General features: G+C 41.7%; 9 protein-coding genes across 20 annotated transcripts; 4 read left to right on the top strand and 5 right to left on the bottom strand.

Moving 5' to 3' along the window:
• Nucleotides 1-3,023: 3,023 nt before the first annotated feature.
• Nucleotides 3,024-26,960, bottom strand: dpf3 (double PHD fingers 3). 4 transcript variants are annotated; one of them, XM_026143636.2, is made up of 12 exons: nt 26,780-26,960; nt 16,281-16,441; nt 13,849-13,956; nt 10,890-11,023; nt 10,405-10,500; nt 10,085-10,157; nt 9,646-9,687; nt 8,675-8,812; nt 8,413-8,541; nt 3,641-3,753; nt 3,253-3,334; nt 3,024-3,110 (listed from the first exon to the last, which is right to left on the bottom strand). In XM_026143636.2, the coding sequence occupies exons 1-12, from the start codon at nt 26,809-26,811 to the stop codon at nt 3,043-3,045; spliced, it is 1,176 nt and encodes a 391-aa protein (XP_025999421.1). In that variant the 5' UTR covers nt 26,812-26,960; the 3' UTR covers nt 3,024-3,042. The 4 variants fall into 4 exon arrangements, with proteins under 4 accessions (XP_025999421.1, XP_025999422.1, XP_025999423.1 ...); XM_026143637.2 differs by lacking the exon at nt 9,646-9,687; XM_026143638.2 differs by lacking the exons at nt 3,024-3,110; nt 3,253-3,334; nt 3,641-3,753 and adding an exon at nt 5,775-6,231.
• A 446-nt stretch (nt 26,961-27,406) lies between these two features.
• wdr21 (WD repeat domain 21) lies at nt 27,407-33,637 on the top strand. Its single transcript, XM_026143635.2, has 13 exons — nt 27,407-27,855; nt 27,986-28,113; nt 28,370-28,527; nt 28,931-29,013; nt 29,591-29,693; nt 30,034-30,177; nt 30,381-30,430; nt 30,704-30,783; nt 31,022-31,114; nt 31,202-31,299; nt 31,377-31,553; nt 31,801-31,915; nt 33,033-33,637. Exons 1-13 carry the CDS (start codon nt 27,761-27,763, stop codon nt 33,239-33,241), a joined length of 1,533 nt encoding a protein of 510 aa, XP_025999420.1. The 5' UTR covers nt 27,407-27,760; the 3' UTR covers nt 33,242-33,637.
• Nucleotides 33,638-33,673: 36 nt separating this feature from the next.
• zfyve1 (zinc finger, FYVE domain containing 1) lies at nt 33,674-40,649 on the bottom strand. Of its 6 annotated transcripts, none has more exons than XM_026143634.2 (13): nt 40,510-40,649; nt 38,514-39,019; nt 38,182-38,425; nt 37,822-38,082; nt 37,504-37,718; nt 37,310-37,416; nt 37,068-37,176; nt 36,889-36,986; nt 36,615-36,732; nt 36,110-36,280; nt 35,749-35,929; nt 35,522-35,635; nt 33,674-35,431 (listed from the first exon to the last, which is right to left on the bottom strand). In XM_026143634.2, the coding sequence occupies exons 2-13, from the start codon at nt 38,991-38,993 to the stop codon at nt 35,199-35,201; spliced, it is 2,331 nt and encodes a 776-aa protein (XP_025999419.1). In that variant the 5' UTR covers nt 38,994-39,019; nt 40,510-40,649; the 3' UTR covers nt 33,674-35,198. The 6 variants fall into 6 exon arrangements, with proteins under 6 accessions (XP_025999419.1, XP_025999416.1, XP_025999417.1 ...); XM_026143631.2 differs by lacking the exon at nt 40,510-40,649 and adding an exon at nt 39,610-39,749; XM_026143632.2 differs by lacking the exon at nt 40,510-40,649 and adding an exon at nt 39,615-39,741.
• On the top strand, nt 40,532-43,019 carry pigh (phosphatidylinositol glycan anchor biosynthesis, class H). Its single transcript, XM_026143640.2, has 4 exons — nt 40,532-40,708; nt 42,206-42,415; nt 42,530-42,613; nt 42,729-43,019. Exons 1-4 carry the CDS (start codon nt 40,532-40,534, stop codon nt 42,801-42,803), a joined length of 546 nt encoding a protein of 181 aa, XP_025999425.1. The 3' UTR covers nt 42,804-43,019.
• A 24,201-nt stretch (nt 43,020-67,220) lies between these two features.
• On the bottom strand, nt 67,221-69,909 carry rhov (ras homolog family member V). Its single transcript, XM_026142397.2, has 3 exons — nt 69,555-69,909; nt 69,334-69,392; nt 67,221-69,080 (listed from the first exon to the last, which is right to left on the bottom strand). Exons 1-3 carry the CDS (start codon nt 69,892-69,894, stop codon nt 68,634-68,636), a joined length of 846 nt encoding a protein of 281 aa, XP_025998182.1. The 5' UTR covers nt 69,895-69,909; the 3' UTR covers nt 67,221-68,633.
• A 392-nt stretch (nt 69,910-70,301) lies between these two features.
• On the top strand, nt 70,302-76,684 carry vps18 (VPS18 core subunit of CORVET and HOPS complexes). Its single transcript, XM_026142396.2, has 9 exons — nt 70,302-70,724; nt 70,817-70,958; nt 71,781-71,872; nt 72,253-72,503; nt 72,679-73,032; nt 73,146-74,408; nt 74,583-74,792; nt 75,077-75,313; nt 75,422-76,684. The coding sequence occupies exons 1-9, from the start codon at nt 70,622-70,624 to the stop codon at nt 75,716-75,718; spliced, it is 2,949 nt and encodes a 982-aa protein (XP_025998181.1). The 5' UTR covers nt 70,302-70,621; the 3' UTR covers nt 75,719-76,684.
• Nucleotides 76,685-77,136: 452 nt separating this feature from the next.
• On the top strand, nt 77,137-117,213 carry ino80 (INO80 complex ATPase subunit). Of its 4 annotated transcripts, none has more exons than XM_026194342.2 (37): nt 77,137-77,454; nt 78,686-78,745; nt 79,113-79,305; nt 79,654-79,805; nt 79,930-79,997; nt 80,140-80,286; nt 80,810-80,930; nt 81,058-81,263; nt 81,356-81,409; nt 81,563-81,766; nt 81,891-82,095; nt 83,451-83,518; nt 83,602-83,823; nt 84,153-84,233; nt 84,690-84,785; nt 85,617-85,676; nt 85,772-85,914; nt 86,608-86,692; nt 86,871-86,988; nt 87,149-87,234; nt 88,774-88,941; nt 89,906-90,039; nt 90,411-90,478; nt 90,918-91,011; nt 92,653-92,869; nt 95,190-95,330; nt 95,912-96,137; nt 104,605-104,732; nt 109,647-109,741; nt 110,155-110,227; nt 110,710-110,868; nt 110,985-111,087; nt 111,173-111,261; nt 112,399-112,554; nt 113,070-113,241; nt 114,785-115,000; nt 115,647-117,213. In XM_026194342.2, the coding sequence occupies exons 3-37, from the start codon at nt 79,154-79,156 to the stop codon at nt 115,853-115,855; spliced, it is 4,716 nt and encodes a 1,571-aa protein (XP_026050127.2). In that variant the 5' UTR covers nt 77,137-77,454; nt 78,686-78,745; nt 79,113-79,153; the 3' UTR covers nt 115,856-117,213. The 4 variants fall into 4 exon arrangements, with proteins under 4 accessions (XP_026050127.2, XP_080146210.1, XP_026050125.2 ...); XM_080290084.1 differs by having other exon boundaries at nt 113,031-113,241; XM_026194340.2 differs by having other exon boundaries at nt 79,654-79,811.
• A 2,526-nt stretch (nt 117,214-119,739) lies between these two features.
• On the bottom strand, nt 119,740-121,456 carry chac1 (ChaC, cation transport regulator homolog 1 (E. coli)). The gene is made up of 3 exons (XM_026194738.2): nt 120,776-121,456; nt 120,602-120,637; nt 119,740-120,489 (listed from the first exon to the last, which is right to left on the bottom strand). The coding sequence occupies exons 1-3, from the start codon at nt 120,944-120,946 to the stop codon at nt 120,106-120,108; spliced, it is 591 nt and encodes a 196-aa protein (XP_026050523.1). The 5' UTR covers nt 120,947-121,456; the 3' UTR covers nt 119,740-120,105.
• Nucleotides 121,457-126,925: 5,469 nt separating this feature from the next.
• Nucleotides 126,926-136,529, bottom strand: dll4 (delta-like 4 (Drosophila)). The gene is made up of 11 exons (XM_026142949.2): nt 136,056-136,529; nt 135,633-135,893; nt 135,186-135,243; nt 134,245-134,508; nt 132,262-132,322; nt 131,086-131,216; nt 130,686-130,855; nt 130,367-130,586; nt 129,130-129,865; nt 128,677-128,785; nt 126,926-128,167 (listed from the first exon to the last, which is right to left on the bottom strand). Exons 1-11 carry the CDS (start codon nt 136,107-136,109, stop codon nt 128,162-128,164), a joined length of 2,070 nt encoding a protein of 689 aa, XP_025998734.1. The 5' UTR covers nt 136,110-136,529; the 3' UTR covers nt 126,926-128,161.
• Nucleotides 136,530-140,754: the final 4,225 nt, after the last annotated feature.

Here is a 140,754-nt window from a genome sequence, read left to right as displayed (position 1 = left end):
CATAAGGTGAGCATTCATTTGATACTACTGGAAAATGAGTTTATTCTTCTGTCACTGCTCACCGTAGAGTATTCATACACAGAGGGTGAGAGACAGGAAAGCAGCAGTATGTGATGGGGAGGACATGTTCATATTAGACACAGTCATCTTGGCTAGTACTTCAATGTCTAATTGTCAGTTTATGTAAAACAGTTCACTGGAATGAGAGAGTATTCCCACAGGAGAAATTGGAAACATGTCTGCTACTGACCGGGCTATTTTCATTATATGCTTAATTTACAAGCAAACAAGAATCAAGCTCTTTATTTTAACACAATAATGAAACATTTATTTTAACAAAACATCACACATTTGGATCACTGTAGTTGATGGCATCACCCCCTCTTCCCCACCCAAAAACACCGTACATGACATTTGTGTAAGGAAGACGCAAATGATATTGAAAACTCACCAGAGAAAAGCACAGTGAAACCCTCAGTGTGTTAATAATGTGTCTATGCTACCTCATGATTGTCAGTGGAAACGTGTTATCAAATACAAACACATAATAACACAAAACACAAATGCAAAATGTGATATCCTGTCAGGAGAAGCACACTATGTGTACTTTGAGGATCATTTTCTCTTTTTCTCATTTCTTCTCTTGAGGTGTTTCGTTTTTGAGAGTCAACTTTTTTTCATAATATAAACAGTTTTCACAGATTTTAGTGCTCAGTCTAACATGGAACCAAGTAAACATTAACCTTATTCACACAGCTGTACAAATGCAGCACTCCCAGAATATATTCTGTTTTTAACTGCATACAAAACACAGGACACAACAGTATATGCTGCTTCCTTGAGAGATAATAATGTATGAAGGTTTCATTATAAACACGTTGCATTGGAAAATTTACACGAGTGGTTCCCAAACTGTTGGAAAGGCCCTCTATATGGATGTTCATTTTGAAAGATGTCTTCACCCAAATGAAAGAGCATGCTGCCAAAGCAACAGGTGATGGTATAAACCTGACCTTATAGAAATGTTAGACAATATGGAGCCTAAAAAAACTAGCAGAAAGCAAAGTCTGATATAAAAAAAAAAGATGATAAGAGTGGACAAAATCTGGAAAAAAACTAAAAAACGTGACTTTTTGAAAATCTTCACCCTGGACGAAGCTCCCATTTTCAGTGCCTTGGATGAAAGGTCAAAATGCATAGAAAAGGCTATGTTTATCAAAATACCTGTGTATGTATGGGTAGTTAGAGTGAAACAATAAAAGCTGAACATTTTTCAAAAAATAAAGGCTGTTCCATCAAAGCTTAGAAAGAGCAACTACTTACTGCTGACCAGTCCACAGCATTGGACTTCTAAGCACTTAACCGGACAGGCAACACTGAAAGACTTGAGTATAATAAGAAATGGATTGGATTACTGTCTGATGAAGAGTTATAATCAATCTCCAATTAAAGATATGATGTATGGTTAGAGGCTAAAATCACAATGCTAGTTATTGAACCTTTTTCACAGAAATCATTTTTAATTAAGCCTTGCTCCTAAATAGAAGATGTTCATTATTGTCATTAGTAACATATCCATTTACCTTCTATGTCAAAATAAATTGATAGCTTAGCTTCAGCGTTTTAGTTGTGGCTTTGTAGGCATGATGGTATTGATTAAACCCTTTTTTTGGTGTTTTTTCTTTTAAAATGAGTGGGCTGAATAGCTTAAAACGTTCAATCAACTCATGGAGTTAGCATGAAATAGCTGGCTAGCAGCAGCTGCTAGTGAAGTTATTTTTTCAGACAAAAACCAAATTCAGCAAAAGTGTAGGAAAATAAATTGTTTAAACTGTGATATGTGAATCTACCACTGCAAGCGTTCCCTTCAAATTAACTATAAAAAACAGAAGGATTAATAAGGAATTGTTTAAAGAACAAAAGTGCGCTCTGATGCTAGCAAGGCTAACGATATTCAGGTTAATGTCAAAATTTACTGAGAAGAAAACCTGTAGCTCTGGCTCATTGACATGTCAGTCAAATAAAGTATGAAGTTGTATTCTTAGCTCACTGAAGATGTAAAATTTTATTTTTAATGAGAAATTTCAGGTATTTATTTAATAAAATGCAATCAGTCTATAATTTGGCTGGGAAGTAGGTGATAGAAAAGGTTTGGGAACCACAGATTTACAGATGAAATTTAGATGAATAATTTTTTAATTCTACTTTTTAAAGTATTTCACCATTAGTAAGGTGTCCTACTGAGCACCACAGTATCCTGGTAACTGAACGAATACAGAAAAACAGACGTGGCTATAAAGTCACTACGCTCCAAAGGGAATGATAGTGGAGGCTGTTTTATCGCCCCATTTCCTCTTAACGCAGGATATAAATTTCACCAAGCTTGACAAAACCTGTGAAAGATGGCATAACTAATACTGAGTCTGTCCAGATGTAAAGTGGGAATGTCACTGTAAAGTCTAAACATAGCAGAGGAGTAGAGCTGGAAGGAGAAATCTAAACAAACATTAGTCAAACTCACTCAAGGTTCCCCCACTGGAGAACTTAAGCTACAAGGGAAGGAAGTGATGCAGCTTCAGCAAATACTTTAGGAGAAACACCTTCCAAATCATACTCAAATAAATCCAAATCAGGGGGGAAAACATGCAGAAATGCAGTTAAAATAAACGTGTACTTCACATGCACATGTTCTACACCGTATTGGCCATTATCAATCTTGCTTTTGCTTTTTGCTGTCTGCTGAGAGGTGAGGTAGAGAAACGAGGGAACAGCAGATCTGCTGTTAGCTGACTTACGCTTAAGATGGCGTATGGCATTTGCATCTGTGAGTGTTGCTTGGCTTTATGAGAGGTAGAGGATCTCTGAGCCTCACACGGGAAACTAAGCCCTGAGCCTGCTAATGCACCGGAGTGTGTATCTGTGGGTATTGTGTGTGTGTGTGTGTTGGGTTGTATCTGGGAGAAAGTATATGTCAAACAGTAAGTGCATCTGTACAAATATATATATATTGTGTTTACATGTGCTTTAAAAAATGTGTGTCCTTTATGCTTCTCCATAGGCTGAGGCCTTGTCTTTTAACAAGTCCAAACACAAGTGACAGCTCCAGCTTCCTGTACAGAGAGGAGAGAAGGAAAGGTTGAAATCTTTTCCATATATAGACTTTGCCTGTAGCAGCTTTCAAACATATAATATAATAATATAGCACCACTGATGTACACTAAAAGCTGTCAGAGTGGCTTTCGGCTGCGGTACCTTCAGGAGGCTGGGTCATCGGTGGCTTCAGGCAGTACATGTGGTATCCTCTGTCACAGTCATCGCAGAACAGCAGCTGGTCCTGCATGAACACACAGTCACTGTCATTATTTTATACAATACATTATAAAACAGGGGCTTGCTGGTTGCACATTGCATATAAAATTAAAATCTTAATTAATTTTTACAGACTTTCAAATTTTTTTGCGTACTTGGCTCCATATAATTCTATATCTACACACAGATAATTTAATATGTATTATTTCTCTGATAGGCTGCACACAAGCTGGTGAAAGGTCATTCCACAGCTTCACAGCCAATTCAAAGTGAGAGCCGACATTTCTGGAGACACAAAGGTTGGCACAAGGTTTTCCTCTGTGATACATACATCATTTTCTGAGGTGCCACAGAGGCTGCAGGACTTGCACTCGATGCACTGCCACTGGTATGTCCTGACGGCCTGCATCATGTTCTCAGTGAACTGCAGACATGTCGGATGACCTGTGTCGGGACGATGAGACAAAGACAAAGGGAAGCAGGGGCAGGAGAAGTGGATTGCCGAAAAAAAGTTTACAAACTGTTTTGGAGTGATTTTAAAGTGGATCTGTTAAACTGATTTCTAGCTTTATATTCTTATTCTCTTATTTTGTGACTCACCTAGCAGCTTTGCCCAGTAACAGTTACGTGTTTTGAATTAATTTTAACACTGGCCATCTGTCTGGTGATTGTGAAGGCCAGTGAGTTCATTGTCATGTTCAAACAAACTCCGATCACTGATTAGCAATTTGTGACAGCACATTATCCTTCTGGATCAGTAGATGGGTACACTGTGGTCTTAAAAGCATGAACATGTTTGGCAATAAGATGGCAACTGTACTAAGGGGACCAAAGTATCCCATTTGAATGTCCAAGCAGAATTCAACTCATCAGACCAGGCAGCGTTTCTTTCAATGGTTCTGTTTTCCAATTTTGGTAAAGTCATGTAAATTCTACCCTAACTCTCCTGTTCTTAGCTGACAGAAGTAACACCTGGTGTGGTCTTCTGCTGTTGTAATCTGTCTGTTTCATGGTTTGATGCTTTGTGTGATGGCTAGGACGGCTGTGTGGGAAAATCCCAGTGGATCAGCACTTTCTGAAATACCCACCATGCACCATGTTTGGCACCAGCAAACATGGCGCATTCAAGATCACTTTAATCCCCTGTCTTCCTGAACTTTAGCTGGTTGTGTTGTCTACGTTAATGGAGTGGCTGTAGCTCAGCAGGTAGAGCAAGTCATCCACTAATTGGAGGGTTTTTGGTTTGATTCCCGGCTGCTCCAGTCTGCATGCCAAATTGGACAAAATAATGAACCCAGAGTTGCTCTCTGAAGCATCCAACAGAGTATGAATGTTAGATAGAAAAGCATGTTGTTGTTTCTGCTCTACTCAGGTAGATTAGAAAATCCCTATATAAAAACCTTTATCATTTACATATTGGACCGGGTTGTTGACCAGGTGTACCTAATAAAGTGGCCAGTGTGTGTCCTTTTGCCGCTCTCCAGGTGGTTTTGCTTTTTATGTTTTAACTTTCATTTCATTTGCCTTTAAATTGTTTTTAGTTCATCCAAATGCGTTACATTTCGTTTTAGCTGCTTGCTGTGTAGCACATTGACCAATGTCTGCTGTGTTTAAATGTGCTATATATATATAAAATGACTTGGCTAACATTGTGAAATATTTCCTCTAATGTGATCTAGTTCACACACAAAAAAAGGATTTGACTCTTCACCCAGATGGCTGCGTGTTTCTCTGTCTTTGTCTTCTATGACAGTGTTGACAGTGTATACAGCAAGTGATTATATGACATGAAAACAAAACACATGGAATCATGTGTGCACAGTTAAACACAGCCGAGACATATTTTATCCTCTTCTGGTAAAACTACAACCATGACAACACAAAAAGAAATATGTAAAGTGGTCCTCTTGTTGCCTGCCTTAATAACATTGTTTTTTGTAGCCTGCCCACATCATCACAGTTATGAGAGGACAGTCATAAGTACACTGGTGTCAATGGGGTATCAATGAGCCATATGCAAGGGTGAACTGACATATATCTGGACTGGGAAAGAAGCCCAAAACACTGATCGCACTGATCCCTCTAAGCCTCATGGGTAAAATAACAAGGAATGTGACCTGTGTAGATATTTGAGTTACTGCCGTCCTCACAAATTACTCTAAGGAATTGCAGTTGAGAAGAAATCCGCTGAGACACTTTTAACAGACATCCTGTTGGCTTAAATGGATAATGGAGTGGTGACTGGCTCTTACCTCGCTGCTCACTGTCCTCTTTAGCTAGTGGAGTGACTTGAGAGTCCAAGTGCCTCCCTCCCCCATGTCACGTGTTCATTTTACCATGGAAAAGTCATGTTTTTAATTCCTTAGTCCGTAGTCCACAGCGCTATCAACGTTTTTGGTCCAGATTTAAGTGGCATGTAGCAAAGATGTATAGTTTGTTATATTGATTATCTGATGCAAGCAAAGTCAAATGTAAGGACATTTTTATTTATTTATTTTTTTGTTTATGAAAAATGGAAAATGGCTCAACTGTTGAAAAATCCACGAGGATGGTAAAAAAATATATGTTAGTGTGTCCATGAGAAACAAATTCCCAAGCAGAAGCATATGTGAATATATATCCTGCATCCTTTCCAAGACACTTTCCAGAAATGTCTTCACTGTGGTTTTCTGCGGTCCATTATGTGCCTCATGAGTCTTTCATTGTTCCCTCAATTAAAACTTTAATGGCAGAAGGCTCAGCTAGTCAAGTTGTCCCATTATTAGCTGTCAGCAACTACATCACTGTCTGAGAACGAAATATCTTCCAGCTCTGCATCTTCAAAGCCATGAAACGTGGAGGCCTCGCTGTCTGACGCGCTGCCGAACAATTCTTCGAGAGTGCTCCGCTTCCTCCCATCCTTCTTCGCTCCTCCTCTTCCAGCTACCATGAAAACATCAGCATCAGAGCAACACAGACAAGGCCACACAGTCTCCCAGTTGTTCTAGCACACTCTACCGTAGTAAGACAACATCTTGCTTGCTGAAATGATTCAACCAAAGGTTTTTTGCTGAGATATCCAGCAGATGCCGTTTTCGGCTAGTGTGGGAAACAAAACGGGGGGAAAAAAGGGGGAAAAATGCAGCCACATGTGCCAAAGGATAATGCATGAAAACTGAGCAACAAAAGAGTGAAAGCATGTTGTCTAAAGGCAGAGGTCTTTACTGATGAACGAGGCTGACATGGAGAAGCATGCAGGATGGAAGCAAGCGGCAGATTCTGCAAATTCGTATGATTCTTTCCTGTGGTTGGCTCTCAGTTCTTATGATCTGAAAGGCTCATTGACAACCCCATTGAAGAGACACTTGAAAGCTTTTATTGCACACCAAAAGCATCTAAATCTACATTATCACCTGAAGGTACAGATTTGTTTGAATTTTTGGGGAACTTGTTCTGAAATATAGAAGGACTACATTAAACTGGGTAACAACATGTACCTCCCCTCATCTCCCTCCTAAATATATGTGTGTAATTTATTCCTTTATATTTGATGCAAACTTTTAAACTGCATCACATCTGTGGCCGATAGAGAAACACAATTTAAATCCGTGTGGCAAAGATAAACATCGCAAGAAAGCGAGAGATACACATGAACAAGATCGTGGACAAAAAGGAAGTAAAGAGAAACAAAAATGAGATGTGTAGTAAGACTTAAAGTAAAGTATGAGTCTAGCAGACAACACATTTCTGATCAATGAAGTGATTGATACAACTCACACACAGCTAGAGGGCAGTTAGCTTAGCTTAGCATAAAAATGTAGAACGGGCAGGAGCGGTGGGGTTACAGGCTCTTTCATGAGGTAACAACAACTTACCAGCACACCTAAAGTTCACATTTTGTTTTGTTTTTTAAATCTGTTTAAAAACCAAAAAGGAGATTTTGTTATCTCTGAACCAAACGAGGCTAACTGTTCCTTTTAAATTGGACTAAGCTAACCTAAGTGTACTGTGTTCTCATGAAAGTTTCTGTAACTTGCTGGAGTTTTTATGAGATGGAGGTGTTAGCCGATGCCTAGCCCCAAACACAAAGGGTCATGTGCTGTTTTTGCCATGCCTTGCCAGGGTTAAACCCTCCCAACAATATAGCTTCAAGTGCTCATGCCTACCCTCCATGGCAAGGTAACAGCACATGGGCAGCCTAAGCTTATGGAGAGGGGGGCAGGCTTAAGACCACCAGGTGGAGGACAGTAATGGCAAAGCTGGAACAGATGGGACTTTCAGGGGGTGAAGCAAGTGCTCATCACCCACCAGGGACACCATGTAATAGATGCATAAAACCTAACCTTATGCATGGTATCAAATCTCATACTTCAGTATTTACGCTTAACTAATAAAAAAAAATAGTTTCCACTTGAGAAATTTTATTGTCTTTCCACTTAAGTCAGTGGGAACAAAGTTGGAAAACAACTAGGAAAGCCAGTTAAACTCCAGTTACTGAGCTGTTGTTGTCACATACGTACAGAGTTTTCTTAGAGTTACGTACATTCGTTAGAAACTTTATTAGCAGGCACACAAATCTGGCTGTGAGCACAGTAGCCATTCCCACAAGTTGCTGAAACCTTCAGGTTACAAAACACAAGCCAACTGGAAGAAAGTTGGCTTAAAGGAACGATGGTCGTAAAAGGAATAATGTGGGTTGTTTCAGGCAGAGGATGAACTAAGAGGTGGCATAAAGGCCCAGTGTTTGATAACAATTTTCATTCTGAAATACGAATGATACAAAGCTACTTTAGTACAGACAATGAATAAAAATATACAGCTGGAAATGAGCACAAATGGTCCCCATTAACTTAGTGTTAAGCTTAGATGGTGCAAACTGTATATGAACAGACACATGAGTTGTATCAATACTTTCATGTCACTCTTGGCAGAAAAGTGAATGGGCACATTCTTAGTACGCCTTCTTGCTGTCCTACTGAAATCACTAATATGGCATTCACTTTTTTCTACTAAGTCTACTGGAGGGATTATATAACTATTGCAATTCAATCAATTAGTGCTTAGGCAAATACAAAATCTCAGGTTTTCACATAAACCATCTATGACCAGTAAGTGAGGACTCACCAGAACGTCCGCAGTCAGAGCAGGACACCAGCTCCTCTGCTTGTCCTGTTTTCCTGTTGGAGTCCTGGTCTCCCAGGCAGAAGTCACAGTAGTCGTTGGGGATAACAGCACCATCAGGGCCCTTTTGAGCTGTTAGCAGGAGAAATAAGGGGAATGGTCCACGAGCTTCCATTCAGTCTGAGCTTTCGTAAGTAAGTGCAAGTTTTTGTGACCTGGAAATATCCCGTTAATCAGTATGATTAAATACCAGCCAGCAACTTACGTTTATGGTTCTCTGAACTCTGAGGAGAAGACGGAGCCATCTCTGGTTCCTTCTCCTCTTCTCCCTCCTCCTCTGCCAGGTGAGTGTGTGTGTAATGGTAGCTCAAGCCAGGCCGGTTCTTGTAGCGCTTTCCACACACTACAGATTTTTTTTTTTAGATCACAGGAAAGTTAAAACCATGAAAACTGCACACTGTCAGGTGAAAACATCAGTGTATGACACTGGTCTAAGTTAGTTGCTGTGAACACCTAGAGAGTCAGTGGAAGACGGTAAGGCGGAACCTCTATCTGCGAAATAACTACAACTATTTGTTGCTAAGAAAATGTTTCCTAAGGTAAATAAGTGGAACTATAGCAAAGTTAAAAGAAAGACAAAGACTTAAAAGAAAAATCATCTCATTTATTTATATTTCTATATATACATAGAAGTATTTTATAAGCAAGTTTATTGAAACTTTTAACGCTGACCTAGACTTGTTATGATATTTTCATGTTCATTTAGGATTTTTTACATGGGTACACTGGCCTTGTAGCCATTATAGACGTTTCTCATTACACAGCTCTCTGGTGCATTATTGATCCAGCTATTTCAGCCTTAACAACAATTAACCAATCAATTCTATTTTCAAATATATAGAAATAAATCAAACCAGTGCAAACACTTATCTAAGAATCGCACACAGCTATAGAGAAACCTATTAAGCATGCACCCCTTAGATGAGCTGGTGTTTAAGCATCAGTTGGCGCATGCTTTGCAACAAGCAAGCATTGAGGCATTAGGTTTACTGTTAGCATCATGCAGTGCTTGCACAGGGATGCCTAGACTACCTTAAAGCAATTAAAGCATTGCACATATTCAGAGCATTAGCATTCAGTCAGTCAAGGACGCCAAATGCCCACTAGCAAAAAGGCCATTCATAAAGACAGCTCAAGAAGCTCCTAGAAAGACAAGATGGAGACAGGTTAAGATACCTTCTTCAGCCTTTTTTGAGTTATACTTTTGTTTGTATCTATCTGGAACAGAGAAGACACAAAAGCAAACAATATCGGAAAGACAGAACAAGACACAAAAACGAGGATGAAATTCATCTGTCTGAGGCTCAGTCAGTATCTCTAGCCACAATTCCCGCGGCAATCCATTACTGAGGAATTCTGTCCAAGTACGAAAGTGGCATGCTGGTCAGGTCTGGATTAACAGCAAACTCTTTCTTCATGCTGCAGAGGACTGCTCTTAGCAACAGAGAGAGGGCTTTAAAAAATATATATATATATATTGATACACGTGTTTTTTCTCTTAACAGCCAGATCTCAGGAGAACACAGTATCTCTGCTCTGAGAAAACACAGTGACTGTAATCGCACCGATTGCAGGATGGTACATGTACAAAGAATGAAGTTTTCTTTGCCCTTACTGTCACAGACATAAGGTTTATCCTGGTCCTCGATGTTAACGGGTTCTGCCCTTCTGCGGCTCGAGCCTCGGTTCTGAAAGGATACACAAGACACTCGTGATCATCCATTTATTTCCTCCAACACAAGTTAAAAAAAAAAGCTTACTGTATCCTATAATGCTGGTAAAGTATTCTGCTTTCAGGTTGATGGTGGTGTTGAGTCTTAACTTATTTGGATTTTGTACTAATGTGACAATTTTTCTGTATTGTATTCTGTATTGCATTACAATTCAAAACACACACCGTCATATATAAATCCTGTTTTTGCTTTCGACACTCACTTTGCCTCTGTTTCTGTTCTTTCTCTTCGGAGTATCGAGTTCAAAGTCTTCATCGTCATGGAAGCCATCCCCATTTTCCTCTGCCTCAAGTACTCTCTGCAGAGTGCAAACGCAAACAGAAAGACAGGGGTTAGACAGAGGTAGCATTAGGTCTCAGGAAGCTGGAAATATATAGATACAGACATATTTACAATTCTCCTGGTTAATGTTTGATTTACTTGTCAGGGGGTTTTCATTGTCATTTGTTGCAGGAAGACATCAAATCTACCTGGCCAATTTTCAGGGAAAGTTGGTGGAGAAACAAAACTTGAGATGCTGCTGTGATTTATTGAAAAAAAAAATCCATGTCTTTACACTGGCTGCACCTCAGAGAAGAGTGGACTTCGGGCATTGGCCAAATAAGATGTCAAATGAGACGCATACATGAAGTTAAAGGGACCCCTACTGGTGACATATACTAATCTTCCTTATCTTATTAACCATACCTGTATTTCTAGCAATGTCTCATCTTCCTTACTGAGGTTGTTTTTTTTCTCCAGCAGGTTGTCCCCCCTTAGTAGGGCCTCCAGGGCTGTGGCCTCCCCCGGTGGCCCCTCACGCTTTGGAGCCAGTTCTGCTTCTGAAGAGAGAAGGCGAAGGAGGGAATGACAAAAAGGAAACAAAGACCACTTGAGGTGGCATGTGTATGTGTCTGTGTATAGCAAGGCAAGTGTGCATCAACCTGTGTGTTTTAATCCCACTTTTTCATCCCGGCATTTCGTACTAAAGTGGCTAAAAGCTGTTAACCTGTGGTCAGGCAGAAAGGAGCACTTGGGGTGTAAGGCTGCTATAAGTAAAGCTCTTATGTGAATGCATCCTTTCACACTGCACCTCGTGCTTCTCGACACTTACAAGTACAACTGTACAGTATAAATCTCCTGACAGAACCACAGTGATGCTCAAATCTATCTGTAAAAAATGTAAAAACATTTTTTATTGCAGTATGCTAGATTAAGCTACTAAACTGAAAACATATATTCCACCATAAGAAGTCGCCTGTGAGCCATGCAGCTCATGTCGGCCTGTGCTCTCCAGGCTGCCGCTGGTAAGATAAAATCATATAATGATGATATTAAAGAAAAATAGAGTGACGGCATTTAAAAGTAAATATATCTTCCTATAAATACAGAGGAAGAAGAAAGAAGAAAGAAGCTCTGTGGTTACTTACATGTGTATTTAGTTACATTTTGCCTAAATGCCTCAAAGTCATTCGTTAACAGGTCGTCTGGTCCATTTATTTTATTTATCGTTTTATTATGTGAGGTGCAGTTGTGGTAATTTAGCACAGATGGTAGGTGACAGAGTTTAATGATTATCATCGGGGTGGACGAGGTTTTATGAGGAAGGAGGGAGCTTTGGGAATAATGAAAAGCAGGCTACCAGATCCAACATCAATAAAAGATAAGACAAGCGTGCTATGGGAAGGAAATTAGCCAAATACATATATTTTTAAAAAACACTCACTGCTTTTAAGCCTGTAATATTTCTCATATATCTCATTCTTCTTTATTTCTCCCCCTATCTAATCTCCTTCATCGTTCCTGCTTTTGCTCTGTTCATTTCCACAGAGACGAACTTGCTGCAGCAGCCCTGCCTCTTTGTCCTCTCCTTTCATCTCTAATACCAGGATGAGAGCCGAATGAAACTAAGGCTATGATAAGAAAAGCAGGGAGCGAGCACAGCTGCTGAGGATGTAAGACACTTATTGAATACAGAGCTTCTGTACCTCTGCGTCTTCCCTCCTCCTCTTCCTCCTCCTCTCATTTGTCTTTCTGTATGCTATGACTTTGTGCTTGCACTGCCTCTGTGTTTTCTTCATTCAACCACCACTCTGCCTCCCCTCCCCAGCACATACATGTTGTCCTTTACTTTGGTCTCTTTTGACAACCTCCTTCCTGCACATGAAACCCACTTTCCTCCTCTAGATTGTCCTTCATTCGTGTCTTTACCTTCTTTTTTGGGGCTAAAGAACACATTGCCTCATTTAATACATGCATGCACAAGTTGCCTGGATTTAAATTCTTAGGTGTGCATCAATAATTTCACATGTAAAGTCCAGTTTACTCATCTTCAGCCTGTGAAAGCAGTTGCACAACACCTTTTTTCCCTCTGGAGGATCAAAATAGGTGACAGAAAGAGGTTTCTGGATGTTTGAAAGAAGTGGTCCCGATGAAAGATGCTGCTGAGTTGCTTTGTGAGATTTTGATAGTGACTTCACAGTCAGGATATCTTGGCTTCTGCTGCTCCTACACAGATCTCATGTGTTTTGTTTTAACCTGCTATATAGAAGACTAGTTGAGAGGACAGAAAAATGGTTCCTGAAACCCTAACATGAGCTGGGACGTGAAAAAGGAAAAGCGAAACTCTACAAGAACAAGGAATTCATATGTGGCATGGCTTCTGTGTATTCACAGAGACAAACCTCTCTGCTCAGGAAGCATTAAATAAACATAAAGCATTTTGCAAAAGCCCACGAGGGGAGAATTCACATTCTTCTGTTTTGTTATGATAGACATCTGGTCCAAACTACACAATAGGATATCTCAAAAACAAAAGACAAGAATTCTGCACTTCTACTCTCGGCGTCCGAAAGTTTTGCATGCCTCTTTAACTACAGTGTTACCTTCTCTAATTTCTTCTGTTTTTATGCAAGCTTGTTGGTTGATGAGCTGGTTAGCTGTAGCTTTTGTTTTTTTGTTTTTTTCTTGTTGTTTTTTTTTCCTCATCAGAAGGACTCTCTGTCCTCATCTTGAAAGCAAAGCAAGTCATTCTTAGCGGAAAGCTCCAGAGTATTAGATTGCATCTGGAAGACAGCGAGAGGGGAAACAATAGAGTAGAAAAGCAGAAACAAAGACTTGCCTTCATTCCCCTCCTTCACAGGTTCCTGATGGGGGCATTCCTTTTGCTAAAATCCCAACCCACCCGTTATAACACACACTCTGTATGCATGCATGGATGCACACACTCATAAGAGAGAACACACTTCCACCTCATAGGACTCACTTACATTGTTATGCCTCATGGACAAATGATTATAGAGGCCCAGTTAGGGTGCTTCTGTGGTGCAACGGGCAGCAAGAGTCGTGTGTGTGTGTGTGGGGGGGTATTTGTGTGCCTATGCATATGTGCGCCTATAGCCACAGAACAGAGAGAGAGGCGGCATTGATTCCAGGGAGAAAATGAACCTGGAGACCTGGTAGGAGAGACGAGCTAACCCGAGCCAGATGGCCAGGCAGCAAGCGTGCGCAATAGCTACATGCAGATACCCAGCAGCACAGAGGCCACAAATAAAACAGATGTATTTATGTGACGGCATGAATAAATAAAATAAAATGCATTAAAGTAGGCTCCGTTGCGTAACTGTGGGTCTTGACTTTCACTGCATGGCTGTGCTGTTTGTCTCACCTAGTCGAAGCTCACACAGGCGGAGCTGGGGATCCAGGGGAGGGTGGAGTCGCCTCTTCTTTCTCCAGCAACGAGCGGGGTAGGTATACATCTGTCCTGCTGCCTGGCCTGGAAACACACACACATACACACACACACATATGTATCCATATATATGTACACACAGAGAGTCACACAGGCACACAGGAAGAATTTTAACAACCACTGGCAAGCATACCATTTTAACAAACCTTGCATTGAGCTCTGCAACACACAAACACAGTAATGCACACAGAGACCTGGTCTTTCCTGACACTTAATATGTTGCAATATGATTTCAGTAGTGCTCAGGCACTACCCCATATATTCAGAGGGGTCCAGCTCTTGTGATCAAATTCTAGAGACTATGTATCACTCTCAAGCTAAAATTGCAGCTCTTTGAAGACTTTTAATGACATTTATCTGAGAAGTACCAAAAGATACATCAGTATGCTAATGTTGAGAAGATGCAGTTTTACTTTTTTCCAGTCAAATGCTGTTTGTTCTCAAACCCTAATCGTATTCCACCAATAGCCACGTAGGAGGGAGAGATGAAAAACAGGGGTTTTAAGTCTGCATGAGCGGTGAATAAAAATCAAGAGATGGAGGGGGAGGGATAAACCTAGAATAAATGCATATAATGTGACTTAGGTCTGCCACAAAGTATAGGGTGTGGCCTGAAGGGCTTTGCATACAAGATGGAGAGCAGGCTATTTGTGTCCAGCTCCCAGTAAATAGCAGATTGTTCCCTTTGCCTTTACAGAAGAACCAGATGTGCACAATGCATTCTAACTGCTTAAGGATAAATCAGCAAACAGTAACTCGGGGAATATACAAAAGATGAGCTGGCAGACTTTTTTTTACTGATGGAGGAAATCCATTAATTCATATTTATCAGTGTTTTCTGATATATGTTTATTAACTTTCCTGCAGCGAGTTGGGCAAGAAGATTGATACCACTCTCATGCCTGTGCAGTGAAGATGAAGCTCCAGCATGAGGCTGTTCATCTTAGCTTAGCGTAAAAACTGGAAGGCAAAAGCTAATAGCTAGCCCAGCTCTAAATTCACCTACCAGAACTTGTAAAGCTCGCAAATTAACATGCTATATTTCACAGTCATTTCCTGGAGTCTGCACTGGTTTCCTGGCAGGCTCATTTCAATATTCCCTGAGGAGTGATTGTTTCTGGCCAAAAAATTAATCCAGCAGTAATTCAGACTTTTGACTTTTGTTAGCAGATATACTGTATCGGTGAGAGAGTTGTAGACTGACTGTTTGTATATTCATAGTCAAGTCAAGGGAGCTGTTCTTCCTTCTTTTCTTAAATCTGAGAAAGTAACTTCTTTCTGGCCAAAATCATAATTCAGATCCCAAAAGCAAACAAATAATGTGGTTCTTTTTAAAGTCTTTTTTTTTAGTTTAAGTTCTTTCAGCTCCAAAAAGAGTTACTGTAGCTTTATTGGCCAAAAAAAGGTTTATTATAAACATAGTGTGCCATGTCACACAAAGCATAAACTACACTCACAAGATTTGATGAAGTTCAGTTAGTTGATATGTAATATCTCCTAGACACCGATGATACAGGATTTTTAAGACGAATACTAATGCTGATATTTAGTGATTTAAAAATCCAATAATCTGATATGTTGGTCGATATTTTTTTTCTTTCAGACACACAAAACAAGAACAGATTTCCTTAACATTTGTTAGGGAAATGTGACTGCCCAGTCTGCTGAGAGCCTGATAGGGATGTTGCAGAGCGCCCTCTGGACAAACTATGCAAAATAAAAGCCGTTTCTCCTGTCTGTTCACTTTTTGAAGTATTCATTTATCAGATGGTAAAAATGTCAGTACTGATAGATCAGACCAAGGCTAATATCAGCCGAAAATATTGGCTCATTGATAAATTGGGTGGGCTCTAATATCTGCCAACTTGTAGCTATAGAGGTATAACCATAGCCCAGGTACTTTATTCAAGATATTTTTTTAGTTGATTTATTTTAGTAAGAGGAAGACATGCACCAAATGGCCTGGGGCGGTTTCAAGTCTGGGCTGCTGCGTTAGCCTCATGGCATATGGGTTATTTGTTTAACCCAGTGAGTTAAATGGTGCACCTACTCAAGAATGATTTTTATTTTTTTATTCGTGAATAGAGCCTGATCAGGTCTTTACATATGACATACTGTATTTAGTGACTAAAAAAATCCACACTAGTGGCAGTACAGATTAGAAGTTTACATTTTTACTACTGTTTGCATTCAGTGCTGCAGCCAGTAGCTGTAGCCTTATGTTGAATTTTTAAACGAGAGTGACATCAATCATCTCCCTGAAGCAAAAAAATGCAGATATCTCCAAATGCAGACTTAATGAATGAATAACTTTTGCTACATTTTTCAACCTTTGCGGTGTTTCTCACCTGGCTGACGTTGGTGCTTTTCCATCCAGATGTAACAGTTGTTCTGTGCCACACCGGTTTGTGAGTCCAAGAAGGGCATGCGCACGCTGCGCTCTGCACAGAGTCGGGCATTGTAGTTCCTACAGTGTTCGATGGCCTCCTTGTAGAACTGGTCGCCAAGCCTGTCCACAGAGAAACACGAAGAACATGTTAGGAAAACAGGCACACACAGCTTTGATTCCAGTGTAATCCATCAGGTTTGTTAGCATTAACTTCTACATCAACTGCCCCATTCATTCAACATCTGAATTAAATGCATTATATGTGGCTACTGAGTCACTCACAACAACTGTTTATATCTTATTAACTAAATGCTAACATTTGTGGATCTTTAACGCCACTAGTATAAATTGGATATCAGCTGGGTGTTAGTATAATACAAAAACTTGTTCTGGCTTTACAGCATAAAGGCAGCTGAACTGAAAGTGATTGGCATTAGAACAGTGAGGACAAATATAACAGGAAATGATTAGGAGATGAGATGTTTCATGCTGTCAAATTTGTAGATGACTAAGTGTGCCACAATGAAGTCCACACAACAGATGTGCTATAAACAGATGTGCATCGACTGATAAGAGGATACAAATCAGGATGTGAACCATCAATAACCTACACAGTCCCAGTCTCACAGCAGGATTTCTGCAGCTAAGATCATTAGAGTCAGAGAGAACAAACCAAGATTTATTTGCTTCCCTTAATGATTAAGTCTTTCTTAAATGAGACACATGTAAAAGAGACTTTTCTGTTTAGCATGAAATCCCTGATCATTTAATCCAATGCAGCATAATTAGTGTCAAGGAGGTTGTTTTCCATAATGCCACAAGGACTTTCTGTTGCTAGGCTGGAACATATCGAAAGCAGCAGAACAGCGTCAGTTTTTCTGTTTATTTACATATCATAGTCTATCTGGCTGCCTATCACCCGTCTCTCTGACTGGCCAAGCTAAGACGGGCGGTCTGTGGATACTGCGCACAGATATGTAAAGAATGCCAAGCTGGACAAAGACCAGCTCTCTGGTCACACTGAATCTCACAAAGATGTGCAGTGTTTGGAGATGGAGGTTGCAGAGGGTGAAGGAAGGAGGGATGGATAGTGGGAAGGGAGAAGGGTAAGAAGTGGAGTGACTAGCAGTGGAGCGTGAACCAGGTAGTGCATGCATAAGATGAAGGAAAAGAGGGGGTGAGTGTCACATAAGAAGTAAGAAGGGGGTGCCTACTTTGTAAGAGCAAAGAGGACATAAATAGGAATAGGAAGAGAGAAAACTGAACAATCGGACATGTGTAGAACAAATGGCAGCTGCATGTTTTTCATATTTGTTAAATGTGAACCTCAACTTTGGCTATACTGGTGCATCTGGACAAGGATGTTTTCCTTGTTTTACTCCCCACATGTTGCATCTGCAGGGAGAACAAAGGCTCGTCTAAACCCAGAACCCTCTTTACTGGGTTTGACCACACGTCACAGTGTAGAAGGAATCATGCAAATCTGTACCTTTAATTGCTTGGTGACCTTTTTGGCTCTCAAAATTTAGCCCAACAATTAGCTTTAGAGGGTATAGTTTTGTAGAATGTAAATGCAGTAACAGAAATGGCTTTTTATGGGAGGCAAAAAGTCCTAGTGGAAAACATATCACATGTCTGGAAACATACAAAGGACTGTTGTGTCCTATATCTGGATGCACAGCACTGCCTGACACACGCACTTCAGGTAAATCATCACATTTAACTCTAGTTATTCGTGTTATTAAGGAATGATAATTGCAGAAATGCCACTGAAATCCCATCAAAGCTCACTGTGAATTGTAAAATGGCCTGTATTTGTATAGCGCTTTACTAGTCCCTAAAGACCCCAAAGCGCTTTACACATCCAGTCATCCACCCATTCACACACACATTCACACACTGGTGATGGCAAGCTACATTGTAGCCACAGCCACCCTGGGGCGCACTGACAGAGAATTAATTGTTATCAAAAGTATATTTAATCTAATCCACAGTGCTACAAAAATCACTTTGGATTAATGTCAGAGAGAAGCAGCTCCTTTCAGAAACAGGCAGCCAGCAGAAACTCCAAGATTGCTACCAGGCAATAAACAGTCCAACAAGTGATACCCATAAGTCCACAAATATAAGTCAAACTGCTGTTTGTGTTATAGATTTCTCTAACTCAAATCTGCTGGTGACTGTGGACTGGAATTCGTTTATATCAGGAATAATTCTCTTCATGTTGACTAAGGTTTTTGTGCAGAGACCTCCAGAAATGAGGGATGCAGCTGGTGCTTTTTGTGACACGTGTTTTTACAGTATGAGACCAGCAGTCACAGTGATCCACTCAAATCCAAATCTCCAGAAGAGACTTCCTGTCACATAACTCATGTTCCCAGAGGTAAAGTGTTATCTCTGCTGTCACTATCAGTTGGCTAGATTGAATTGTGTGTGTGTGTGTGTGTGTGTGTGTGTGTGTGTGTGTGTGTGTGTGTGTGTGTGTGTGTGTGTGTACCTACGGGTATTTCTCCTCATCCTTCCTCCCTCATTTTTTTCCCTCCCCCGTGTCATCCCATATTGCCTGTACGTTTCTGTCCCGTTTCCGACAACAAAGCGTCTGCATAACCTCCCCGGGCGGCTTCATAAACTCTTACGTAAGTGAGTGTTCGTGCACAGCTCGTTTGCCTGCTGTGCATTTGTCTGTGTGTTGTATTCATTACGTGAGAGTAAATAGTGTATGAGGATGCCTCCGAGACTTCTGTCTGCGGCTTGCGTGTCCTGAGACATTCTTACCCAAACTTGATTTGACTATCCTCAATTGCTCTGTGCTCCAACCGTGAGTTAACTGTATGGCTGAGTGCAGTGATGGAGCTTATGTAAGGCGAGTTTTGCATGTCAGGGAACGCATTCCTCTTGGACACCAGCTTCCTGGATACTGATGGAATCTGCAGTTGTTAAGTGTGTTTTTGTGTCTGTGTGCACCACTACGACTGTTTCAGCTCATTCCATGCTGGCACAAAAGAGCTGTGTATACAACAGTCAGTATAGGTTTCATTGGTCTTGGATCACTATTTCATTCTATACCTATAGGCGCAGGTAGGTCTATCGGTAAAAGCTTACAGAGGTAAAGAACATTTCAATCCCATCCTTTGTTCTGTGTTTGGACATCAGGGGCTATTGCCCTCACAGGTACCCATTAATGATGTATCACAGTTAAAGGGAGACATCATTGAACAGTTGAGGGGCTAATTTCATTTGCATTCAGCTCAAGGCGAGCAAACAGGGTCTGACACGCACACATGCTAGAGAAGGAAGTCCAAAAAGGGCTAATGAACGTTATGAATATTTAATGTGGTACTCAGTCCTTAGCCAAGGGGAGTGGAGGCTCCATTAATCAGCCTTTGTGTTTGGATATCTCCTGTCATTTCTCTTCATCAGTCTTACTCGTATCTGTCACTTTCTCTTCCTCCTCGGTGAATTGAATATTTAGCCACTGAAAGAACTCATCAACAGCAAAATAAATCACTGTCATCCGTCTCTTCACATTTGTGTTAATCTCTCAAGACTCTCTGTTTTCTTGGTGTTTTGATCCCATCTCAGTTTGCTATAATGTGCTACTGTATCTCACAGCCGATTATTTGCTTTGTTTTTAATAGTCTTTGCATTTTTAACACAAAAAGAAAAAAAATTGGCCCCCAAAATTTAGACCTGTGTTCTCAAATGTGAACATTTAACACTTTCGTTCCCATGTGTGATAAACTGCCTTTACTTATTATCCAAACCTGTTGACTTGAAAAAATAAATTCTATTCTATTTTATTTATATGGTGCCAATTCACAACAACAATCACACGACCACCTATGAGGAAGCACTTGGTGACAGCGAGAAGGAAAAACTCCCTTTTAACAGGAAGAAACTCGTGGCTCAGGGATGGGCAACCATCTGCCGCGACCACTTGGTGGTGAGGGGAAAGAGAAGACAGCAGAGAGACAGGACAAAAGACACACTATGAGAAACAGAGCAAGAGTTTAATAATAACTAATGATTAAATGCAGTAGTGGTATATAAACACACAGAGAGTGAAAACAGATAAGCGAAGAAGAAGTGCTCAGTGCATCATGGGAAGCCCCCAACAGCCTAGGCCTATGCCCCTGCAGCATAACTACGGGATGGTTCAGGGTCATCTGATTCAACTTTAAGCTTAATTGTTAAGTTGCATTAATTTAACAAGGGTGAGTTATACTGGCTTGTAAAAGTTAAAAGCACTTTAGTGCTTAGTTTAACAATTTTTCGCAATAAATAAACTCACAAAACGACATTATGAATGGTCACATAAAATAAGAAAAGTGTCATGTGCCATAGACTGACAGTCTGTCCAGGGTGTACCCCACCTCTTGCCCTATGACAGCTGGGATAGGCCCCCTTCCCGCAATTCTGTTTTGGACAGGTGGAAGAAAATGGATGGTAAAATTAATGGGCTGATTTTCTTCTGAACACAAATATGAGAAATTATTGCATCTGCTAACATGCAAAAATGCTTTTTGTAGGTGAACTCCAGCAAGCACCGACTAATATAGTTCCAATTCTTAACCACAAAATGAGACCCTAATTACAGCATATTAAACTGTCTGAGCCTGCTTTTGGACGGAGCGTTTGTGTGTCTGGGGGCAGGCATGTTTGCAGGTGTGAATGCATAGCAGATTAAACTGTTGCTCTTTCACTACAGTTATTTGGAATTTTGAGATGTAGGCAGCTCTTTATCACACTAGTTTATAAACTGGGCGGATATCAGTCATCAAGGCCATCAAGGCCAGGTTTTTAGTACACACTATATGGACAAAAGTATTGGGCTACACCTTTTAATCTTTGATTTCTGGCATTTTCAGTCCAGTTGCCACTGGTATAAAATCACACACCTATCCACAAACATTACTGAAAGAATAAAGAGTTTACTGAATTTGAGCGTGGTGCTGTAGTAGCATGTAGCATTGCAAAGTGGAAGTGTTAAGGAACACAGCAACTCAACCACAGCATGAAGTGGCAGACCATGTAAAGCAGGGGTCGGCAACCCTGGGCACGCCTGCCACAGCTGACACGCCAAGGGTTAACTGATGGCACAAGCTGGACTGGCCATCAGGCATTTGCCCGGTATGCAAGATGTAACGGTAATGGTATAAACACGAAAGGTGGTGGATTGGCCAGATGCTGGCCGGTGTGTCAAAATAACTCAGTTGTTTGGTGGTGGCTATGGCGCAGCTCCCAGAGGCCAGCAAGTGGATGAGGGGAAAGGGGAGGCAGGAGGAGGAGAGACCCGAGGCGGCCACCGGTCCGAGTGTCAGGTGAACTGAACTTTGGGTAAGAAGTTATGACCTGCAGTCTATCTGGGTCAGATATACACCAAGTTTAGGTGTAGTTTATTTTCGTTGTGCTGACTTTACAGTCAGTTACAATAACTCGTACTGTGTGCTAGCTAGCATGACGGAGTTTCTATACACCTGGGTGGGTGCTATGATGTTACTGATAGTGAACTTTATTTTATTCATAAGGTTAGTTAGTAGAGTTGCCAACCGTCCTGTAAAAAACAGAATCGTCACATATTCAGAGAAAATATTACGCATTTCGTATTGAGCTGAAAAGGAACACAGTTTGTCCTGGACTTCAGCTAGAATGAAAGAAAAGACACAAAGCTGGAGTTATTCTGTGTCTTTTCAGCAGCACGTTTAAGCTTGATCAGCTGTTGTTAGAATTGATTTAATATTAATTTCTAGTATCAGCTGATGTTTATTGGAGCCACAGCCGTAAAGCTTCTGGTCATGATATCGGTTTGGATATGTGGTGAGAGGGAAACATGAAGATGAAACCAGGAGATGTCCTTACTGAATCATCAGAGCTGGACAGGTGATGGAGAAACAGGTTTACCTTTTAGGTGACATGAATGAGTTGAAGGGAAGTTATGAACTGTTTCTGAGAGACAAATAACACCAGGATCCTTTTCTATTTAGCTGACAGCTGGTAATTGTGCAGGGGCGGGTCTAGAAAAGTTTTGCCAGGGCTCCAGGTAGGGCACAAACAGGGAAAGTGGGGCACAAAGAAATACTTTTCTTTCTTATTCTCATTTAAAGTGTCTGGTTTTTATTAAATAATTATCTGAATCTTACAACCAAAGTTTTTATCTGACGTAAAATGTATAGAAATCATACATATACCAACAATACTGGAATCCACAGCTGTGCGTGTTCATGGAGCTTGCATTTTCACCTGCTGGACATCACTACCTGACAAGTTTAACTGTCTTTAGAAAATTACAGAGGCCTTATTGACAGTATTTGGCTCTACATATCTGTGTGAGCAGATTTTCTCTCACACGAAGAGTGTCCTCAGGTAGCCATCTGAATGCTGGACACTCGGGGACCTGTGCCTCTGAGTGGGAGAGGATAGATCACATTAACATGTGTGTCTCTGTATTAACAGAGATACACATGTTATTTTTCTTATCATTGTTGTGAGGAGACCATAAATAGCATTTGCATTTTCTGTTTTACAGTTCATTTGAATTCTTGTTATGGATAAAAAAGTGTCTTTTTTTTGTTTCAAAATAGCTGATAACTTTTTGCTGATAGCTGCAAACATCTGCGAACAAATATCATTCTATAAAGTTTTTCTATATAGTCTGTAACTGTTAATATAGAGCGTTATTAAATTTATTGCTAATGCAATCATATGGCACATTGACTTCTGAGGAGATTTTAGATGGCACTCATCATCAGAAAGGTTGCCGACCCCTGATGTAATGTTACAGAGCGAGGTCATCGACTGATGAGGCTCATAAGTTACCAACAATCTGCTCACTCAGTAAATTCAGAGTTTCAGACCTTATCTGACATTAACATCATCACAAAGACTGTGCACTGGTAGCTTCACGGCAGGCTTTCCATGGTCAAGCAGGTGTCGTGTACAGGTGACCCAATACTGTTATTCACATATAGGAGTATAAGCGGTTCATCAATACAGACCATGGCATGCAATTTTTGTTTTTATTGTTGTTTTTTGTTAATTATAGTTTAAATGAGCAGCTTCTGTACTGTATTGGAGCAGTATATTCACTGATTGGTAATTAAATGATGACTTATGTCATGGACTATAACAGTATGGCATGTTTTCTGAAATATTTTTTCCACTTCACAGTACAGTACAGTTGTGGCATTTGCAGTTCAATAGATAAAAGTCTTGAGTTACAGGAAAACTGAACAATCCTGCAAAAGAGACTGTGTCAAATACTTTAGAGGTGGAGCCCTGAAACATGCAGAACTGTTTAAATGTTGTGTGCCTGGACGCAAGTCACAGGTAATGGAAAGCTGTATGGGCAATGCTTTCACAATACAGTAATTAGGATGATCTCTGTAACATTACACAGATGCATCTTTCTAATAGACTGTGCTGGACAGTACAACATATACACAGCATCTCGAAGGAAAGTTAATAGCATTAGGGAATGCTGGAGGTTAACCACATATTGAGCAAAAGATGGTCAGAGGAGATCAAATCCAGTATAGGAGTAAGTAGGAGCCCTAGGGGGATGTGTGAAGCGGGGCAACAGCATGTGGGTACTGATCGGCTTCTTTGTGTAGCACTTTGTAGGTCGAGCAGTGTGAAGCATAGAGAAGGGAGACGGAGGAGGAGGGGCCAAGGAGGCAGAATGGGAGGGAAAGGGGGTGGCGGGGTACAGGGTGGGGATTCGATATGTCCTGGGGCACACGTGTTCCCTTTCAAATCCTGTCACACTCATTTTTCTCCCAAACACACAAATGACCGTACACACGAGCACATTCATGCACACACACTCCTGCCTGTACGCAAACAGACACACAAAGGGAGTAAAAGGGAAAGGTGCAAAGTGCAGTCTGAGGTGGAGGGAAGAAGGAGAGAGGCAGGGCAAACAGCTGAAGAGGAAAGGGTGTTGCAGAAGGGGGGAAACCCTGAATTAGATGCTCTTGCTGTTGTTTTGCTGAGGGATGGGTGGAGGACCAGAGACACCAGAAGTCAGGAGAGGTGAAGGAGTGGAAGGTGTAGACATGGCTTGACCCATACGTCATTTCAACTCAGCATGAGCATTACTGGAGGAAATGTGGAGGATAAAATGTTTGTCCAACATAAAAGATTCTATTTTGTATTGTAAAGGATACCACATGCTTATCTCTCAGCTCTCCAAAGTCTCACATATACCCATAGAGAGAGAAAAATGTTTCCATGTGCAGAACATGGAAAAAAAGAAAAAGCATTGATCACTGCTTGGAGGTTTCCATTTAAAAAAAAATGTTCCTGTCCATTTAATTGTCTGTGCCTGGAAACCATTCTATTCCCATTCCCTGAGCTCGGATAGACAAAGGCCAGGGTTCAACCCAGCGCTCAGAGTGTAGTATAAATGTATGCAGCAGGACTAAATGCAGGCAGACAGACACCCCTCCACCCACCTCCATCACTCACTCACGCTCCCTCTCACAAGAACTGGGGGAGGGGCGCACGTCTACGCAGACATGCAAAAAAAACCAAAAACCCCACAATAAAAATCCACGACCCCAAACACACTGACAACCCTACATCTCTCTTACATTTCCTCTAATCTGAGTTCAAGTTCTCTCAATCCTTGTGCAAACACAACCAATCCACATCCCACCTGATCTCTTTGGTTTTTATTTACAAATCCAACTCTAATGAAAGAAGGTAACAGGCGCGATATGCACATCTCTACATATGAATCGCAGCGCTTATTTGAATACTTCTCATGTCGGCTTCTCATTATCCCACCCGGCCTCCCAGGATTCAATTACCAAAAGTCTTTTTGAAAATGAGAATTTGAGTCAGTCGAGGAAAATATGCATTGCTAAACATGAGCGAGCGAGTCCACAAAGCCAGACATATTTACTGCCATGTTCCTTATGGTTATAATTCATCTGTCAGAGCTGGGCACTGACAAGAGAGCAGGCTAGATTATTACCACGTCCTCACTGAGCGCGCATTATTAACGTGCCACATCCTGAGTACGACTCAGAAGTAAGGCCTTTTGTTTCAAACACAGTAGACTCTGTCTAAAACGTAGACCGCGACTTTACTTCCCAAGGTTGTAACTCACATGTTACTTGATATTGGGTCTTACATTCCAACACATTACACTTCACATACACTTTTCATTACAGTTGCCTCTCATATTTTGCTCTGAGCTTATACTAGTATGTCTGTTGTGGTAGGTGGGGTCCTGTGTCCATATGCATATCGCTTTCCCTTTTTTGCAGATATTAGATTGGTGGGGGGTGTCTATCTGAGAAAGCCCTGCTGCATGCAAAGGGCAGATGGGACTCCCTCCCTCCCTCTGCCCCAGCATCAGCCTGTCTTTTTCTTTTTCTTTTTTTTCTTTTTTTACGTGTACCTCCGTTAACAGATGGACCCAGCGAAACACTGAAATACTGGGACGCTCTCTAATCTGCTGCTCTACATGCACACAAAAGCAAACACATATACCTTCATTCCCTACAGCCTAATCTGTTTCGGTACAACACAGAAGCATTAAGTCCCCCCCCTCCTCCACACAGTAACCATGTATGACATGTTTCTGGTTGTCAACAACAACAAAAACAACAACAATAAAGAGCTCTACAAAATAAGAGCATCATTTCAGAATCTATTTTAAGGGACCCGCAGCAGCATTCCGTTCAAATTAATAAAACACTTGCCTCTTGCACAAGAAACTGTCAAACACTGCGCATTCCACATGACCAGTGGTAAACATCTGCCGTCAGCCAGCAGCAGGGGCGGGGGGGACATGCATTCTGTGATATAATGAAAGTTGGTTTTATCCCCTAAATCTTTACTCTACTTAGGATCACATCCCATTAACCTTTTTTTAAACCCATGCTCATATACATTATTTTTCTACAAATGCATTTTCAAACCGCCAAGATCGGCTTTAAGCAGTTTATTCCTCCACGCACACAAATTAAAGTTAATGTAATAACCTGCTGTGCGTGAGCTTGTCAGGCTCAGACAAGCACGAGTCGCGCAGTGGGAGCTTTGTGTCAGTACTTGCATTATATTAACTACACAAATATCCCCGACAAGGAGCGCAGGCAAACTTCTGACAGACGAGGTTTTTTTTAATTCTATTTATTTTTAAAAGTGGAATGTCCGCAACTTTATGCATAAATGAAACTGAATGTAGTCATTTGCGCGCGGACTGGTGATGTTTTCCGTTCGCACACCGTGCATAAGTGCATGCTTTTATATTCGTATTGCACAATACAGCAACTAGGCAACGGTACCTGAAGATACGGAGACTGCCCAAGTATATACTAAAGGTGTTAAATGTTAGACTTATTTAAAAGCGCGTGTAATCCCCATACAGTCATAATAGCTCGTTACATTCATCTTACACGATGCAGTAATTTCGTTAAAATAATAATAACAAAAAAGAAATGTACTTACGATTTCAAAGGATTATGAATGACAGTCGCCATCTTCCTGTAGGACTATAACGTAATATTCCAAATCTCGGTGTAGTTTGGGACCCTTATGAAAAAAAGAAAAAAGAAGAAAAAAACAGCCAATGCGGTCCTGTGCGCTGTGCTCCCTGCCAATACAACACCAGCATCAGGACTTTAGGCGTGGCTTCAGATAAATCTGTCAAAATGAATGCCCCAGACCCCAGATTGTGATAACACCATGAAATTAACTTGATTTAGCCTTATCATTGAAAACCACAACATGAATGCTATGTAGCATGGGATACTATTACAGTCTCACTTCTAATGTTTTTTTATTTTTATTTATTTATTTATTTATTTGGGGGGGGGGGGGTGTTGAGGTTTTAACGGCTGGAAAATAAATCCAACGACATGTCAAACATTTATTTTTTTTATTTTTTTTTGTAATTTAAAGTAAGTGCCGCTTTAAATTATATAGTGTTAAGGGCGTATATATGTCAAACAGTCACTTTATTTTGTATTTCAATATCCAACTTTTTCCGAGAATCCAGTGAAATAAAAGTAATTTTCTACTCGCGGAGAAACTCACCAATAGCTGTCTAGAACGTCAGACATTATTGTTCTCAATGGACCAATGAACGCCGTGTGGAGGCGGGGATGGCGTGGCTGGACGTTACTACACGGGAGTTAGCTAGCTAGTGACTACTTACTTTCACGTTAGTGCCATGTTATTAAGAAGGTAAACCAAGCACAGTATCAACTCAAAGTTTGTTTATCGACCTATAAATACGTCGTTTACTTTAATCGATGGTGAATGTCCAGCAAACGTGTCAAAACGTGTGTAGAAAGATGTGCAGCTAACGTTAGCCCAACGGTGTTGATGGTAATCTGCCTGTAAACACCTGGACTGCCAAACACAGAGAAGTGAATGAAAAGCAACACGCCGTCAGGACCATTTTACTTCTAGACCGAACCATAAGAAATGAGGAAGTGGAACTGGCGAGAAGGACAGCGACCGCACACGCGACAAGGTGCTGGTCAGCGCCGTGGATGGCACCGAGGAAACCGACAGCAGTGGTAGCTACGTTAAATGACACTTATATCACGTTAAAGTATGGAGCATGTGCCATACTAGAATACAGTGTTTGTAATGACAGTGATCAGTATGTCAGTATCATTGTTGTGTGTGTGCGTTTCCTGTTCAAAGGTATGAACGTGATGATGCAGGGCCCTCACACAGACCATCTCAGAAGCACCATGCTAACCAACCTGCCTCACATTCCTCTTCTTCCTTGCCTTCCTCGTCTTCTTCTAACGCCAGCAGTGCTGCACCAGGTCAGTAACGTACAGCATTGAAAGTACACGTTTGCGTTGGAAGCCCCCATTTCTTATTATTAAAGGTATCAGAAGAGCACAACACTTAAATTGAACACATATGTACATAAACAGTAGTTTTACATGCAGTGTCTTGTCCAGGAGCACTTAAAGTAGAAGGATATTGACAGGAAAATTCTTGTTGTACACTTGGAAAATCAAATAGATGCAATGAAAGATGCACAAGCCTAATTTTTGCCTCCTTTTCTCCTGCCAGAGCTGCCAGGTTTCTATTTTGACCCAGAGAAAAACCGTTACTTCCGGCTGTTGCCCGGGCACAACAACTGTAACCCACTAACCAGAGAGCAACTACAACAAAAAGAAAGAGAGAAGGAGAGGAACAAGATGTTGGCAGAAGATGAAAACACAAGAAAAGTAAGTCTGTCATCAAGGGTGGTAGGCAAATCTTTTTAATCTTCTTTGTCTTTTAGCATTTTTATCATATTTATTCTTTAAGATTCCATTAAGCTTTTTCCTGTTGCTGTAGACAGACACAGTCATCTGATATGCTAAAGTTATGCCCTCTAGATGAAAGCTTACCATAAACCTCCTGCAGTGTACTAAAGGATTATGGCTATGGCAGCAGCTGTAATGACATCATCACAGTACAGCATTAGAGCACAACTGCAAACTGTGTAGGAATAAAACACTTGAGATCACAGTTGATCTTAGCAGAAGCACATGCTTTTCTGCAATCCGGGACATAAATGTTTAAGAAGTTGTAAAGAAAGAAACCTTGGTCGTAAACATGTACGCACATTTTCCTTGTCATTTACAGAAAGCACCAAGAAGAGGACTAAACACTTCGCTGCTACTTCAGAAACGACATCTAGGTGTATTACCTGAGCACTCCTATTGCAGGTACTGTGTCACAGCCCTGCAGGCACGCAAAACTCAACATAACACTGTTTTTCCCGTGTCCTAGCCACAGCTGTAACGGATTATGGGAAACAAAGAGAAACTTTAACGCTAATCAGTTCTGCATGTGTAGAGTGACTTTTCTTCTGAGCTTTGCTGGCCACTAATAATGATGCTAATATATTTAGACAAGTTATTTTAAATGGTAATAAAAAGATGGAGAAACATGCATAAATGCAGTCAAAGAAAATACTCTGCATCACTGGGAATGATATGAATAAATGGAAAAACAAAAAGTAATGAAATGCATATGAGGAAGTTTCTAGTTCTTTTTATCCTACAGGCAAACTGTCTAAATAAATACATAAATTACTACAGAGACACTGTCAGAAAGCTAAGAGAAAAGTGTATCAATTATCCTGGGTTAGTAGATTGTCTGCAGACAGTGCTAGTCTGTTACTATGGTTACTGTTGTGTGTGTGAATGGGAGAATGACTGAATGTAGTGTAGAGCGCTTTGGGGTCCTTAGGGACTAAGTAAAGCGCTATACAAATACAGGCCATTTACTGTTTGTCTCCAGGCTCGTCCATGAGGTGAAGGTCAGTGAAATGAGACGCCACAAACTAGAGATCCAGAGCACAGACAACAGCATCTCAAACACCGACAACTTCAGACTCATAGTGGTGAGAACACACACAAACACAGTGCAAAACACATGTTTCAATAGAATAAATGTTTGTTATAGTTGGTTTCAAGGGAGGGAGAGGGAGTAAGAACAGTTTGCTTCATCCAGAGGATGATTTGGGTCCACCAAGGCCCTGTGTATGATTTAAAAAAAAAAAAAAAAAAAAAAAAACAACAACAACAAAAAAGATTGTTTTGAATGTTAAACATTGACGTTAGAGTCCTTTTTTTTTTCTTAATTGCTGGAAATGAACACAGTAGGTTACCTTTAAATATGGCCTCTATCTGTACTTGATGATGTGCATATGCTTTGTTTCTTTGTTGCCATTTCTTTTTCAGGGGGATTCGGCGTGTGAGCGAGTGTTCACAGTCAACGATGTCTCTCATGGCGGCTGCAAGTATGGCATCATGAACTTCAGCAGCAGCAGCAAGGGGTCTCTGTCTGTGGAAATGTGTGATAACCTCTACTTCACTAATCGGAAGGTAGGAGCATTTCTTTGGAGATAAAAGACCCTCCCTGAATACAAAGAATATGTTTGCATTTTTGTAGTTTCTATTTAGTACACTGCAGGAAATAAAAATTAATTAACTCACATTAATCTTGGAGCCTGTTTTTATGATGTGTCTACAAACACTTTGTCTGTTTAAATAATATTAATCACTCTGATCTGGTTAACATGTTTCAGGTCAATTCCATCTGCTGGGCTTCGGTAAATTACCCCGATTCTCATGTGTTGTATCCTTCCACAGTTTAATTAGAGCTCTAACTCTAGTTCACTTAACCTTCAAATAAAGGGCTTAACCTGGCAACAAAGATCACTTATAAGTTGTCCTTTTCATTTGCATTATTTGTGGATTCATACTGCTGTTGTTTCTAAAAGAATACACTTGGTGACTATCATCAAAATGGTAACATTTTAGCTCTATAAAGTGCACACCTGTGTCACAGCGTGTCATCTCTTCACTGTTTTGGTGAAACTTGTATGTCCTTGACTGAAGTAACTATCAGGCTGTGTCTGGTGGGAGTAGCAGACACCCCTGGCTGCGTGAGTTTACTTCCTGCTTCCCTCTTCAGCAACTCCAACCCAGGTTTGTCAGGGTTCTTGCGCAATATGCAGCAGTCACATTGCCCTTCTGTAGTTCATTTGTGAAGGACCCAGGTAGCAGTATGGTAAAACATACTATTCAAAGAAGCTTCTTCAGTCTTGGAATTATTATTCTAGAAGACTTTTATTTTGAAATATGTTTTGAAAGCAGTTTTGCTGTTGTTGTGTACCTCCCCATTACCCTCAACACCCTTCTCCTCTTACTTCTTGTACTCCTTCAGATCAGCCTGGGATGCTGTGCAGCTTTAAGATATCCTCAGCCTGGTCTTGTGCTTGGTGCCTCAACCCCCAGTTTGACAAGACGTTCAGCACTGGTTAGTAGTGCAGCTAAACATTTTTGTCGTTATAGAAAGGAGAAAATTACACATCTAAAATAATCATGTTTATGTGTGTGTTGACAGGCCTGTCTCGTAGAGTGATTGTGAAGGATGCAGAGACGGGCAGAACACAGACGTACAGCGTCGGCAGTGATGTCCTGGCTCAGCAGTTTGCCCTTAGGGTGAGGCATTTGTAACTTTAAAGTTGTTGAAGCACTCTGTAAGAACACCATGCTAAAGAACACCTTTCCGTCCACAGGTTCCTGTCCTGTTTAACGGTTGCAGATCGGGGGAGATCTTCAGCATCGACCTCCGACAGCGCGGCCGCAGAGATCACAGCTGGAAGGCCAGTCGCTTCCATCAAGAGTCAGCCATCACCTCTGTACGCGTCCTGCAGGATGAGAACTACCTGCTGGCTGCTGACATGCTGGGCCAGGTCAGGTTCTTGACTTGACTCTTTAATTTTCTTTTTTTTTTTTTTACAGCAGATAATACTTTCAGGTTCTTAATTACAGGTATTTTACTTATGTTTTAGCCTCATGCGGAAAGACTTGGTAAACACAGAACCATCAGGCCATACTGACAAACTGTGGTAGAAAATATCAGAAAGGAATAATTTGAAAAAGGTAATAATTCAAGGATAGTTCTGTTGAGCCTTTGTGTGTTTTCTAATTTCTTTGCAGATTAAGCTGTGGGATGTGCGAGGCACAAAGCCAGTGCAGGAGTACAAAGGTCATCATAACGAGCATGCCTACCTTCCCATCCATGTCAATGAGTGTGAAGGGCTTTTGCTAGCAGGTAGGAGAGGATAAAACACTCTCAACACTCAATACTCTCACTGGTATAGGGCTGCCACAAACGATTATTTTGATAGTTGACTAGTCACCGATTATTTTTGCGATTAGTCGACTAATCAGATCATCATCCATTGGACATAAAACTACAGCTTATTGCACCAGCAGCATCTGCTCTTATATAACTATCATTACCTTACAGCTTTAAGTGTTTAAGGTCTGTGCTAACTAAAAATAAAGAAAAACAAGATGATAGTTTATTAAATTTGAATGAAATTTGCAGATTGTTTCAGTGAAGTTTAATAAACTCCTTGCTATCTAAAATATAACAGGACACTGGAGTATATTCTCGAGCATCTCACACTTCTGATAATCAGTTGTCTGCTTGACTTTATTCAGCTGTGTAAAAACTATAACTTTAATCTCAGCCAAACCGATTTACTCAGGAACAAATAAAATACAAAAAAAGCCAAACAATAACATTTGTAAGTTATCTAAGTGACTTATATATCATGTTTAACCTGAGTAGCGAAAGACGGCGGTGGGTTTGAAAACGATTTGCCGGGAGTCCGGTGTTCTCACGGCTCTAGTTAGCCTAGCCCCCGGCTAGCTATCGAGCTAGTGGGTAACAGACGTCTCCGAAAACGTCGGAGCGCTTTTGAAAATATGCGGTGTCTTGATAAACTGAGCAGATATTTGAGGTTTACACAGCTACATTCTCGCCTGAAAATATGTTAAATGTTTATTTTGTGACCCATAAAGAATAACAAGAGTAATAGTAAAACTAAGTAGCTACCGCCATTGTTGGAAACTGAGCTGGGCTGCGCTATGAATTCTGGGACAGAGCTACTTCTTCTTCGGGGTTTAACGGCAGCTGACATCCTTGTACATGCAGTGCTGCCATCTTCTGTTTCAGTCCGTTATTACACTCTTAAATCCTGCTACTTATTCCTGCGTCTTTTGTGATCTTACAAAGCTTCAAACGACGCGTCGACTATTAAATCAGTCGTCGACGATTTTGATAGTCGACGTAATCGTGACTAGTCGACTAATCGTGGCAGCCCTACACTGGTATAAACCTTTTTTGCGTGCAGTTTCAATGTTTACCATCCTTTCTACAGTGGGTCAGGATTGCTACACAAGGTTATGGAGCCTTAAGGACGGTCATCTATTGAGAACCATCCCATCACCCCACCCGGCCGCAAACGACTTGATCCCAAGTGTTGTGTTTTCATCTAACCTGGGTGGCAGCAGGGGCCTCCCCGGGCTGCTCATGGCTGTCAAACACGACCTCTATTACTTCCCATACAACACTGACTACCAAGAATGAGGAGTGCTGAGGCCAGCTGTATCACTGTGTATTTGAGAGTGTGGCTGGGTAAAGATGTTATGTGACAACCATTTACACTAAATTTAGACTGAAGTGGTGACCTCAAAGAACTGCTTTTAAATTTCATGGGAGTTGCCTCATCATACACATGATCGTGTTTTTGTGCCAAAAGGAAATGGAAGTGCTGCATTCACATGTGCACACCGGTACAGTTCGGTTTTCCTTACTGTTCTTTTTACAGAAGAAGTGCACTTATTTTAAACACAGCTAACCTTGATTGTTACTGGAAATAAGGGTGCTGGGATTGAAATTTGAAAATGATGATACTTTTTGTTTACTAAATCAACATGTTTTATAGTCTTTGTTGATTCCCAGTAAAGTTTATTAAAAACCTTATCCCACTGCATTGTATTCAACCCATACACAGACACCTTAAGATTCCACTGTTTAATACATATGTATGAGCATACATAAATACAAGGTATTGATTGGTTCCATGTGATATCTATAGTCATTGATCTCTGTTTGAGACAGGATAAATCTATTATTCATGTTGAAGTCTGTTATTTCAGCTTATCTGATTGATCACAAGCAAACCAACTCTTCCAGTTCGTTAACAAGAAACAAACAAAAAAAAATCTTACACAGTCAAATCTCATAATACCAAGATATTCATTAGAAAGCCTGAATGCATCAAGTGTCATCTTCATTTAATAGTAATCGAGTCAGATACTCTGTACAGTCCTGTTGAAATACAAGCAACCTTGATAGTTGCTGACAAAGAAGAGCGACGCAGCCTGAGCTGACAGTAAAAGACTACTCTTACTAATGATCTCTGTTTTGAGGGGCCAGCCCCAAACATGGTTTGAAACCTCAACTGTGTTAAGTCCCTACTGTGATCCAGCCACTATAAAGCAGTTTCTGTTGCATTGAATCCCACCTTAGTCAGATTTGTCCTGATACGCAGTTATGACATTTAAAAATAAAATGAGGCAATTAAAAAAAAAATTCCCTATTAAAGTAAACATTTTTCCCATATATGTACTGTGCATACTAAGTAGAATTCAAACAGTTAACATGGACAGCATTATTAAGGCTGTTCTTGTTTTTGTTTGTTTTAAATCTGCCCATTCAAATTCACAAACAACCACAAATAATCAATGGGACTATTTAAGTAGTAATTACGAATTATATATGTTGGAATGCATCTTGCTGCTACAGTACATCAGTGGCTTCCGATATAATGATCTAATATAGTCCCTGTGAAGCCAAAACGAAAGAAAAGTAGCTCTAGCAGGGGTGAATTAGAGGTAATCTACCTCAGTATTTCAAAAGAAAGGGATCAGAATTCAATGTGGTTGATGACTTTTGAGGTGTTCTATCTAAAGCTGGTCCTAAATATTACATCCAGGTCACCTGCACAAACCATTTTAGAACTAATAAGACATGATTACCTGGAAATGCTATGAAAAAGAAAAAACAGGTCAGTACTTGTATTTTTTAAAAGGCTTAAATATGTAGCTCCAAACCAGGCAAAAGGGAGCTAATGGTACTAGCATATCACGTAGAGGGTGTGCAGGGATTAGTGTGCAAGAATACAAATCTGAACGGATCTACAGAGCAACATGGAAATTTACCTGAAGTCATTTGTAAGCAAGCTTGTACAAAACTCACTTTGATCATCTCTCTGTTCTTTTTCTCTCCTGTCCTTATAATATTCAAGCCTTGCTCTGGCCTGTCTTCACAGTGTAAATTATAGGCATATTAAAGAGAAAAGCGATCGATGGACTGATGTTACATGAGGCCAGCACTAACAAATAATAAACGAGTCCCACCTGTACAGTCTAGAGGCATCCAGAAAAACAAAAATACCCCCAATGAAACCTGTTAGACTCAAGATGTCGCAGATTCCAGTTTCCACAAACGCTGGCATCTTTAATTGCTCCATTGAGTCCTGCTAGAGTTCCCCTGTTTTCTGGTTGCAGCCGTTGCAGACCCTCACGGGGTGGTCCCATCCACGGGACGGCACGGGGCGCCGCTCCTGGGAGCAGTCATCGCACACGCCCTGCCCACAGGCGCGACAGTGGTGGATGGAGAGACGTGGTGAGAACTCCCTTTGGCACTCGCAACAAGAGTGGATGTCCTGATCTGGCACCCAGTAGGCCGGCCGAGCTGCGTCCTTCACTAGGCCTGGAAAAAAAGTTTTTATTTCTCTCACTCTTTTTTTTTTTAAAGTTGTTTCTCTTGCTCGCTATATTATTTTTTAGATCCTATGCTTACCAAGAGGTATATCGATGGCACCAACTACAGCCCCCAAAGTGTTCTGGACAGCCTCTCCAACCTTCCTCGCTATCAGGGTGCCTCCCTCCTCCTCCAACGCAGCGTCCAGCAACTCTACAACATGCACACATCAAATCATATCATGTTGTGAACATTAAAACCGCCTGAACCAGCCCGGCAAACAATACCGCACTCTTAAACTCCCACAGAGAGACTCATTTGTGTACCAGTTGGAATTCCTCTGTTGTGGAAACACGCATCACAGACCCTAACAGGCGCAAGACCCCAGCCCCTCTCAGGGACCGGCCGGGTTTTGGAGGAGCAGGCGTCACAGAAGCCCTCTCCGCAGGCACGGCAGTGGTGCTTGGTGTCGTTGGGCTGGAACTCCTCCCCACATTTATGACATTTCTACGGCACAATAATAAGTAATGCGATTTATCGGCATAACAGGAACATAACAGGAACATAACAGGAACATGGGCTATCACCAAGAAAATGTTTTAGTTACACAAGTGATGTTTCATTCACAACTACACATTCTGGGCCTGTGATTCCTTATATATAGTTAGCTAAATATTGGTTGCATACCAGGATGAGGGAATTGGGTTTCCAGTAGGCAGGAGCAATTTGGTCAGTGAGCCAGGAAGTGACCGCTTTGGCAGGCTTGACGCTGAGTTCAGACACAGACTGAGAAATGTATTTGACTCCGTCCAACAACCTCTGAGCAGCGTTGTTGTTGTCTTTCAAAAAGCCATCAGACTGCAAAGAACGGTGTAAAAACACATAATTACAGTACGCCATAGAAGTTGTGTTTATACAAGCGTCCCTCACAATTATCACTAAATACTGACAACAGTGCTGACAGAAATACAATGCCTGCCTTACCAGCTGGCGTTTGCACTGCTATATTCAGACTTGTGACTAATTATGCTTAGATCAACATGTTCCAGGAGAACATGCGACGTTACTTTTCTGGATATTTACATAAAGTATAAGCCACTCGCCTCATAGTGGCCAAATTCATATGACTCAAAGAAAACAAAAACTGAGCTTTTAGATTTCAGTGGTTTAAGTGAATTCACCGTGGCCTTACCCCAGGCCAGATGTGCTGGATTTCTGTTCTGACCACTGTTTCCACTGGGTCCTGGTTTCCATACCAGTACTGCCTGCTTCTGTAGATCACTGAACAGTTGGGACACTCAATGACATACCTGTAAAAAGACAAAACCATCTCAGTTTCAACACAGGGAGGAAAGATTCCAGAGGTGCCACACACTTTTTATATCAACTGTGCTCAATTTTTCATAAACTTTAAAGGGACATATGAAGATATTTATGAAAAATCATTCTATACTCGCAGGACTCACCCTGACCAAGCGTAGATGGCCAAGCCAAACCACGGCGAGTCAGACGAGGCCGTCGTTTTGGGAACCACTATGACTTCCTTTCCCCTTTCGTAGCAGGCCTGAGAAGTTCAGCACAGTTGCTCAGAACCTTGTCAAGCAGGTATACTTCAAATGTGGCGTAGATGTATATTTGTACTTGCCTTGCATGTGTAGATGCGGTTGTCGTACTGTGCAGAGTACCGGCAGCGATGTTTGGCTTCATGGTCAAGACCTTCCTTTAGGTGATTCATGCTCCTCTTACAGCCTGACCTGAAAGTTGGTGCCCAGCAAGTCAGCAAGTTTTATAAATAAGTAAAAGTAAAAGGTACTGGCAGTGATGATGCTGTAGAAATCTGATTTAAAGTATTTTTGATATTTTTTTTAGCAAAGCAGGGACACGCACCCACAACTGAGGCAGATGCTGGAGCAGGTAAAGTATTCATCTGGAAAGAAGGAGTTACTGGTCATATGTTCATCTGGAATCTCCCCACTGAAGCGCTCACTCAGGGCCTGAAAGAAGGCCCCAGGTGGAGATGGGAAAGGTATAAACATTTCCATTGGCTATGCCAAAACATACTTAAATGTAAGCACAGCTACCTGCAGGGCCTTGAAGATGACACTGGCAGATCGTGGCGAGCGTGTCGTATTGTTGTCCAGCTGCTGCTCCAGGCTGCGGAGCAAACCACTGAAGTCCGTGGGAGGGTTGTAGGTTCGAGTCCCACGGTACTGGATGGAGCTGAATGCTTCCGGAAATAAGCCCAGCTTCCTGAAACGCTCCTGGATAAGGCGCTCAGCAGATTCTGAGGGCGCGTCTAAATTCGGGGTACACATACAGATGGAGACAAAGTATTGAGGCAGTGGTTTGTGTGCTTATCTTTGAAAAACACTGAGATGAGACAAACTTCTTTGATGTACCTGATCCTAGTAGATTGGTGTGGACAGTCTCGTGGAAGATGATCACCGCGGGGCCCAGGGTGGACAACGGTACATCAAGACCACAGCGATTGGTAGTTGCCTTTAATTCTCTAGTGAAATGTTTCAGGTAGGCATCTGATGCATCACCAAGGAACTTGAAGAGATCGTCATGGAGACGGTCAGCGTGTGTCCGGTAGATTACCACATCAGAGATAGCCAGGACCTTGAGGAGCAGCCGAGTTCTCTGACCCTGATTAGCCCCTGATGAGTTTAAAAAAAAGAAAAAAAAAGAATCATGAATGCCTGCCTGCTTCTACCCCCGTTTGTTTCATAATATTAAGTAAATCAATAATTTCATACCAGCTCCAAGCAGTCCCTCTGTATCGATGACTACAAGCCGATGCAGAGGGTCCATAGCTGCCCAAACACCCACAGTGCAGGACTCCTGAGTGGGAGACGTCTTGAACACTTCTCTCCCAAGAAAGAACGTATGGTTCAGGGTGTAGGATTTTCCCTCACCAGTGTTCCCAAAAATGGAGACCACCTTGAGAAGCTCATCTGGACTACAACCCAGTCTGCTGACAAAGTCCTCCTCATCCTTCACCTGAGAATGCAGACAAGATCAGCTCAATCGTTGTAACGCATCATTAATAAAACACCATCAAACGCCGAGTACCTCAACAAGTGCTTACCTGCATTTCCTCCTTCTCATCCACTAGCAGGAAGCTGCGCACCTTCTCCAGTTTAGATTTGAGGATTTCCATTTCACTCTCCCCAGCACTGACACTGTTCTCTTGAGGAGCTTTGGCAGGTGGGTAAGATACCAGAGGGTGTTTCCTCTTGTTGACTCCCCCGTGGGTGCGTTTTTGGCAATCCAAACACAGGTTGATCTTACAGCCCTGGCAGCGGACCACCGCTCTGAGTCTTCCAGAGCAGCTGCCATCCCCTTTGCAGGAGTCACAGAAAGGAACGTGGCCCGAGGCGACCCGAACCCGGTCGTGATTCCTCATGCGCTCCTGCCGATGTAGCTCCAGTTCACAGCGGGCACACTGCAAGCTGCCACACTCATCGCATTCAAACACAGCCTCGTCCGAGCCCCCACAGGCATAGCTCTCCTGACAGACCAGGATGGTGCTCATTCCTTTGTTTACAGCTGGACCTTGACCACTCATCTCAAACCTGTGAGGTCAGGAATCCCCTGGTGTGAAAACAAGTATAAAGGATTACTGTGGGTAATTGGGACGGCAAAAGCACTGCAGGAGAGGGCACAAGGTTATGGCACCGTCTTGTGAATCTATATAACCAGATGTCAGATAACCTGTTTTGTTGAAATACTGAAAAAAAACCAAAAACAAATTCACTCATGAGCAGTACCGTCAACAAAACGATAGCAATCCATGCCCCTTTTCTCTCTCCTTACTTTTTAATGGGGATATTCAGTTTATTAAAACAGCAAAATTAAACACACAAAACTCGGACTAGTTTGTTTACCTTTTGACACAACAGCTCTGTAGCTAACAATAGCTGGCCGGCATCTGTTTTCTTGTTCTGGTAACGCTAACTTTCTACATGAGAGTATCCCACACTGTTCTATACATTAAAAATGCCTAAAAACAGGCATTCAAACTCAGTAGTAAAGAGTCATTAGCTAACAGCATTCACACAAAGAGACACTCCTGAAACAAACAACCTTCTTTTGAGTCGACTGACCTAACAGTTGCTACCAGTCCGACGGCTGTCTCGTTAAATAACCTGCTGAATCGACACAGTCTAAAAGTGGACACGTACACTACCTAACACCATACCGCCGAATGCCACGGAGAGCTGACGCTGGAGGGGGGGCAAAGTTAGCAAGCTGTTATTGTGTCAGACCCCTGTAGATGTTGCTGCTTTTACATCAGCTGATCGGCTTGTTTTTATCCAGAGGTCAAAAGTCACGGAAGCACAAAGCATTTTGGGAAACGAAGGCCTTGCAAGTGACATGGAAAAGCGCTTACTAAAGACGAGCTGTTTGTAACCTGTTTATGGCACATACACCAACGTATACCCCGTATTTGACTTTTACAGACTGTTTGACGAAAGCTGTGGACCAGCTTGAGTTATTGACGGAGATATCGACGAAAAATCAATCGTTGCCCAGAATGCTTTGCTTTTTCCAGCGACTATAGGGTCTGCTTTTGTTCTACACCAGCGTGGGCCGTAGGCACAAGCTGAGACGGAGACAGAAGCTGAAACTGACACGCATCTCGTTGATATCAAACGAAGAATAATAAATGTTACACTTACAAGTTGTTCTATGCATTAAAGTACATTTAGTTGTTTTATGAACGAGTTTTTTCGCGGTCTTTTGCTTTTGTGTATGCGAGAGCCCCCCACCCTTTCTGGACACCCCGGTGTAGAAAAACAGTGCAGCCACATGAGTGGGGATGGATTGTGGCACCACTACAGTTGTAGTTGACTCTTTAATTCAGCTCTTTAGCTATTTTTCCCTTTTAATTCATTTAAAGCATATTACTTTAAGGAGCTTTCTTTTTTCGTCATCATTATAAATTTATCACCGCCTGTCTTAATGTGCTGCTGACCCTGTCTATTTGCAGTTAACAACTAATGCTAGCTCGATGCTAACTTGACAGGGTAACCGCGTTGACACCATACAAAGGTCATCACTCGTCTTTTATGCTCATTCACCTCGTTTCGCTGTTCAGTCGTCATGGAAGACGAAGCCTTCACTGACATTAGCGGTAAACCAATCTCTCTGGACTGTCAGAGTCACTCCAGCTTTTGCAGGGAGTTCATTATCAGCTCCCCAAAAGTGTCCATGGGCAAAGTGATGGTATACACCTGCTCCGTGTGGCTTCTGGCATATGCAGTGTTCTTCTTCACCCAGGTAAGATGATGAAGGCGAGACCAAAGTGATGCAGATTTACTGACAAATCCTTCTCACTGTGGGGTTGAGGTGCAAAGTTTCTGAGGACAGCGAGACAGTGGTGAGGTGTGCAGTAGGAGCCGTAGGTGGCTTCAAGGTGGAGTGGGATTGCATCAGGGATCTGCTCTGAGCCCCTTCTTGTTTGCGATGATGACGGTCAGGCAGGAGTGTCCATAGACTGATGTTTACAGAGACACTGTGATATTTCCAAGCTACCTTGACTACCATGACCCGGACGCATCCATCAATCAATCCATTCATTCGCTTCCACTTTTCCAATTCAGTGCCGCAGGGGGTGCTGGATAGGTCCGCAGTCTGTCGTAGGGCTAACACAGACAGACAGACAACCACTCGCTCTCATATTCACACCTCTGAGCAATTTAGAATCACCAATTAACCTAACCCAACTAATTGCATGTTTTTGGACTGTGGGAGGAAGTCTGAGTACCCGGAGAGAACCCACGCTGATATGGGGAGAACATTCATACTCCACACAGTAAGGCCCCCTCCAGATGGAGGGTGGTGGTACCCTCTTGCTGTAAGAGAACAGTGGTAACCACCACCACCACCATATATATCAGATAAAGGATGTTGAATATGGAGCTGGCAGGCAGGAGGAAATGAGGAAGACCATAGAGAAGATTAATGGATTTACATGAAGAGGATTGGTGTGACATAGGCGGGATAGGGTTTGATAGAGACAGATGATCTGCTATGGTGACCCCTAAACGGAGCAGCAAAAAGAAGGCAGAATACAGTTCTTTCTTTCTTTCTTTCTTTCTTAAAGATACTTGTTGTAATCAGAATTTGTAAAATTGAACACTAATTCCCACCACAAGGGGCCAGTATTTTACAAGAAAGTCTCAATCTAGTCGCCCTGTCTAAGATCGAGACGATGCACTTTTTTAGTTAGTGCAGTAATTTTGCAGCATTTTTTTTTTTAAATGGCTCTGGGTTCTTTGTGTTCAAAGCTGTGCTTGTTACATGAGCGTCCAGTGTGATCATTTAAAGTAAACTTTATTGTCATCTCTGCTATTTACAGTACAGTATATAGAGAGACGAGATGACGAGGCTCCAGTTCCATTCAGTGCAAAATAACAACAATAAATGTAGGAAGAGTAAGAATAAGAATAAATATATATACACTTTGAGACTTTTCCAGTGATGAAAAAGTAGTTGGATGTTTACTGTTGTTTTGTTTCACATCATTTCTGTTCTTTCCAACTGAGCGTGGTTTCTTTCCGGGAGTGGGTGATAAAAGTCACTTTTCAGGTGCATCGGCCATTGTTTGCTGATCCATTCACTAGGATATCTCTCTATCAGCATTTCCTCTTCCTCTTCTGTTGGACTCAGAATAGACTGGATGCCACACCATTAGTATCCTGCAAATTGGCATCATGCAAAAAAATTTTAATTTACAATGATTATTTTTAATTTAATACTTTTCCTCTCTTGCAGAACACTGCCGTTCTGTCTGGCGCTATTCTTGTCACCCTTGTTGGCATGATGCTTCACATCCACTTTGTGAAGGTAGACCACGAGTCCCTTCTCGTCATTGGCTCCTTAGGCATCCAGGTGTCCTCCAGCTATGCCTCGGGCCGCGAGATAACCACTTTCATTGAGATGAGCAAGATCAAGGATATTGTCATCAATGAAGCTATTTACATGGTGTGTTGGTGAACCTGTGCCTCTGTACTTGTGTGACATGTTGACATTTTCTCATGTAGTTATTCTACAGTTTGCCACGGAAGATTGGATTAACGTCTAATGCTTTTATTTCAGCATCAGATCATCTACTACCTCTGTGTACTGTTGAAGGACCCCTCAGAGCCCGATGCAGTGTCAAGTGTTGTGCCATTGTTTCAGGTGAGGATGAACATATCTCAAGAGCCTGTTTAGTGACTTGATTACCTGCAGGGCTGTTGATGTGGTGTCATTCATAGGAACCTGTTTTTAATTAACTCTATTTTTTTCCCTTTAGAGTTCAAAGCCAAGGCTGAACTGCTTGGTGAAAGTCTACAAAAGCTGTCAGGAGATTCTTTCAAAGTGCCAATGAAGCACATGTCATACAGGAACACCTGAGGTCATTCACCATGTTTTTCTTTTAGCCTCTTCCTTGTTTGTGTTAATACATCTTAGGTGTATTTTATATACATTGCATTTCTTAATGTTTTGCTTTCAAGGATAATGGTGTCATAATGTTGTACTGTGTTACATGATTAATTTAAAATAAATAAAACACTGGTCTTGACTACTTGTTTAAACCTAAAAAGTCAAATTCTTTAACTTGAAATGTAACTTGTAATGTAAGATCATAAAAATAATATTTAATCTTATAGTTTTTTTATACACTTAGAATTCCACAAATGATACAAGTTTGTGTATTTTGGCGCCATTAGCACACTCTTTTGTGTATTTGTTTTTGCCCCCCCCCCAAAAAAAAAAAAATTAATAGAATATAACAAACCAATATTCATTAATTACATAGATATTGGTAGCATTTGCTCATCTTTAAAAGTTTTAGTTGTTTAGTTTTACCACTAGGGGGCAGCACTACTCACAAACTTTTGGGTCCACGCATCAGTTTCTACAAGTGATTCAAATGTACACCACGTCCTGTTCTTTGTTGGCTCATCGTTTTTTTTTTCCATGAACTGCTTTTGAATATAATCTCTGTGAGAAAACAAAAGCCTATAAGGCAACAGTTGTATATGTGTATAAGATGGACTGTGTGTGTGTGTGTGTGTGTGTAAAATAAAGATCTACACCCTTTTCCTAAAAGTATTTTCACTTCCTCATATCTACTTGCACCTTCATCTCTTAGGAACAGTAGGTCACGTTTACCACTGAAGTCTGAAATATCACTGTTGGCATACCAGACCTGTTTTCAGAACTGTTTTTCAAGGTTACCTCATCAACAGAATGACAATCAATATATTGTTATTGCAGTAATTGTATTCTTTTTATCCTGCAGCTGTAACACTATAATTACTATAATAACCCTTGTGGCATCAGTAAAGTGTCTACCTATTACAGTGTGAATTTTTTTTTTAAAGTGTGACATTATAAATGTTAATACACCAATAACTGTCTAACTGCCTATCAGATTAATGCCTAGGCCACTCACAAGTCATCGCCACCTTTCACTTCTGTTTCCTCTTTTTAGGCCTTATTTTTGTAGGGCCTTTTCATGGCGACTCAGTAAATTCAAGTCAGACCCGTGTGTGAACTCCATGTGGTACAGACCAAAAAAAAACCCCCCAAAAAACAAAAAAAGCAGAAGGGTGTGATTTTCACGGGGTGAAGCATCGCACTGCTGTGAGAAGTAGCCCCTTGACAGGATAATAGTCCCTCCTGGAGGTGTAAAACAGCCAGGAGCCAATTCAAGAAGAAAACCTGGGAGTGACCAGGAGTGGCACCTCTGGGCTTTTAAATAGGCCCCATAAAGCAGGAGGAACACCATCACCCCCCCCCCCCCCCTCCACCTAAGTAGGGGAAAGATTTGAAACAGCAAAAACCCTGTGAGCTAGAGCTGTGGACCGTTAATTGCCCATGATAGCAGCAGGGCTGTGACGATTGTGCCTCCCCTTCTGTGTATGTTGTGGACTCACGTATTGTAATGTATGAATTCAGTCAAATGTGTTTTTTATATAAAGACTGTATTTCTGTTATCTAAGCAGATGGCAGATGCTTAAGATCAGCTGAATGTTTTGGGTGTGAGAATCTTGTGCTTCAGTGGGAGAGGAGGGGCGTTAACCCCTTTACCTCCTGCAGTGCGCACACACATACACACTTACACCCACACGCCTGCACACATTTGTTTTTTTTGTTTCTGAGACATTAAAACAGAATTCCCACACTTTCCAAACACTCTAAAGTAGATTTGAGGTATAATTCAACGTTTTCCCCAATAGTCATAATAATTTTCTTCATGGAAGAGACAGCACCACTCTTAAGGCTGATCAGCAGCAGCTTAACTTAGCATGAAGACAGGGGACTCTGAAATAATAACCCCACCTTCCTAAATGCACTGCGAAAATACACAAATTTATAAATTATTATTGGCCGGGTCAAATCTCACAAACACTAAAGCACAAACAGAAACTCTGAGTCTTGACTGCTTTCAGACAATAAAAGACTGAGGTAATTACACCAGTGTAAAGCAGATTAAACCAGGAATATCAAAGCAATTAAAGATCATTCAAATACGAGCACTAAAATCCATGCCTAATAATATATAATAACTACTGATAATAAGACACTCAAAATCGTTTCTTTTAGTGCATTCTGAAAATGTTCAGTGTTCATATGCAATACATATGCAAACTTTGGATTAAACAAATAGATCTAGCGAGTGAGGGGATGAACTTTAATTTTGAATTAATACGAAATCTTTTCACAAACACAACCCCCACCCCAACCATGCCCACCCACCTCACCATCTGAGCTGTAGTGGAGATCTCAGGGATAGGCACGATTGTGGCTCTTTTTCACTCTTCGCACTACGGTCACCTCGGTGAGCCGAGCAGAGTTCGAACTTCTCGATTAATTAAACTTTTAAAAGCAGAAAGTGAGATTGGTTCAAACTGGTAGAAGTTGGACGGAGATCCACCAGGAGGAAGAGGATTCACCACAACAGATGAGAGAGTGGGGTTTTTAGAAGTGAGATTTTCCTCATAAAATAATTGAAAAATTGCTCACAGAGAGCTGGGGAGGCAAAGTCTAGTTTATCAGGGCAAGGATTGATGGCAGAATTGAACATTTTAAACAGGGCCCGGGGGTTATGGCTATTAGTCGCAATGATGTCGGACAAAAAAGCGTCCTGATATATAGTGCGGCAGCTACGTAAAATGTAGAGGGATACCCGAAGCTTATCTTTTTTCCACCTCCTCTCAAATTGATGACAGATAAGACGTAAATCTCGTATATATAGAGTCATTTAACCAGGTTTGAGGGGAGGATCTAAGACGCTTTACATTAGACTGTACACTATACCACCACCCATCCATTTTGCTCCACTTATCCAACTCATGGCTATGGTTGGGCATGAGCCTATCCCGTACCCCAGCAGGAGGCTGGGTACAACCGGTACTACGGTCAGTTAAGTCAGCCATTAACCTAACGTGCTGTGGGACTGTGGGCGGAAACTGGAGTACCTGGAAAGAACCCAAAACCAGGACCTTCTTGTCCTGAGGCGATGTTGCCCTTTCCTTATACCTTTAATTCTAGTATTTATGCCAAGCCAACCGAAGGCTAGCTCCAGCTACGTATTAACGATACAAACATTTACATGATGGTATTCTCATCTCTTTCCAAGATCGATAATCTAATAATAATATATACATTTTATAAAGGATCCAAGGTACTTGTTGTTAAAAGTCAACACACTCAAATTCATTCGCTTTACTTCCACTCCATGTTTTACATGTAATGTTCGGAGCTTTATGCTAAAAAATCAAAATGAATGAACTGCACAGAACACACATGTTAGGGCAGTCCACTGAAATTAATTGTGTGCTGCGGTTTTTCATTTGTTGGATATAAGCTACTCTTTGTATTCACAATGTTCTGTCCTTGTATTGTTGTGCTGTGTGTGTATGCGCACCAGTTCCTGGCTGACAGGTGCAGGAAGAAAACGTTATTGTATTGTTTAAAATGTGTCAGTTTATCTTCTTTATCTACCAGTTCAAACAGGCAGGAGCAACATGATGTCAGTTTGGATTTGAATCTCAAAAAGAAAAAAAAAAAGCCTTCCCCACCTCACTGGCAACGTCACAGGGGCTTTTACCGGTCACTTATCTCTCCTCCATGTTGAACACTGCCTACAGTGCTTTGGTAGAAGTGTAAAAGTGTATTTTTCCGGTGGGACTCGCATTTACATGTCTCCCTCGGGGGGCGTTTTTATCCACGGATAGTTTTAATCTGCCTGACATGGAAAGCTTAGGAAAAAAACTTCTTGCACTGGAGCTCCACCTGGCTGGCCTCCCACCCCTGACTCCAGCTGCAGAGCCTCATTGTTCTTCAGTTCAACGCTAAAAATGTGCTTGATCAAGCCTCACTCAAAACAAGCCTTTGTCTTTATAGTGTGCTTCCAAGGGCCAAGGGCAGGCTAAAGAGAAACACACCTTCTAAGTTAATGTTTTTTCTTTATTTTTTACTACTTCCTACGTTGTAGATACATACAGAACACATTAAATATATGAATTTAATATATATATATATATAAATTCCCCACTCGCCCCTGCGGGCGGTCAATCCTTCAAGCTCAGGTCCTGAGGCCTGGGAGCTTGCTCCAGCTACGTATTAACAATACAAACATGAGGGACCTATATATATGTGTATATATATATATGTGTATATATATATATGTGTATGTATATATGTGTATATATATATGTGTATGTATATATGTGTATATATATATGTGTATATATATATGTGTATGTATATATGTGTATATATATATGTACATGTATATGTATATGTATATATATATATATATGTATATGTGTGTATATATATATATATATATGTATATGTGTGTATATATATATATATATATATATGTATATGTGTGTATATATATATATACACACATATATATATATATATATATATATATATATATATATATATATATATATATATATATATATATATATATATATATATATATATATATTCTTGTCTTTATGTCAGTGGCTTCTATCTCCTCCTTTGGCCAGCCTATTACCCCAGCAGGGTACCTGATCACGGGCAGGGCGTACGTGTTGATGGCCCGGATCTTGTTCTTACCATTCAGCTGACTCCTCAGGACTTGCCTGACCCTCTGCAGGTACTTGGTGGTTGCAGCTTTTCTAGCGGCCTCTTCATGGTTCCCATTCGCCTGTGGGATCCCCAAGTACTTGTAACTGTCCTCTATGTCTGCAATGTTGCCTTCTGGTAGTTCAATCCCCTCAGTTCTGACTACCTTCTGACTACCTTCCCTCTCTTTGTTACCATCCGACTACACTTCTCCAGTCCGAACGACATTCCAATGTCATTGCTGTATAGCCTGGTAGTGTGGATCAGTGAATCGATGTCTCGTTCACTCTTGGCATACAGCTTGATGTCATCCATGTACAGGAGGTGGCTGACAACTGCTCCGTTCTGTAGTCGGTATCCGTAGCCAGTCTTGTTAATGATCTCACTGAGGGGGTTCAGGCCTATGCAGAACAGCAGTGGGGACAGAGCATCTCCTTGGTAGATCCCGCACTTGATGGTGACTTGTGCTATGGGCTTGGAGTTGGCCTCTAGTGTTGTACGCCACATCCCCATTGAGTTCCTGATGAAGGCTCTTAGGGTCCCATTGATCTTGTACAATTCTAGGCATTCCAGTATCCAGCTGTGGGGCATTGAGTCATAGGCCTTCTTGTAATCAATCCAGGCAGTGCACAGGTTGGTCAGTCTGGTCTTGCAGTCTCGGCTGACTGTTCTGTCTACCAGTAGCTGGTGTTTTGCGCCTCTGGTATTCTTGCCAATTCCTTTCTGTGTCCCGCTCATGTATTGACCCATGTGCCTGTTCATCTTAGCCGATATGATGCCTGACAGGAGCTTCCATGTAGTACTGAGGCAGGTTATTGGTCGGTAGTTGGAGGGGACCGGTCCCTTCTTGGGGTCCTTGGGGATCAGGACCGTCCGACCTTCGGTTAGCCATTCCGGGTGTCTCTCGTTAACTAGCAGCTGGTTCATTTGTGCTGCCAGACGCTCGTGGAGTGCAGTCAGCTTCTTTAGCCAGTAGGCGTGAACCATGTTGGGCCCTGGTGCTGTCCAACTCTTCATACTGGAGACCCTTTCTTGGATATCTGCCACTGTGATGGTTACTGGACCTTGTTCAGGGAGGTCGCTGTGGTCTGCCCTCAGATCCACGAGCCACTGAGCATTGCCGTTATGGGTTGCGTTCTTCTCCCATATGCTCTTCCAGTATTGCTCCGTCTCCAGCCTTGGTGGTGCTGTTCTCTTATTATTATTGTTCCCTTGCCACTGAGAGTACACCTTTGCTGGTTCTATGGAGAACAGCTGGTTTATTCTCCTGCCTTCTATCTCTCTGATGTACCTCCTCAAGCGGCTGGCCAAGGCTGTGAGTCTTTGCTTGGCAGTTTCCAAGGCCTCAGGTATGGACAGCTTGCTGTATTTCTTATGCACCTTCTTTGTCGCACCTTTCTGCAACTCCGTTAGTTGGCTAACCTCCCTCCGTGCTACTTTGATCTTGCCCTCTAGCCTCCTTCTCCATGGAGGGTACTGCCCCTTGTCGCTGTTCAACTTGTAGCCAAGCATCTCACTGATCACTGCTGCCATATTGTAGATCAGCTTGTTAGTGTCGGTAATCGTGGTTGTAGGTATTGTCCGTAGTGCTGCATTAACATCATCTAGCAGACCTTCTGAGGGTACTTCACGTAATCTTGGTAACCGGCTACGGGGGATCCAGGTTTCAAGCTTGGCCATGATCCTATTTTTCAGGTCAGTTCCTCTCGCACTCAACGATCCTTCTCCTATCGCACTTGGGGCTATGTACCCAATCTCGGGTGGGGGTGATGATATCTCCCCCCTGACCTGGCGTCCTGACTCCTCCTTGCCGTAGCATTTGTGTTGTACCTCGTCAATCTCTAGCTGTGAGAGCAGTCCCTTCTTTCGAATGTTGGAACACTGAGCTACTAGTTGTTTCGCCGTCATTGTGGATGTTGGGTATCGAAGGGGCACGGAGAAAAGTTGTCGTACCATAGGCACGAGAAAAGTTGTCGTACCATAAGCACGAGCAGTGTGTGTGTGGCAAAGTTTTTCTGCGCAGTGTACCAGGGGCACGGAGAAAAGTTGTCGTACCATAGGCACGAGGAGTGTGTGTGTGTGTGTGGCAAAGTGTTTCTGCGAAGTGTACCAGGGGCACGTTTGAATTTACATATATACAGTATATATATATATATTAGGGGTGCAACGATACACAAAATTCACGGTTCGGTTCGATATTTTTTCGATACAAAAAAATGTTCATGCCTTTTTAATTTGTCATTTATTAAAATTATAAATATATATTTTAACTCAAAAGTACAGTTTTTAAATTTAACCCTAACCCTTGTGCGTGTTTTTTATTTTGACAGCGAATGCGCACCTGCGGACCACTTATGTGCAGCCCTGGTTATTTAGCTCATCATATTGCAGCCACAGAAATTCTTTTGTCCATAAAACCATAAAGCTGCACTTTCTTTTTGCCTTATAGTCTGATTTGTCATAACTTCTCCGTTTTGTGGTAAGCTTTTCTTTGGCTGTCACTTCTTCACCCTGACCTGTCTTATTTGGCTCAGCAGAACTAAAATATATATCTGTCTGTGAAGGTTCTCAGTCATCCAGGTCATCGTAGTCAAATATATATCCTGCTGCTTTTACACGCGCACTCACATAAGCTCAGCGATTCTCTGCGCGATCAACCTCTCACATGTTTAAGCTTGCTGCGGGAGATTTCACTTGTCATGTTTGCATAGTAAGCTAACAATTAATAAGACGATGTCAGAGGAATTGGTGCACAAATTATCATCACTCACAGATCAGTGCTGTCGCTCTCTATACACAGTTCGCACGATTGCAAAGTGAAAGCAAAAAAACAAGCGCAAATTCAAACGCGATTTCAATATGTCACATATTGACAGTGGCTCACCGATGCCAATGACATAATTACCCAGCTACATTTCTGAAAGAATGCAAACGCATTGACATATATTTTTCCTACAATAGCCCGACGGGCAGGGAAGAGATAGATTTTGGTAGCCCGACTGAAAAGATCGCTAGCCCCGGGACGTCGGGCTAGCGATATTGCGAGCCCTGTATCTGATTGAGGAATCACTCATCTTTGGAAAAGAGAGTTTATTACAGAGAAATGGCTCTTTCCAAAATAAAAGCTATACTATCCACTTCTTCTGGGCTATATTCTCAGCAGCATAAGGAGAATCATGTGCTAACAGCTGTCTAAATGACTCGGCTAAAGTTAGTAGCATGCTTGCTTGTTTTTTTTCTGCTTCCACTTGTCTTTGCACTAGGATGATGTCGGCGTAAATGTGGAGTCATATTCGTTGTGTTCCCACTAGTGCTTTCAGGTTAATCTCGTTGAAATGACCTTAACGCCACAACACGGCAAATCTCCATTAACGAGCTACCGCCGATCGCCCCGTGCATGGGGCTAGATGGCCAACATGTTAACGAGCTAACTGCGCTAACACACTAGCTCCCACCAATGTAATTGAGCATTGCATGGCACATCCAACATACTGTTTTACTTTAGTCCATGACTCGCTTACCTTCAGGGTCATACGTCACATGAAAACCAAAATAATTCCAAACGCCAGATCTGAATGAGGGTGGGGGAGGTCCATGTTGCAAGGAGAGCTTAACTTCTGTCTCGCTAGCTTGCCCTGCGCTCTTCCTTCTGACGATGCTGTCTGTGTTTCGACTACTCCGCCTAGGCTGCACTGTCGAGCCTAGGCGGAGTAGTCGAACGCAGATTCACTGAGCGCTCAACACAGACAGCATCGTCAGAAGGAAAGTTGATAAAATATAAAATATATATAGATATATATATAGCAGGCAAGGCATACATGGAACGCCATAACCAAGTGGCCGGCATAGTGTACAGGAACATCTGTGCCGAGTATAACCTGGAAGTCCCGAGGTCAAAATGGGAGATGCCCCCAAGGGTGGTAGAGAATGACCGAGCTAAGATCCTGTGGGACTTCCAGATACAGACGGACAAAATGGTGGTGGCTAACCAACCGGACATAGTGGTGGTAGACAAACAGAAGAAGACGGCCGTAGTGATCGATGTAGCGGTTCCGAATGACAGCAATATCAGGAAGAAGGAACGAGAAGCTGGAGAAATACCAAGGGCTCAGAGAAGAGCTCGAGAGGATGTGGAGGGTGAAGGTAACGGTGGTCCCCGTGGTAATCGGAGCACTAGGTGCGGTGACTCCCAAGCTAGGCGAGTGGCTCCAGCAGATCCCGGGAATAACATCGGAGATCTCTGTCCAGAAGAGCGCAGTCCTGGGAACAGCTAAGATACTGCGCAGGACCCTCAAGCTCCCAGGGCTCTGGTAGAGGACCCGAGCTTGAAGGATAAACCGCCTGCAGGGGCGTGCTGGGATTTTATATATATGATTAGTACCCTGCTCACAGCGCCAGCAGCTGGATAGCGTAGTGGTTAGACTACACGCCTTTGGAACAGAGGATCGCAAGTTCGATTCCTGCCTGGGGCGTCTGTATCCAGTAAGGGTCCTAAGGCTAGACCCCCTATGCTAAGCAAGCCTACCGCAGACATGAGTGAGACAGATAAATATGAAGGCATGCCGGCTCGGACGTCGCCCGGATCAACAAGGTCTGCGTCAGGTGTTGAGGAACCAGGGCACCCTGACGAAAAGTGGGCTACTGGAACAAGAAGGCATCGGTGGGCAAGAGACAAAAACAGGGCGTTGTTGGAATGCTACTACGCAAGTAACCCTGGCGGAAGGGGCTACATGAATAGGATGAGGGACCTATGGATATATATATATATATATATATATATATATTATTAAATGACAATGACTCTAAATATGTCTTATATTTTTGATTCCTTAAAGTAACCGCCCTTTGCTTTGTTGACACTGCTGCAAACCCTTGGCTTTCTCTCAATGAGCTTCATAATGTAGTCACCTGAATTGGTTTTCACTTCACAGGTGTGCCTTGTCCATTTGTGAAATTTCTTGCCTTCTTGGGGGTAACATGAAGTGAAAGAAAAGCAAATGAATTTAATTGTGTTGACTTTTAACAACATGTAAGTTAGATCCTTTAAAAACTACTAATCTCTGGCTTTCCTGTCTCCCTCCCCTTACCATCAAGCAGGGCAACAGATTGCTGCCCCTCCCTGTGCCTGGTTCTGCCAGAAGGTCCTTCCTGTTAAAAGGTAGTTTTTCTTTTCCACTGTGGCTGATGTGCTTGCTCATAGGGGGTACTCTGATTGATGGGATTTTTCTCTGTATTATTGGAAGGTCTTTACCTTACAATATAAAGCGCCTTGAGTCAACTGTTGCTGTGATTTTATGAAACAAAAACTAGATTAAAATAAATATATGATAACTATGCAAATGATCTTTTATTTAAAAATAACATTCTGCCCACTTTGACTGAATAGAACCCATCAATATATTTTTTTTATTCTAAATTTTAATTCATTCTATTTAACTCAGTTTTATGTATATAAGCCACTTTATATTTTGAAGTAAAAATTATAGTGAGATCCTCAATAATATGATGATCCCCTAGAAGTGATGGGGACACTGTCTTATGATTTTATACATGTTCACTGATATTCATGTAATCCACCAGTCCAACCTAAGGTGTGACAGCGGTGGAGGTTTGGACAGCTTCCATCATGGTCATTACTTTTCTTTTCAGTTCTTATTGACACAGAGATTAGTTTCCCTCTTGAACAGGAAAGTCTGGTGTTGCCTTCTTTCTTTCCTCAGGCTCACTCTATCACTTCAGTCAACCTGCCTGCCTACTGCTGCAGCTGTAGTTCTTGATGAGCTGACGATTGAGCTTTTTGGCACAGTTACAGCCAAAAGACTCCCTTCTTTTGAGCTTTTGTAATCTGCCATTCACTCAGTTTAAAAGAAAGAAAGAAAAAAAATCATTGTTTTAAACTCTGCAATGAAGCAAGAGACTCTTCTCAGGCCACACCCTTGCGGAGTCACCTGTACATGAGGTAAGCGAGACAAACTTCTTGTCAGACCAGCTGGCAGCAGATAAGAAAGACAAGCCTGCTCTACAGGTCTGTCAGGGGGAGCTGACAGCAGGGAGCTACCTGCTAAAACACACATCCTTTTTTTCTTCCTTTCGCTCTCTATTGAAAAGAGCCAACCATTGTTATGAGTGCATACAGGCCTGTAATACTGTGTGTGTGGACAAAGGCAGGCCTAAACTGCCGTATTCAAATCCACTGGGTAGGTTTGTGCTTTTAGTGGTCTGGAAATAAGAGATCTGATTGTCCTTCTATTGCGTATGCATCCTCATTCCATTACTCCCACATCTGTCATATACCATTGCTGTACGATGACAGCTGCTGAGTATCTTCACTTTCAGTGGTGCCGAGCTGTCTGTGACCAGTCATTCAGTCACAGCTATTGTGGTTTGCATAAAATATTACAGCAATAAATTGAAAACAAATAAAAAGCGGGCCGCAAACAACCCTACCAAGCTGTACGTCTTTTATTGTTCATCTGAAAGCCTGGTGTTAATTTCCATCCCTAACTTTTGTATCAGTCTTAACTGTGACTCATCCCAGCATGAAAAATACTCGGGGCCTCTTCCCCTCATGTGCGATTCCAGATAGGCATGCGCATATGCGTGTCACTTTGCCCATCACTGTGTAACGCTGAGAGGTATGCTTGCTCTGTAATCAGCTGCTGCAAAAAGATGCAAATTATGAAGACACTCCGTCATTTCTTCCAAAATACCCGCACGGTGATCGTGCTGCAGTGGCATGCAAAAGTGACATAACAGTGACTTGAGACACAGAAGAGATGAGCGAACGAGGAGTTAAGGGGAAGAAAGGAAGCTACTGAAAGTTTCCTCAAACAAAATATCGGAATTTCTTATTCACTTCCACACTATTAAGGTTACAATGAAAATGGACTGGTTGGCTTTTAAACTGTAGAACATTTCTGCTCAGATATTGTTGAGCAAAAGAAATAGAAAGATTAATATCTGTTTAACAACAAGACAGCAAAATTCCAATAAAATGATCCTGAAACGTTTTATGTTGTTGCTCATCCTCTGGAGACAACACTAAGAAGATTCATCCTGGAGGCTGTCTCATGAGCCAGTTCTTGGAAAGCCCCGCAGCACATTTCTGTTGTGTCACCATGAACACATGACACATGCACACTGGCCCAACAGACTTGTGTATCTGAAAAGGGAGACTTGGAGTCTGTATATAAACAACTTTGCTAGCAGGAGATCCACGACTTCAAACATGATAAAACCAACCCCCACCACAGTTAGCGTAGCGGCTAAGGGAGCTGATGAGACATTGTGATTAGCTCTGCTGGGTCTTTGTGTCAGTGTTAAAATACAGCTTACACCTCCTCCTGTTTTCTTGACATAAACAGTTGTTGTCAACAGACCTGCTTTATACAACTGGTCTCGTGTTGACGTGAATAATTTAGCATTGTTTTTCAAACATTATCATCTGTACGTGACCGTACATACAGTGCTGTGGAAAGTAGGCTATTTGGCCCCTTTTTGGTTTTTTCTTCTTCCTTTTTTTCATATTTGTCACACTTACACTTGTCAGCTCATCAATCAAATTCTAATACTAGACAGAGATAACGAAAGTAAATGCAAAAATGCCGTTTTTTAATGTTCATTTTATTCATCAAAGGCGAAAAAAACTATCCAACCTATTATGTTGTCCAAGTGTGGTGAAAACCACTGCTGACCATGAAGGAACCAAAGGCTCGTCTCACATTTACCAAAAAAACATCTTGATGATCACTAAGACTTTTGGGAAAAATATTCTGTGGATTGCCGAGACAACAACTGAACTTTTTGTAAGGTTTCAGTCCCATTACACATGGCATAAAACGAACACGTTTCATAAAAAGAATATCATACCAACAGGCAAACATGGTGGTGTTAGTGTGGAGGTCTGGTGCTGCTCCCTAGCAGGAAAAACAGTTACTAGAATTAGGAGACAATTAGTTTTTCACACAGGCCCAGATAGGTTGGATAGGTTTTTTTCCCCCTTAATAGATGAACTCATCATTTAAAAACAGCACTGAATTTACTTGAGTTAGCTTTGACTAATATTAACATTTATTTAATGATCTGAAACATGTGGGTGTGACAAATATTCCAAAAAATTAACCCAAGAAGTGGACAAATACTTTTCCATGTCACTGCACTTTAATTGAATTGCTTTCTTTTTCAGTGTTTTTAGGTAGGTTTTTTAGGAAGATCAAAAAAAAGGTTTTTACTCTTTTCAGTGATTCAAGTATTTCTATTGTCATTCCAACAGATGCATACATGTACAGGGGCGGAGCGTGGGGGTGGCTTACGGGGCTTAAGCCCGGGTTGTTTTGTCAGAAGCCCGGGGTATTTTGGAGTGTAATTTTTTCATAGTTAGATGCCTGGCTGACAACTGTATAAAACAAAAAGTACACACAATATTCGAAGCACATAGTGCACACTGTGGGAATTTATGACTGTGCGTGAATCCCCCCTGATATTGGTATGATCCGAGCTCAGGCACTAAGCGACTGAGCGAGGGGGCGGGGCAGCTGCTGCCCGTGAGTGCGCTGTTGGAGAGACGGAGCCAGCCATACTAAGGAGAGCTTAAGTTTGAGCAGGTACCAAAGCAAATCATTCGTACCGTACAAATAATGTAAATATGACGGTGCATCACGAAAGATTGATATGAAACTGATCACTAGACTAATATTATTTTACTTGCTCTTCAAGTGAATCAACAAATGGCGAAATGAAAAGCCGAACAAATGCTAATTTTTTAGAGAGTCTTAGCTTACGTGTGTTTATTTCATATTTTCAGTTCTTACCCTCCCCGACTAAATCGGTTTCAGTTATGTACTGAAATATAAGAATGGGCATTAGAGGCTTCTTTCAAAGAAAAAACTCAGGTAAATGTTATTTTATATATTATGCTTTGTATGTTGTTCAGTATATTTCTATGCAAAACAAGAGGGATTTCAGTACACAGCAGGATATTCACATTTGTAACCAGATATTTACACTTTAGGGAGAAAACAAAACATTTTTACTGTACAACATCAATTTAGAGTAAACTTTTGTTTTAGATAAATATTGAAATATATTTTGAATTAGTTAAATGTCACAATAAAGAGAGACAGAGCTTCTGTTTTTTATCACTTTCATTAAATTTAGGAGTACATGTACACTAAGTTTATTGTTAATTAATAAGAAACTCCAGACGATTCGATTCTGAGCTGAAGAAGCTTCTGATAGGTTAGTAGAGTCCATGTGAGTAAATTGGTGGCACAGCTGTGGATGCATATAAGGCAAAACACAAAGCCTGTTTCTGTGACATGGGAAAATCAAGAGATGTCAACCAAAACACCAGGAAAAGAATTGTGGAGCTCCATAAATGTGGCTCAAGTTTGAATACAATTTGGTGCCATTTACAATTAAAAAACACAGACAGTTTCTCTCTTTACTCTTAAATTTAACAAATATGTTTTTATATTTATCAATCTAAAAAAATAAACATTTAGTCTGATTTGATGTTACAATTAAAAAAGTGTTTGTGTTTTGATCTGAAGAGTTTGTAAATATCTGGTTTCAACTGTATATTTGATGATTGTCAGCACAAAGAGGGAGAGAGAGGAACAGACAGGGATGGAGAATGAGGACAGAACAGAGATGAACAAGAGCAGGTGAGACACACATGTTAGTCAAATGGTTGCTTACCAAAAGTATCACTGTATCATAGGTACTCATGTATCTCGTACCTAGTGTTTCTTTTTAGGTTTGCTATTTTTCAAATTCTGTATTTATTAAGTTCTGCAGGCTTGTTTGCACAACAAGGCTAAATAATTATATAAACTTTTCTCAATCTAAATATTGTACTTTGGTAGAATTAAATAAATAAGTGTAGTGCAGGTCTATGATGATTTTTAGTGCTGCTATCATCTAGTTCTGATTGTGGTTCTGTCTTGGTTAAGTCCTCAGTAATCCTGCTTTTGAACTGTTGTAGTCCTGTTTTAATTCTGGATCAGTTCTGCGTCTGGTTGAATTGGGGTTTAGTCCCTGTGTCTTGATACAGCCCCGACTTCGTTCTGTCTTGCTGCTCAATTAAAAAACTAGTTTAAGGTGTCCTGCATGTGTGATATATATATTTCCCTATATGAAGTCATTCTTTTTTGAACAAAACTCAAAACAGAGCCTATTAATCTTTCAGTCATTTCTACCCCCCTCCCCCCCCCCCCCCTCAAAAAAAAAAAAAATCCCACATGCATACTACCCTTTAGGGCTAAGCCCCGGGTGTTTCAAATGTCTGGCTCCTCCTCTGTACATGTATACACATGAGGAGAAATAAAAGTCAACAAGAACACAATGACAGCAATAAATCCAAAGACAAGGGAATAAGAAACATATTTACAGTGCAGCAGTAGCAGTTAGTGGTAATAAAAGTCAGTTTTCCACAGTAAAAAAACAAAACACACTAATGCTTTCTCATATCTGTTATACATGGTACAATGAAACTTGTTTTAATTTTCTCTTAAGATAAAAACAGCAATAAATAAATAGAATGACTAGGTAAGTAACAGATAGATAAGTAATTATAGATAAAATAAACTTAGCAGGAAACTTAGTAGCATATTATATATATTCCTCTTGGGTTTTTTTTTATATTCCTGCTGTTTCTACAGGGCTATTCTATTCTACTGGGAAAGATGTGAGTGCAACTGGAAACATTACAGTATGTGTCTGATCACTGCATTGAAAATTTCCCAAAAAGCAAAAACATGGGTCCTACTCAGTGATTTGAATTTGTCGGGCTGAAGCATGCTGACTACAGCAAAATGTGGCCACACAAGAAGAACACAATGACAGCAATAAATCCAAAGACAAGGGAATAAGAAACATATTTACAGTGCAGCAAGATGTGAGTGCAACTGGAAACATTACAGTATGTGTCTGATCACTGCATTGAAAATTTCCCAAAAAGCAAAAACATGGGTCCTACTCAGTGATTTGAATTTGTCGGGCTGAAGCATGCTGACTACAGCAAAATGTGGCCACACCCACCTGGAAGGCAGCCACGCCCCTACTGAGGCAAAAAAAAACAAACATTTCAAGCGAGTTAAAAGACAGAATTGGTGAATTAGTCACAGAGACCTCACCATTTTTTTAGAGTTTAAATTCGAACATTTCTTTTGTTAAAAATCTTTCTGTTTAAACTGTCTTTTTTCTAGATACTTGCACTAATTTAATTATTTTTTATCTACAACTTTTTTTTTATGGCATTTCATTTTTAGTTTACTTTGTTTTATATCCAGTACTGTGTGACCAAAAGGCGATTTCATAAATTAACATTACTTGTTTGCTTTAAGAAGCAGCCACAAGTGGCCATTCCAGGAACTGCAGTTTGCAGCACTCATGGCATGTAGAAGGACAATTTTTTTAAATAATATTCTCTATATATATATAACAGAGGCATTATTTAGTTAAAAACAAAACAAAAAATCTCAAGTTGGAATCAGTATAAAATAGTTCTTCTAGTGTTACCACTTTTACTCCAAAAATATGCAAACACTTGAGGTTACACCAGCCAATTAGGCAGAAAGAAACTGATACACTGTTTTCTGACATCTCTTTTTCACCTTCATTGTAAAGATGCCCCAAACACGTAGACGCGCTTTTGTGATGGCGGTGGTGACACAAAAACATCTTGAGTAAGCCGATTTACTTTCTGTGAGTAATCCGTCACTCTCTGCTGAACAAGTCCAGGCACGGCATATTGCTCTCACAAAAAGAGTGACTGAAACACACAATCTAGCTATTTATCTATTGTCCTTGACCTTCCAGACCACATCACGTCTTGTCAAACCTGTCCTTACAAGTCTGGGGACTGTGAGCGTTTACATGTAGGTTTACCTATATTTTTGTTTATATTCTTGCATTTCTATTAACACTACATGTGCACATAGTGGTATCTGTACACGCGTGTCTGTTTGTGCGAATCAATATACTTGTCAACAAGGGGGCTTGGGACAATGAGGGTTGTGTTGACTTGCATCACACTCTCACTTGCTTCACTGCCATCATATGTGGATGTCACAACACCCCCTCCCTCCTCTCCTCATCCCCCAACGCCACTGTGAGAACACCTCACCCCCTTGATTCCCAGACGCGCACACACCCAATTCACAGACTCACATCCAATCAAATTGCCTAGTTCCCATATGCAAATGACTATCATATTCCCTCCTAAAGTTAACTGTCACTTTTTTAAGGATTTGAATCTAAAACACTGATGTAGTCCTGCCTCTATTTATCTGTCTGCTCCATCTCCAGCTTTGCTACAGATTAAGATGCGACTCGATAAGCAAGATAAAAACAAACTCGCGTTAGTATCAGTTACTTATAATTCATTTGACACTATATTACTCAATACTGTTTAATACGCTGGCAAGATCATCACATTTCCATCACTCTGTATGTTGCCTTTTCTATAAGTTTGTCAGAAAAGTTTGGAAAACACTTTGGTGGCTGGTTTAATACACATCCAGTGTGTATTCACACTTTATAATGATTCATGTAGTCACAGTCGCTGAGCAAGACGATCAGTCTCACATACAACCACAGACTCTTTTAATTCAAATTGGAAAGCAGGCGTTAGGCTCACGCATCTTCATTCTCTATTCAGTTGAGTGTGGCACTGAGTAAATGATTACTCAGTGAAGACTTTGGTTCGAATGCATGTGTATTTCATCACAGATACAAGTTTAGGCACTGGAGACTGGTTTCACATACAACACATGAGCTCATCTTTACGCACAAATAACAAAATGATTTAAAATTTACAATTTAGGACGCCTTCCTGCTGTCAGTATTCAGTGTGTCTCCCCCGGGAAGCACCTTGTGAACCATTTGTAATTACAAGGGTTTCACCATCGATTATTCATAAAATCTGGTTTAATTTTCATTTAAGTTGGCTAAGTTTTGATGTAACTTGACTGACTCATATTTCTCTGGGTTCGTGGGAACAGTTAAGAAAAGTGTGTGGTTTCACTGAAGATTTAGATAACGTGTCCCAGTACTTTTGGACTAGTTTCTACTAGCCCAAAAGTAACATGGAAAGGTAACAGAATCATTATACTTGTTTTGATTGAGATAAATAAGACCCATACATAGACAGAATAAGCACTTATTAACAATACAGTTAAAAAGTGAATTATTTTTTTGATCCCCTCTTTGTGTCACTGATGCCTCCAGCCCCCCACCCCCCTCTAACTTCTGATTAAGATCTGTGCAAGTCCAAAGTGTAGACAATGGTAGAGTGACTAAACTAATAACATACAAGGTTTGTGCTCAAACTTCTCATGTGATTGTTGTTCACACTGAGTGATCACTTCGAGTGCAAGCTAGAATGTTTTGTGAAGCTTGGCCCTCCCTGTAAACAAAGCATGACCTTTCTCGTATATTAAGTTTTCTTTCGCAAGAAAGACGTGTTGATGCAAACCATGCCTCAATCACAGCAATTTTAAGAGGATCTTCAAAGAAGCATTAAAGTGACAATCCAAAATGGAATATCCTACAAAAGCTAGACCTGAATATTTGTGTGTCCATAACACAAAAAAGGCAGGGCTGTGGCTTCTCTGAGGTGGGTCTTTCTGCATCCAGCTTCTTCTTTGTCTAATTCTCTGTCCTACGAAAGACTGAATACACTGAATTAAATGGCGTGAATAAAAGAAACCCAAACTTCTCTTGAAAAATGACAAAAACACATTTCAGCATATCTTAAGTGTGGAAAAATAAACAAATAAACAAAAAACTTAATTCGGGGACGGGTACTTGATTTTTCCAAAGGGCCACATGAGAAACTGGGACTATTGTGGAAGTCCACACCAATAAGCTGATTTCACTTCTTCTCAGTATTATTATTCAGTGTGGTTGTTGCACTCTTCTTTTAGTGTGTAACAAACTGCTGCCAATCATTATTATTATTATTATCATTATTATTATTATTATTATTATTATTATTATTATTATTATTATTATTATTATTATTAAGCAGAATATAGTTCAGCTTATTGGAGTGGTCCTCCATAACAGTCCCAGTTTCTCACTATATTGTCCAATCAAATGTGTTTAACAGCACTTTCCTGTGAACTGTTCAGCATGGTGGAGGGAGCATCATGGTTTGCGGCTGCTTTACCTCGAATGCCCGGGAATCACCGAGAACAAAATTGAATTCTGATTTTTATCAAAACATTTTACAGAAGAGTGTCGGGACAGCCCACCATGACCTGAAGCTTAGAGGACGGTGGCTGTTGCCCTCTGGTATATGCAACAAGTTCATGAAAACAAGCAAAGAAAAGATTTAAAATAATGTTTTTATCCAAGTGGTGACTAGATTGGAAGCATAAAACCTGAGATGAAGGCAGTTCCTGCTGAAGGAGGTTGTGAAAGTTACTAAAGTAAAGACTTCCTCTGCTTTTTTTCAGTTTATACTGTGAATGATTACTCATTCTGTTCATGAAAACTACACTTGTACTGTATGTGAGTCATAGTTTGGTCAGACTGTTGTTGCCTGTAATTGAGTATTATATGAAAATACTTACTTTGGCACCTTTTTTGGATTGATACAGAGCTGCTGATATTTCTTTATTGCAGCTCTAATATACACACAAATATAACACATTTATTAGGGTGTAACATTAGCATGTGCTATTTCAACAGCATAGTAGTATCACATAAGATGATTCACATAAATTTGTGTGCAAACTTCAGCTTTGAGCACCTTGGCACTGAGAATTTCACATAGTGTGCTCTGCTTATTGTAGCATTAATTATTCATCTACGAGTTGATTTTCATGCCATGTTTCCATGTGAGCACTGCAGCTCGGAGCCTTATATTATCTGCTGTAGTTTTTGTTTCATGATGAATATTTGCTATCAGTCAAGAAAATCCCTTTTGCTTAATAATGATAAAGAATAAATGTCACAACATGGATGTGGATGCAGTGAACAAACAGCATCACATTACATGCAGGCCTTTCTTCTTTTACACTACATAAAAAAAATCAATAAAAATACTGATTTTGCTACTTTGTCACAGCTTAAGTGTCCTGCTGTTATCCTGAGCTGTGAAGGGGCGATAGTGTCTGGGTGTTTGAGGGTCATCTGTGGTAATAACGAGCCTTGTGATGAGGCCCATTTGAAGTGCTAATCATCTCATTTCGAAAGCAGCGTGCACCTTTATATGCACACTCCTTTGATCATATGTGATTGTTGATGGTCACTCTGAAGTCATTTTGTCCCTCTTGATAGCTGCAGATTCACTTGCAGGTTAAAACTCAGCATGAACAAAAAGAAAGAGTTGCATTTGATAACAAGCTGAATGGCTCACGTGCCCATAGAAATGACAAGTGCAAAAGGAGCAATGCTCACGTGGCTGTGGTGATGTATTATTACCCATGTATAACTCAACTATCCAACATGAATATTAAGCCCAGCACATGCATATGCATGGAGAAGAACTTATGCTGTTGACTGTGGGACAGAAATTATCGTTGCTGCCTCCAGGCAAAGCCAGAGTCGAGAACTGGGACCTTTCCTTATTGGCTTTGCTTGACATCGAAACTGGCAGTTGTGTTTTTTTCAATGCAGTGTTCTGCACACTGAATGTGACTGACAGGTTGTTTTTGCTCTACAAAACACATCAATATAGATACTGCACGGAAAACAATGATTACCATAGTAATTTAAGCATTTAATAGCTTGTTTAGTTTAAGAACGCTGCAACTCTGTCATGCACATGTCTCAAAATTTAGACCAAAGGCAACAATAACAGGAGCAAAAAAAAAAAAAAAGAAGAAGAAAACAATTATAATCACAACAGTCAGCTTTCTGTCTGTGTGAAAGAGAAACTACAAGCACTGCCAAGTTCAAACTGCCAATTTGGATGACCGAGGAAGAGCAGCGGTGAGCCAATAGGCTTTGTCCCCAGCTAGGCAGACCTGTTGGTGCACCTGCTGATTCCCAGGCCTCCTTGCCAGGCTTTGACTACAGTGAAACCAACCTGAGTGAAACTGGCTCAGTGCCAGAGGAAGAGCTGGTTGACTACTGTTGACACAATCGCTAAAAGCAGGGGATCCTGGAAGGCGGACCAGCCCTCACTGACAGGACGAGAAAAAAAAAAAAAGATGACTAACCATGAGAAGAGAGAAGAGGGCGGAGAAGAAGAAGGGTACAGTTCAATGATCTCCTGGGAACCTGGAACCTGTCCGGCATGGCCTTGACGATTGCTCAATCAATACTACACAACCTCTTAAGTGTTTCTGTTTGCATCATAGGCGAGCGGATGAAACTTCTGACATGTTTTTTGTATTATAGTGAAGGACTTTGCAGAACATTTTTCACTTTTAATGACTGACTGGAAAGCAATCATAGCTTTTTGAAGAAGAAAAGAAAGAAAGAACGAGTGATAAATAACACTGGATGAGATAAGGAGTCTCACGGCCTGCCTCAACTGAGGTCTGCTACCCTTCAAGATGTTAAAACCCATAGTGCTTCTGACCTACAGCTGCCCTTACACACACACACACACACACACACACACACACACACACACACACACACGCACACACACACACTCTCACACACACACTCTCCCATCACAATGCCTTCTAATGTTCCTATTCAGTCTCACGCCTTCCTTTTGTGTCTCATCTTCAGCGCATAACACGATTCTCATTATTACACGCAAGCGTTAGAGCACAGATCCTCCAGCGACGACTCTATGGGCTCCTCAGTCTTACAAATATCACAGACGTATCAAAATCTAAGGAATAAAATAATTAACAATTACTGAACGACATGAGGCAAAGCATGCAGCTTTGAAACGGCAACAGCAAGATCTACTGCAGACATCTGAATAAAATCATTTCAAAATGTGCTGTACTTGACAAAATCTGATACTGGACAAAAAGAAGGAAAAACCTTGGTGGATATTAAGATAACCCTCACAATAGTGAGATTAGTCATACTGCAAACAGGCTTTTCTGGGCTTTCCATTCACTTTTCAACTTCTGCTTCTTCCTGCTGACTTTCTATTTGGATCGTAATCACTGTGCAGTAATTCTTACTTTAACTGCTATAAAGAATACACATGTCCATCTTAAAAAAAATTATCTGTCATTTATCTAATAGATTCGATGACTCAAAGAGGACTGATTAATATCTAGGCCACTGCATATCAGTACATTTCCTTTCCATTAGCTATTCTACAAGTTAAGTGTCACAGATCTTTGATATTACAGTGCCAGTATATAATGATGTATTTCAGAAGGCTTTATGTATTTCTCGTTCACGAGGTGTGATCACAAAGCAGTGTCTGAAGACAGAGGCAGTGTCAAAATCTGCTTCAAACTGACCCGAAGGTTCATACGAAGGGTAACCGCCCGGCCATGAGAGCTGGGTGTCCTGTTACAACCAATTTTTATTCAAAAACAGCAGGAGCTCCAAAACAGCCCCACAGGTGAGGTGCACGAGCGGGAGCTCACTTGTCGTTATTTCAACATTCATCAGGGTAAGGATGTCAGCACAAACGTCTTACATTAACATCCTGAAGTGCGTGAGGGAGAACATTCCGGAAACCATCTGAACTCACTTCTAAAAACCACTTTCTCAAGAACATTGAGACCCAAATTTGGATTTGTATAGATAAACAAATTCTCATTCATAGTTTCTTACTGTTAGTTTCTGACTCACCTTTGCAGCTTATATAAAAATGATGTCGTCTAAATGCAACAGGCCATGAAAAGCTGTAAAGCTACATTCTCTGATTCTAAAAAGGTTATATCTCTTGCAAGTTTTTCTTAAACTGTGATCATGTGTAACGCCTGTTTTATTCATTTTTGCATATGTCTTTGTACACAGGTGTCTCTCAAAAAAGAGATCTCAATCTCAATGAAAACACCTGTTTAAATAAAGGATTTAATAATAATATCTGTAGTTTGTGTCAGCTTGCAATCGCAATAGCACAGGAGGGATTTTGTATTGGGTTTGTCTTTTTTTCCTTTTTTGTTAGCCATATCAACGCAATCTTTGTTGACCGACAGATTTGCCTGCAATTTGATCCACTTCCTGAAAATGAAAATCATGTTTTATTGATTGCAGTTTTGACACACCGGAAAAGATTCAGAGCCCAGAAGCGCACAAGTACAAATACTGAAAATGGCAAAGATGTGCACAAGATCCTAGATCTATTTTTTCAGATAAAGGGGTAGTTAGGCAGGCAGGTAGGTAGGCAGAAACTTTATTGGTCCCCCATGTTACAGCACCTTAATAAAGAAAACAAACAATACAGTCTAAAATAAATAAACAACATGGTTGAAGTAAAAGTGCCATGTGCGCACACTGAAGGTTTTAGACTGTGATATAGTGATATAATCAAATATCGTAGCGTAAGACTGAGACTGTAAGAACCTTAAATGTGGGATTGGTCACACCTGTATCAGGTAAGGCTTTTGAGGTTTATGGACCAGTCGTCCCAATGTTTTGATCACACTTCTTATTAGGTGCCAATTTCTGGCAGTATCTCTCGCCATGCTAATATAAATGCTCTGCTATGTTTTCCAGCAGCTGCTGCCCTTAGCTGCTGTTTGAAGCTGGGCAGGTAGCATGCGGTCACCTTTTAGAGTCTTTAGCGCCATACATAATATTAAACTGTGGGAGGTGGAAATAGTGAACACTGATTTGGATGATAAAGCTTTGTGTTTGTCACTGAAAAGCACCCACACTGTACAAGATCATCATTTAAACCATTGCTCATATGGAATTATTTGTAAGAGCAGCTTTAATCTTTCTATGGACCTCTGTGACTGTTGTCAGTGGTCATGGCTAACACCAGCTGGTTACTGAGAGTTCATGTGTGAAAGCGCTGTCACGCTGTCAGATTGCAAAACACCAGCTCCCTTCTGTGACCTCTCCACTGCATGAGGTCAGTAGGCCAAGAGTGAGATGTCCCGTGCTTCCCTATCAATAACAGACGTTCAAACAGAACCCTGACAGATTTCCACATGACGGACTGCCCACTGACTAATGGCAAACAGATTTCTGAAGTATTGGGGTGAACGCGTTTTCATATGCTCTCGCTCACTGCTCTGAACAAAGGCACTTCTCATGCTTTCCTCTGTCATGTTCACCCTCAGTTTGCTTGGCGACACTCCGTCCACGTTTATTTTTCTGCAGCTCGGGCTTAAAAACGAGTACAAGAGATTCCTTTCAGACAAAAGCATGCTTTAAAGTCTGTAATCAATGTTCTGTGCTCCACCGCTAGTGTTTATTCTCAATCAGTGCATTTGATTCAGTCATTCTCCCCCGAATGTCACTCTCCTGTGTCATTTTGGAAAAAGGCCTAATCAAGTCACAGCATGGCACTGCCAGTACCCATTAACAGTCATGTGGATTGCATTGGAACTGATCGAGCCGACGCACAGCTGGAGCCCAGAGGTTGTTTATCATATGTTTGGGCTGAGGGTGGTTCAGGAAAACTACCCGGTGTGATCCTGGGGACCTTTCGGGCACCCTGCAGAGAGCAGTGCTTCGGCTTTTTACAAAGTTTTCCTTCGCATCACACCACATAAACAACTGTGAATTGCAAATGCAGACTACTTTTAAAAAATATATACATAACACAGAAGATAGATGAGCTTCACTTCATTTATTGGCATCACATCACTCCATGTAAAGGACACACAGCTTTAGATCAGAAGGTGGTTAAGATTAATGGTGATTTGGTAATGATACAAAATATAACAAATCTGTAGAGTACATTAATCCTGTTAAAACTTGTGCCTCGTGTGATATTTCATAAACATACGCGCGATGATAAGACCTGTTTTTAACAAACAGAACAGTTTAAACATTTAGTTGACTTCCACGAGAAGCATAACAAAATATACAAAAGTTTACACCCACCAGATAACAAAACACTGGAGTGCAAATGTAAGTTGTTTTCATTCTTACACATTTGTCACAGGTACAAGCTTGTTTTTTTAAAGTGTATTTACCTTACACTTGCATTCACACATAGGCTGTTTAGCAACCCCTAACTGTACACACGGGAGGATTTAAGCAGCGTATTGAGCCAACAAAACAAAGAAGAGGCAAATAAGAAAGCCGGGATGAAGATGGTTGGTGGTAGGAAGTCGGGATCCCTGCAGTGCTAGCTTTCACAGATGCAGATTGATGAGGAGAGGGGAATAAAAAGCCAAAGGTCACTGGTCTCTTGCAACCTTTTACCTGAAGACGAGGAGATTTACAAACTAGCTCCTCGGCCCGACTCGATGTGTCACAAACAAAATCTCCCTCTGTGTTTTCTTTATCAATTGTGAATCAGGAAATAAACACCGGCTTGATTAGAAGTGTCAGCTGACCTTAAATGGGGAGGACAGAAAATAGCAACAGAAAAACCAGCCTGGGGAGATTTGCACGCAGGTAAGAATGCGGCAGCTCACACAGCAAGGTGAACTCACAGCTGCTTCATATAAATCGCTGGTGCAGTCAGGCAGTGGGAACACAGCAGCTAAGTGGCTAACGCCCATCTGCTCAAACACAGACCCGACACTTTCCGTTTCTCTATCTCTCTCTCTATCTCTCTCACAAGCCTACATTAAAAGGCAGAGCACCATGCAAATTCACAGCTTTACATGAAGACCTGGTCTTTTCTCTTTTCTCTCCCTGTGCCTGCCCGAGCTTGATCTCTTCATCTCCCCACACTGAAGTGTCAGCTCACACCGTCCTATCCTCTCAAGGGGGCGCAGGCTATGTGAACCAAATCAAACATGTAAATGTAATGTAAACAATACTGTTGTCCCGGGTCAATGTGAGAACGACCCAGAATCCTCTCTGTAGTCACTGCTGATGTTAGCTCAGTGCTCTCAATCGTGTCTTTTGTTTCCCCATTTGGCATCCCACTGAAAATAAGCCAAATCATTAAAAAAAAAGGAAACAGTGCTATGTGGCCACATACTGAATATGTGATCGAAGTGAAAGTAGGAGAATCAAATAAATAACAAGGTTCTGTCCACAACCCACAGGGTCGACAATCACAAGGAGTTCAGATGAAGCAGAAGAACTTCTTCCAGCTACACCTGGAGAACGCTTTGGTTCGCCTGTCAGAAAACCTCCTCTTCTTGGTTTTACGCGTTTTGTTCTTTATGGCAGCGAAGATGGCGGAGTCAAAGGCCTCCTTTAAGTTCTTCTGCGTGAGCGACGAGCACTCTATGTACTCCGTGGCTCTGATCTTCTCCGCCATGCTCCGGGCCCGGGAGCTCAGAACCGGCTTGACGTTGGATCGGTCCAGGTTGATGAGGACGTTTACGTCCAGCAGCAGGTCAGACTGAGTCCCTATGAGAATGATGGGAGCAGTCGGGTTGTTAGAACGGATCTCTGGTACCCACTTCTTGGTGATGTTGTGAAACGAGGTGGGGTTGACCATGCTGAAGCACAGGAGGAAGACATCCGTGTGGGCGTAGGACATAGCACGGAATTCGTCAAACTCCTCCTGTGTGGAGACAGAGCGAGGGTTAATGCCGATCAAAGTGAGTACCAAGTCTGAGTCACTAAATAAAGATACGCCATTAACATTCAGTTTGAAATCCTGTCAGTGAGTCACACAGTGGGTTAAGCAAGGATGTGACGGTCTGTACTTTCATAGCTCATATCATTAAATTCAAAAGGGTCTCATCAGTGGATAATTTGGTATTTTGTGTCAGCCTTAAATGAAACTCTTGATTCAAGTGTAAAGGCATCCATACCTGGCCAGCAGTGTCCACAAGCTGAACTTTGACAGGAGATCCGTCAATTTGGACCTGACCTGTTAAAAACCACATCAGTCAGTCAATTTACAGTAAACACAGTAACCAATTCAAACATCAGAACATGCAGCTCGTGCACTCTGGTGCCATTCCACTTCCAACATAACTTGCCACTCAATGTAAATCTGTGCTGTCATTAAAAACTAAAAATCATCACTCACCGGAGAAGACATCAAAGCCCGTCTGCTTGTACTCTGTCGGATATCCGTTGGAGGTGTAGCTGATGATCATGCTGGTCTTCCCGACGGCTCCGTCTCCGACCAGCATACAGCTGATGACAGCGGGATCGAGCTCATCCTCCCGGGTCAGCCCGCACGCAGATGGGACTCGGGACTCGTGGTAAAAGTAATCCATGTGAGGTGGCATGTCGAGCCGAACATTAAACCTCTGAATGCAAACTCTTCTCCGTCCCGGTCGCAGCGACACTAGATACCGTAGGTTGCCTCTCTCTCTGACACATACCACCAGACTGACTGTAGAAGTACGACTGAGGAGCAACATGTGCGGGGTGGGACGTATTTAGGGTAACTACTGTGCTCAGACAGGTTGTGATTTGCATAGACACGCCCACTGACAGAAGAATAACAACAGCTTTCTCTCAGCTTTTCTCTCTATTAGCTAGATATATAGATTAGCTTGTTTTAATAAAGCCCATATTAGATTAGCTTGTTTTAATAAAGCCCATATATATTAGACATTCATTGAGGAGAAAATATTATATACAAATTCTTTGCCGTCTGTAAGTTAAAAATGAAAAGTATCCGATACTTGAACAACATGTAAATGACAAAAGCGCTCAGGATTTATTTATATTTTTTCTAAGCGTCTAAATATAATCACTTTTGGACGAACTACGCTCCCTGGTGTTTACAAGATAGCATTGCATTCAAAGTGGTCACATGATTCCATGTGTCACCTGATTATCACGGTCTACCCTGCGTTCTGTACGCGGAAGCTAAGTTAGCTGGTGTGAGAAAACGAATGATTGAAATTTCCTCTCTTCGTGTGTTAATGCTGCAGAATAAACGCGTCTGTTGTGCTTTTTTGTTTCTTAACTTAGACACACGCGGAGAAAGGAAATACGTTACTGCAGCTTTAACGGGTAAATTTGTGCTAGCTGGCTAGCTACCTGCTAGCAGGTTTTCTTTCCCACCCCATGTTGGTTTAGGGTTGGCTCCTGTCCTGTATTGTTAATCCATTCAATAAGTGAGCTGAGGCACTTTTAACCATGGCTTCAATTCTCGATGAGTACGAGGATTCTCAAAACATCCGGCAAAGTGCGCAGCAGCACAGCCGCCTGTCAAGCACCAACATCGGGATAACCCATTCTGGTAGGTCGCCCTCTTCGTTTTTTTTAAAGCTCCTTGCTAAGATGCAGTGGGGAATATTTGGCTGATACAGACATTTATATTCTCAACGTTAGGCTTTGTCAACGCGAGGCTTGAAGAAGAGAAGCCGATATTCAACAAGCAGAGGATTGATTTCACCCCACCTGAGAAGATAAATCATCTGGCTGTCTGCAACAATCAGCTGTGCATGAGTCTGGGAAAGGACACCCTGCTAAGGCAAATAGCACAATGACATGCAGTTCAAACGCTCACTGCTGTTTGTATGGCTTTGATTAGTTTCATTGGGTTTTGTTATTTTATTTTGTAATTTACCGTCATTAACCCATTTTGTAAAAACATGGAGGTGCAGTTTAAAATGTAAATCAAAAATGTTTTGGATCAGGGACGTGTTTACCACACTGCTGTATTATCTTTCATTTAAACAACTGTCTGCCAGTGTGGGAGAGGAGCTGATGCTGTTGGGAAATCAAAAACGTTTTCCCATCTGTGCTCGGCATTGAATTTCATCTGCATACAGCAGCTCATGGACTTCTCGTTTGAAAAGTGTTTTTAATCTCCCACACACTGTCACTACACAGCTATGCCCGTGGAATATGTGAACAATGACGTTTGGCATGCTTAGCATTGTCTTCCTGAAAGAAGTAAGGCCTAAGTTTAGAAGATACTGTATGGTTAATATGTTGGACCCTAAACTGAATGTCTCTCTGCAACAGCCCAGAGATAGACTGGTCACCTGTCCAAAGTGTGCTCCATCATTTGCCCTGTGACAGCCAGAATAGGCCCCAGTCCGATCACAACTGTGAATTGGATATGCAGAAGAAAATAGATGGATAGAGCATTTCTGTTTTTTTCAGACCTCAAATTCACAATGGGCACAAGCTTCCTAGTTTTAAACATTTGTCAGGTTGTGTTTACGCTTGCTTTAGTTTAGCTGTATTCTGTTTTTATTCACATTTTTACACAGCGTTCTAACTTTGTTGTTAAGACAGCTGTATTATTCAGCACATCAGTTTCAAGATATTTTGTTCTTTTGTGTAGGATTGACTTAGCAAAACCAGATCAACCAAACCAGACTGAATTAGGAAGGAAAGATGACAGTAAAGTGCACAGACTGTTCTTGGACCCAACAGGTGAGATAAACCATAATAGTTTTCAAAATATTGTTTATACATCATAAATGGACTGCTAATTACTATCGAACATTCTTGTTTATGCAGATATTATATATTGTTGTATAATTGGAGAAATAATTGATTTTGATTAGTCATTGTGTATTCTGAGGTGATTCAGCATTCATACATAAGTACTGTAATATTAGCAGCCACAAACCTCAATGCACAGCGAGTCTGAACTTGGATAAAGACAACAGTTTCATATGATAAAACAATTAGACAAAAATGTCTGGCAGTGCATCAATCTATAAATCATCATCATCATCATATATAAATGCTATGTCACAGTTATGACTGCTTAACAACAGCTATAACCTCCTCCATATTTTCCGTTACAGGCTCCCATCTGCTGATCAGCTTGAACACCAGTGAGTGTCTGTACCTCAACAGGAACACCCAGAAGGTGCGCAGTTTGTCCCGCTGGAGAGGCCACCTCATCGAGAGTGTGGGCTGGAACAAGCTGCTGGGCAACGAGACCAGCACAGGACCTATCCTGGTTGGCACAAGTCAAGGCATCATTTTTGAGGCAGAGATCTCTGCGAATGAGGGCAGCTTGTTTAACACCAATCCAGATCAATACTTTAGACAGGTGAGAAAGTGATTACGTCTGCTATTTAGCACATGATAGCCACATCTGCTTTGTAAGTTTTAACTGTTCAAACTGTATTATAAGCATATACATTTAATGCACTTGTGGAAACAGAAGAAAATCCTGATGTAGTTCATTTCTTCCTCTTGATATAATTGATAACATCCTGATGTAGGTCCACTCTGTGGAGGAGGATGGCAAACCTGCTCCAGTCTGCTGTTTGGAGGTCGAGCGGGGCCTAGAGAACAAGTACTTTATCATAGCTACCACACGCAAACGCCTGTTCCAGTTTGTGGGTAAGGTAGCCGAGGGGTCGGAGCAGCAAGGCTTCAGTTCCATCTTCAATCAAAATCAGGACTTGCTGCCCAGTTTCCAGGAGTTCCCAGTCAATATGGGACACAGCGAGATCACCTTCTACACCCCTAAGCTGCGAACGTCCCCCAAGGCGTTCGCCTGGATGATGGGTAATGGAGTTCTTTATGGTCAGCTTGACTACGTCAGGCCTGATTCCCTGCTGAGTGATGTGCAGGTAAATGTCAGTCAGCGTGTGTGAAAACTTTTTAACATTTTTCTTAGTAATATCTCATCCTTGCTGTGTTTATGTGTCATATACTATCTCCACATCTCCTCTTTCACAAACAGGTGTGGGAATACACTCCAGACATTGACCTTAATCAAAACAAGCCTATCTCCATTGTGCTGACACAGTTCCACTTCCTGCTCTTGCTTCATGACCGAGTTAAGGCCATCTGCACTCTGAACGGGCAAGTGGTTTACGAGGACTTGTTCCCAGATAAATTTGGCAGCCTCAAGAAAATGATCAAAGACCCAGTTGGCGGGTTGGTGTGGATCTACACTGAGCGGGCAGTTTTTCGATATCACATCCAGCGGGAGTCCAGGGATGTCTGGCAGATGTACATGAGCATGAATAAATTTGATCTGGCCAAGGAGTACTGTCGCGATCGGCCTGAGTGTATGGACATGGTGCTGGCAAAGGAGGCTGAGCACTGTTTCCAGAATAAACGCTATCTGGAGAGTGCCATGTGCTATGCACAAACACAGAACTATTTTGAAGAGATTGCTCTCAAGTTCATAGAAGCCAAACAAGAGGAGGCCTTAAAGGAGTTCTTACTGAAGAAGTTAAACAATCTCAAACCCAGTGAGAGAACTCAGATCACCTTGTTGGTCACCTGGTTAGCTGAGCTCTACTTGAATCGCCTCGGCCAGCTGGAGAGTGATGGCAACAGCGTCATTTTCAAAGAAACCCGTGACGAGTTTCGTCAGTTCCTTGGCAGCTCCAAGCACAGAGACTGCCTGTACAACAACCGCTCCACCATCTACGATCTGCTGGCCAGCCACGGCAACGTGGACGACATGGTTTACTTCTCAGTCGTCATGCAGGACTACGAGAGAGTGATATCCCACTACTGCCAGCACGACGAGTACAGTGCTGCTCTGGATGTGCTCTCTAAGCACTGTGACGAAAAGCTTTTTTACAAGTTCTCCCCGGTGCTCATGCAGCACATTCCCAAAAACGTGGTGGACGCGTGGATTCAGATGGGCAAGAGGCTGGACCCAAAGAAGCTCATCCCAGCTCTGATGAACTACAGCCAGATGGGCAGCACGCAGCAGATCAATGAGACCATCCGCTACATGGAGTTCTGCGTTTATGAGCTGATGGTAACAGAGGAGGCCATCCATAACTACTTGCTGTCGCTTTATGCAAAGTACAAACCAGACTCTCTGCTGTGGTATCTAGAGCAGGCAGGCACACACGCCTCAGAGATCCACTACGACCTCAAGTATGCTCTCAGGCTGTGTGCGGAGCATGGCTACAGGCAGGCCTGTGTGCTGGTTTATAGGATTATGGAACTGTATGAGGAGGCAGTGGATCTTGCTTTAGAAGTAAGTAATGTATATTAATGGATCAGCAGTGCTTGTAAAGAAGTGGTGAACATATGTAAATCATTGAAATGTTGTGTCACTTTTTTTCTTTTTTCTAGATTATCAAAATTATAGACAGCAGTTGGCGATTTCAATTGTTGCACTGTTTTTTGTCGTTTTTTTAATTGTCCGCAGGTAGACGTGGACTTGGCCAAGTCCTGCGCTGACCTCCCAGAGGATGATGAGGAGTTGAGGAAAAAGCTTTGGCTGAAAATCGCCAAGCATGTGGTGCAGAAGGAAGAAGATGTTAAGAAAGCCATGAACTGTCTGTCCAGCTGCAACCTGCTCAAAATTGAAGACATCCTTCCTTTCTTTCCAGACTTTGTCACCATCGACCACTTTAAGGTCTGTAATAAGTAGGATGTTCGTTTTTTTCCCTCAGTGTGTGTGTTTTTACAGTAAATTGAGCGGTCGGGTGAGACCTGATCTCAGTAATCACATTCTGTGTATTCATAAGTAGAATCTTTAAGCAGTGGGCAAGGTTTTAGGCACTTTTTTCTTTCTATTTGTAGTAGGTGATGAATATCCAGATTGGGTGATACTGGCTGGCATCTGCATTCACAAAGACACAAAATAGTGTACTATTTCAAATGAAGGTTCTTAATGCTCTGTTCATCATGGTTTCTCAGGAGGCCATCTGCCTTTCGCTGGAGGAGTACAACCAGCACATTGAAGAGCTGAAGCAGGAAATGGAAGAGGCCACAGAGAGCGCAAAACGTATTAGGGAAGACATACAGGAAATGAGGAACAAGTATGGTGTAGTGGATTCCCAAGAAAAGTGTGCTGCTTGTGACTTCCCATTGCTCAACAGGCCCTTCTATCTGTTCCTCTGTGGGCACATGTTCCACAATGACTGCCTGTTGCAGGTAACTTGCTGCACACAGGAATATTTCACTTTTTATTTAATTCAGTCAGTAATCAATCTGAATATGTCCTCTGACCTTTTTTTTTTCTCCTTCTACGTTTTTTTTTAGGAAGTGACTCCTCATTTGTCGGCCTTCAAGCAGAATCGCCTGGAGGATCTTCATAAAAAGCTGGCAGCAACCACGCAATCATCCAAATCGCGCCACCGTCCAGCACCAAAGGATGAGGGTGACACATCAAGCTTGGGCAAGGCCACTGCGGGCACAAGCCGTGAGCAGATAAAATCAGACATTGATGACATCGTCGCATCCGAGTGCGTATACTGCGGCGAACTGATGATCAAATCTATCGACAAGCCTTTCATCGATCCGCAGAAATTTGAGGAGGAGAAATCCAGCTGGCTGTGAACAAAGACTTTTTTTTCTCTTCGTTACAAACTCACTATCTGTCAGCGAAAGTGGATGATCCACAGGACAGACACATTAAGCGGAGACATGCCGATATCCTGTTGGTAGTGCCTACTGCTGAACACTTAATCAGCTTCTGTCCTCTAGAAACTGCACTTGTTTTGTTGTCAGTATTTGAAACTGAACATTTGCACTAGGAGTATGTAGTGAAGAACATAGAGAAGACATAAACCAACCTGATCTATGCTTGTGCTAGAGTTGTATACTGCATACATGTGCCTAAACCTCAGATTATATATAAGGATACAACTGCTTTACACTCATTTCTAGCTGTTAACTGCATTATGTTGTGTATTTGTTCGATTCAGTGAAAACACAAAATGCACTAACAAAATATCTGCCTGTCCTAAGCTCGGTTTCTTCTCTCCAATTAATGCATCTGTGTTCATCTAAACATTACATAACATATTGGCTATTTTTGAGTTCAGCTATGGCACAGTACAGCTTCTCAGTTATGACAGATTTTGTTTTTTGTTTTGTTTGTTTTTTGACTTGGCTTAAATGTAAAAAATATTTAACAAATCATTTTATGTTTACTGTGGAAAATGAAAAGCCCTGTGCTTCATCAAAGTTTCTCAAGACTGCAGTTGACTACTAACAGCCCAGTAAGTTAAAGGAAGATATGAAAAGAGCAGCATAAGTGAAAAAGATGCAACTGGTGATTTTGTGTAAACTGCATTTTAACAGGAAGATCTGAGTTTAAGTGATTGCAAATGCACGTGTCATTGTTGGGTTCGCTGCCTGCCAGTTTTTGGAAGTTTTTCTTTTCTTTTAAGTTACAATTGTCAGGACAGGATCAAGATTTGAGAGGCTGACAACTGGTACTATAATCCAAACACAGATGACAGGAAGCTAATGTGCCTAGAGTGGTGGACTTGCCATGTTCAATAAACAGATGTGCAAGAATTTTCCTGTATATTTAATTTTATTGTTGCAAAAAACGAATTATTGTTTCTGTTAGTTTTAATTTCTCCGAAGTCTAATTCTTATTTTTATTTCAGTTTACAGAAATAATTGGTTTATAAGTAACTTCAATTCTTAGTTTTAATTATAAAAACCTTGCTACCAACTCCATGAGCCTGTAGTCATTATATAATTCAGTCATTATCAGAGACCATAACTGGTAAATTAGATTATAAAATATGTTTTTCGTTGTTTTTGTCCTCCGAGAATCTTAAGCCAATTACTTACTCACATTTTTTCAAAATTTTGTGACGGTGTCCACTTTACCTAAAACGGAGTTCCCTTCTAGTGACGTAAGACGTAGCTCGGTAATCTTCGCAGCCAGCAGACACGATCAATCAACATCGGAAATTCATCGATACATTTACGTTAGTTGCAAAGACACGTTCCAAACCCAAAGGCATGATAGCGCTGTCTCGTATTTTATTAGCGAAATATACAGGTGAAAATTTTGTCATGGTCATGTCCTAGGAGACGTGGATAGGTTGGCTTCCTTCTCTCTGGGATTGATTAAAATGCCTGCTCCTTGCTGTACCTTCGCCATGGCGTCGTGTCTCTGCTCTCTCAGTAACAGAAAGTGGCCGCCTCTCCGCTGTTGCTGCCGACTCAAAGCTCACAGACTCGCTCGGCGTCTCAAACCGCCATTTTGGAGTCAGAGAACCGAGAGTCGGCAGCAGCGACGAGAGAGACTGAAAGGCGGACACGGGGCCGAGGTGAGAGACTCCGCGGTGGTTGTTATGGCGAAGGAGCAATGGGGAAGATGGCCGGGAGGGAGAAAGAATTAAAAGATGGGGATCATGCGTGCGCCAAGCAACCGAGCCGCGGCTCGTATCCGAAACGAGGGTCCAAGAGGCGCGGGCGGAGGCCCTAGCTGTCGCTGCATGGTGACAGCAAGCAAGCTAAAGAGTTGTCATTAAACCGATTTCATATCTTAATACATTGTTTAGGCAGGGAGGTGGTGGCCTTAAAGAGACAGGGCCGATTTAAATACTTCATATTAATGGTGTGAGAGGACGATGGTGTCAAAACGCCTTAGTATTTGATAAGCTAACTAGCTAACGTTAATGATACGCTAAGTTACAAAGATAGCAAGGAGGGGCTAGCTATAGTAAAACTACCTGTGCTACCTAATTGAACTGGCGTGGGCAAAGCCGTCAGTGAGCGTCTGTAGCAGCACATTGAGCCTCTTTACTGTCACTGATCCGAGGCAATGCTGCTTTTGCTGACAGCTAACGGTCGTTAGCTTTGAAGCTACAGTATTGCTGAAGGTTAGCTAGCAAGCCCTGGCTAACACTAGCTTGGTTTTGCTATCCACCAAAGCACAACGTAACGACGCGATAGCAATGCTATTTAAAAAAGTATTTATTTTTAAACTTTAGTCCCTTGCAGCCTGCTACATTTGAGGAAATGAACTCACAGAAAGTGAAGTGAATAAATACCATAGTGTTGTTTATGGGTATTGTTGTGGACAGCTGAGTTAACTTTAGCATGGAAACTCTCAAAACAACCACCTGACTCTTCATAAGGACCTAATGCATAATAACACTTAATTGATTACACTATGCCTAAAGTTTAATTTTATTTTTTAATAAACTGCAAGTACTGAAAATGATTACCAAGATTACTTAGACACACTATCGAGCATAATATATGGCTGATTATAACGTATCATAACTTATTTTTTATTGAAAATAAACTAAAATAAATTCTCAAAATTGAGTTCAAAGCACAATTTAGTGTACGACGTGTTTATACTGAAACATGGGAGCAAATTATTTTTACTTTAAACCGATAGAGATGTCCAAATAAACTAACTTTTCCTTTATCGTTTTGAAATCACGTGCATAAACACTGTTAGTACAGCACTGTAAAATGAGCTTCTAATAAAAGCTTTTGTTTTTGCCATTTAATTGTCAGTGTGTGACTGCATTTCTTATTTTGTAGGCTTTTCATCTTGATCATTAGTGTTGGAATCGAAAATCAATGCCATCCATTATTGAGAAGGTATGTCCAATAAAAAAATAAAATAATAGAATAAACATTTTGTAGAATGGACAGTATCATACTTCATATCTGTGCATTTGGAGGCAAGTATTTTGTTTTTGGTGTAAGTGCCTTTTTTCTGACCTTGACAAAAAAAAATGTAGGCAGTAATTATGAAATCTTTAAACATACTAGGAGATTATCTCCCATTATACCAGATTAGCTGAGAAAATGAAGCAATGTACAGTTCCTTTTAGTCTGGACCATTTTTACTCTTTAGGTGAATAACATTAAAATGTTTTTCTTCACATAGATGTAACTTTCCTGTACTGCTCATTCTTACCTTGTGCCATTTGCACATCTATTTCTTCCATACTTCTCTCTTCAGTAAAAGGTCCTGCCCTGCTGGGCAGAGGTGGTCTGTGGTGTATGGCGTCAGGGCAGGGTGGCCAGCTGGAGGTTGGGGTATCAGGGGCCTCCAGCCTAGCCAAACCTCTCTACCTGCAGCGCTTAGAAAGATCCCTGAAGTTGGACAGTTTTTTGCGTCAAACCGCTGCTATCTTCAACAGAGACATAACCAGGTACAGAAAAAGAGGTGCTGATAGTGGGCATTCACTTGTTGCTTCCAGGCTAAGGTTTGTTTTGGCCACCTATAAAAAAAAAAAACGAAGTGTTTGCAGCAATCTTCCCATCTTATCAAAATTAAACTGTATATTGTGTTTATTTATATATATATATATATATATATATATATATATATATATATATATATATATATATATATATATACATATATACAAATTTAGATGTTTTGCATGGCTGATTGCACCTCTTGTCATCTGCTTTACATTACACTGTCTAAGAAGAGAATGGATAATATACAAATAGGATGCAAATGTTGAGCTTACGGCCATACATTTCTCTTGCAGTGATGATAGCGATGACAGCGAGGGTGGACTGGAGCCAGGGATATCCCTGGATGCCAACACTCATGATACGGCTTTGACAATAAAGAATGAGTCGTGTGATCAAGGAGATGGATTGGCAGATGGCAAGCCGCTTAATGGAGTACTTCCGCAAGGTAAAGGTAAGATGTATTGAGAAATGTGTTAGTGACATGTTGCTACACATCCACACTCATTGGTTTAATGAATCTTTTCATGCATATTTATCCTGTGTTGTTTCTTTTTTTGTTTGTTTCACAGACCAAAAGGCAAATAAAACAAGCCTTTACAATTTTTCTAAGCTGAAGAAGAACAGGAAATGGCTGAAGGTATTTACACTGGCTAATACTGACCTCCATATCTGAAGAATTTTAGTTTTATAGGTACTTCCTTTCTCATAGGATATGTTTGTGTGTCACATGCTCTCAGCTTCCTTTAACCATGCCTGTACCTACTTTTTTTCTCATGTAGAGTATCTTGTTGAGTGATGACACCACAGACTCAGATACAGACTCAGATGACGCTAACTTCAGCATGTCTCGGGAAGAACTACATGACATGCTGAGGCTCCATCGTTACACGAGGCAGCATCAGAGCAACTTCTACTCTGACCGGGAGGTACAAATACACACATAAATAAAGAACACTAATTGCTAATACTTTGTGTCAATTTAATGTCATTGTAATAATAAGCTTCTTAATTAAGTTCTTAATCAATAAGTGCTACAAAACAAAAAGAGCAAATAACTCTGCTTGTGCTTGATTCATAGTGGTTTCTCATAATTTCTTCTGGTTTAGCGTCATTTAGCTGTCGAAATGTGTTGGAAATCCCCTCTCAGAGAGTCACAACATAATGCAGGATGTAGCTCTGGTGCCAGAACAGGTGGTGAAATATATAATTGGGTGAAATCAATGGCATGGCCATGCACAATTTGCCTCAGGGATAATATATAAGAAGCAAATAAGTGGGGACTCAAAATAGTACCTTGGGGAACCCCACTAAATAAAGAAGTACAGGACAAGACATTTACTTAAAAAAAATGAAAATCAGCCAATTCAGAGCCTCGTCACCTAAAACAAAGTTCTTCAGACATATTAATTAAGATGTATCATGCTCCTCTGTGTGTTTGTGTTTGCTCAGCTTCACCAATATCAGTACTACAGCACGGGACTCTTATCTACTCATGATCCCTTCTATGAGCAACAACGCCATCTGCTGGGTCCAAAGAAAAAGAAAATCAAAGATGAAAAGAAATTTAAGGGTAAGAAGAAAAAAGGCATGCCAGTGTCAGTGCCTTTAAGGAAAACAAAAACAAACAAGAAAAACATATTTTAAAACCGCAAACAAGATCTACCTTTTCATTTAAATGTCTTTCCTTTTTTTTGTAGCCAAACTAAAAAAAGTAAAGAAGAAGAAGAAACGGGGAGAGGGAGAATTTGTGGATGAGGAGCGTCCCTTCGTCACCAAAATATTTGCTAAGTTTTCCCATGATGCTCCGCTGCCCATGGTGAAGAAAAAACATCTCACCGTCGAGCAGCTGAATGCTCGCCGACGCAAAGTCTGGCTCACCATTGCCAAAAAAGAAATCCCCAAGGTTAGTTAAGCAAAGAGTCAGTTTTGTTTTGATGTTGGTCCCATTTTTCCAACATTTTCTAATGCCAACTGTCCCATTTCTACTTTTTTCAGTCCTTCAAGCAGAAGACTTCTGCTAAGAATCTGGTATTAACCAATGCAAAAAAGGTGAGTAAAGTGTACACAGCACTCTATGGCTAGGTACATTTAAAGCATTTTGTTAAATGTTTTTGGTTTTGCACACGTGTTCAGCGTGTTGGTAACTCTCCATGTCTGTATATTGCAAAAGTAACTTTTAACGTGTGATTCATGTCCTCTTAGCTGGCTCACCAGTGCATGCGAGAGGTCCGGCGTGCAGCTATTCAGGCTCAGAAGAACTGTAAAGAAACATTACCCCGTGCCCGGCGTCTTACCAAGGAGATGATGCTCTACTGGAAAAAATATGACAAGGTGGAAAAGGAGCACAGAAAGAGAGCCGAGAAGGAAGCCCTGGAGCAACGTAAACTTGATGAAGAAATGAGAGAGGTCTGTGACAAGGAAGTTATTATGGAGACATTTTTAATTTGCCATTACAGGTTTTTTGAAAATCCTAAATATAGATACATTTTTCTCCCTGGGTTTTTTTTTTTTTTTTTTTTGACTCTCTCAGGCCAAGCGTCAGCAGCGCAAACTGAATTTTCTCATTACCCAGACGGAGCTGTATGCTCATTTTATGAGTGGTAAAGCTAGCGTGGGGGCTCCAGGTGCAGATGCAGCACAGGAGGAAATTCTGAGAAAACTTGAAGACACTGCAGCCCAGAGACAGATAGACATTGGAGGAGGAGTAATGGTCAACATGGGACAAGAGGACTATGGTATGAACGACTCAATCGAGTTTAATGTATTACAGAAGAAATTAGTAGTCATCGTTGATGGCTGAAATTTATACATATATTGACTCCCTTCATCAACTATAACAGTGTGAAATTAAATGGGACGAAACTCATTTCTGTTTGTTTCCTGTCTAATCTTCTACTTGTAGATTAGATTTTTTTTCTTCCTCTACAATGGTAAAACAAAAGTACACTCTCCATCTATTCACAAGCATGATAAAAATGATCTAGTCCTCAGTAGGTCTTAAAATTAACCTCAAATGAACCGAAGCACATGATGTGTTACACTGTGTCATTATGTATTTAACAAAACCTAAGTCAAAATGCAAAAGCGTTGTGTGGAAAAGTAAGAACAGCTGATGACAGCTGGGATAGGCTCCAGCGCCCCCCGCGACCCTGAAAAGGATAAGCGGAAGCGAATGGATGGATGGTATTCTATCACAGCATTTAGGTCAGGGTTAGGCCTGGTCTTTGACTTGGCTATTGCAACACCGTGATTCTTTTCTTTTTCAGTCATTCTGTCATAAATTTGTGGCTGTGCTTGTGATCAGTGTCATGTTGCGTGACTCAGTTTGGTCCAGGTTTTAGCTGTTGGACAGATGGCCTAATATTTGACTCTAGAATACTTTGGCATACAGCTTGCAGTCATTGAGTCATGGTTGACTCAATGACTGCAAGGTGCCCAGGTTCTGTCACTGTAGAGCAAGCCCAAATCATCACCGTTGCACGAGTCTTTTTTCTAATTGTTCTGTCACAAATGTTAACATTTGGCATACTAACTGAGGCCTGCAGAGCCTGAGATATAGGTCTTGGGTCTGGCGTTGGGGTGAATTAACACATTAAGTTAACACACACATGAATGCTCCAGGCCAGCAAACTCCCAAAATGTCTGCTGTTGAACACATGTGCTGATGATCAGGTAAACAAGTGCATTTGCTTAGCAGCAGCTGACTGCTGCTTCTCCTGCTAATTCATGGGGAAGCAGTAAGTATGTACTTTTTTTTTTTTTACTCAATTCGTCTGCATTTTGCTTTTTCGGTAAATAGATAACGACAGTGTAACATGTCGTGTTTTGTACATTTGCAAGATTTTAAGGCAAAAACGTTAAAATTTAAAGAGTGTGTACTTTGTTTTTATCATGATTGTTGCTATTATACCGTTTACTAATGATAATAATTTGCAGTTTATTTGATTAAGTATAAAGAATTGTGGTAATACATTACTAAGAATTTCAGTTTAGACTAGCTGTGTTTTGACTATATACTCTGTCAGAAGAAATATTACATTTAAATGGTTTGCAATGCATTTATGCACAAGATGATTGTATGTGATTGCAGATAGCGAATACTACAAATCCCAGGCCTTGAGGAATGCCCAAGAGGCCTACCAGATTCATCAGGAGAGAGTGAGTAATTCACGCACATCCTTTATTAGATGCCCTAATTCACACAGCGCAACTGGCAGTAATGTCCAAATCTCCTCCTTTAGACGCGAATGTTCGATGAAGAGGCTAAAGACAGTCGCAGTGCGTCCCTGCATGCAGCTGGCAGCTTGTCCAAAGGAGCCGGCTCTGGGTTTGGAGAAAGCTACAGCCTTTCAAACCCATCCATCCGCGCAGATGAAGACATTCCTCAACCCACCATCTTCAACGGAAAACTCAAGGGCTACCAACTCAAAGGCATGAACTGGCTGGCTAACCTTTATGAACAGGTACACGTGTCTTATTTTATTTTTTTAATTGTTTTTTCTGACTTATGCTGCGCTTTTCTGAAACTCTCGGTATTCCTTTAGTTTGTTTTCATTACTATGAATTGGGCAGTTTTTAATGGCCAACAGTATAAAAGAAATCTTTATTAGTGTTTTGGTTAAGAAAATTTATGAATCTCTAGTGTAACATCACTAACATGATTCAGGGTTCGTTAGCATTGTTTTTTGTCAACATGTGTACAGTTTTAGGATGTTTTCTAATATTTTTTTTTCCTCCCCACTGAGTGATTTAATTCTTCTTCCCTTTTCTCTTTTGCTCTTCATTTCCACAGGGAATCAATGGAATCTTGGCAGATGAAATGGGACTGGGAAAGACAGTTCAGAGTATCGCTTTGTTGGCACACTTAGCAGAGGTGAGAGAGAGGACGGGGGGCCAAAAGGTTTTTATTCACCACACTCTTCCAAAACACTTTGCGGAATATTCAGTTGACTCCACCATTGTTTTCGACTTGTGATAAAACATCTAAAAGGCAGCCTATTTGCACCTGCATCCTTTAAAGGGTCCCCAGTTTCTGGCTTTTTGCAGGTGCTGGAACATTTCAATGAATTAGTCATATGACTTCACTCCTCTGAAGAGCTGATTTGCCAGCTCTTTACATTTTTTAGTCTCACAACCCCAAAGGCCAAAAAAAAAAAAAAAAAGGTGGAAATGCGAGCTTTTCAGTCAACTGTCGTTGGCAGGAAGGTGCATGCTGTGGGCTTCACAGGCCCTCCAGGACTTCCTGTTTTCTGGGTGCTGCTCACACAAGCACAGCAGACCACCTGTTGCGGTGGTTGACATTATATTTGCTTTTCTGTTCCTGCAACAGAGAGATAACATCTGGGGTCCATTCCTGATCATCTCTCCAGCGTCTACACTCAACAACTGGCATCAGGAGTTCACCCGCTTTGTGCCAAAATTCAAGGTGAGAACCCATCGTGGCTAAGCGAGCACACACACACTGAAACATCTGCAGAAGCACGTCCAAAGGAACTGCTGATTCGTCATTTCTGTTGTTCTTCCGCCAATGCATTTCTCTCTCCGCTTCTTAATGCAGTGGTTTGTTAGTTTTGACATTCTGAGAGCAAGCGCAGGTTACCAGATGAAATGTTATCTGGAGCTGTCCATTAGGGGGCAGTATTGTAGCACTGTTCGCATTGACACATAACTACATAGCTGTTTTTATTTTTGTTGAGTGATACATCTCAAAAAAAATCATTTTGCATGCCATAACTGGCTCTTGAAAGACTGTGCGTAGCCAAAATATTATCAAATGCATCAATATGTCAGCTATGCTTGAACACACACACACACACAGTCAGTGATAAACATGACTCTTTGTTGTGTACGACATTCAGCTTTGCCCATTTTCTCAGCCAGTTTGGAAATAAATCAATTGCAGTTTGTTTTGCTAATGAGGTGTGAAAAGACCCCATTACACAATTTGAAGATAAGCTTCCTGAACATTCAAAGCAAGACTGACTGAAAACAATGGGAAAGCGGCTTGCGTTGAGCGACGTAATGATGTGTAAATCTTTTCACATCGCATTCTATATCTCAACAAGTGGGGCAGTGATTCATGTGCGATGTTATGCCTAGACATTTTCTCTGAGAACATCACTGTGGCTCTGTTTTTCCAGCATTGCTCAGTCTTAACTGTAGGGTTTTGTTTTTTTGCTTTAAACATGTTCACATGGGGATTATTTTGATCTATGAAGGTTTTCTGACAGAACAGTGTTACTGATATGTCCCATAGGTGTTACCGTACTGGGGAAATCCTCACGATCGGAAAGTGATTCGGAAATTTTGGAGCCAGGTAAACATTGAAGGATACATCACCGTACATTTTGCAGCCAGTAAACTCAGCACTTTTTATCCTTTTAACTCTTAACGCTGTGTTTTGTCACACAGAAAACCCTTTACACGCAAAATGCACCATTCCACGTGGTCATCACGAGCTACCAGCTGGTGGTCCAAGATGTCAAGTACTTTCAGAGGGTCAAGTGGCAGTACATGGTTCTAGATGAAGCCCAGGCACTGAAAAGCAGCACAAGGTAAAGCATTATCATGGTGGCATTGATATTTGTGATCACAGGGTCACAGATTCATGTGTTGATGCGTGATATCTGATTTATCAGACTTTGTATTTAAAGATTTTATCTTACCCTTCTTTGGCAACTCAATAACTAGCCTGAGCATACAAACATTATTAAGATGTTTTAAATGCAGACCGGCCTTTTAACAACTTTACTAACCAATTATAATGTCATTCTGGCCAAAACACAAGTGTTGTAAAATAAATGACTCTTTTCTAGTCCCAGCAGTTCTAACTTGCACAGAATGCTGTGGCCATTTGTAAGTTTTCTTGTTTTTTTGTCAGAACAAATAAAGCCTTGCATGCTTTGGATAAGTGTCTTGAGAAATGCAAGTGAAAAAAGTTTGTAATAAATCAGCTAAAATATGCAGAACAAGGGAAACTGTTCTTTAAATCATTTGGTAAATCAACAAAAATGTCTGGAAAAATACAGTAACCGGTCTCTACGGTTTCACTAGTGTGTGTCATTTCTCGGCTCCTACTGGAGACCAGCCAAAATCAATAGACTGGCCAAACGTACAGCCACACACAAGCGATAATCCCAAAAAATGTAGTACATCCAGTGATTACATTAAATGAAGTGTTAAATGCAGATGATAAACATCTGTAGCTGTCACAGCAGGTGACGGTCCTGGTTTCTGTGCTTTTTCAGCGTTCGGTGGAAAATCCTCCTGCAGTTCCAGTGTCGGAACAGACTTCTGCTAACCGGGACGCCCATTCAGAACACAATGGCTGAGGTGAGCGACGTGTGTGTGTGTGTGTGTGTGTGTGTGTGTGTGTGTGTGTGTGTGTGTGTGTGTGTGTGTGTGTGTGTGTGTGTGTGTGTGTGTGTGTGTGTGTGTGTGTGTGTGTGTGTGTTGGCAAGTGTGTGGTCATCCGGGCAGAACTGTAAGAGACTGCATGTTTTCCTCTCAGCTGTGGGCCCTGCTGCATTTCATCATGCCTACGTTGTTCGATTCCCATGAAGAATTTAACGAGTGGTTCTCCAAGGACATAGAGAGCCATGCTGAAAACAAGTCTGCCATCGATGAGAGTGAGTACAGCAAAGGCTACTATTTTTTCCCCCTATTTTATATGTATGCTTTTTAGCTTATTTGAAAATAGGTGTACCAACACTGTTCTTTTATCCTGGCTCTATTTGCGTGTGATATGATTTGTAAGTAAACATAATTTTTTTTGTTGTTGTTTTTCAGACCAACTATCCAGATTGCATATGATCCTGAAGCCTTTTATGCTGCGCAGAATCAAGAAGGATGTGGAAAATGAACTCTCAGACAAGGTAGAAGAACCAAGAGTGTATTAACAATTAAGGGTGACACGACAATCTCATTTTTCAGTTTTCCTAAGGGCAAAAAAAGATGGGTTTCTTCCCCCCCAAGTGGTATCCTTCGTGTTATGCCACATTCCCTCTCCATATTTTAATCCCTATACTCTGCTAAGATAGTATAAGAAATATTTGATTTACAGTGGTCCCTCCTTTATCGCAGTAGTTACGTTCTAAAACTAACCCACGATAGGTGAAATCCGTGAAGTAGCCAACATTATTTTTTACAATTATTATTAAGGCTATAAAACCCCTCACTACACACTTTATACACTTTTCTCAGACAGGCGTGAACAATTTCCCACAATCTGTCTTGTTTAAACACTCTCAAAGCTCAAACCTTCGTAGAAAAATAAGTCCAGAAGTATAGAATCAAACCAAAGGAACCTGCAGGTGCCTTTGACAGTCCAAAATGTTTCGTCGACATTGTTGTTTGTTGGGGAGAAAAGTTACAAACATACAGTACACCACTCAGAGTCACATTGCTAGCGATCGAAGATTTATGTAAATTTGACAAGCTGAACGCATTCTGTACCGGACAGGAGACACGGCACGGAGATGATTGATTGAAAATGGTCTACAGCCGATCAGGATGCAGAACACAATGCTCTGTTTAAAAAAAAAAAAATAGAATAGAATAGAAAATATGTCCAAAAAAGAAGTGAGGATCTCAATAAATGAAATCTAATATGATGCAATAAAAGAGCTTAAAGCTAGAATAAATGCAGGTGTTGTGGTATTATGCTTGTCACCTCTCCTGGTTAAACATGGAGCCTTCCTCCATCTGTCTCTCTGTACACCTCATTGACAGAGAAAGTATTGTAATGAAGGTATGAGTGATGCTTGTGCTGGCAGATCCTCCTGACAGATGTTGGACCCGAGGTCACACACACACACACGCAGTCGCTCATGCTCTGTGGGAGTCTCGAGGAATGGCAGAGTTCACCACTCCCCCACATCTGTCTTTTTCACTTTCCTTTGCACCCACATGTAGTCCTGCCAGCCCACTTCCCTCACTTCTCTGCTCTCCGCTGGTTCCTCTTTGTTTTGTCAGGACACTGAAAGCCAATACTAACCAGGAAAGTTCACTGGTGGTTCACGGTATGGTTTTATGGATTGTTACCGTTGGGTTTCACGGCTTTCATCAAAGCGTGGCACAAGATAAAACCAGAGATTTGAATGTTTGTTTAAAGACTGTTGGGCAAATGGCATGAAGTCCATACTCACATAACAGTTTGGGCTAAGCTCACAGGAAAACACTGTGTGTGTTCTAATGGGATAGAAATGCTGACTCAGAAAAATCAAAACCATTTTGTTCGGCTGACCAAAGGGGCGGGGACAATGTAAAGTTAATTTGAACTACACATGATGAAGCATCCTTCGTTGAGAACAATGATTCTGCAGCACAGTTTTAATAAGGCATTATTCTGCATGTATGTTATGTGACTTATATTTCTTTTTTTTTAATGTTTGAACTCTCCTTACCTTCTTCAGATTGAGATCCTGACCTACTGTCAGCTGACCTCCCGGCAAAGGTTGCTCTACCAGGCTCTGAGAAACAAGATCTCTATCGAGGATCTGCTGCAGTCCTCGATGGGCACGGCCCAGCAGGCTCACAGCACCACCTCCTCCCTCATGAATCTGGTCATGCAGTTTAGAAAGGTATGAGCTCTGATCCATATTTTATTGTCTTTATGGTATTCAATGCTAAAAATGTATGAAAACTAGAAGGGCACTTGAAGAGACCTATACGCTCAGCAAATAACTAGATATTCAAGAACAATAAATAAGACTATGGCTACGCATATGTTTGGATGTTTGAACAATTAATTGGTTACATCGCACAGCACATAACAATACAAACTAATTGCCAATCACAAAGTCATTGTGCAATGAGCAGACCCTAGGTAATCTTCTTTTCTGTCTGATATGACCAAAATATACAAAATGGACCAAATCTTTTATTTAGTATGACCTAAATTGCATAATTCATAGAGAAAGGGGGCCATTTTCACATAGATGCCATCACAAATTGTTCTTTAGGGGCCCTTTAAAAGCCTTGGACCCTAAGCAGTTCCCTGGCGTATGTGCTTGTGACAGGATTGTTAAAGTAATTGTGAAATCAGCACCGTAATGCTGCTCCAGCTGCTGAAAATTGGCCTGTTACTTTTTGGCACTAAAACAGACAAGCACTGATGTAAACATAACCTATTTAGTTATTATTAAGGTATAGTGGGTTTAAAAAATAAATTATATTAATTCTCATATTTTGGTTGGCTGTGGCTCAGGAGGTAGAGCAGGTCATCTGCTAATCAGAAGGTGGCTGGCTGCTCCAACCTGCATGCCAAAGTGTCCTTGTGCAAAATACTGAACTGCTGATGCGTTCTGCAGAGTGTGAATGTGTGACTATTGGGTAGGAAGCTCTTAAACCTGTGTTTGTGTGAAATTGGTGAAAAAGATATGTTGTATAAAGCAGTTTAATTGCTCAAGTAGAGTAGAAGTGCTTTATAAGAACCAGTCCATTTACCGTTTGTTGAGAATGTTAGTCTGATCCGAACAATGACTTGGCTGCACAAAACAAACATGCTGATTCCTGAACTCCAACTGTGCGTATGTTTGTGCGTAGCTCTGCAACCACCCTGACTTGTTTGAGCGTCAGGAGACCCGCTCACCTTTCCACATGTCCCTCAAGCCCTACGTCATGTGCAAGTTCCTCTACCGTCATGGCCTCATTCACACGGACAATCAGACCAGGAAAAAGTGAGTTCTTACACACAGAGACATTCACAGGATCACGTAATCTTCACTAATATTCACTTAATCCAATAATAGACGATCTGTCAGAGTTTCTGTTAACAGTGTTTTAGGGTTACGTTTACATTTGAAATTACTGTGTAAACACTTTGAAAACTGTCTGTTTTTTTTCTTCAACAAATATTCAGCCTTGTGGACATAAGCTGACTTTGGGGCTCACAAGTGGTTATTATCCCAATTATAGATAGGAAAATAAGAATTTGTGTGGGTTGGACTGAGATCAGATGATCATGTCAAATTTAGGTTCAGGTCTGCTATCCCTCCTTTTTTTTTTAAACTTTGGTGTAACCTGGTCTTTCTCTCCATGTCGTCCTCAGATTACTTCAAGTGCTGCTGTCTCCCTTCTCCCCGAATCACATACAGCAGTCTCTCTTTCACAGGAAAGGTGAGCTCACGTCAAGCTCTCAGCTAGAATACAGACAGTTCTTGCTCAAACCAGGAGTTGGTTTTCTCCTGTGACGTGACCTGACATCCAAACCTTTCTGTCTTCTTAATTTGATGTTTCCATTAGGGATGCACTGATAATAAAATGATACTTATGATGGCAGTGGCTGATGATAACCTGTTGTCACACCAGTTTGGTGTTGGCTACATGTTCAGTCAGTGTGGTGAAGACCTGAAACACAGTTCAGCTATTTTTAATCAGAAATATTGTCAGAAAAACGGGCACAGGGGGCATTTTAAATACCTGTGTTTGCCTCCATTAATCAAAAGTGGTTAATCCCTGACTTCCATTAATCCATGCTTAACATTTTCTCCTTTTTTGATTTCTTTAGTGTCATGTTTCAAATATTTTAATTTTTTTTTTTATTTGCCATTTTCAGGTGATGACAAAGGAAGCTGTTTCTCCTTCTTGCGTTTCATTGACGTGTCACCAGCTGAATTGTCCAATCTTATCCTCCAAGGCACCTTAGTAAGGTAGGCATCAAATAGGCTTTAGACTGCTCTAAATGCTCTGTTTCAGACGGATATTTTTACTCTTAGCTAAGTAAGATGTCAGTGAGAGTGGATATATATGACCTTATGTGACCTTATATGGTCATCTTAAGCACAGCCCCATCCTCCTGCTGTTAAATCCTTTTGTTTGTGAAGATTTGGGAAGTAAGTTGGCTTAAACAGTGGGTTGCCTTAAAGCCAAAGGGGTAAGCAAAATTACTGTAGTCCAATTTTAAACATTGAAAAGTTGTAAATCCACCTTAACCCTCTGATGCATAGTGGTCACTGGAGTGGACAGCTACTAAAACGTACATATCTCTTTAATGCATTGGTTTCTATGGTGGAACTGCATATTAGCCTCTAGAGTGCTCTCTGCTGCCATGCTCCATTGAGGTCAATTCAGTGTTCAGTTAGTGCAACTGCAAGTAAATTTCCTCTGAATCAAAGATGGCAGGCAAACTGTCACCCCTGCCGACCACTGCTGGCATATCCTGTCAATCCTTCTATGCTAAAAGAGCCCAACAGGTAAAAAAAATATGATGATATGCAGTAACATCTAGGGAAGGATATTATCTGTTTGGAATAAGAAATTGTTATGTCTAATATGTAGAAAACTACGATTAACCATGTGTCCACTGTAGTGGACATCATGCATTACCCACTATATTTTTTTAACATAAGTCATAAATTGTCTCACTGTTTTTTGGGACTGTTTTGGTTATAAGTAAGCATATAATTGTTACATTTATAAGCTACTCATTTAAAATGTATATTTCTGTGCAGATCAGCTGTAGTTTGAGTTACTATAATAATTATTTTATCATATTTTGTAGACTTCAAATGCAGCAAAGAATAAGGCAGCGTACAGAATAGTCCAGGAAATTCCATCCAGCTCCAGTGATGATGATTTCATTGATGAGTGCAGTGATGATGAGTTCAGTGATAAGTCCAGTGATGATGAGAGTGGCTGCCAGAGCAGAACAGAGACATAGGAACTACGGACAGCCTAGGTGTGATGAACACAGAAGTGTTTGGAGATGCAGAGACTAAGATGTCAGTTTGTGTTTTCTTCCAGCATGCTACTAAGGGCTTGGTAATACTGTCCTGCATCGTTATAGAACTGTGTAGACTCAAAAATGTTGCTCTTGTTGGAGATAGTTTGCCATATTCAGGTGTAGGATTCACAGCTAGGACTGTTGATTGGTTTTGTTATTTACGTCTAAACATTGGGGCCTTATGAGTTGAAAGTTCCAAAAAAATTGCTGAGATGTTTTTCAAAGGATACAAGCAAACAAGTGTTTGTATATTTACAATAGAACACAAGGTAATTAATTTTTATAGTAAATTCACAGTATTTCATGCTAAGTGCTCAGGCGCATGTAGTCCACTGGAGTGGACAAGTTTATAACTTTATAAAAAAACATATTTTTGGGGAAAAAAGAGTTGAACATTTTTTTTCATGTCCTGAGAAGAATAAAAGCACTTAAGAAAAAAATCTTGACCAAGGCTTTCATAATTCATGCATCAGAGGGTTAATTGAGGCTGAGCTTATGTATCACTTAAACCCATTTCTACAGTTTTTTTCCCATTTGTAACTTGAGTCTTCATTTCCTGCCTTTACAGGTGGTTAGCCCTTTTTCTGTCTCTGAAAGCTGCATACCGGCTCCATCATCAGCGCCTGTTCGACCTTGAAGAACAGGGCCAGGAGGAAGCCGGAGACGGGGAGGCTTGCAGAGGAAAGTTACAGCCAGGGATTAAGTGTCTGTCTCGCAAGGACCTGATTCTGTGGCTGAACCGACCCATTTCCTTCCCCAACATGCACAACAGTCCTGTTTTGCAGGTAAGAAACCTCAAGGTGCATGCATGCTGATGGCAAGCTATACGCAAGAAATTCCTGAGTAGCCATCTGCAGTACACATTAATGTGTGGCAGAAATGAGAAACGCCAGTAAAGGATTCATGTCCTGCTGACAGTGCTGAAATTCTCTCCAGAGCATCAGCCGGTGTTTGGCCACACATCATGCTCTCTGCCCCAAGCTTCCTCTCCGTCCACAGGGACGCAATGTGGAACCTAATCCCTTTGTAGCCCTGTGACCCATTAATGTCGATTTCCCTCCTGGTATATGTTTCTATGACCTCGCAGCACACCATCTAGCTTCACTCTTACATCAGATGTGTAGAGGAAATCTCCTCAAATCATTGAACACCATTTCAAAAATATATATACAAAGTCTTGTATTAATAATTAAAACATATTGATCTGCTTTTAGTACAGACTTTCAGCTGGTTGTGAGGTCTGTCTGTGTGGATTAGTATACATGACCAGTGTGTTGCTGGTGTTTTATGACAAAATATGATTAGTGATGTTCGTCGGTAAAGATGATAAATGTAATACATACAGCAAAGCCTTTTCTCTACACGCAAATAGTTTCATGGGTACTGCTGAGACAGCACATTATTGCTTTGACTTTTTTTTTCTTTGTATTATTTGGCAATATGGAAATCTTATTGTTAGTACAGAAGTGGTGCAATGCCAGTTCAAATACAAAGAATAGTAAAAAATATATAATAATAAAAGCTCTACACTGTCACTGCTTAAAATTCCTGCTCCTTCACTTATCTGCTTAACTGAAAAGCCTAAAAAAATCATCAAGATTTCACTCAGCAAACTTCTAGCCATTGGCAGATACTTTCTGTATCACATTTCCACCCTTCCACCAATTCTAGCTTAACTTGTTGGGTGGAAAATACTCAGGAGTAAATGCTGCCGGGGGTAATTCCATCCTCCTCTTCCTTTCCCGGCCTCATCATGCTGGGTTAGGCAGCTGTCTAGCATCTTAGGTTCCCCCCTGGAGCTTCTCAACATATGAGAATAAGAATATTAGATGCAACTTCAAATATGAGCAAGGAATAGAAACTCGCAGACACCTGGAGAGTTTTTACTGTATGTGTGCTTTATGACCACGCTGACCCCAAACTCCTACTTGTAGAAATGACTCACTCCCGCAGTTCTTGCCAACTTCTTTTAACTCCTCATTTTTCTTTTAAAACTGCATGGAGCTGGCACACAGTGGCACTTCTTTCTGCTTGGCTCATCTCTCTCTGGCTGTGTACTTGACAGCGTGGCCAGTATTGCTTTCAGCTTTCCTTTTGCTTCTATCAAGGAATTGAGAAAACCGAGAGAACCAAGACGCGCACTATTATACCCAGAAAGCTGTGGGGGAGCTTTGGATTGGCTGTCTGTCCCTCTGTTTCACTCTCACTCCATCTCTGTTCCATCTCAGTGCTGAAACAGTCGTAATATACAAACAGCATGTTGTCTTTCTCTTAATGTCATCCATATCTACCATATGAAACTCTGCTTTTGTTTGTATCTGACATCATAATTATGTTTCACAACCATAAAGATGTGCTGATATGATTTTTGCATATTGTCAGCACATTTTTAAACTGTATTTTTTTTAATTTTTTTTTTTGTCTTAACTGCAATCTGCTAACAATCGTAACATCCTCCTGTATGTTCAAAGAGGATGAAGCTTTCAGTGCTCAATGTGAAAATAATCTGTTCTTGCTGGGTTTGAAAAACTAACATCTTCCTTGGTGCATTGCTTTTGTGAAACACACACAAAGCATTATGGCCTTCAACAAAGAAAATGAAGAAAAAATTGTAGTTGCTAAGCACTGCCTGAGTTGGTCTGACACTGATAGTTGATTTATTTATTTTTTTATCTGCCATTAGATGGCACTGTGTACCCATAATCTCACACACGTCACACAAAAGCAGACATTACCATATTCCTTTAAAAACCTACCATTCTGTAATACTCTACTATACTTTGTTCCAAATGAATGTTTGTGTTTACCACAGTGTTTTATCCTGATGCCCACATGCTGTGACATGTGGAGTTTAAACCATATAGGCTGCAGTAATCTTACATTTCACATAGCAATTTCAGCCTTAAGTTGAAATGTTATGTAATATCTTTGGATAAAAGCCAGATAAACTTAAATATAATGTGAAAACAGCTTATAAAACGATGAGCACTGAACTCAGTGAGCTTTGTATGATCCTACTTTGTTTACTTCTGTTTGCAGTTCCTCTCTTTTCTGCTTAAACAAAATCATTGATTCATTGTGGTGATTTCTGTATATGCTTTTCAGGATTTGGTGTTCACGGCCTCCAGGCCCGGCGTGGTGGGGCACACAGATGTGAAGGTCCACTGCAGAAAATTGGGCACCTTTACAATCCAATCCTGCCAGCCCACGCTGCCACCTAAGTTCCTGCTAGCCGCCACACCCAGGGTATGTGTATAAGAGCAACAAACAGACTGAGGAGGACACACTTGGAAGTCCTGCCTGTCTGTATGTGATGACAGTCGGGGTTGTGTGCTGGCGCGCTTAAAACAGCTAAGCATTTGGGTGGTCGTGGAAGAGGGAAGCGCTGTGAACAATGCTTTTGTGGCTTTTTAACAATGAGAAGCTCTTATCTGTGAAATGTTTGTATGACTGTGTGTGGTTGGGGTACAGGAGGTCAACACTGTGACTCCCAGCTGCACTTAAAACAAACGGAGTCTCCAAAAAAGGGCTTCTTGCTCAGGTTATTCAGTAGTTGTTCAGCTTCCTCTTGCCCCCTCACCTCCTCCTCCCCCTACACACACAAACATACGCAGATGCAGAAGTTGCTGATTCAGTGAAACCAGGACTGCATGCATCGACATCTCTCCATCTACAGCTTGAATCTCTCTGGAGCAAAGTTATCAGTTTGTTAAAGAAAAAAAAAAGAAGTCTTAAAAACCAAGCCTATGTCAGCGTACAGTATTTGTGCTTTGCCATCGTAAAATGTTGTTTCTATCCATCATGCAATGCTGTCTTTTGTTTCCAAGGTGACAGCAGTACCCATGGAGCGCTATTGTAACGACCGCAGTGCTGAATACGAGTGGCAGGTGACACGCAGCGGAGGAGGCCCGATCTTTAAACAGTGTTTCCTGTACGGCTCTCCTGAACTGGCATCAGAATGGCGTGTGAGGGCTAATGCCTTTCACCCACAATGCCCTGGGGGTGTGATGGCCCTCTATCCCCGCCATGGATGGTCCTTTATACGGATACCTGGTAAGTCCTGTCTCTCTGTGTGTGTGTGTGTGTGTGTGTGTGTGTGTGTGTGTGTGTGTGTGTGTGTGTGTGTGTGTGTGTGTGTGTGTGTGTGTGTGTTACTACTGAACATTCAAATGAGTCCCCCTGGTCTCATGCACAGCTTTTCACACTAGGCTATCAAATCCCATAAGTAAATGTCCCACAATTTGCAGTCTAACAAATAGATGTATTAGATGTAGCATGTAACAGCAATGACTGTTCAAGGGGCAGCTAATCTGAAGAAAGTTTGCTTATGTGGAGAGAGATACAGAGCTTGTTTAGGGCAGTAAATGAGGTAAGTTTAGCTCCACACAGAGGTGACCAATAACAGTAAATAGTGGATATCCTCTTTTATAGAATAGTGAGTAATAGAGGCCCGTGGGAGAATCCATAGATCTTAGTCCTGGGTCAGGAGGGCAGGGCAAGCAACATCACCCTCCACTATCTCTACCTGTAGGTCACACAGTGACTTCCCAGGGAACTGCTGAGATAAAGGGCTTCTGCAGAGGTTCACAACACATACCAGCAATTTCCATTGAATTATGAGATTCAATGGAAAGATTGTGTTTTGTTTTGGGGGGGGTTTGTCCAAGTGAATTTATGGCTTAGCAGACCTTTATCAGAAAAGATTGGCTTGTTGAGCAAAGGGTTAGCTGCAGCACACTAAAAGGTGATTCACCACCAGGCTTCAGATGACTGATGGATGTCTAAGGTGAGAGAGGCCGCTACCTTCTTACAGAAAGCACATCCGTTCTCAGTGACCTAATGAAGGGGTCTCTGATAAACTCTGTTATGGATTATGATGACTGTTTTGTCAAATTGTCCCAGCGCAGCAGACACTGGATACCTTGTTTGATAAGCCTGCAGTGCGCTCATTTAACAACCTTTAGTACTTTCTGAGGTGCACTGTAAAACAACAGCTTCTCTAAAAATCATAATAGGTCCTTTAGATCCTGTCAGATAAATAATAATAAAGCTTAGTCCTTTTTTTAAGCTCCTGTGTATACATGTGCTTGTGAGAGCGTTTCTGTGTAAAAGTGAGAAACACAACAAGTATTTGTTTGTCTGTGTGAGAACAGCCTGAAAGCTCTTGTGAAGTTATACGGAGGCAGACAAAGCGAGGAAGTTTAGCTACTGGTCATTGTTCAAGTGCTCAGTTAGGTAACACTAATAGATGGTCTGCCTGTGTGCGAGTGAGTGTGTGTATATGTGTGTTGTTTATGTACAGTCGAGCCCATTAAGTGACGTGTGCGGTGCTCACACGGGGACCGAGGTGTCTCTCAGCCCTCCGCACACACTCTCCCACGCTCAGGGGGACAAGCTTTTACCTCTGTCTCTCCTTCACTAACAGACAGGACGGTGCGCTGGGCTGAAATCAGTATCTGGCCACGGGCTCTCAGTCCGTCTGGTCTCCCACTTCTTTCTCAGCCTCAGTAGGAAGGAAATGACCCAACACTCAGGCACCCGTCCTCCGCTGAACACATTGTTGCCACATCAAGGCTCAGATATGTACAGTAGCTCAGCTGAAGTTTCCCACCCTCCGTCTCCTCCGCACTCCCAGCCCCACACCTTTAGAACAAATGGCAGAGCTGAATAACTGTTTGTTTTGAGCGCCATGGCGTGAGTACAGCTGCCCACTGATATCGATGGAGGAATCTAATCAGAGGACTTATTAGGAATCAGGCCATAGAGGAGGAAAAAACAATGGGCTGTAACATTTTGGACCGTACATTATTTTTTGTTTGTTTGTTTATTTGTTTTGATGTCATTGTAATTGTATTATTTCCTTGAAAGAAAAAAGAGAGAGAATTAATTACATGTAAAAAATGTTAACACCGATGATGACACGATGCTTCTGTATGTCTCTGAAAGAAAGCAACATGTATTATCGGCTCAAAAATGAAGCCCAAGCAGCCACACTGTCTTCTCCACGGAGACATGGCAGAAAAAGAAGATTGGACTCTAGTTACAGAGAAATTCTGGGCTTGTTTTCTTGCCAAATTAGTTTAGTTTGCTTTGTGAAAATTCTACTCCTCGCAACCACTCAATTTAAAAAAAAAAAATTCAAATGGAGACAGATTTGAAGTTTAAAAGAAACTTTAAGTTCCACAGAAATAGCTTTCCTTGCTGTCTGTGTGGCCTCTGTCTCCCTCGCATTAATTAGAAGCAGCCACTCCACAAAATAACGGGCTTCTCACTATAGCACCGACTCTTTAACTCTTTTTCTAGCTTTATTGTGTACTGTTAAACGACTGTTGCTGCCGTGAAGGAATCTCTGAAGGAGATGGTTGGCAGGTTGTGGAGCTGTTTTTTGGTTGTTGTTGGGGGTTTTTTTTAGCTGCATTAGAGAGCACACAGGAGTCTGTGTGCGCGTACTTCCATATCCATCAGTAAAGTTCTGGCCCTGCCGTTCACATTAGGCTGTGGGAAATGCAGTTCTGCCTTCCTGTCCCTTCAAAGAAACTCTGCTCTCCACCAAAATGGCAGGAAGCTTCCCCGGCCCTCTGATAGACAGGCACAAAACAACACAGACTGCCAGCCTCACCACATCACCGTCTGACTCTGCCCCTTTTAATCTGCATTAAGCTGGCACCGGTGTCCGTCTGTGGAATTCAGCTTTTTTCTTTTTTTTTGCTAGCAATGAAAAACAAAACATACAGCCAAGTGTGTAAAGGGATTGTGATTTCCTAGTCCAATTTATGGGTATAAATGTGTCCACAAGAAAGAGCAAATTTTAAAAAAAAAATCCAGTGTAGACTGAAGGGGGAGACATTAGCCACATTATTTTTCTATGCTGGGATCTTTAAACATGGAAGCCAAGTAATCTTTGTGCTTTGATCTGTGGTAAGTTCTGAGTCAATGCCAGCCAAGGGTAACTAGCAGTAATCTGTCTTAATGACAGAGTTCAGAGTGGGCCGCTGTGGTGTGGTGCGGTGAGGTTCCCCAGCGAAACTTGGGAGTCTTCATCAGACTGTCTGTCTCTTCCGCTGCTTTAACGACTCCTAGAGAACCAAAAGAAGCGTTCCTCTTGCATGTTTGAGGGGAGGCGGTGGTGTATGTGTGAACATGTTCCATATATGCTCCTCCATCGCTCAGACTCAGCCACACTTAGTTGTGCAAGCATATTTTTTTCTTTTAAGGGAATTTATGTTCTTCTTTTTTTTTTTTTTAATGACTCTCTTTCAGGCTCCAGAGCAGAGATGCTGCTTTCTGGATGCAGACAGACTTTGTTTGGGGGGGTTGTAAATCTTCACTAAATTCTCCTGTTTTCTGTCGGGCTTCTCACTTCCTAGCTTTCAAATCCTCCCACTGGCATCTGGCTCTTAGCTGTACTGATGCTGTCGCTGTAAGAAAATTAAGTTTCACTCTGATTTTTGTCAATATATGCAGAAGCAGCAAAGTAGTGTCAGGCTAATATTTCCATCATCAGCGCTGCTGAACAAGTGTTGCTCATTGACTTATTGATTGCCCAGTGTAATGTATCATTGTACAGTGAGGGGCTGGTGCTTGGTTCGATCGTTGATTCGACCTGTTCTGTGGCCTCCCATCTGTCTCTCTTTCTCACATAACCATTCATCCATCTTCCTTCACTAACTCCTTTTCTGCAAAATTGCTGTTCTTCATCACATCTGGCTCACTTCCCTCCGTGTTCAGGGCAGCTCCCCACTTGGCTTTGGCAGACAACAGCAGCAGAGGGGAAGGAAACCGAGGACAGCATAGAAGATTGTAGCGGCGTATTAATGAAATTAGCGCCATAGTTGGTTTGGGAGTATCAGGCGCCAGGCACCAGGGCTGGGCCGGGGTTAATTAGCTGGCAGCAGGCCTCTAATTGGGTCAGGACCATGTCAGACCCCTGGCTCTGGCCCTGCAGGGATTGGATTACAACGTCGGGGGACAGACAGCAGGGGGAGGAAAGGGGCGAGCGAGAGAGGGTGTGTATCGTGGAGTGGGAGGGTGAGTGTAGAAGTGGAGGAGGGAAGGATGGAGAGGCTGCTGGAGGGTGCTACAGTGGATGTAGTAGAATGGGGGTGTGAGGAGGGACAAGGGAGTGCAGCTTAATCTGCCAGCAGGCGGTAAGCATGAAGGAGATGGGGAGGGCCTGGCTGGGTGAATACCTCTGTTAGACTGGATTGGATTGAAGCGGGTGGTGGTGGCGAGGAGGGGGGTGCTGTGAAAGGGGGGCAGGGCAGGTGGTGAAGCTTGATATGTGTATCCATAGCAACGGCAGAGTGGTGTGACACCACATGGGATTTGCTCGTGTTTTGGGGTGTGGTCTTATCGCAGTCCTCATCCCTGTCAGGCCATGATTTTAAAGTTGTTTTGTGCCCCCCCCCCCCCCCCCCCCCTCCCCCCCTTTTTTTTTTTTTTCTTGCTTTCAGTTTTACTCCACATTTTGATCTACACACCACAACATATTTGGACATGATCTCTTTGTTTGCAATCAGCTACATAATATTGCTGTTGCTATGTCAATGAATTTTAGTGACTCTTTCGAGCCAACACACTGTTTGTTTTTTTTTAGCTGTATCGACCTTTTCATTTAAATTCCTCCAAACCGTCCATAATTCATGGTACATGCGTAGTTACTATATCCAGTTTGCTCACGCTTAAGGGCAGTGGTCCTGCATTTCATTGCCACCACATGTAGCTTATAATGTAAGCATAAGTGTTACATTGGAATGAGACAGACCACCAAAGTCCTCCCAAATTGTAATTATTCATTTTCTTGGCTTCCCTTTTATAGAGTATAGCAGCAATATGAAACTGGGGTTTTCTCAATGCAGTACTAAATGCTTGAACTCTGCAACCTCTCTATAAGCCACATTGCTGTGGGACGATTTTTTTCTGCCTGTTTTCTTGCTTGCCTTTCTTTCTTTCCTTTTTTATTGTCTTTGTGTTAATAATTTCTCTGTGTATGAATGCAACTCAGAATTCAATATGGTGATGATCAAGTGATGCCGATAAGCAACTACCAAATGCTGTATCATGGTCACCGGTGTCATCAAACACCAGAAGGTTGCTTTCTTAAGGAGCAGAGCAGCTTCCCTATTAATGGTCTCCCTCATAATCCAGTCATAAACAAAAGGATTATTGTGACTGACACGTCTCTGTATACAAGAATAATAGTATCCAACTGTTTAATATGGGATTTTCTCATTGCCTGTTAATGCCATTCAAGACTTAGTTTAAGTACATGCAACATTTAGTCCTCTTTGGCCAGAAAAATCCTCAGATAGGGGCTTTTAACCTGTCTTAAAACATGACACTGGAGTCTGGAGGCTTAAATATAATCTCCTAAACAGAAACAGATCAGTAGCAGGGGTTTAGCAGTGTTGTCTTATATGAGTATTTGTGTCTCTGCCAAGTGGTGGTTTTGCGCCTGGGTGGTTGGCAGCGTGGCCCGCAAGTGTTAGTCAGTGCCCTTGACTGAGCAGCGGCCCTGGTTAGACTGGCACCTGCGGCCGGGAGGCCCTGTCTGATCTCAGCCACAACATCACCGCCACCACCACCAGGCTAATCCAGCTTCGCTGTAGCCGGAGCCACCACAGACCCCCTTTCCTCTCCGTCTGTCCCTCTCTGTCTGGACCATTTTTTTTTCTGTTCTGCATGTCTAATCTGCTGCATGCCGGCCTCTCTTGTCTTTTACTTTCTCAGTCCATTCACTTTCTTGACGCCAAGGCCAATTACAGGCCTTTCACGGAAGGGTACATTGTGTATCTCATGGTTTGCGGTGCACTGGGCTCTTTGTACAAACCGAATAGAACCACAGCAATGCACAACTGCCTATTTTAGAGTAAATAAAGTGTCACATCGAATCTGCTTCAGTTGTACTTTAATGCCTTTAGCTATAGGTGTATTATTTAAGCCATTCATTATCCTCCTTAAAGCATTTCCTATGTCATTTCACAATTTTTCAATATTTTGTGAGTTAGCTCAATTCATTGTAGGTGTTTTCTCTTTTGTATTTACAATATAATGAGAAAAGATACTGATGTGGAAGAACGCATGTCATTTACTAAATGTAGACCCCTGTTACACCTTTAATTTTACATAATGACAGGAGATAAAACGCTCATCCTGCTAACCAAATCTTTCTAGCAAGTCTTGCCCTTTGGCAGCCATCTTGGTAATGCCCCCAAGCAGCTATTTGGGTATTTCGAAGCCTCTGTCTGAATAAGGAGAGAGCGTACCTAATATCAGGACATAACAGCTGTATATTTAAAATGTTCAGCTAAACCCATTACACACACCATGCATGTGCAAAGCTTCATAACATTACAGCTTTTTAACAGCTCAGCCAGCAGTGCAGTAACTATCAGCTTCTTTCTACCAGAGCACTGAACAAGTACCATTCTAATTCAGCCTGTATGATAAACTGTGAAAACATGCAGTACACATACATCTTTTCTTCTATAATGACTAGATGCGCCCTCTACAAAGCTGAAACTGTGGGTGTAGCAAAAGCACGGTTGGCTCACATGCTTTCCAGTTTGACTGTTAGAGAAGTCTCCTATAGATTTTTTTTTTCCATGTCTCCTTCTTTAAAATGTCTCTTTATAAGACCTTCCTTTCAGTTGAGCTGGTTCCAGGTGTTGTTGGTGAACTTCTTTGTTTATTGTAATGGCGTAAAGTACTTGCGTGATACTGCGTTAGTAGTGCGTAGGTGCTACGTAGAGCTTTGCAGACCCACATTTACATGTTGCTATCTACGCCATGCATGGAAAAACCAGTAATGTGGGCTACTCTTATTTATGCAAGTGCTGTTGATCGTCTTTAAGCTTGCTCTAGCTGCAAAGGAGACAGTAGTCATGTTATACAATGAAATTCTTAGCAGTGGAGTGAAACTGTTTAAAACAAAACTATTCACTGCAGCCATTGTCTGCGTTTCTCCTACGTGATTCTTTGATATTTTGCACTTCTTCCTCTACGTGGCAAACTCCACTGTGGTCTCGCTCTTTCATGTTCAAGCCAACTTTTTGACCGGTCAACACACAAACCTTTGCATAATCCTCTTTTCTGCAAATGGAAAAAAATACAGGATACTTGACAAAAAAGCTACGCGCCTCAGAAAACATTAACCTTTTTCAGCTTTTCAGCTGTCCAGAAGAAAAATACAACAAGCGAAATTAAAGACACGTATGAATTTAATCCAGAACAAATTTTGCCAGCGTATTCCCAGGAGCTGTAGGTTGTGAGTGTGAGTGAGACCAGGACTGGATGTATTTGACAGGCTGACACCACTCCACAGTGACCTGTAGGTGAGCTCTCCAATACTTCCCCAGAGCATTTCACCTATTCATCTGTTCTATTAGTTCCTCTTTAACACCTCTGCCAGGCCTGACATTTTTTCAGAAGGTTATACTAAAAGGTCACAGGTCAGGGTTCAGTCCAAGTATAAATTAGCATAGAAAGGTCTCCTTAAAAAAAGATCTATGTGAGATTGTGGGTCTGTGGTACATTTTAACACAGGTGTATATTTCAATTTTTTTTGCATGTTTCAAATATGTTCCAGGAGGCTATTCTTTTTGAAGGTATCCCAGTCTGTTTTTTGCTTTTTGGAGAATGTGTTTTGAATTAATGGCCGAAGCAAAGTGAAGAAATAACACTGGGAAATATTTGTAAGCCCAGGTTTGCAGCGCACAAAAGGGCTTTGGGGGACAGGAGTCCACCTCTTATGTAAGACGGTCAAGCCTCACTCTCCCATAGGGACTCTCTTCTAATCCTGACCTGACCCTGTCCCCTGACCCTGGACCTGGCCTTAGGTTCTTCCTACTCAGGGCCACGACCTCTCGGTCAAACACCATCGTGTGCCTGTCACAGGGTCGAATGCAGGCACAGCTTTTTCCTTATTCTATCATTGTGTCAGATGACGTTAATTCCTCATCAGCTGGACATCGAGGAAACCACTTCAGCAGCAGACCCAGGGTCAGAACACCCCCCTCTTTCCCATTGCTCTTGTCGGTAAATCATTTGAAGGCCAGCGAATACCTGATGTGGTATCAACAGAAACGTGACCAACTGCCAGGCCTGTTTGTTCACCTTTTGTGCTTTTGTCTAAAATGGAGTGTAAATCACTTTTTCCTCAGAGTTTCACTTTGTCTCTTATTCTCTCTGCTCTCAGCAACAGCACAGTCAATCAGGGCACAGGCTTTATTTAAACGGTCACTAAATTAGGGCCAGATCTAGGAGGATCGACCCCCCCCCCCCAGCTCTATCTGTTCTGGTGAAAAGGGTTATTCAAGAGTCTTATCTAACTTCTGAATTGATTGGAGTTTGTTTTTTTTAACTTTGTAAGTAAGCAGATATTTTATTGTGTCAACTCACTAAATATTTTCAGTGATTAATGTGATTTCATCACACAGCTACTTACTGAGAGTAACATGGAAAAGTTGCTGTGTTGCCACCCGGGTGGTTTGTGTGGTAAAACTTTCTTTCCCTCTTTCAGATAAGGAAAGCCTGATTACAGAAAGTGGAAAGCTCCACACCTTGGATATCCTGTTGAGTCGACTAAAGGCTCAGGGACACAGAGTCCTCATCTACTCTCAGATGACTCGCATGATAGACCTGCTTGAGGTATAAAAGCACACATACACGGCATACATCTATAAATAGAACAGTTTGTTCCTCATTTTCATTACCTTTGCCCCTTTACAGCTCTGCTCGCTCTATTCATATCTATTCTATTTATAAGTTACCCTCACACTATTGCTAAGTGTAGAAAAAGTAACGTCCTGAATTCCATTCAGTAATATGTAACCTGAAGGTGAGTTAAATCTTTTAGATATCTGCATAAATCAATTCCAAGTTTCCAAGTAAGTTGTTTAAGCTCCTCACCCGAGCAGTGTAACCGTTGGGGTGTGGCGCTACAGCACCTCTAAACCACCTGCCTGTCCCTCGTTGGTGCACTCATTAGACTGCTAATTAACAGGTCAGGACTAATTAGAGGGGTCTCATCTGCAGGGGAGGCAGCCAGATGGGAGGGATAACTGGGTGAAATAAGGAAAGCGGGGAAGTGGAGGGGAAATGGGTGATGGGAGTGGCAGGGTCTTTGGGGTTAGAGGAGAAGGAAATAACATGAAAACCGAGACAAAGGTAGATGGATGAGGAAAAGGTGGGAACAAATAAACGATCACAAAATCCGTTTTTCCCGGTTTGAGCTTGATAAATGAACCCGTATTACTTTTACCCACATGCATGTTTTTCTTTTCAACTTCTTAGTTAGTTATAATCTTATTGGAAGGTCAGAGGCTGTCAGTTTGGAATCCAAGATGAAGATCGAAGTGCATTACTGCTCTCCCTACAGGAATATAATGCTGAAACACAGCCCTGACAGTGATTATGTGTCGACAGCCTCGGTGTACTCTGTTGTTGCCTCCATATTTGTTGCAAACATCACTATGGAGCCAAAAGCCTCTCGCATGATGTCATTCTGTCCCTATTCACACAGTGCAGAGCCATTTCCACAGCCAAATGCTTTGATGGTAGATGGACCTGGCCCAGGTGGCTAAGGACCGTCTTCCTGTGTGTCTGGAAAACAGCAAGAATGCCTCGTGTTAAAGGCCACTGGAAAACGGCAGTGATGAGAATGCTCAAGATGGCTTCGATAATGCTGGCTAGTCATTCTGCTTTAGTGTTCTTCTCACTGATTGCCCCACCTATAGTTGTTCCCTCTAGCTATGATTTAATGAGACAACATTACAGTGCCCTGTGTATCACAGAAGTCATTGTGTATAAGTGACCTCATAATGCAATGGGAGGTGGGCGTTGGTTGAGGGGGAGGTTGTATATGACAGCATCTCCTCTGCTAATGGGCTCAAGGCAATCACGGATGAAATCATACATTCACCCAATTTGGCTTCAGTGTTTTGTTTTTTTTTCCTTTTCCATGTTTGTCATTGGTCATAGCTAAAAAAAAAAATAAATCTGCAGATGGAGTTCATTATCTGAAAGTGAGTCTCTGACTAAGAGAGAGAGTGCGGGAGAAGTTGATGCTGATCTGTGTCATTATCATCATTGTTATCATCACCAGTCGGCTGCCGGTTCTTCTGGTGACATCACGCGGTCAGTTGATGGATCATTAAGATTCGGGTGGCCCAAAGAAAAATAACACTGTTTGCTTTCTTTGGCAGCAGCTGATAGTGTAGCGGGACCACGGAGTCACTGCCTTCCTATTTAAGCTGAGTTTTTTTTAGACATCATTTTACTGCAAAGTCTGCAAAGCTTAAAATGCAGGAATGAGGGGAAATGCCCACAGTCTCTTGGAACTGCTGCCAAACCAGAATAGAATTTTGTCTGTAAATGAAGTACCGGTAATGCAATTTGCCTTTCAGGTGTGCCTTGTTCATTATTCAATTCAATTCAGGTTAGTTTTATTTATATAGTGCCAAATCACAACAGCAATCACATCAAGGCACTTGTTATTGTAAAGCAGACACCCTATAATAATACAGAGAACCTTTCAACAATCAAACGACCCTCTAAGAGCAAGCACTTGGCGACAGTGGGAAGGAAAAACGTCCTTTTAATAGAAACCAGGCTCGGGGTGGGGCGGCCAGCTGCCATCACTAGTTTGGTGTGAGGGGAAATTGTCTTGGAGTGTTGGAGTGACACACCTATTATTCAATGAAAAGCACGGCTTCTGCATAGATTATTTTGTGGAACATATTATGACAGTTTGTTTGTACGTTTCTGCACACTATGATTGCAAATATAGAAACTCTACAGCCTGTGACACAGAAGGAAAAGCCAGAGAGTGGAGTTGTAGTTACCGTGTTTGTTAACACTGTGGTTTTGATGAATGAATAGTTTTGCAGGTTTCATCACCTTGTCCTTGTCTGAACTGGTTTTCTGCTTATACATGCGACTTTTTAGCAGTAGCTAATCAAAGTCCATGTTCTTGCTTGCTGACACTTACTGCGGTCATTTGGCTCCTGTAATATTGTGGAACTATTTTTGAAGCCAAAATGATCTGAACTGTTGTAGTGAACCAGAGATTGCATTTTTCCTGCATTTCATTCTCCTCAATGCAATTTGGTCGCTCACTTCTTAGTATGCTGTACTAGAGGGGGATAGAAAGGTCCAATGAGCTTTCTGCTAAGGTGTGATTTATACTGCTGTGTTGATACCTGTCAAAGATATGATGTAGTTTTCATATAGCCTGCAGAAGCCTGCCACACACACCCTCCCCAGACATTTAATGACACGCGCACACACTGATTTGTCCGCTCAGTGGCAATATGCTTTGCGTCTGTGAAACAAAATGTGGTCATTTATATATTTATTCTCATTTTCTTTGCTATTTCAATCTGTGTATAGACTCTCTCTTCAGTGTTACATTAATTTAATGCTAAATAACTGTGGCTAAACATTTATTAAGTGGAAAAAAAGCCAACACGATCTGCTTTTGCAGTCACCATGAGAAACCGAACACAGAGAAACTCGACAGACTGGCATAGGAGCCAATGCCAGATAGCATTTTTGTAATTGCAGAATGATTCAGCCACACATGCAAAAAGAAATGTGCATAGACTACACCATAGGATGTTTTACAAAGTGTTTTTTCACACATCTGTATTAATGCCTAAAATTGGAAACACTGTTTAATAGTTAAGGTCAGTGAAGTTCTGCTGCTCCTGTGGTCTTGGGCAGGTGTTGCATGTACCATGTCACTGACAGCAGACATAACAGTCTTAAGCCCAGCTCAGTTCTGAAGTGGACTCTGTTTTATTATCGTGCCACAGCATGTTCTTTTCAGTTATTACAGCTGTTGGGTTAGGAACAGTCTGTGACCACGCACACTAATCTAACAGCATTTGCTTGACTGTGGGGACTCATTTTTAACAGGAAGTTGGGAACAGCCTGTGTTCCCAGACCCACTTTGAAAGAAAAAGCAAAATTGTAATTGGAGTGGATACAAAAGTATCGGGCATTCTTAAAACAAATTTGCGTGTTCCCATGCGTCGTGAACTTCAGGGAACATAGGGGTTTGGGGGGTTTTGTTTTGTTTTGTTTTTGGTTTTTTTGGCGATATGTGGTTCATAATGGGCCGATGATAGTTGCATGAAAAAAGTAAACATTTTGTCCAGTCAGGCCAACCCGACATAGTGCTTGATTTATAACATTTGTAAAGGAATACATTAGAAAATGAGTGAAAAACTGCAGAAATATCACACTTTCACCTACGGTTAGCACAAACTGGATCAGAATATTGTAGAAAATTGCCAGCTGTTGGGATTTATATTTCAGTGTGGCATCTTGGAAGAAATCGAAAGCATGCTGCAACTAACCAGGACTCCAAGTGTAAACCACAAAAAGGCTGCAGAGGAATTTGATCTCTCAGGTGTAACTTTTCTAAAACTTTGATTCTGCTGATTTAGATGGAGATTAGAAAGACAGCAGCGTTGTGCTGGCAAGATACCAAAGCCCAATTCAACAAGGTTAGCAGCATTTTGGCGAGCGCTGCCCTAATGGTCCCTAATGTAGTGTTCGGTTAGAGCAGATGGGGCTGTTGGGAACAGAGCCAGACACTCAGAGCGATGAGGGGGCAGGCCCTGCTGGGACTGAGGGCCCCGGGTGTCGTGAAAGGGGATTTGGAGGGGGTCATAGAAAACATAGCTTCAAATCATCGTTATCATTGATAATGGCTGTGTGAGGGGAGTTGTTATGTGTGGCCATTTATTGTAACTGGTTCAGGGGGGACTGACATGTTTCATCGAGGAGGTCGCGAGTTCAGGGCAGCGCTCAAAGGAAGCTCAGCGAGTCACCTCATCACTGCTGTTGCTCTGACTTCAGAGCTCCTCCCATCAAACCCACACACAGGCGCACACAGCGCAGCTTAGCAGACTTTGGGGGGGATAGAATATCAAGCTCTTGATTTCTCAATGCCTCCCTGGGCTCGGATTGAGGTTTCAACTCCAGCGAATGCACATAAGAAATGTGGGATTTTGGGATTTTGGACACAAAATTGCTGTCAGAAAGAAATTCTTACAGCACAGATGAATATTTCTTGACCCTTGAAATTTAACAAGTAGGGCTGAAGGCTTTATCCACTCCTCAGAGAAAGAATAGAATTTCATATTTGAGAGCTTATTAAATTCAGTGTGTAGTTGCTGCTTGCGATCCCCAGAGCAGAGGCTGAAGAACAGTTTGAGATTTGAGTTTTGGATTTGAAGTTTGGATAACTTTGGTTTGCTGGTTTCGAAATCAGTGGTGAGAGCGATCTATGAATGCCAAATATTGGCTAATCCTAGAGTTAAGTTTTAGTTTTTTTTTATTAACTTGATGCAGATCTAGTTATTCTAGTTATAGGTTTTATGAAAATAAAGCAAAAGATGTTGTGAAAATTAGAATCAGTTATTCTATATCTACATATTCCTCCATACTGGAAGTAAGCCAACCTTCTGCTCTGTGAAAGACCAGAATAAATGAGGAGTCATTATTTATTTATTAGTAATTATTTTCTTTACTGTCTTTGTCCCATCTTTCCAGGAGTACATGGTTTATCGCAAGCACACCTACATGCGCCTCGATGGATCCTCCAAGATTTCTGAGCGCAGGGATATGGTGGCTGACTTCCAGAGTCGGTGGGTAAAGATAAAATACGACCTAGAGTGCAAGTGGTTGTGCATGCATGAAATAAGACGTCACCCATACATCGAAATATATATGGGTGTGTTTAGTCCACATTCTCTGGTTTGCATTAGTACATAGCTCTCAGGCGCCAGCATTACTCTTTTTGGAGGACAAAAGAGTTTGAAGTTTATTGGAGTTTATTGAAGTTGCTTTATGTTGCAAGGCTTTCACTACTGGTGCACATTTCACATCCTATACAGGACTTAAGCTTGACATTTTTATTCTTAACTTACATTGCAACTTCATTTAATGGCATGATATGTGGATATTTGTGCTGTAGCTGCAGTTGGGAATGATATCTTCTGATTTTGTCCCCCTCCTCTATTCCCTCCACCCCCCACTCCTCTCTCACTGCCCTCCACAGAACGGATATCTTTGTCTTTCTGCTGAGCACACGGGCCGGAGGGCTTGGCATTAACCTGACTGCTGCTGACACTGTGAGCCCCTTATTGATACCATATCATAGTTTAAATAGCACTAACATTTACTAAAGGTCTATATCCAGGGCAGCACACATTCTCTGTCGTAAAACACAGTTTCAGCATAAATAAATACGTTTGGATAATGACTAAGGAGCATGATTGTGTATGTAATCAGTAGGGCTAAACACGCCTCTGAAAATGATAATGTCAGTGTTTATTAACATGTCTCGCTATAAACTCCCTGTAGCCCTGTTCGAGTGAAATTAGCTTTCATGACAATGAGCGTGAAGCGATTGTTAACACAGGACATCTGTCACGTTAAAAGGCAGTTCACTTGGGAAAACACGTCATTGTTATTAGTCTCCGAAATTGCAGAGAAGGGAGTGTCTGTTTCACGCTCAGGCTTTCTTCACAAAAAAAAATTAGACAATGTGGTAAACATGGATATCCTAATTTTAGAGAAAAATATTATGACATATATATTTTTTCCTGTGCAGGTTATCTTCTATGACAGTGACTGGAACCCCACAGTGGACCAACAGGCCATGGACAGGGCTCACAGGCTGGGTCAGACCAAACAGGTCACCGTCTATCGCCTCATCTGTCAGGGCACCATCGAGGAGAGGATACTGCAGCGGGCCAAGGAAAAGAGCGAGGTGTGTCAAAAATATCCTCTATTCTTTTTAAACCAACAACAACAAAATAACACAAGTGCATAATGGTCATATTAATAACAGAGGTGATTAATGCTTTAATGGTCTTCTTTAATAAGATCCAAAGGGTAGTGATCTCTGGAGGCAACTTCAAGCCAGACACGCTCAAACCCAAAGAGGTGGTCAGCCTGCTTTTGGACGATGACGAGCTGGAGAAGAAATGTGAGTGTTTTGATTGGGCAGATGTTAGAGTTTCACTGTGAGGGGAAGGAAAATATGAAAACAAACATTGTGTCTCTTTCTGTAGTGCGCCAAAGGCAAGAGGAGAAGAGGCAGCAAGAGGAGAGCAGCAAGGTGAAGGAGCGCAAGAGGAAGAGGGAGAAGTATGCTGAGAAGGTATGGAACTGATTAACTGAGTTGGTGGCTGCCTGGATGTGGAGTGGAATATGTAGAATACTTCGAGTAGAAACACATGTGAAATGTTAGAGAGAAAGTTGGAATGGAAGAAATTGTAAGGTAGGAAGATAAGGAGACAAGAGTCCTGGAAGAAACTTTTACAGAAAGTTTTGTGTTCAGCTCAAGAGTGAAAACTGTAGTCTGTCTGTTAGACGATAGACTCTCTTCTGTCTAACATAATATAACATTGACCTGATAGTGAAGCTGCAGGAAGGGTCGAGGGGACATTGAAATCATTATGACTTATTCCTTTGAGATATTATACAGTACATAGCTGGTGAATCTGACAGAAATCAGGTCACTAGTTTGAGATAGTCAGTGACTAAAGTAGGGTCAGATGGAAGGTCAGAGGTTCATCTAAAATCATTAAATATCTTCCTCTGGGGATCATATCCATACTGGATTTCATGGCAATCTGGTCAGTGGCTGCTGAGTTTTGTCTTGCTCTGAACTCAAGAGCTGAACAGAAAATGTATATGCCATGCAACTGACTGTCAGCGCATTCAGTTCAACTCAATTCAGGTTTATTTATATAGCACCAAATCACAACAACAGTCATCTCACGGTACTTTACAATGTACGATAAAGACCTTTCTGTTAATAAGAGAAAACCTAACCCCTGTATGTAAGTGGCGACAGTGGGAAGGTAAACCGCCTTTTAACAGGAAGAAACCAGGAAGGAAAACCAAGCTGAGGAAAGGGCAGCCATCTGCTGTGACAGGTCTGGGATAAGGGGAGGGATAGGACAAGACAAAAGACCCACTGTGGAAGAGAGTCAGAGATTAATAATTAATAATAAGAAATAATAATAAGAGTACAATAGCCTATGTTTTATCTGAATTTAGAGATCATCAGTTTAAGTAGTTATTTTGTATCATCTGGCTTCATTGATAGATATAGCTGGGTATCATCTGCATAGCAAAGCCTTCTAACAATAAGTGGCTTAAACCACTGGTTTAATATATACTAGTTAGGTTAATTCTGTTTTAGAGGAAAAAATAATTTCACACCCCTACTTCAGCAGCATTGATTTCATCAATACCCTCTCCTGTTCTCGTTTCTGTTGTTAACTTTCAGAAGAAGAACGAGGAGCTGGAGAACAAGAGGAAAAAGGAAGTGAACCTGGTCATTTCCCACGCCCCCTCAGCAGACAACTCTAACTTGTCGGCAGATGGAGACGACTCGTTCATCAGCGTCGAGATGGACTCGGCCATGCCCAGTCCTTTCAGCGAGGTGAGGGATCCAGAGGAAAAACAGAAGAGATGGATGGTGTGTGCATGTGTGCGATAAAGAGAGAGAAAGGCTTTTGTGAAAGTGTAGGTCATAGATGAGGCGGGAAAGGGATGAGATTTATGTTAAATGTGATGACTTGTGGCTGCTCCATTAGGCTTCTTTGGCCTGCATCCACAAACTCACAATCTTACTTTGCATGCTGTGCTATTAATCCTCCTCCCCTTTTCTTTTCTTATCTTTTGTTTCTTTTGGGTTATTAATTCTTCCCCTATATTCTCTTCTCCGGCTTTCCTCTTCTTTCGATCCACTCTTCTGTCCGTCTTACCTTTTCCCAACCATTTGTCACTTTTATACCCTGCACATTGAATCTTTCCTTTCCTTTCCTGTCCTTTCCTCTCTGTTCCTCGGACTGTTCCTCTTGTTGCCCTTTACTGTACTTACCTGGTTCCTCGTTCCCTTGTGGTGCTGACCCGCAGCCTGTATGTATGTCTGTTTGTACTCCTATGCATGGACAGATCTCCTTAAGTAGCGAGCTCCAGCCCGGCTCATTACCTCCTGATGCCGACGCGGATGAGAGCAGCAGCGACATGCTCGTCATCGTGGATGATCCGCTTTCTTCCGCGCCTCAGTCTCGTGCCACCAACTCACCCGCCTCTGTGTCTGGATCAGTCTCTGACAATATGAATGGTGAGAAAACAATTTCAGTCTAGCCATCATTCATGGAGCGAGTAGAGCAGTATACTTTATGTTTTTCTGCACTTTGCATAGACTTGCTCTGCAGTTGGTGTCCCTGGAAAATTTGCTGTAGATCAAGACCAGATTTGACTTGTTACTGATACTCCCCACCTCTGAATTTAGGACATATCCGTTTGTATAGTGAGTGATATCAGCAGCTAAAGTTCAAAGTTTCCAAATAAATATGTAGCATATATGTAGCATTAAAGACAGTTACTTAACCCCAAAGTATGTAAATGGTGCTAAAAGTTGTGTTCTTCCTATATAAAGGCTTTAGAGGTCTCTCTTGCTCTCTGGTTGTTTAGCCAATGCATTTTTGGCAGTGTTAAACAGCCAGCCCACCCAGCAACGTATCTCATACACTATCAGAAACCTAATGGTTTGTCCTAACTAAAAATAATCTAAGTACATATAATCTCTTCCAAGTGTGGAGTTGCCAAATAAAACCTAATCTGTCCTTTCCATGAGACTATTATCTTGTTCTACTGTTGCTAGAATAGCAAATTAGTGTGACTTACATGAAAGTCATCGCTGCACGTAGAAGGCTGGCTTGTTATGTTCTCTCTGCTATCTCGCCTTGTGTTTTAATAGGCTGGGGTCCATTGAGACAAGTGGCTTTTTACCTCATAAGCTGTGTGCAGCTCGTTTCTTGCTTGTTTTACATTTATAACAGTTTTATTTTGGCTCGGCCGCACTCAGAAATCAAGATACATGGTGAATGTTTTTTCCTTTTATCTTCACTTTGGAATTTTTGCGGCAAGATAATCTCTCCTAAATCCATACTTCTTCGTTAAAACCTGTTGGGAATTTTTGCTGCCATGCTAAGAGGTGCTTGCCAGCAAGATTATTGATGCGCAGTGATAACCAGAGCCAGCAAGCTGGGAGAAAGTTGGTTCCTTCAGAGATGTAGATGATGTTTAAATGAAAGGTTTGGAAGATGAGATGGAAAGCAAAGAATCAAGAATCAACTGGTGAACTTGAAAATGGGAAAGGAAAGAAGAGTGAAATTTAGACCTGAAGGTCGGGGGAAGCGTGGGGAATTTTATGAAAGGTTTTCATGTGTGCTTTGGTGTTAGTGATAGAGTAGGGCCTTTTTCCCCACATAGGGAGGTTGTAATCCAGAGTATTTGGAGTGAAACGTGTAGAGAAATGCAGACCAGTGGTGGGATGTGGGGAGTCAGAGAGGGAGAAGACAAGGTACTGGAGGATTAGGTACATCACCACTCTGGCTCTGATTGTGCAAACAGTATGGAAAATGAGAAGAGTGTTCCTTTTTTTGCTTGAGCCAGCACTTACAGTAATGATGAGCCGTGATTAATGTGCAATTGCGCTTAAATGTTGCAGAGAAATGACCACAGTAGACTCTGAAAGACTGGGTCAAGGCCAAACCAAACTGAGTGTCTCTGACAGTGATGTTGATTCCCGCCTGACTGTAAAATACTGAAGAGTTTTTTTTTTTTTACTATTTTTTCCTTTTATTGCCTGTGGTGTTCAGGTGTTTCAGCCTCGGACACAATCAGTCCAGGCAGAGGCAGGTCCGGGCGGAGTCGTGGGCGGCCTAAAGGCTCTGGAGGCGGTGCCAAGACTGGAGGGAAAGGACGCGGGCGTAAGTCAACTGCAGGTAGTGCAGCAGCAATGGCAGGAGCGATGGCAGGCGCGGCAGCTGCTTCGGCAGCAGCTTATGCTGCTTATGGCTACAGTGTTTCGAAAGGTATGTAAATATTGTACGGATCTTTATGCACAGGCACTGGCTGTCCAGAAATCAAAAAGAATATGTGTGCTTTGTTTACCTCTCAATGCATTTCTTGGACAAATGTTCTTAAGGACTGTTGATGTCACAACAAACATGCTTGTTCTGTTTCTCATGTTCATACATCCATATTTTCAAATGAGCACTCTTAACTCAAGAGTAACTCAGTTTTTTAAAAAATATTGTTTTAAAATCTGTCCTTTTCCCTGCAAGCTAAACGTCTACTACCCATGCACAACGTTACAGCTTCACCAATGTTTCAAGCCAGAGTGCTGACCTGTCATCTCTTTTCAAGCCACAATGAATGCACTGAATGAATACCTTACTGGTTCCTGTTATGGATACATTAAGCCAAAAGAAAGTAACAAAGGAGAAGATTGTTAGAGTCCATAATCATTCCACATTCCAATCAGTGCCACACAGTTGACACTGTTATGAACTTCTCCCAGAGATGTCTAATCGAGACTTTTTTTGTTTTGGTTTTTTGAGGCCGATGTATTTTGTTGTGGTATCACTGCAAAAAAACAAACACAAGCCAGTTATGTCCTACTGAACTGGCTGTTTGAACATGATAAATAACCTCATCCTTTCCTGTCCCTAATTTCAGCGGGCCTCTCTGCATCCAGCCCTCTGCAGACCTCCCTGGGCCGGTCTGGTACCAGTCCTGCCTTTAGCCTCAGCAGAAGCTCCTCCCCCCAGACCAAAGGAGGCACCTCCACGCCGAGCCCCCACAAACAGCTGGCCCACAGCCACCACCACAGCAGCCACGGAGCAGTCAGGAAAGGAAAGGGTCCTGGCGGTCCTGGGGCTCGATGATACATGTGTACGCATATTCGTATTAATATGCCCTGACAGATAACTGACCTGCTCTTCACTGTGATTCCCAGAGATACCCCCCGCCCCCTCCCCGCCCACCTAAACTAATAAACAAGAGTATTTATAGTAACTGAGGCTCACTACCTGGAGGACCACGCTCTCCCTTCTGGCTCAGCAACTAAATAGAAGCTAGAGTAACCACAACAATTTAAAGGTACAGCCTCAACCAGCCTCTGCATTAGTTCATTTATATTCATTTAGTTTTTTTGTTTTGTTTTGTTTGTCCAGAGCAGTGGACAAAAACACTGCCTTGAGCATTTTAATTTGAATTTTGACAGAAGTATTTCTAAGTGCTTTTTTGAGAAGACAAGCTGTATTCTACTATTGACGACAGGAAACCCAAAGGCGTGTAGCTCAAAGGGCTTTTCAGATCCTTGGATTTGCCCGGGTAGCGAGAAAAAGGAGTTCCTGTCAAATGCACTGAGCCACGTCTTCCCTTATTTTTTATTTTTAATTGTTATTTTATTTAGATTTTTGTTCTGTGTTACTGATTCTCCTACATGCACATTTGGTTATTTAATTGTTCTGTAGATATGTTCAGCGCAAAGCTGGTGGACAAGTCTGCATTTTACAAAGCTTAATGTGAACCCACCATACCAAACAGCTTTTGTACTAAAGCTCCTATTTTTGTAATGAAAGATGTACTGAAACCAACAGGCAGGCAGGTAAAACTGTATCCATAAAATGTGTTCATGTATAGGTGGAAATGGAAAATTTCTGATTATTTTTTGTGTCCAATGGGGAAAATAATGTAAAAACAAAAAAAGAAAGAAAAGGTCTACTAAAATAAGGGGTACTGATTGATAGAGCAATGCTGCTAATGTTAAACGTATGAATCGATTCACATTTATTTTGGTTGTTTTAAGTTATTTAAGTTAAAAACAGGCGATTCACAAAAATTGCGGAAAAATCTTCACCTGTAAACTGTAAATTGCGAATTCTAGAGCCATTTTTTTTTTCTTACTTTTTCCAAAATAGTTTTCTGTGATGACAAATCTGTGGTTCTCTTTGATGTCATTCATGTTTCAGAAACAAAAAACGGGAAAAAAAAAAGGTGTGCACCAGTGTCCTGAGTTGAGCACTACATCTGTTCTAATGGGTTTGTTTTTGTGTTTATAGCGTGAATAAAATGCAATGTTCTATATCGATTGTACATAATGATGAATGAAAGCGACATTTCCTCTGGCTTTTTCTCTCATTTGCCTGACTATTTTTATAAGTCACATGTACATATGAAGAAATGCATCTGTCATTTTACTAACAGGAGTCAACTGAAAATAAAAGATGGCGAAATCTGAGCAGTTTGATTCTGCTGCTTGTTTGTTTGTTGGTTTTTACATTAGCACTGTCCTGGGTTTGAACCCATTGCTTCACGAGGGTTAACTCACTGTATGATATCCTGGAAAAATATAAATAGGCTGTAAGGTAAAAAATGATAACTATCAATATTAATTGATATTAATTAATTATCACAGTTATATTAAAGTGGTCACCAAGTGAAACTTTATAAAAAGTACACACTCTTATGTAAAAAGCCCTTTTTTTTCTCCATTTTTTAAATTTTTAAATTTTTGCTTGCTTACTTGCTTCAAACCCACCAGCCAGCCGTGGCTTTTCTGTTTGGAGTTTGCATGTTCTCTCCAGGTACCCTGGCTTCCTCCAGCAATCCAAAGACATCCATGTTACATTAATTGGCGATTCTAAATAGATTTTAACTATGAATGTGACCGTGAAAGGATGCCTTTCTCTGTGTTAGCCATGTGACCCGTCCAGAGTGTACCCTGCCTCTCAATCTATGAGGCTGTTGTGGACTTCAGGTCTGCAACAGTGGAGGGAATCTGCACTGGCAAAGAAAAGAAATGGAATAAAGGACCAAGAATGTAATAATTCTGCTTGTAGAAGTACTAGGTTTAAAAAGTACAGCTGAATGGGGGCTTAATGAGATTTGGAAGGCCACAAATTTCATAAAAGCTTCATATTACTTAATATCTTCCACAAATGGGTGGTCACATATTAGTAGACTACTGCCAGGTGGAAACATCACTTTGCCAGCTGAGAAACATGCCTTGCCATCTCTCAGAAGACTAAAACATCTGTGTGCAGCACAACAGTGATAGAACACTGACATCTTCATGTCAGTTTCTCAGTAGTTGCACGCTTTATTTCCCTCGTGGCTATAGATACAAACAATATTCATTTCAGCCCTTTATTTAAATATAACATCTGAAGCTCAGAAACAGCAGTTTCTGTTATCACACAAATGTTTTCTCACCTGTGGCTTTTTCTTAAAACCATTTTGTTTGGCACCCCTCTTGTTATGTCTCTGCTTGTTTACCCTTGTAAGGTTCTCTGTATTCTTCCTTCAGCCAGAAAGTGATTTTACGGCATCTCCTGACAATCCCACAATCATAGATTCATAAACTCACCAAAACCCCTGGAAACTGGGACTTCAGAGACCAGAAACCAAAATTCACATGTTTTTGATTTAAAAAAAAGATAAAGGTACGATTAACAACTCTACAGAGAAAAACTAAACTTTATACCTGTAATCTCATTAGTAAGACATCCTTATACAGCCAAGGGTCACATTCAACCCTAATTTAATAGGTGGTCCTTCCAGCAATCTTAAAATTACATTTAATCTATTCTACTGTAGTCGTTCCAAGAAATTAGATCTCTGTTGCTCAGAATAATAGGCAGACCTCGCCATGGGCAGTTTTTGTTGGAGTAACTATTAAAGAAGTCGACTGTATAAAGATTGCCAAATGTAGGGTTTTTTTGTGCAACAGGGAGCTTTGAGCTTCGTTGCACTGGGAGGGAAACGTATATTTCAGAGATAAGATATTCAAAACCTCTGGCACTTAAAATAGAAACTATCTGTAAGGTCTGTTTATGAAAAATCATTTGGAAGAACTTAGCCTTGATGTAAGGAAATGACAGAAAAACAACCCATTTGAGAGGCGATCAAACTGACAAAGATGCACCTGAGACCCATGTCGCCGTTTTCATGTCACCCTGCTGAGATTTCATCTCAGTGAACGCATCTGCAGTGTGTTCTTCCTGGTGCACTCTTGACACGACCACGGGGCAGACTTGTAAACACAGGACTTCCAGGTCTGGACTTGTTCCCGGTCAGCAGTTATATAAGCCTTTTCACCTAGATAGACTCTTGGACTTGAATCACATCCAGGGTACAAGCTGCTCCGGCCAATGTTTGGGTGTGTCTGACGTATGTTTGTATATGTGCACTCAGGAGACCTGTTCAAAAAGCTTTACTGACTTCTTAGAACATTGCTGTTGAGTTACAGTCTGCAAACCAGATGTGAACCAGCACGTCTGTTTTTTGTTTTTATTCCAAGAGCATGTCAGAAAAGCTGCTTCTTGGCAAGAGAAGACCCTCATGGTCTGTGTTCTTATGACATGCACACAAACACCTTGAAAGCCTCCCTCACCACAGGTTATTAGCTGGTGTGAAAAAGTTCTGTCAGCTGGTTCAATTGCAATCTTCACACTGAGTGCTTAGTGTTTTTGTTTTTAAACAGGAGGGGGGGGGAAAAAAAAAAAAAAAAAAAAAAAAACCCCCACAAAATACTCCTTGGGAAAAATGCAGTACAGAAACATTTTCTCCTTTTGTGTACTTTATTTTAGGATTTCTGGTTAAATCAGTTCTCTAGAATACATCTCTTTGCTGTGCACTCATTAAACTGCCACTTTTGATACCTCCAGATTTTCCTGACCAAGAACAGAGCCTTTTTCTTTTAAATGAGCCACAGCTCATTTAAACAAACAGTTTCTGTTGCAGCAATAACACACAAAAACAGTCATTTTCCACTTTTTTAAATTGGTATTTATTTTACTTGACACTCAGTTGTCACAAGCAACTTTTCAGAGTCAGATTTATTCTTTGACACATCAACGCACTCAACCACGAGCGACAGCAGTACCTTCTGAATTGGACGGAAGTTGCACCGTACAAATCAAAACAGTTAGTGAAGAAAAACAGTGTTTACAGTGAACATTGTAGGGATTGTATTAAGCTACCCTTCTTTTTTTTCCACTTTTTCAAGTACAATGGATGGTGATGAGGATGTGAAGCTACAGAATGTAAAACACAGGTAGAACATGGCAGATCAAAGCCTCATGTGTAGTGTATTCTTTCCATTACATGCTAGTGAAACAAAGGGTACGAGCTACTGTGCTGCAAACAGGTAAGACACCATGGTCAATGCTGTGGCCTCGATGGAGAACAGGTGATGGTCCTCCACATGTGGGCAACTGCTCCTCATGAACTCCGCAAGCCGGAGCAGGTACTCCAAGTTGTGGCCCGTCTTCCCTCTGGACATTGCGATCTGGGCACCGATCTCCTCCGAGGTGGCCGGGCCCAGGTAGAGAGGGTTGTCGGAGGTGGCAATGTAAACCAGCGCCTGAACCGGAGGCTGGTCATTCCCCTCAGGGAAGAAATCCACCATTTTGGTCATGTAGCCTCCGCAGACCGTCTCTCGCACATTGAGGTACTTCAGGGACTCCTCCAGCTGTGAGCCTGCCACCTCAAACGCCACACCCCAAGTAGTCTCCTGTGGAGGAAGATGAAAACATATTAAGTCATCATTCAATTAACTGATGTAGACTGGAAACTCCACTGCACTTTCTACTGTAAACCAATAGGAAGCAGAAAGTTCCACTTACGTCATCATCTTCGATCAGCGTCACCACTCTTCCGGGCTGCAGAGAAGAAGAAAAAAATAAATCACGTCACGGACAACGCCTGATGCAGTGTGAGCCCAGCTGTTCAACATATCATGCCACCCTAAGCAATCTAATGATGTTCCCGTTAACAAGTAAACATATGCCCCATCTTACCAACTCATCGTTCCCACGATGGAAGTTGTCTCCGTGCCAGAAGCGTCTCTTGTAGCCTTGAATGTAACCGACCTTGCTCCTCTGATATTTGAAGTCAGGCTTCCACACCAGCGACCCGTACCCGAAAATCCACAGGCTGGTCTTCCCGGCGATGATATCTTGAGGCTTCATTGTTTTTGGATCATTAGTTTTGACGACGTTCAAATGAATGAATGGATCTTTTTTCCTGAATGATTTGTTTTAAACCAGCTAAGATGACTAGCTAGCTAGCGTTAGCTTCCGTCGGTCCAGGAGCAGAGGCACCGGTTGGCTCGCAGGTATACCGCGGACGGTATTTGAGCCCAACTGCTTGGCAGTTGCGAAGATGGAATTTCGCTGTTTGTTTTGCCTTGCACTGTGCATTGCCATTGCATTAGAGATGCCGCATTATGCCTTAAAAATCCATGGCAGCCGCTTTGGCCCTTAGCTCAATGTCGAAAAAAGACAAAACCCGCTTTTGCCAGCTGCTTGCCGGCTGGTGATGGTTGGCTTTAAAAAAAAAACCGAATTAAAAGATCGAGGATTTACAGATGTTACCGCGTTTAACGCCCAGATGGTATTAATATACCCGCCAAGATGTATCTGTCTGTCTGACGCGTTTCTTCGATAACATGGCGAAGCAGGGATCTTACTTTTATAGAGTCCGCAGGACGTAGGCGGGTCCTCTCCTACCGTTTAACACCAATCATATTTAAAGGGGCGTTACCAAATTACCCCGTTTGCCCAAACAGATTTCGGTGCGCCAAATAGGGCGGGACTAGGAAACAAATTCGTTACACTATTGGTTAAAAATGACTTGCCCGGCATTGCCATCTTTTAACGCGATTGCTCGATGAACTGTCACTCAAAACAAATAACTCTGTGATTGCTCCAATGCGTTGTCACTCTCTTCACAAGCTTTAGCGATTCATACGGCTGATGCAACTTCCCAAAGCGTTTCAGGGCCTCAGCAGGAACCAAGCAACATACCAAGGCATTGCATCAGATGTTCCTATGGGAGATTCCCTATAGGAATCGTTTTATTTAACCACGTAAAAAGAGCACATAAACAACTGCTTCACTTTGATACAAACCACAAATAAATTATTCTAACTGAAAGATATGACTTTACACAGGAGAGATGGAAACCACATCTGGTATAGCAGGGAGTTACACAGGACCTTATATGGATGTACATGTGTAAGAGAGAAAACATATGATTTATTGCATGTTCTCTTTCTGCTTGTGTGGGCTCTACTCCGACTTCCTATTACAGTCCAAAAATGATCATGTTAGATTCCAAATTTTGCTGTAGGTGTGTATGTATGCCTAAAAGGTTGTCTGTCTCCCTGTGTTAGCGCTGCAGTGGACTGGCAACCTGTCCAGGGTGTATCTAGGGTGTATTTCACCCTAGATAGGCTTTAGCCCAAGTCGAGCCTTCAAAAAGGAAGTGGGCCATTCACTGGATAACTTCACTGTGGCTACGTTCATCTTTTCAAGTCAGTCTTTGCATGCATTATGTATCTAATTGGGACCCATTACGACACCATAACATGTTAATTTGAGCTTTGATTCTCTTTCTGTCTGTGTAGGTACAGCAGGTGATTGTAGGTTACAATCACCAAAAAGCCTACTAGCTTAAACTCCAAAATGTAACCAGATTCAATGCTTTTCTTGCAGTTATACTCAGGAAGCATAATCTTTCTGAATTATTTAAACACAGGTTCCCTCATATATATTGTAATAATCAAGTGTGTTTTCTTTGGATTTCCTGCAAAATAATAGCATGTATGGGTTTCTACTTCATGTAAGATTTAAAATGCATTTGAAACCCTGTTAAAAAAGATAAGAAAGAAAATGGCAAAGTGCCAACACAGCTAAAACATGGAACTCAGTCAAGACAAAATAAAAGACATGGGATGGACAGAAAGATCCAGCCTCAGATCTGATCAAACGCACAAAAATGCTCACCACTCTTGTTAGATCTGATATACAGTTATAGCAGAGGCTCATCTGTGCTCAATACATAGATTATCTATAAATAGCTGGCATTACCTGTCTTGATAAGAGGCCAGGCCAGTATCAGCTCTTCATAAATCTAAAGCTACTGCATGCACGAGCTTCCAGCCCATTGTGCCTTCATGTCCATCCGCTTCTCAAGCTCTCTGCTACATTATCTCGTGTTGCTCTCACCACAGCCTGCTAAGGACTTCAGTGGCACCCACTTCTCCGATGTTTGCACACGTCCGTTTATCATACATTCATTTGTCTTTGCCTTCAAACCAATCTAAGATCATCATTCAAGCCTCATGCTGACACAGTCTACATGTTTAATTAGTCCTGATATCCTAGTAAAACCTCCCGACCCCTATTTTTTCCCCGCACATATATGCAGTGACTCAGGGTATGCATTCTTCTACTAATGTTAGATAAAAGGTTAGGGGGTAATTAGGACAGATGATTTGGATCTAAAAGTAAACTATGAAGGAATTATGATCAGTGCATGTTTATCTTAGATGAGGGTGTGTGTTAATAAACTGTACAGTGTGTTTGACTGGTTTACATTTTGATTAAAGGTCGGTTGTAGATCAAGTAAAAGCAGATCTGCTTATTGCTCTAGAAGTGTGGCATTTAAGTTAAACATAAGGGTTCCTGCAGGTTTTTATGTTGGCATGTACTGATCCCCTGTTTCCTGTGTGTGGGGGTGTGGGGTGTGTGTGTGTGTGTGTGTGTGTGTGTGTGTGTGTGGGGGGGGGGTTCTTACTGACACCTAGTGTTAAATAATGAGACAGCTATAATAGCAGGGCAAGGACAGTAGTGCTGCTCCATACTGCAAATCTGATGTTAAGTAAATACAGGGCCAGCATTGCAGATACCAGTACCAGTACAGATACAGATGCTGATAAGTATAACCGAGAAAGGCAGCTTAAGTGGGGGAGAGTGTGTGTCAGTGTGTGTCACTATTTATGAGCTGAGTCATCATCAATTTGTTAACTTCTTAACACATTTTAATAACTACTAAATCACTGTGGTGCTTTTTACTTTGCATAGTACTCAGTTAACACAGTAAAACACATCTTTCAGCTTTTGAAACTGTATTTTGAAACTGTTTTTGGAGACCCTGAATGTACATATGTCTGTCTCTAAAGCACTTTGCGTCAGCTTCTGTTGTTTAAATGTGCTGTAGGCTATAACTAGAATAAACGTGATGTTTGAACAGAAAAAGTTTTAGACATTTTTCATAGTGCAACAAAGTATCAATCCTATCCGGTTGTTCAGTCTAACGTCACTAGCCGTGTCTGGGTCTAAACTCCGCTGCAGGTCCATATATCAAACGATCACTATGGCATTACTGAGAGTTAAAAACTGTCTAAAGTCTTTCATCTTTAATAAAATGATCAGCGTTCTGCTCTACCAGGTGTAACAATTGAGTTTAACATCCAGGCATCCATGAAAACCGAATTTATGACATTTAACGGAGTTAGAAGTTAGCAAGGAGTTAGCTCGCTAGCTTCTATCTAAATACAATATAGCATGTCCTGACTGCGGGGTTTTGGAAACAAATTAAAACGTACAGCTCTGCTATCACTTCCAGCATAAATGAAGACAGAAAACTAAACAGCAGTGACGTTTGTAGGGTTACTGAAGTTGGGCTAGCTGGTATATAATGATGTGCTACGTGACCGCTAGCGACACAGCTATGTTAGCATAATATAAACAAGCTAACTTTTTTTCCACTCGATAAAAGTTAACGTGAGTGTTCTCGGTGGTCAGGAACAAATGTAATCGCATGGCAGGATGCTGTAAAAGGACCAAACTTCAGCCAGGAGAACAACTGAGATAATCCATCCACAATACGAGGTTAGTCATTCATATACTGCTGCATGGGCTGGGCTGTAGTTACATCCTAGGGTTTTAAAAACTGAGCTTAAATAAATGATTAGCGGTAATAAAAGCCGAGGGAGGTCAACAGTGATCACTGACTGTTTTAGGAGCTTTTTGAGATCAAATAGAAGAAAATACATAACATTAAACATGTTAACAACACAAAAGCCATATTAAACGCAGACTACTTTAGACCCGGAAGTAGGATTCGTCGCGTCATCACTGAACAACCGGATTGTGCTAGTATTGATCCAATACAAATACCGATACCAGGGTTGGTATCGATACTATCAATATTTGGATCAGGCTCACCTCAACAGGGCAGGGCAAGGACACATAGGCCAACAATAACAAACTCATGCTGTTTGAAGCCACTTAAGGATTTTAACAAACCACAAGAGCTCCAGCTATAAAAAGAAAGACAACCTGCAACTTTCAACTCCTGATTGGCACTTTCAACATCTGCTTTGCTCACACATCAATTTATACATTTTATTTTCTTCCCTTTTCCTAGATTGGGAATAAATAGCACTGATTAGTGTGTTTGTCTGGGCCCTGGCTTGTTTTGAGGATGTTTCCTGAGAGCCCGAGTCATGTGTGCGAGCTAAGTACAGAACGAAATGAAAACGATGCGTGAGAAAAGCAGTCAGCATGCAGTGGCATGTTCTGCTTTTTTCCCTTTTTTTTTTAATCAGGGAGGAAACAGGAACTGATGTCACCGGGTCACAAACAGGATGCTGTGATTATAACACAATGAAAATGCCTGACTGTGTTATGGACACCGAGAGGCCAAAGAGCAGAGCCTTAGCATGTGCGATGGAGTGTGGATGAGAGAGCGCTCTTGCTCGTAGGTGTGAGTGTGGGGACGGTGGGAAGCGCTATCAGGCTGGGTCAGGTAACAGATGACCACAGCGCGAGAGGCCTTTAACTGGGTGATTCATCACTGTGATAGCACGTATGTTTTTTCCGAGCATGTGCGGAAGCTCCCCTTTCCAAACTCTTTTCTTTTTTTCCTTTTTTTTAATGAACACACCCTAGCTGAGGATGAGGATGCCTAGGTCAACGGGCTGACAGGATGAGTGTGTGTGGATGAGTGTGTGTGTGAGGGAAAAACCATCCAGATTCTCTGCTGAGTGTTGATTGCTGCTGATTAGGGGGGTGTTGACTGTTGCAGCATTTGTGTTAATTGGAGTCAGGAGAGATTCTGATAATGTGCATGACACACACACACACACACACACACACACACACACACACACACACACACACACACACACACACAGAGAGAGAGAGAAAGAGAGCGAGAGAGAAAGGAAAAAAGAGAAAATAAAAAAAATAATAATAAAAACACTGATCCTTAAGCGCTCTTCCAAACTGTATGGAACAGTGGCTATTTTCCAAATAGATGAGGATGGTAAATGATAGCAAGACGAAGAAGAGTACTCTGATAAAGATCTCTATTTTAGAAAAGTTGACTTATTTATTTATGTGGAATCCTCACAGATCCGCTGGCTTCCATCTGGTTTCACCCTCCTCTCTGCTGGTGCCAGGTCCTCTCTCCAGCTTTGTTTGCAGAGGAGTGGGTGGTACGGAACCGGGCATTGAAATATTGCTCTTAACCCTGAAGGGGAGGAAGAGCAGTTGGGGAGCCTGCAAGTGCCTGAGTGTATTTTTTATGGGAGGAGGTCTCTGTGGGTCGTGCGCACAGGCTGAGAGGCTTGGCATATGCTGCTGTTTTTATGGCACTGCAGACTCACACCGCGCTCCCCCACGGCATCTGCTTGGACGGCTGCGCGTGTGTGCACGTTTGCGTGCACGAGCTTTATGAGGAGGGAGGGGTGAGAGAGAGAAGAGTAGTGGTGGTGGGGAGGCATTCCCCCTTTTGCCCCGCACCGGGCTTTGTTTCACCATTTCCAGCTTGAGGGGGTGGTATCCGTGGAAACGGATTTGAATTTCAAGCCAATTTAGGGCTGGAGAGAGAGAAACAAGGGGGTGGGTGGGTGGCTGAGTGAGTGGGGCCAGAGCCAACAGCATTTCCAGGAATTACTCGAGGTAGACATACTACATTCAAGGACCTTCATTTACCAAATGTCCAAAACATTATATGTGATGTTGTGTTACTGCAGGAGAGCAGTTAGCACTGATTAAACCAATGCTGTTGGCTGAAATGAAGCTAAACAGATATAAATAAATACTAGACACACACGGTCAATAATGTAAAAGAAAAAAAAAAGGCCTCATAAATAATTTCTTTCCAGAAATTTTCACAGAATTTTTTATTCTACAGAAGTTTGGTCCTTATAAATATGCATTATATACAAAATAACATTATAAAACATATAAAGAGCAGTGTGTCATATTTAAATTAAAACTCTGGAAATACTCATTTAAAAAAAATTACATTATTGGTTCTGTACTTTTGAAATTCATTATAGGCAGGCAGTGGTGTGACAGTCTTTTTCTTCTCGTTTTGAGTCTCTTGTTTTCGGTTGCATTAAAAAGAACAAAAAAAAAAAAAACCCAACACCTTTTTTCTATGCGCAAACTTTTCCCTTTCTCTTGGATCGTGCTGGCACTGCACTGACTGTTGTGCTCCTGTGGTTTTCTCTTCAAATCTCTGTTGATTTTCAAAGTATTTTTTTCCCCCATTGTTTTTGTTTATTTATTTTGGTAGTGCAAATCGATCCAAGGATAGACAGGGGCACACAACTGAGCATTCAAACCCCGTTTTTTTAAGGCTTCTAGTGAATTTGGGCTGCATACGATCTTCACCCTTGCGCATGACGTGTCCACCCCCCCCAAATTTCTTTTTTCCACGTGATTGACGGCTGAAGATTAGTTTCAGACATTCAGAACTCAGCAGTGGTGAGGTTGGATTGTGACACGGGGTGAGTTCACTCGTCTAGACCCTGAGTCTTGCATAGCAGGCGAAGCTGGCTGGAAAGAAGGAGAAAGGTGGGGGGGCGGATTTGGAGTGGTCAAATCTTTAGGCACCTTTTCTTTTTTACTGATTGGTTGGCTGTCAAAGTCATCATGATTATCACACAAGGCCAGGTTAGATACACAGGGCGACAATCCACCCTTTATCTCTCTCTCTTTTTTTTTACTGTCCAGGATGGCCAAGGTTAGAAGTTTAATAATTTCACTGATGCTGTCGTCACACCTCGTGCAGTCAGTCTATTTTTTTGCCAGTCCATTTAACCATTGTCGCGACTGAGAGAGGTCCTTCACTGTACATGTGTTGCATACAAACACTCGGTCAAAGTTTTTCAATTCTGTCCTTTTTTTTGTTGTTTTTGTTTTTCTTTCCTTTTTGCAGAGCAGACTTTTCTGCCCTCTCCAGTTCTCAAGTGTTCCAGAGCAGCAGTGAACATCTAAAATGATCTCCAGTCTCTTCTCAGCATTTGTAAACAATCCAGAATATTACATTCTGCCTTGATTGTGTCTCCCCCCCTCGTTCCCTTGCCTTCTGACACTCACAGTTTATACCTGTGGGATAAAAGAGAGAAAAAAATGGAGTTACACCAAATAATTTGAACAACATAAAAACAGCAAATTAAAAACAGTTTCCAAGCACTCCTTTAGCTCAAACGCACCGGTATCACTGTTATGTTTTGCTTGGAAGTAAACATCCTAAAAATTCCACTAAAAGCCACAGCACTAAAACATAGCACCTTTGAGACTGAGCAGAGCCAAACATGTGTGAGAAATCATTATAGGTTCTCACTTTAGGTCTTCATATGGCCAAGATAAAGTGTAGCTAGCATAATTTATAGAAACCAATAATGCACGTGATTGCGTTTCCCCCCCAGCTTAGGTCAGAATACCAAAAAAAAACAGGGAAAAACAGCAAGTCTCATCTTCTCCTATGAATGTTGGTGTACTAGTGAGGAATCGTGCACTTGAGACAACCTAATGGATGTCAAATAGAGGATCTAAGGCAATGCTGATGAAGACGTGATTTTATTTCATTTCATTTATTTATTTATTTGCCTTACCTCAGTCGCTATGACGCATTCCTTCCTCTCTTCCGCTATAACAAATACCGACTGGTACATGGAGTCTCTCGAGGAGCATATTGTAGATATTCTACACTCTGGCTTTTCGCTGCAAAACACAAATCACACTTTGTGTTAATGCAAACTAGAAGCACATGGCAGAACTATGCGTTAGGTGTATACACATGCGGCGAAGCAGCAAAGAAGAGTACATAGCTAAGCACTTGTTCAATATAAACTCTGTGGATGAAGAGCAATGTATGGTTGGGGGCCCACTGTTGGGTGCAAATGAGGATTACATGACAGAGGCTTCTCATACATAACAGTCATTTCTACTCAGCAGAGCCCTGTATATATACACACTATCTATGTGAGTGGAATAAATAGTTCTTTAACAGACATTATCGCAGCCAAGACGAGAGTATAAAGACATGCAAAGATGTTTTCTCTTACCTGTACACTCTACTCAAAGGCATTTTATCATCTAAACCCTTGTCATAAATAAGACTTTTATCCTCTTGTGACTTTTCGTCCTTGAACTCCTTTGATTTCGAGTTGTAAGGGTCCAAGTGATAGTTTTTATGAATAAAGTTTGATTTCTCTGAGTCACAGTCTACTTCCAGGCTGATTTTCTGGTTGGTGTTTTTGAGCTGGGACACTGGGATCAGGTTATCCCTCTGACTGCTGGACAAGTTGTTCATAGTCTCTGATTCTCTTCGCTGCCTCTGGGCTTGCCTGTGGATGTGCCTCAAGGCCAAGACCACCATGCACAGCACCACCAGTAGTGCCACCAGCCCAACAGCCAGAGAAACCGCCGCCCACTGGAAACCATCTTTGTTCTCTCCGGTGGTCACAGGAGAGGTGACGGCGAAATATTCGCATTGGGGTCCAGTGAATCCAGCGGGGCAGCTGCAAGTTGCTGGAGACTTGCCCGGCCCACCTCCCCCACTGCAAGTACCCCCATTGAGGCAGGCCCGAAGGGAACACTCGTTCAGGATCCGGTCGCAGTTTCGCCCTCCGTAGCCGGCAGGACAGATGCAGGTGTAGTCGTTGATTCGGTCCTGGCAGGTGCCTCCATTAAGGCAGGGGTTTCCAGCACACTCGTTGATGTTGATTTCGCAGCGCTGGCCGGTAAACCCTGCGCGGCAGCTGCACACACGGATGCCACCATGGAGCTGACACAGACCTCCTATGAAAAAAAGAGAAAGCGGATGTAGATCATAAGCATCAACGAATACAGGTTCGGAGGAAACTCAGAAGCTACCATTAGCAAACAGAGTGAGAGACGTTTCGACACTGAGGCGTTTCAAAATCAAAGACAGAGAACACAATCTCCGTAATCCCTCCCGCGAGGCTGCTTGAGTTCACACATTTCCACTGAATCCACAGTGTGACCGCAGTGCTGCATATTGTTCTCCCAGCGCAGAACAATCCCAGAGCCCTCTGTGTTTACATGAGGACAGAAATTGAACTGCGCTGGCTATTTGTCCCCTTTCATCAACAACCACAGCAAGCTGTGGTGACATTTACAAGCTGCTGCTCGAAGCTGCTGAGTGTTTACATGGAGGACAATAGACACCAAGTTCCCACCAATTCCTGTTGTTCCAGTGGCAGGAATTGGAGTGGGGGGGGAAAGGGAAGTTCAGAAAAAAAGGGGGGGGGGGGGGCAAAGAGGAAAGGAAGACTGTACCATTAGCGCAGGGAAGCGACGTGCACTTGTCCACTTTCTTCTCGCAGTTGAGCCCGGTGTAGCCTCTGGGACACTCGCACATGTAGCTGCGCCCGTTGTCCTTTTCCTTACATTTCCCCTTGTGGAAGCAGGGAGAGTCGGCACAGGTCAGCAGGCTGTGCTCACAGTGGGAACCCTCAAAGCCCTGGGGACAGGTGCACATGTAGCCACTCTCCAGATTCTTGAGAAATGGAAATAAAAACAAGTCAGTGATTAAGTATGATCAGCAGTGAATGTTGAAACCTAAAGGTGGGCATGCACCGCTCAGTTTCCTACTTACTGTGCATGTCCCCCCATTCCTGCAGGGGTTGCTGTCACACTCCTTCATCTCCAGCTCACATTTGACCCCCGTGAAGCCTGGCAAGCATGTACACGTATAGCTTCCCTGGCCAGTGTTCATGCAAGTGGCGCCATTCAAGCAGGGATGGTGATGGGTGCAGAAGTTCAGGTCTGGATTGGGGGAGAGAGGAGAAGAGTGTTTGTTTACAGGGTGTCTGCAGGAGACACACACACACAACCAATCTACCCCCGGATGTGTAGAAAGCTATGAATAGAACACTTCAGAGGAAACCTAATTTACTAATGCTTTCAAGTTAATTCAAATGAAAACAGGGTGCAAGTAATATGAGAGCATCTTTTTAAAAAGGAATAGCAGCAGTGAGCCAAGTTGTCTGGCGTACCTTGGTCACATAATAGGCCTCCCCAGCCCTCCTGACAGTTACACTGCCACGGCAGCTGGCAGGTACCGTGCTTGCAGGCCGGGTACTTCCTGCACTCGTCACAGAACGTGCCCTGCCAGCCATCTCTGCATCTGAAAAATTAAAACAAAAACGAAAGACATTTAAAACATTAGTCTTTGTTTTTTTTCTCATGCTAAAAGTGTTGTGATTGCAGTCTTAAGCCATCAAATAACTCAGATTAAATATCCCTGTAACAGATTAATTGGATGTTAATATTAAGAAATCGGTTAACATCAGTAACTGCGTCATACCACAGTTGGACACAATCATTAGATGATTAATTAATGCATCACAGAAATCTGAAAAAAACAAACAAACAAACAAACTTTCACTTGGCTAAAAGTGAGATCTTGTAGTAGTAAAATCTTGTTAGTTCATCGCTCATCACTCAGTGAAACTGCACTTTATTTGTACAGGTAGGTTATACAATGTATGTACAGCATGTGTAGACGTTAATGCTAAGAGTGGGGCTGGAAGCAGGGATCTTTATTGTGTTTAAAGATTACTAATTATAATATAATAATACCCAAGCAAAAATATTTTTTAAAGATTAAGATGCTTCCTAAAGGTTCCTAAGATCGTGGGACTTAAGATGCTCTTTTAAAGGTTAAAACATTTTTCTGTTACTTAGTGCGCAGAGACATGGGAGCAGCTTTACTGGTATCTAAAGGATTTAACCTTAATCTGGAATGGTTTTAGTGGTGGGAACGGTGGATTTGTGCCTAAAAAGAGGGCAAAAATAAAAAATCACAGCGAGTGGGTGAGTGTGTGTGTGTGTGAATTATCCACGCTGGTGAGTGAGATAGGGCAGTGACAAGGAGGGAACATGGGAAGCGGAGAACTCAGTGAGTGATGCTGTGAAGAGAGGGCGCGGACCGAAACGCTGACGTGAACTTCAGCCTCACTTAATGAATCATATGGAAATATTTCAGCTCATGTGGATCCTCGGATGATAAAAGTGCTTTTGTTGCGCATAAACTGGGAGGCAGCTGAGTGAAGAAGTTGAGTGAAAAACAACCCAGGCCTTCCACATGAAAGGAGCTGACGCTGTGCCCATATGTGCTCCTTTCCTAACAGCCAACACATATTTCAACACTTGCAATTATTAATACTTACACACACTCGCCAGGTTTGGTGCAGTTTCCATTCCTCTCGCTGCAACCCTCCAGACAGATAGCTACAAGCAGAAAGAAGAGAGAGAAAAAAATGAAACTTACAGTAAGGGTGCTGCTCTTTTACTGTTCTTTGCCTGTTGTCCACCTGTTCCTCCTGACACAATACATCAGGTGTGACAATTTCACATTTTCCATACTGTTAAAAATAAACCATAAGCTAAAATGTCACACAAGCCCCTTGCACTGCCATTAGGCACACAACAACCAAGGCTTTCCTTGAAATAGCCAACTGTAAGCTCTGTATATTAAAGTACACGGGGCCTTGGTGAGGCTCAACTTTCCTCAGAAGCCTCCATTTGATCTAAACCTGTCCGCCACACCCACAGCTGCCACTGGGTGGGTCGTTTGTGTGTGTGTGTGGGTGAGAGTTTGTTTGTCCTGTTTTAAGTGTACCGGTCATGACACTGATTCGCCGGGGCAACATATCAGGCGACTGACAGTAAGCGGCCGGTTTAGTCCAGAACAGATGCTCGCTCTCAATAGCAGACAGCTGTCACTATTGTTGTTTGTGGTCTGCCAGAACCATATTTGCAGCTGCCACTACCGCGCGCCCAACAATGGAAGGGGACTAAACATCGGTGGCGCGTGGCGGATAATAATGCTGCGATTAACCTTGGCGCGTGCAGTCGCCCGGGCTCCTTCTATCAATGCCCGCGCGCACCCCCTCGCGCCCTCCCCTCTCTCCTGCAGATTAAGTTACCGGGCACGCGCTTTCTGAAGGTACAGTAGTAAACAGAAATTAACAGCTCTTCCTTTAACTTACCTGGACAGAAACGGCAGGTAAATGTTCGCTAATACGCGTAGATTTAGCTTAAGTTAGCCAGCCATTTGTGTCACGTGACTACTACTACTACCACTGTGCGCAAGTGTCCACAGTGTGTGTTTCTGCATTAATGTGTTTGCTACTAAGCTCCTTCAAACTCTACACTATGGCCCCGAACGGCCGGGCTTGTTAAAATTTATGTATGGGAGCGTGTGAGCGAGAAGGCAAATTATGGCCTCTGAAAGATGCCCAATCTGTCTTTCTCATGTATATTTTCTGTAGTCAGTGGCGATTGATGTGTGTGTAATTGCAACACGTGAGCCCATCTGGTTAGAATTTGGCGCCACAGTCAAAATAGCACATGCCAATTTCTCTTTCACCGCCAAGTGACATGGATGACAGATCCGCTGTCACCCGTGTGGCCACATATCCAGCACATGGTAACTATTACTCTCACGGTGCCTCCTTCCAATCTACTCTTTGATTAATTTGTTTTGGTGAAAGGGGGCCCTTGGTATTGTGGAGCCAAATGGCATCGAGCCTCCTCATAGGCTCATTCAGAACTTTCCAAATCTTGGGAGTGCTGGTGCACGATCTGGCCAAGTGGGTTTGCACAAGTATAATGTGCCTGTTGTCGTGCTAAGCCTGCCCCCGCCAAGAAAACCCATATTCAATGAGTACCCACAAACCCACCAATTGCACGTCAGAATTACATGATTACAAATTATATGAAGCAAACAGCTATGAAAAATGCATTCCACACCAAAATTGCCTATCAGACTTGCCAGATATCATGAGGTCATGTCTAGTTATAGCACTCAAACATCCTGTGGCCTTGAGGATGATGACCTATGGGTTACACAACTCACATACTAGCAACAGCTGATATCAAACTTATGCATTTCTCTCTATAGGCAGAAACCATTATAACGATTATGAAGAGCAAAGGACGATGTACAGAAACAGATTCATCAGAGTATTGGACAGTTAACCACTTTAAGGTAAGGCCTGTCCACCAAATCCTGCAGAACACTATCCAAAAACTCATTACAATCAGATTGAGTTGAAGCAACTACAGACTGTGATCACCAAGAATAGACTACTGATAGCAAGTGAGCCAGACAGTTGTAAAACATAAAGATTATGTAGCTGGTTGCTTACGTTCTTCGCAGTATTTCCCCTTCCAGCCGGGCAGACAGGATAGCTGTCCATCACGGGTGCAGGTGTAGTGGCCGAATCGGTCATCCCTGGGCGTGCACTTTTTGGAACAACTTTCTCCGTAGTAACTTTCATTGCAGATGAATCGGTACGAATACTTCAGCTCTGTCTGCACATTGGCCAGTGTATCCTGAGACCAGTCAGTTCCTACACCAAGTTGTCTTTGGATGGTAAAGAGGCTAATCAAAGCGTCTTGGTTGTTGGTTTCTGAAAGAAGATGAAGAAAAAGAAAAAAGAGGAGAAGGAAGAGGAAGTCAGAACTAATGGAGGAAGTTTAGAGTTTAAACCTGCCCATGTCCTGGATTGATTATGGTTTTATGTCACTTATGCATCATAAATGGCTTGTGAGGTCAAAAGTCATCCACTTTTGCTTTAATAATCTGCCCAGTGCCAAGCTGCATCCCTTATCAAATCCCATACAGCTTAGATGAAAGATAAACTCAGGTTGAAATTTCCTCTTTCTTTCCGTCAGCAAAAACATTCCCAGGCCCAGTCCCCTCTTCCAAAGGGCAGAACAGAGTAAGGTGTAAAATACAGGAAGATGTAGTCAGGGGCTTTTGGCAAGCACTGAGTATTCTCACCAAAGCCCACAGCTCTTTCCCACGCCAAAAATAAACTAGAGGAAGTTCAATTGTATTGGGTATAAGAATGAAAAAGGTGTTCTGAAGTTCATAACAAAGGCATGAATAGGCGTGAAAATTGTCTGAAATGATGAACAATTAACGGGAGGTGGAGGGGGAACACTTCAGTGACTAAACTGCATTTAATAGCCCAATTTATTTTCTGCTTTCGTGCATGTTAAGTGTGCAAAAATTGTAAACCGACTGGAGTGTGTTAAACCTACAGACAGAGCTCCCTCCTGTGGCAAAAAAGGCTGCACTTACCTACAGGTAGGTTTCCATAAGGTGAATGCCAGGCTTCAATTATTAATGAAAAGGACCCCTAAAGAGAAAACATATGCCGTTAATACATGCTACAAATACTATAGCGATTAAAAAAAGAGTGCTCGCAATTTAGACGAGAGCCTAAATCTTGCTTATTTTTGTATTTCATAGGCTCCTGCTAATTGAGAAGAGAAATTTAAATCAGACTTAAGACTGCACGAGGAAATATGTGTCACAGTGATCACGAGAGCCTTTCTGGATTTTGAAATGAACGACATGGCAGCAGTCCAATCTGTTAGTCGAAAGAGTATTACCTAATGATATGGATTAGACTAGCTGACCAATAATCGGTGCGCTCCCAAAATGCATAGCAGTTCCCCGAAATCAACATAATAGCAATCGCTGTAGTGAAACAAATAAAGTGGATGTGCTGCTCCACGCCCTTACCGGCCAGCCAAAGTTGAAGGGTATTTGAATCGGTGTAGGTAAAGTGCCACTGTCCTTGGCGCTGAAAGAGTTTGTCCCCAGCACTGGTGTCATTGTACTTCCAAAGATGCAGTCACCTGGAGAGACCACAGCCTGATAGTTCTTCAAGCAAATTCTAAAATAAGTCCTGCAGTTGGGTTTGCATGCATCTCCGTTTGCAAGCAGACCTTTGTGGTTTTTAAATTCGTGGAGATCCAGCTCAAAAACTCCGGATCCAAATACCTAAAAGAGAAGGAAATATTATTTAAGAAAACGCCGTGCAGCTACATGAAGCTTATTCTGTTATTTAAAAAAAGGAGGGGGGTAAAAATTAAACAGTCGGCTCTCCTTCTGGTTTCGCCGAGGTCTCAGGACCACCAAGGAGATGTAGATCCTCTTTCATACCTGTGATATTAACGTGGTGCTAAATGCGATGGTAAAGGTGAACCAGGCTGCCATCCTTCTTGTTTCTCCAGGGCAGCCGCGTCACCAGCCACTCACGCAGCAAAACCTTCTTATTCCGAAGTATTGACGCCGAGGTAAACAAATAGGGTATTGAAAAAAACCCTTCCACGAAACACTATAAATCCTCCACTCCCGATTAGTCCTCAATAGCTCCTTGTTGCCGTGCGTCAAAAGCGTCCAGAGGAAGCGTTTCCAATCTCCAAGTTATCCAAAGGTGAGGGAAGACCAATATCCACAGCTGTGTCCCACTCCGTCAGCAGGCGTCCTCTCCTTGCATGATATTGTACTCCACAATGGTCAACTCCTCTGTGTGCGCGCGGCTCAGACCTTGTTTTGGTGCTCAAGTCGGTGCGTCAGTGCGCCACGGACGTTCATCACTCGTCTTATTACTACTGAATGAACCCTAGTGTGTCTCCTCCCAGATATATAGACTACCACTGCGCTGCTCATTACATAAACTGCCACTCACCCAACTGGCACCGCCCACTTTACATATTCAACCCCCTTCTCTTTCCACCCCAACAATTATCCAGATTTAATACCCACTGGCAGAGAGATGACTGACCACCATGGATACCGGGCGATTATTAACAAGCCCCCAACATCTGCTGACTTATTTTTAGCGCACAATATGCGGGGCGCACATTTAGACTTTTTTTTTTTTGCACAATGAGAGGGGACAGCGCAGGAGAGCCGAAACTTCGAGAATGGAGAGCAGAAATTCAATTACTGTCCTACTCTCCTTGTACCTTCCTTAACCCCCGGTTCCACTCAATTGCACGCCTAATTAGCCCTTACTGCAGCACTGGAGCCTCGCACACTTGGGCTATCCTTCCAGGACCCTCCACTCTCTGTGGGGTCACATGTGCGCCTCCCTCGGGATGTAAGACAAACAATGAAAGCAGAAATGCGATTACAGGGGGGGAGACAAGCTTTTGAGTTGTTTTTGAGTTTTCAGAATGTTACTTTTTTTCAGACTAAACCCAGAAGCACAAGAGCCAATATCTTACAACTCCCAAACCCAAATGATCCCACTAAAACGCACGCTTGCTTTAATTTAGAAAAAGGGCCTTTGCTCAGCTCCAATAAAAAATGTATTTTACGCACATTTCGTATTATGTTTCCATTCTGTTTTTTCTCCTTTCTGAACATCTTATTCTAGTTGTGTTTAATGTTGCAGCGCGTGCGCCCCTTCATGCCCACCCAAGTATTTTTACGGTTAATGGCAGCGTGCCTCCTATTGTTGCGGCGCGTGTCCCTCTCTCGCCCTCATGCGGGTGTACAGGACTGGGGGACTTAACTATTCAGCTGTATGCAAATGAGCTCTCTCTCTCTCTCTCTCTCTCTCTCTGTGATACCCTACAAACACACACGGAGAGACTGCGCGTGGTTTCACCCGCGTGCGTAAAACTGATTTATTCTCCACGCGGCCTTTTACATCTAATAGGAATCTGAGCCCCGCATTTTCGAGATAAAATATTTGATTTGATGGCCTGAAATTGACAGCGGTGATGCGTCCAACTATTAAACTGACAAATTGTCTTATCTTAAATCCGTTTGACGCAAATAATAAATAAATAACTTCCAGGTTTACCCACTAAGGATGACGTAGACGCCAGTGTAATGCACAAAGAATGTCAATCACATAAAATTTATACATGTTATTTATTGAATTTGTATTGAAAAGACTTCCGGGGGATATTTAAAAGAAAAAGAATCCCTATTTGAATTTTTGGAACCCACTCTTTACCTCAGTTTCCCCCCTCATATCCATTGGCTGTTTTTTTGATTAATCTCATCGGTTGTATTTGTTGTTCGATCGCCCGTGTCTCTCTCATTTACCATCTGGTGGGAGACTGGCAGTCCGACGCACCGTTTTTCTATCGTCTGTTCGCGGAGGGCACGAGCCAGTTTTCTCCAACCTGTTCATCTAAATTCTGTTTGGCATCATGTGAGCGTTTGTTAAGAGGAAACTACAGTAATAGTGTAATAAAATGACTTCCTACGTGAACGCTGGGGATATGACAAAACTTGTTGCTGTGCAGCAACACCATTTGCCCACGTGAGGAGGAGGCTTCTGGAAAATATGATAATCAGGTTGTTGAAGACAAAACACTGAATACTGTAGTCAGTGCTGAGCATATGAACTGTGCACTCCTCCATCAACTCTTTTATTTCCCCCCCGTTTTTTTCTTGTAGGTGTGCATGCTATGCTTATGAAAAGGGAACAAATGTGTCCAAGTACATGTGACTAGAGTCTGATTAATCTTAAAATCTTAGTCACCTAGAATCAACAAAAGCTGCTTTCCCCCCCTCCTAAAAGTGTATATTTATGACTTAACGGATGATGACACGCTTAAATAGTCTGTGATTTTCCCTTGACCTCGGCACGATCTCAAAGTGTTTGCATTTCATCTGTTGTTTCTGTGCACTGCTGAGAGTGAAAATGGAGAGCATCTATATTTATTCAGTGTTTATATGAGGGAGACACGATGGATTGGTTGAATGCTTGTCATATTGACACACCTGTTGTGTCTCCAGTGGGTCCGCAGAGACACAATGGCATTGGCTTGACTGAGCCATATGCCGTGCAGCTCTTCCCCCCCCTTTTTTTTGACTCTCGGATGCTAATTCTGTAACTTGTTGACACTGCGATGTTGATGACTCTTTCTGATTTAATGAGGTGTTTTTAAACAGAATCTGTGTGTGCGCTCTATAGGAGCTGCACCTATTTATTCAATTCACGCATTTTGAGTTGGTTCAGGATTACTGATCCACATTAGCACATCAGTTTTTCTGCCAATAATGGTTTCTAATCATCTTCAATATTCCCCCGCTTATCTGCTTTATGGCCCTATGTCTCCAGTCCAGCTAAAATGTCACCACCATAAAAAGTGTGACAGTTGCAGTTTAACAGGTGAGTGCAGCTGATAACACAAAACTGTCTTTACTATGAAGACAATGCCATATGGGCTTTGTTTTTTTTTTCATAAAGCTGAACTAAACCAAACAGCTTTGCTTTTTTTATACAACACTGTTAATGTCGGCAATATCAGACCCTTTCTTTTATTATAGTGCTTGTACAAGATAGCAGATATTACACTTTTATATACTTGCAGATGGCCTATTCATGCTTACTTACTGATTATATTTGGCAAAAGTTGAAAACTCTTTAAAGGGAAAGCATTGAAGCTGTAAAGCATGGTAGGCAAAAATCAAAACACGTCGCACGATGTCTGCAGTCAGAAACATTTCCAGTAGAGGATCTGAGATAGAGTTAAGCCGCTGTCATCAAATGCTCTCTGTGGTTTTATTTATAACATGCGTTGCTGAAAAACCATTGTATTCTTGAGCTCTTATGCAATGCCAGGCAGCAACTGGAGCCCACAACAAGCCAACTGCTTTGGTGCAGCTCATTCTTAAGCTATTTGGACCCATTCTCTAAACCACAAGCTGGGACCCTGCATTTATTAAGATGTTGCATCAAAGCTCGCTGCTTTCCAGCAACACAGCAGGATCTGACTGACCAGGCTTCAGTTCATGCTGTAGCCTTCATCCGAGCGCTTTGATGTTTGGATGTGTGTGTGTCTGTGTCTACGAGCTTGTATGTGGGTGTCGTGGAAGCTGAAGAAAGCGTACAAGCTCATGTCTCCTCTGCTTCCTCTTGCGTCCCTCTACTCCACAGCGAGCAAACCCCCCTCGTGGGTTTTGCTGGTGCGCTTCAGATCGTTCCGCGATGCTTTCCTGGCTGTTTGTGGATTTGAGGAACGCTGCGGAGAAAACCGCGTTTCCTGTTCTCACCATTCTGGACAATTCTCATGAATAATTGTGATCTGACAAGGAAGTGTAAACAGGTTGATCGGTCAGAGAGCGGCCAAGAAAATATCTATTGTTGTCAGTGGAATGTGAAGAATGCTGTATTAATGGAGCAAGCAAGATGATGTCAGCCTCTCCATTTATCACACGAGTAATCTGAAAACGAAGGGCAAGCGCTACAGTATAGGCGCATCTGTAATGATACTTGAAACTTGGAAATATGAGAAGACAGATATTTTTCTAATATGCTGCTCCTTTGTCACTCTATATCAAATTAATTTATACAGTTTTATTTGCCACACATGGCTTAACATACAGAAGGCTATTAAAGTTTTTAGGGCCGCAGATCTCTTACAAGGGAGTTATAAGTATGCACACTACCATTTGTACTACCTTGAAACTATTTATATTTTAAACTTTTTGTGGGTAGATGAAGTGGGTTTAAACTTCAATGGGTGCTAATCTAAAAAAAATATAGACTCAACTAAATTGACATAATATAATTTTGCTATGACAGGAATCTGCTTCTTTGTTCAACCAGACCATAACAGCAATTTTAACTCCGGTCGTACATTTTTGGAGTTATCTTTGAAGTAGAATAGTTTGGATAACAAAGTGGAATCAGAAATCTCTTCTGCTTCTTCCTTTTTTCTTCCCAGGTTAAACTTCTGTGGACAAGATGTAAAGTCATCAAGTGTCCACTTTTACTGTTTTAGACCACAGAGAGTGAAGGAAGGAAAAGGAAGCCACTAATTGTCTAAGGTAACACATGCTGTAATTTGAAGCCTTGACAGTTTTACATTTCACTACACCAAGCCTGTCT

Source organism: Astatotilapia calliptera, chromosome 15 (genome assembly GCF_964374335.1).
Source record: "Astatotilapia calliptera chromosome 15, fAstCal68.1, whole genome shotgun sequence".
NCBI classification, from domain to species: Eukaryota; Metazoa; Chordata; class Actinopteri; order Cichliformes; family Cichlidae; genus Astatotilapia; species Astatotilapia calliptera.
Note: the sequence above shows the minus strand (reverse complement) of the source record. Positions and strands in the feature narration are given on the sequence as shown.

What these genes read in the sequence shown, in the direction of transcription:
- chac1 (XM_026194738.2), bottom strand. Translation starts at nt 120,946, where the DNA reads ATGAAGCCTCAAGATATCATCGCCGGGAAGACCAGCCTGTGGATTTTC. An exon ending in ATCGTGGGAACGATGAGTTG is followed by an intron (nt 120,638 to 120,775) that starts GTAAGATGGGGC and finishes TCTTCTCTGCAG; the next exon opens with CCCGGAAGAGTGGTGACGCT. An exon ending in CGCTGATCGAAGATGATGAC is followed by an intron (nt 120,490 to 120,601) that starts GTAAGTGGAACT and finishes CTTCCTCCACAG; the next exon opens with GAGACTACTTGGGGTGTGGC.
- zfyve1 (XM_026143634.2), bottom strand. Translation starts at nt 38,993, where the DNA reads ATGAGTGGTCAAGGTCCAGCTGTAAACAAAGGAATGAGCACCATCCTG. An exon ending in TCCAGCACATCTGGCCTGGG is followed by an intron (nt 36,281 to 36,614) that starts GTAAGGCCACGG and finishes CGTTCTTTGCAG; the next exon opens with TCTGATGGCTTTTTGAAAGA. An exon ending in AACCCAATTCCCTCATCCTG is followed by an intron (nt 35,930 to 36,109) that starts GTATGCAACCAA and finishes ATTGTGCCGTAG; the next exon opens with AAATGTCATAAATGTGGGGA.
- vps18 (XM_026142396.2), top strand. Translation starts at nt 70,622, where the DNA reads ATGGCTTCAATTCTCGATGAGTACGAGGATTCTCAAAACATCCGGCAA. An exon ending in CATCGGGATAACCCATTCTG is followed by an intron (nt 70,725 to 70,816) that starts GTAGGTCGCCCT and finishes TCTCAACGTTAG; the next exon opens with GCTTTGTCAACGCGAGGCTT. An exon ending in CAGATCAATACTTTAGACAG is followed by an intron (nt 72,504 to 72,678) that starts GTGAGAAAGTGA and finishes ATCCTGATGTAG; the next exon opens with GTCCACTCTGTGGAGGAGGA.
- rhov (XM_026142397.2), bottom strand. Translation starts at nt 69,894, where the DNA reads ATGTTGCTCCTCAGTCGTACTTCTACAGTCAGTCTGGTGGTATGTGTC. An exon ending in GGGCTTTGATGTCTTCTCCG is followed by an intron (nt 69,393 to 69,554) that starts GTGAGTGATGAT and finishes GGTTTTTAACAG; the next exon opens with GTCAGGTCCAAATTGACGGA. An exon ending in TTGTGGACACTGCTGGCCAG is followed by an intron (nt 69,081 to 69,333) that starts GTATGGATGCCT and finishes GTCTCCACACAG; the next exon opens with GAGGAGTTTGACGAATTCCG.
- dpf3 (XM_026143636.2), bottom strand. Translation starts at nt 26,811, where the DNA reads ATGGCGACTGTCATTCATAATCCTTTGAAATC. An exon ending in AAAGCACCAACGTCAGCCAG is followed by an intron (nt 13,957 to 16,280) that starts GTGAGAAACACC and finishes GTGTGTTTCCAG; the next exon opens with GCCAGGCAGCAGGACAGATG. An exon ending in AGACATTGCTAGAAATACAG is followed by an intron (nt 10,501 to 10,889) that starts GTATGGTTAATA and finishes TGCACTCTGCAG; the next exon opens with AGAGTACTTGAGGCAGAGGA.
- pigh (XM_026143640.2), top strand. Translation starts at nt 40,532, where the DNA reads ATGGAAGACGAAGCCTTCACTGACATTAGCGGTAAACCAATCTCTCTG. An exon ending in CAGTGTTCTTCTTCACCCAG is followed by an intron (nt 40,709 to 42,205) that starts GTAAGATGATGA and finishes CCTCTCTTGCAG; the next exon opens with AACACTGCCGTTCTGTCTGG. An exon ending in GTGTTGTGCCATTGTTTCAG is followed by an intron (nt 42,614 to 42,728) that starts GTGAGGATGAAC and finishes TTTTCCCTTTAG; the next exon opens with AGTTCAAAGCCAAGGCTGAA.
- dll4 (XM_026142949.2), bottom strand. Translation starts at nt 136,109, where the DNA reads ATGGCAGCCTGGTTCACCTTTACCATCGCATTTAGCACCACGTTAATA. An exon ending in CCTTCAACTTTGGCTGGCCG is followed by an intron (nt 135,244 to 135,632) that starts GTAAGGGCGTGG and finishes TTTTCTCTTTAG; the next exon opens with GGGTCCTTTTCATTAATAAT. An exon ending in TTATGGAAACCTACCTGTAG is followed by an intron (nt 134,509 to 135,185) that starts GTAAGTGCAGCC and finishes ATCTTCTTTCAG; the next exon opens with AAACCAACAACCAAGACGCT.
- wdr21 (XM_026143635.2), top strand. Translation starts at nt 27,761, where the DNA reads ATGAGGAAGTGGAACTGGCGAGAAGGACAGCGACCGCACACGCGACAA. An exon ending in CGCCAGCAGTGCTGCACCAG is followed by an intron (nt 28,114 to 28,369) that starts GTCAGTAACGTA and finishes TTCTCCTGCCAG; the next exon opens with AGCTGCCAGGTTTCTATTTT. An exon ending in ACAACTTCAGACTCATAGTG is followed by an intron (nt 29,694 to 30,033) that starts GTGAGAACACAC and finishes TTTCTTTTTCAG; the next exon opens with GGGGATTCGGCGTGTGAGCG.
- ino80 (XM_080290083.1), top strand. Translation starts at nt 79,154, where the DNA reads ATGGCGTCAGGGCAGGGTGGCCAGCTGGAGGTTGGGGTATCAGGGGCC. An exon ending in AGAACAGGAAATGGCTGAAG is followed by an intron (nt 79,998 to 80,139) that starts GTATTTACACTG and finishes TTTCTCATGTAG; the next exon opens with AGTATCTTGTTGAGTGATGA. An exon ending in GCACTGAAAAGCAGCACAAG is followed by an intron (nt 85,915 to 86,607) that starts GTAAAGCATTAT and finishes GTGCTTTTTCAG; the next exon opens with CGTTCGGTGGAAAATCCTCC.